The 144,179-nt window shown below is 39.7% G+C and overlaps 8 protein-coding genes across 12 annotated transcripts; 6 read left to right on the top strand and 2 right to left on the bottom strand.

The window, feature by feature from the left end:
- Window positions 1-50,833: 50,833 nt before the first annotated feature.
- On the top strand, window positions 50,834-54,572 carry fgf8b (fibroblast growth factor 8b). Its single transcript, XM_026304043.1, has 5 exons — window positions 50,834-51,412; window positions 51,507-51,543; window positions 52,064-52,244; window positions 53,627-53,733; window positions 53,967-54,572. Exons 1-5 carry the CDS (start codon window positions 51,354-51,356, stop codon window positions 54,261-54,263), a joined length of 681 nt encoding a protein of 226 aa, XP_026159828.1. The 5' UTR covers window positions 50,834-51,353; the 3' UTR covers window positions 54,264-54,572.
- A 1,402-nt stretch (window positions 54,573-55,974) lies between these two features.
- On the bottom strand, window positions 55,975-58,785 carry dpcd (deleted in primary ciliary dyskinesia homolog (mouse)). 2 transcript variants are annotated; one of them, XM_026304045.1, is made up of 6 exons: window positions 58,666-58,785; window positions 58,284-58,364; window positions 58,050-58,174; window positions 57,753-57,886; window positions 57,494-57,596; window positions 55,975-56,949 (listed from the first exon to the last, which is right to left on the bottom strand). In XM_026304045.1, the coding sequence occupies exons 1-6, from the start codon at window positions 58,727-58,729 to the stop codon at window positions 56,845-56,847; spliced, it is 612 nt and encodes a 203-aa protein (XP_026159830.1). In that variant the 5' UTR covers window positions 58,730-58,785; the 3' UTR covers window positions 55,975-56,844. The 2 variants fall into 2 exon arrangements, with proteins under 2 accessions (XP_026159830.1, XP_026159831.1); XM_026304046.1 differs by having other exon boundaries at window positions 57,500-57,596.
- A 154-nt stretch (window positions 58,786-58,939) lies between these two features.
- On the top strand, window positions 58,940-63,719 carry poll (polymerase (DNA directed), lambda). The gene is made up of 9 exons (XM_026304027.1): window positions 58,940-59,016; window positions 59,774-59,917; window positions 60,095-60,392; window positions 60,569-60,689; window positions 60,839-61,177; window positions 61,316-61,489; window positions 62,146-62,274; window positions 62,869-63,037; window positions 63,153-63,719. The coding sequence occupies exons 2-9, from the start codon at window positions 59,803-59,805 to the stop codon at window positions 63,512-63,514; spliced, it is 1,707 nt and encodes a 568-aa protein (XP_026159812.1). The 5' UTR covers window positions 58,940-59,016; window positions 59,774-59,802; the 3' UTR covers window positions 63,515-63,719.
- A 718-nt stretch (window positions 63,720-64,437) lies between these two features.
- On the top strand, window positions 64,438-75,966 carry wbp1lb (WW domain binding protein 1-like b). Its single transcript, XM_026304036.2, has 4 exons — window positions 64,438-64,854; window positions 70,116-70,218; window positions 72,224-72,385; window positions 74,129-75,966. The coding sequence occupies exons 1-4, from the start codon at window positions 64,768-64,770 to the stop codon at window positions 74,962-74,964; spliced, it is 1,188 nt and encodes a 395-aa protein (XP_026159821.1). The 5' UTR covers window positions 64,438-64,767; the 3' UTR covers window positions 74,965-75,966.
- Window positions 75,967-77,606: 1,640 nt separating this feature from the next.
- Window positions 77,607-82,673, top strand: as3mt (arsenite methyltransferase). Of its 3 annotated transcripts, XM_026304038.2 has the most exons (11): window positions 77,614-77,749; window positions 78,265-78,313; window positions 78,506-78,633; window positions 78,724-78,874; window positions 79,068-79,204; window positions 79,297-79,366; window positions 79,511-79,592; window positions 79,677-79,808; window positions 79,910-80,049; window positions 80,133-80,255; window positions 81,193-81,921. In XM_026304038.2, exons 1-11 carry the CDS (start codon window positions 77,730-77,732, stop codon window positions 81,298-81,300), a joined length of 1,140 nt encoding a protein of 379 aa, XP_026159823.1. In that variant the 5' UTR covers window positions 77,614-77,729; the 3' UTR covers window positions 81,301-81,921. The 3 variants fall into 3 exon arrangements, with proteins under 3 accessions (XP_026159824.1, XP_026159822.1, XP_026159823.1); XM_026304039.2 differs by lacking the exon at window positions 78,265-78,313 and having other exon boundaries at window positions 77,607-77,749; window positions 79,511-79,517; window positions 81,193-82,673; XM_026304037.2 differs by lacking the exon at window positions 78,265-78,313 and having other exon boundaries at window positions 77,608-77,749; window positions 81,193-82,673.
- A 23-nt stretch (window positions 82,674-82,696) lies between these two features.
- cnnm2b (cyclin and CBS domain divalent metal cation transport mediator 2b) lies at window positions 82,697-112,157 on the top strand. Its single transcript, XM_026304048.1, is given in 10 exon segments — window positions 82,697-82,843; window positions 82,846-82,980; window positions 82,982-84,482; window positions 102,438-102,581; window positions 103,426-103,563; window positions 105,549-105,718; window positions 106,358-106,451; window positions 107,540-107,602; window positions 109,654-109,832; window positions 110,452-112,157. Coding segments are annotated over 10 exon segments (2,853 nt in total). The 3' UTR covers window positions 110,734-112,157.
- A 4,121-nt stretch (window positions 112,158-116,278) lies between these two features.
- On the bottom strand, window positions 116,279-136,173 carry nt5c2b (5'-nucleotidase, cytosolic IIb). Of its 2 annotated transcripts, XM_026304025.1 has the most exons (18): window positions 135,968-136,173; window positions 134,386-134,505; window positions 129,502-129,575; window positions 124,378-124,495; window positions 123,986-124,081; window positions 123,814-123,905; window positions 123,631-123,688; window positions 122,920-123,013; window positions 122,664-122,717; window positions 122,415-122,498; window positions 122,152-122,193; window positions 121,929-122,036; window positions 121,601-121,667; window positions 121,357-121,527; window positions 120,994-121,045; window positions 120,588-120,648; window positions 120,040-120,216; window positions 116,279-119,703 (listed from the first exon to the last, which is right to left on the bottom strand). In XM_026304025.1, the coding sequence occupies exons 2-18, from the start codon at window positions 134,484-134,486 to the stop codon at window positions 119,428-119,430; spliced, it is 1,725 nt and encodes a 574-aa protein (XP_026159810.1). In that variant the 5' UTR covers window positions 134,487-134,505; window positions 135,968-136,173; the 3' UTR covers window positions 116,279-119,427. The 2 variants fall into 2 exon arrangements, with proteins under 2 accessions (XP_026159810.1, XP_026159811.1); XM_026304026.1 differs by lacking the exons at window positions 123,814-123,905; window positions 123,986-124,081; window positions 124,378-124,495; ... (1 more) ...; window positions 134,386-134,505; window positions 135,968-136,173 and having other exon boundaries at window positions 122,920-123,175.
- A 2,545-nt stretch (window positions 136,174-138,718) lies between these two features.
- inab (internexin neuronal intermediate filament protein, alpha b) lies at window positions 138,719-143,255 on the top strand. Its single transcript, XM_026304040.1, has 3 exons — window positions 138,719-139,804; window positions 140,266-140,390; window positions 140,608-143,255. Exons 1-3 carry the CDS (start codon window positions 138,758-138,760, stop codon window positions 140,885-140,887), a joined length of 1,452 nt encoding a protein of 483 aa, XP_026159825.1. The 5' UTR covers window positions 138,719-138,757; the 3' UTR covers window positions 140,888-143,255.
- Window positions 143,256-144,179: the final 924 nt, after the last annotated feature.

Here is a 144,179-nt window from a genome sequence, read left to right as displayed (position 1 = left end):
TGCTAAAGATGTTACTGTCTGGCCTCTAAATGGGTAGAGGCTGGAGACAATATTACACCATTAATAAACATTGCTTAGATTAATGCAGGAGGAAGGCAAGAAGGGGGGAGGAGACTTAGTGGAGATTGCAATGTCTCGTTTTTTCCTCATATCTTTCAATTTATGGTGTTGGAAATCAATAGTTATATAAGAACAAAGGCTGACTGTGAACATATTTCAAGGATTCTGGCTTACTTCCAGTGGTGAATGTTTAGAACAATTTAGATAAGAAATAAGACTGCTAAGCTTTGTCAGTGTAACTTTATATTTCTGATTTGCGCAAATAAAAATACTATTTTTAGCTTGACAAACGTGCTTCTAAAACAGGTGTGAACATTTAACAGAAGCAAGTCTCAAGCAAATGAGACCGTACAGTGGACAACAGAATTAGTCTAATGTCATTTCGCATGTACAAGAAACTAAAAAAATATATAAAATGAAGAACAGTGGAAGATTTATTTTTAGTTTGACAACCATAGTAATGTGATGTTAGTGTTTATTACACAGAGGTTTTCTTACAAAATCAGAGGTATGGAATGTACATTGTGTGCTTATCGTTTGAATATTGCTGTGAAGAATTAATTCAGTATCTTCAAATCCATGGCTTGCCATGACAATGAGAGGCTTAAAGGTAAGGCCATAAAAATGTGATATAGCAAAAGGACTGCCACTGACTGAGAGGCTGAGGGAGGACATAAACAAGACGGATGCCTGTCCCCTTTAATATAACATAAAGACTGAGCTGGAGAAAATAAAACACCCCATTGTAATGAAATGCATTTACTGCAGCACAGGCTTGAAATCAGGCAGAAGTGAGCGCAAATGTCAAAAGAGCTCTCCTGTTGAGCAGAGCGGCTGAATTAAGAGGCCTGATATCTAATCCATTTCCTGTGAAACCGGCGGTGTAGGGGACATCAAAGAGAGTTAAAGGGGATTCAGTGAGAGCGGTTGGAGTGGCAAGGCAGTGAAATATGGCACATTTGGTTTCTTCTCTCCCCCGGCACTGGGCCTTTGGAATAATTAGAGCCTAATTCTGTCTAATTAACGGACTCAATTACTCCTGAAGAAAGCTCATCAAAAAGATGGCGGGAAAGCAGAGAAGAGAATGGTAGCGTTTTTTCTTTAATTAATGAACTGAGTTGAATAACGGCCATGGAATTAAACATTTCCCCCAATGTGTATGAATTGCAAATTGGAGCATCGTTTTTTTTCCGAGACGGGAGCCCAGGGGCTAACGCTGCTGTCAAGTAGCTCTCTAAAAAGTCAAAGCGCCGATGCAGCACTAACAAATTACTTAAGATTACCATCTTTAGCACATGCGGAGGTCCTAACGAATAGCGATGAATTAATATGCCGTCTGTGTTCCAGCGCTCCCATTGGCTATGAGTTTCACTGATCCTAAAAGAGCCAATAAACCAGGCACCAGCGTGAACTTTATGGAACACTTTTCTTCCTGTACAATTGGTTGTCTGTCGATTGCATATTTCACATCCTTGAGACGTTGATATAAGGCTTGTTAAATTACTCAGCTGAGATGGAGCTGTGCATACACGAGTGTTTTCAGGGGTTGAAAACTTTTTATGTGTTATCCCGTGTGTGTGTGTGTGTGTGTGTGTGTATGAGTGTGTGTATGGGGGTGTGTGTGTGTGTGTGTGTGTGTGTGTACGAGTGTGTGTGTGTGTGTGTGTGTGTGTGTGTGAGCAAAGTGCTGTGCTGTGCTCAGCAGCTTTAAAGGCCCAAGGGTCGGCTAAGCTAACTCACTGCCTCAGCACTCTTTAGCTCAGCTCCTCAACACATTCGCTGAGGCACTAGGAAACAAACTTAAAGGCCCAATATTACCACCCATATGTAGACAAGGAGAGCAACACAACAGCACAGGAGACATTTGTTATCCTCAGTGAAGCCGCTGTTTTCTGCAGACTGACAGATCTGTTGTAGTTTATAGTGTATATTATAATGATTTAAATGATTGCATTGCTCTTCTGTGTTTGTGTTTTTGGTGAAAATGTAACGTGTGCACAGGATTTTTTAGCTTATTAACATCGATATCTTCCTCCAGCTGGACCGAGTTTTACTGTTAGACCTGAAGGAAGCGCATGCGGTTGAATCATCACTTGTAGCTGAATCCAAGTCGTCTTTCTTTGGCCCATAAGTTTGATTCTTGGCTGTAGTGTTCAAATACCTCCAGGAAAACAAATGAACAACAAAAATAACTTTAAATTAAAATACTAACATCAACAGTGTTAAATGTTTTGAGGATATAATTATCCAGCTAGTAGTTAAATGTATTTTCTACTACTGTGGTTTCATGCCATTATAGGAAATTGTGCTGCAACTGGATAAGTTGTATTAGACCATACACTACAGTTAATTCATCACTGAAATTTGTGTCAAAAAAAAAAAAAAGCAAATGGTAAACTGTGTTGTACAATTTATGTAAACAGGAGGAATCTTCATTGATTTATTAAATCCTTCCTTTCACTGGCTGCTATTAAAAAGTGAAGGAAAACATTGTTTATTTTTTTTAAACAGGAATATTGTGGCTCATGAGATGTAGCTCACTACTGAAAAACAATAGAATAAAATCTGTAAAAAAAAAAAAATATATATATTACAAATTAGGCTTACTACTGAAACAGTGAAACTGTATAGCACATACATTTCATATATATCAGAGCAAAAGTCAATAGCAGTTGACATCAGAGCAAAAGTTAATAGCAGTAGTTATAATTATTATTATTATTATTTTTGTTTTTTAGTTTTGTAAGAGAAAAAAGCTTTTTACATACTTCCGAGCACTGACTAACCTAAGCTGTTTTACTGAGGCAGAGGCCTTCCCACTGAATGAAGCCAATGGTGAAAATAGGCAAGAAATAAAGAAAAACTATATTTAGATAAATAGGCAAGTCCTATTTAAGGACTAATTATTTATGTATTTATTTATTATTTATTAGATTTTAATCATTTGTTAAGCAAAAATGACTAAATGTTTTTGTTTTCATGGTTATTGTTTTAAATCATTCTTAATTTCACATCTTGTAGTTACAAACCTTTGGTTGGACAGCTCATTTGAAGCCTGGAGGAACGAGATGGTAGTTTTCCATGATTTTCAGTCATTTTAAGCCAAAGGGCTAATTTCTAATATTCTAATTTCTAATAGTCTAATTTCTACTATGATAATTAACAAAGAACATAATTGTTACTTTCAGCCCTGTTATGTGTTTTTACATTAAATATTTTTCTTACTAATTTAGCCAAAAAAATAAAACCATCTCAAAGTGGTGAAATTAGCTTAGTTATATGCTAAAGACTGAATCAGAGCTACATTTGGCTCAGTCTAGTTGTCCGAATTTGAATAATGGAGTAGGAAGGGTCCTGCCTCAAGTTACTCTCCTTCTGTTTTACCACTTTCCTAACAAAAACACTAAATACATGCATGTGTGTTGTCTAGTTGCAACACAAAGAAAGAAAAAGACAGGAAAAAAGAAAAAGAAAAAAAAAACGCTGTTAAACTTCTGAGGGGCATATTTGGGAGGTTTCTTCATTTGGTGTTAGATGTGCCATGACACGCCTTGTTTACATTTGGAATTGGAGAAAAAGGACTTTCAGATCATCCAATTAAAGTTGTACCCCTCCAGAGACCCAATGCCCTTCCTCTCCTCAGCTTATTGGGCAGCACCCACTGAGAAAAAGCATTTGACTGCATTAACAGTAAATGAGGCCAACTTCGTTTTGTTCATTAAAGCGCCATTCTGAAGATGATAAAATTGATAATAGTCAGCAGCATGTATTTCTAAATTTGCACTCTTAATTTGACATTTTTCATATTTTGGGAGATTGGTGGTGGTAATTGAAAACATTTATAAAAACAAAAACAGATATTGTTACGGTTCGACTGGCAGTATAAAAAAGATGTATGATAGCCTGCTATTTCAGCACTGTCTCCAATGATCATCGTTTAGGAGCACCTACTGTGTTTTTAATATCCTGTAAATCTAATTAAGAAGCAATACTGTGGTTTTGGGGTTGTGTGCAAACAAGTATTGGCCCACAACACCATTGTGGATGTAGAAATTGAAATTAGAAACAAACTAAAACCAACAAATCTGAGCACTCATAATTGCTTATGTCAAGACGTTAAAATCAATAACAAGGGTGTTTATTAGTTTAATCACTTTCCACTCACTTTGTTTGAATTGTGGGACACATATCTCAGAATACCCCTTGTTATTTTAGAGCAGCTGAAGAAGAGTTAGCAGGTAAACTTAGTCAGAGCATTTCTCAACCTAAACACATTTAAAATGCTGGAGAAAAAATAAACAATACAGATGGCTGGGGCTTCCCATCTGTTAAAGAAATGGTGCAATCTCAATCCTAAGGGTTGTTTCACTTTTAGACTGAATAGCATGTGGCAGGGCATAAACAGTATTCCAGCTTATAAAAGGCTTCACTGGTTTTACCATTTGTAATTAGCAAAAAATAGACACCAGTAATTCGCCCTCTCGTAATAGCCTACAAGAAGTCATTAGTTCATCACATTAGTTTGTAAAGTTCAAAGATAATTCTGGACGATGGAGAGAGCCATACATAGCTCTGACTGGTAATGGGGCTCCAGCTTGGTGTGTGTGTGTGTGTGTGTGTGTGTGTGTGTGTGTGTGTGTGTGTGTGTGTGTGTGTGTGTGTGTGTGTGTGTGTGTGTGTGAGTATATGTGGATGGAGAAGAAATGTCATGATGTGCAAACCTGTTTGTCAGGAAAATAATAAAAACTTAGTTCACTTTCTTCTTCATTCTATAGACCACTACAGCAAAGACACACACTGAAAAAGCTCTCGCATGCAGACGACAACAACACACACAGACACAAAGGGGCAGGTTCCACTGGGGGGCATCCATCTTATGGTAAGCACAGCTGAACCATTAACCTCATTAGTATAATGGTCACACATGAGTGGAACGGAGCTCCATGCTTCATGATGGCAAATTGATGCTGATACACCCCTAATGTTGCTTTGATAAATATAGGCAGGAACAAGGAGCTCACACAAAATTGGTATATATCATTGTTAATGAAAAGAAACAACTGCAGATATTAAAGTCTCCTGGCTGCTGATGGAGGTTTGGTTACGGACAGAAACCACGGTGAGGTGGCAAAAATCTCTGACTGGAGCATCTTGAGCTACTCAGAAGATCGAAAGGAGCATCTTCATCTTTTTGTTTTTGTGGATTCAGTGAGTTTTCACTTGACTTTCATTTTATACTTCTAACAAGCTCAATAAACTTAAAACCTACAAAATACATCCACCCACATACAGAATGACCTTTATACCGTTTAATCCCATACAGATTCTTTGCAGCGTTCGTAGCCTTTTGAAGCCAACCTTGGTCCAGCATACTGAGTCAGAATAAGAGCCTTAGAAAGACAGTCACTGTGTCCACGGTGTGCTGCACAGGCCGTCTGCCATGACGAGAAGCGCGTGGCTCAGGCTGCGTCCTAGTGTCCTGCAGGCACCCTGTTAAAAATGTCACTGCAGGGAACGAAATGGCCGCCCCGGGGCATCACGGCCCCCTTTTTTCCACGGAGATAGAACACAAATTGCATCCTGGCAGTCACGATGGCTCTCCAAATGTTAGATTTCAGTATCATTTTCTCGGTGCAGTGGCCTCAGAGAAAATAAATAAAGAATATGTTTATAAATATAAATACATTCAGAGGCGGCAAAATGTGTCCGATAGGGCAGTAAATGATAACACAGCAGGGAGCCATGTGGAATGTGTGTTTATCCCTTTGGAAGGCAATGACCTCTATCCCTCCTGACATTTCCCCGCCACCCATCCCCAGTCAACACCAATGGGGGTAGAGTGAATGTGTGTGGGTGTGTGTCTGTGTGTGTGTCTTACTACTTTACAAGAAGCTAACACAACATGCCCCCGAGAGGTACCCTTTTCAGCCTGAGCCATAAAAACCACCAGCTTCAGCAGCCTTTGGAATCATTCAGGATGAAACATCGGCAGTTCGGGATTAAATGTTTTTGATAAATCACTTTTATGAGAAATGCTTGGAAAACAAATCGGGGATAAACTGCAGTGGGCACCGGCGAGTGAATTGAAGGAGAAAAATGTCTCCACCACATTTGGATAGACATGTTCATTAGTCTTGCTTACCAACATATGGCATGGGGATGAAACAGAGCTGCTGCTCCTCCAATGAAGAGTGTAGCTTAAAGATGCTAAAACACTCGCATCTTATAGGAATTCACAGCAGACAAACAAGACAAAACAATGAGATAATATGAGAGAGAGAGAGAGAGACAGGGGAATAGGTACAGGAAGTTGTTGCACTACTATTTGGCCTTTTGCCAAAGCTCCAGTTTGGGTTCGATCCCTGAAGCATTTGCATCACACATTCAAGCTGTTCCAACAGCCTGAGCGCTAACGGGCTAATGGGCTAATGGCTAATGGAAAGACTGCATCATGGGCACAAGCTCCGTCTTGCCAAAGCTGCACAATAACACAGACATGGCAACAACATGGCAGCAAAAACTGCGCTATCATTAATGTATCTATGGGAATACCAGAATTAGGCATGTTTTGCTAACGTCTGCCCAGCTAATTTTAATTATGCTACAAAAAGTCCATCAAAACAACATTGAAATGTGGCTCAGTTGATTAATTTACTTGTTTACAGTCCCCAGTTTGCTTTATTATTACTTCGCTAGGTGGAATAACCTGTAAACCTGTAAAAAGATCTGATATGTGTGTTGATGAAAATGAAACTCGCTTAAACGCTTCTTTGCTAATACAAATGATGGTTCTGCAGCACAGGTTGAAAACTGGAGTTATTTTTATATGGCAATATCTTGTACCTTGTACCATTGTTCCAATTAGGATTTGCAACTAATATATAATACCAATAATAATAACATTAAAAATATTAGATTTTTATGATTAAAAACATATTTACTGATGCTTTGTAAATCAACTATAAGCCTCTAATACAACAAACGTTTGGGTTACCATGTTGTGAAAATTACCTTAAACCTATTCAGGTAGACCACTTATATTTAGGAAAGAGAAATTAATTTTTTTAATCTCTTTAAACTGCAGACGTAATGACTCTGTCCAAAAGTCAGGTTATTGTTAACTGGTCTATAACGTATGTATTTATTGCCATTCAGAAAGCCATGAGTTACAAATTCTAAGCCTTTTAATGGTGCCTTATTAAAATGTCCCACCAATTTTGCACCTTTTTTCATTTTCATTTAACAGGAGCAGCAAGTTTGTAATTATCTGTAATCTAGCAGCTTGATTAAAGTTCTCAAATCATTAGAGACAATTATAGTTTGTACATGTTCAAAGTTGCTGCAAACACACACCCGCCATAATCACATCAAAATGCCTAAACCTAATTCTACTTCATTTATTTAATGGTAACTTATGTAGTTGAGGAAGACAGTGTAATTATTGACACCTCTTAAAATGCTGTAAAAATCCCTTCACACATTCATCTATTCATTTATTCACTCATTCACTCATTTATTCAGTGGCTCCATCAGTTGACTTCACCACTAAGCCTCAGTGCTGTGCAGTAACTGAGTGCACTGGTTAAGTTGTCAGTGGTGTAAACTACTGCTATCTAGTGGTGTGAACATCCATTACACTGCGGGCGGAAGTACTTTCTCTCACCAAGTCACCAAGGCTTCTTTACGTATTTGTCTGATGTTGCATAGATTGAAATTTGTGAACTGGAATACAAGTGTTGAGGATGGTGCATTTATATTCTTCTTACTAAACATCTGTAAAGATTTTCTTCCTCTTTTAGACAAACAACGGATGACAGCTCTACACATCATTTTCTTCTGTTTTTAACACAAACAAGAAATTCTAATTATAATGTTGCTGCCCAATGAAAATGATATGCAGGATGCACCAAATCCTACCTGCTTTCATCTATGTACTGTCCTCCTCTCCAAATCAGGCACCACATTTTTTCTTGATGTTAAGCAATATTACCTACAGATAAGGGAAACAAAAATTTGGTTTCAAATCTGAAATATTTCTTTAGGATTAAATATTTTTTGACAAAATAACCAGAATCAATCAGTTTAATGGATCCTTGGGTTTTATTTTTTAGAGTTTAATAAACTCAGCTAATCAGGGCTGCGTTTGGGTGGTTTCATCACGTGACTGACAGCTCAGGCAACAGTCTCAAATAACCTTACAACTGTCATCATGCTATATTTCCATTTAAATGTTCCAGCACAGACTTTACATTACCTTTCCCCATCTAAGCCTCAAGGACAAATACACAAATACTTTCACTTACAGTCTTTCATGTGACCCAAAACTGTTTAAAACTCCTGCAGAGCATTTGTTCATATATATTCCATCACTTACAGAAAGAAGCTGATTGACAAAATGGGTTTTCAGGGCCTTTGATGAATGTGGATGTTTATGTGCAGGACACAAGGTCTCTAAATCGTTTGATAAGTGTGAAATAGTGTGTGTTATATATAATGGCTTTCACAGTCTGTAGATTTCAACTTATTAAAACACCAATCTGAGATTTCGAACTGATGTGTTAAGGCACCATTAGACTACGTGATCTTAGTTTATAGCATGTCGCACTGAGATGTGTGGGCTCACTCTGCGCCAGTGTGTAACAAAAATGTCAAATAAAAAAGCGAGTGCAGAAGCATGTCATCAGCTTGCGTCATCCATCTGCAATGCTCTTATATTCTGAAAATACAGTTCTGCAAAATTTTCCTCTTTGCCAGAAGAAAATTTGCCACATGCAACCTTTTTTCACCTCCATGGTTTTACTGTTTGGATGCACATTTTTGTCCCTAAATTTTGCTTTTAAAATTGCATGTTCAAAGCAGTGCTTGCATATTGACACGTATTCTGCATCAGTTCTCGTCCTTTTCTGATTGGTTGATTTTAAAAAGTGGGTTTTAGCAGTTTAGCTGCACAATGTGAGAGTCTGGTCCTACATTTCTGACTATGAGAATTCAGATTCACGTAGGATTGATTTTATTCTCTGACAGCCAAAGCTCCATGTCAGTCATTGGTAGGTGTGCATCACAGTGGGACCCAGGACCAACAATTCTCTTAGTTTACCACATCTGTCGTAGGACTGACTTTCATCTCAGAAGTGCACAGTGTAAAAGAGCATTGAATGCCACCATGAGAACACCAAATGAGGGAATATTTTTTGGAGGAATATTGTTCATCCATCCAGTAGATTTCAGAAACCTGGAGAATCTATGCCAAGAGGCATTGAAGCTGTTCTGGTGGTGGCCCACAGCCTTTGTATGTGTGACCCATGTATATCCCTTATGGCTATGAGCAACTATTACATTACAAAATAAATCCAGATATGTTCACATGACCTCCTGCTCTGCCTTAAACAATAGTGTAGTTTAATACGCTTTGTACGATGACATAGATTAAGCTGTAACTGCACTCGCCCATGTTCTTTAATCAAATACTGATGCCAGATCTCTTTGCTGGCATTTTTTTAATGGTAGTTAAATGACGTGCTGATAAGTTATATCACATCATGTTTATAATGGACCCTTTTATAATTTCTATCAAAAGACTGAGACAAACTTTCACCACCTGCACCATTTCTGATACCCTCACATCACCCAACCACCACGACCACCACCACACCCCCACCTGCAATGACATCTCCATTGTCCCCTCCTGCCCCCCCCTCCGCTCTCTAACTGAAGTGTGGCGGGAATGAGTGATGAGCCAGTGTTTGGGTTAACGACAGGGACGGGGTGTTAAACCTGAAGTGTTTAATTAACCTCACAATGGGCCTGCCTGTCAGCCCGCGCCCATTCCCTCTTGATGGAGACTTCAGCTCACACACACACACTCAAAAGCACATATATGCATACACACACACACACACACACACACATACGCACACACACAATCAGTGGCAAGTGTGCACACTCATACAAATTCACATGAACGCACTCAGGCACATAGGCCCTTGGAGACAAACATAATAGCAGGTGCACACACACATACACACACATATGAACACACACACCAGGCCGGGAGGGGAGAGGACAAGGGGAGGGGAGTAAAGTGATAATGCTCCGCCACAAACGCAAGATTGCTTTTTTTTCTCCCTCTCCTTCTCTAAAGTCCATTTTCTGGGTCACTGCATTGCATTCATTACTGTCTTTGAAGACATTGGGCTGGGAAGGAATAATGCTTCCCTTTCACTCGTGCTGAGAGAGAGTAGAGAGTTGTGAGCACTGGAGTCAGGGCCAGAGGCCTTGGAGGGAGGAGAGGAGGGCGGGGTAGCGGTAATATGTGACATCTTTATCTGGTTTTAATTTCAGTCATAAATATTGAATGCTTTATTTGCTCATCTGCAGCTGCCTCCACTCAGTCAGTGTTTGTGTCTCTTGTCTTTTTTTCTGCTCTGCCAGCACACGCCATGTTTCTTATGTTGTAGCTCGAGGCTAAAGCAATAGGATTAGGTAACGATTTTTCCATTTTCAAATGAACTCCAAAATGGACTTTAGCCGATTGAAACACTAAAAATCCGGCCTGTGGATCCCCTCCAGATTGAATGAATATGAATGAAGCATGATTTAAAATACTCTTGTCTCAGATCTACATCAACAGACAGGAAGGAGAGAGGCTATCGGCCGCTCTCTGAGAGGGTGACACTGACATAGTGAGCATTATGGGTATCATCTCATCCCTTATGTGAATCAATAGGTGCCATATGACAGTGGCTCACCCATCAAGTGGCGTGGTGACTGGGGGTACTGCTGGAAATTTGCTTAAAGCCTACACCAATTAACTTCAACATGACAGATTCAGGCAGCCAATGAGTGAGCACTTTGCATTCTGCCGCCTGCCTGACTCTGTGGGTACAGAAGGGAAACCTCAGCTGTTAGACGGATGGTGGGCTGCTTTTGTGTGTCTTCCTGCATGCAGGCGAGCATCAACCCTTTGCGTGTGCATGCTAAGGCGACGTGTGTGTGTGTGTGTAGGAAAGGAGGTGGTGAGGGAGTAAATCTGCAGTGATTCAGGCCCTGCTCTCGCTCCTTAATGATGATGTCAATCTGTGAAAATGCACGCACACATTGGAGCTGTCAGGGCCTCATCAATCAGAGAGGGGTTTGTCAAAGGAGCCCAGGCCCAGATTAACGAGGCGGGGACAATGACGGCGGCCCATTTGCATAGAAAATTACCCTCATCTTTAGGAAAGTGATAGCGCCAAGGAACAGAGGCTGACAATGGGGATGTTAGCAGGCGTTGTTGCGGCAGTTATTGAGGAACGAAAAGCACTTTGATCTCTGTTTTTGTATTTAACTTGACAGTAGGAAGCTAATTAAAAGAGTTGATTGCAATGTATTTCATGGCATTTACCCTTGAATACAAACAATCATTTTCTTATATTTCAGCTGTGATAAATAGATTTAATAGATTTTACCAAAGCACATATGATGAGGTGTTTCTGCACCTTCCACTTTTGACTCCACGCTCAAACCTCCCCTTAACACCAGCTATACCCTCTCTTCTGTCCATTTGCTTTCTTGCCCAAATGAGACAGTGATGAATCAAGTGGGTTTTAGCTCGGTTTTTATGAACTCCTCCAAGAATACAAGTCCATCTTTAGCCACAGCTCCAGCGAGTGCTCCTCCCTCTCAGTTCGCACCATTGTCAGGCAGGGGAGACAATGGTTAAAGCTACATATTAACTCCGTCTGTTGTTCGCAGCCATTTGGCTCCACTGCCATCTGGCTGAATTGGCTCCTCTTTCTCTGACAGACAGGACAGTAAGGGTCACGTCACCTGCAGGGACAGGCCAGAGTACATTATGGCATAATGGTCGAGCTCTGGTGTGTAAGTGTATTCATGTGTGTGTGTGTGTGAAAGAGGGTTTCAAAAGGAGAATTGTTTCTGTTCATCATGTAGAAAATGTGTGTGGTGTGGGAACTGGGATTCAAAGACGGTTTGTGCGCGTGAATGTGTGTGTGTCTGCACGGTTTCATCGGTGTGTGTTGGGCAAGTTTGTGTACGCATTTACATTTGCACCTGTGTAAAAAAAAGAAAGTCGCTGCATGCAGTGTGTGTCATTGTGTTTTGTCCTTTCACCACCACAAGAGAAAGTGTGTGTGTGGTTTAGTGTGTGTGTGGTGGCAGGGGGCCTTCCTCACTGAGTGAGAACAGGACAGTTAAGGTGTCACCGCCATGATGGAGAGGGTCCTCCTTCACAGGAGGCCAGCAGCTGCCAGGTTTTCAGCAGCTTGTGCCGAGGGCTCCACATAAGTTTGTGGTCAGAGATTTGGGTAATGTGTGAAGGAAAGGCCAAAAATCTGAGGATTTACAGCAGAGGTCAGAGGTCACAGGTCAAAGTGTGGAAGGTCAGAAGGTGCACTTTCTTTTAAAGAGAGAAAAAGTGTCTTTCTCTTGTGCATGCACACACTCATGCACACATTCAAACAGACGCACTCCAGAGCTAATGTTGATGTAATGCAGGTCATTTACATTTTGTCACCACAGGAATTTCTAGTATGTTTTTTTTTTTCCTAAACACAACGGTCAGTTCATGCAAACTACAATGAAAAAGCCTTGTATTTCCTTAGGTAGCTATGGTGGAGACTATAATAAATAAATCAGGATTTCTGTTAGAAATCCTGATTTCTGACCCTGAATAGTACATTTCTTTCTCTGTGAGTGAGGAAATTAAGCCAAGGTGAAACCAACACAAGGGTTAGTTATGTTTTCTGAAAGTCCTGAATCAACAACGCCTTATCAAACAACAGTTATTTTAGTTGCAATTCAACTTAAAGGGGATTTCTGACACAACCTCACCCATTGCCAAAATGCATGGGGGAGGAGAATCCATTCATAAAGGTCTGTAGGTATACTATCTACCAGTAATTATATTGTTCTAGCTAGGACAAAGTTTAAGAAACTCAACATGATAAACATGATAAACGTGATAAATAAAAGAGTCTATTTCTAGTGAAAACATAAAGAATCCTGTTTGTGTTTAGTATTTAGGCTTAAAATTGGCAATAGGATACTGAGTCAAAAATACTGTAATTAGTTGAAACGTGCATATTTTTAAAAGAAAGATATAGACTCCCCTAAAATTTGCCCTAAATTCCAAAACAAGTGCAGAGGCAAAGATTTCAGTGTCCTCAGCTATGGCCCTGATGTCTCGTAGCTACAAACAGGTAAAATTAAGGAGAAGTAACTTTGTTTTTACCTACAAACATTTTTATACACTATATTGCTTTTACAAGCTAATCCAAAGAAGACTAACCTATAGCACCCAATTTTTTACATTTTTAATTAAAGCTACAGCAGATGCTTCTTTGTCCTTTATTCTGTATTTCCAAATTGACCTTTAAATCTACTTAGAGAAATCTCCACAAACTGTATTTAAGGCCAGTAAATAAATAAATAGCCTCATTAATCACCTCTAGATCAGAGTAGACACTTTAACACCCTGACAGTCGACTTGGCATCCCCCCTTATTACACTGTCATGGACCAATAAACACCGGTGCCAGCGCCACTCCACCAATCAAACATCTGGCATCTGCAGGTCGTTAGGGACGACGGCGAATCGGATCCCTCGCTCAAACAGAGGAGGGGGAGTCGGCTCCATGCCCGGACCCTCCTAATCTCACCAATGGGAATGCAGCACTCCTTGTAATCCAATTAAAGGAGCGTAAGCGGTTTGTTAGACATTGTGTGTTAATGTAAGCACTATCCAATATACTCTGGGCTGGTAACAGCATGGCTGGGGATACACTTTGGTCTGTGGAACAGAGGAGTAGTATACAGCTGGAGGGGCTGCTGGTAATATTATGATCAGCAGATTTCCATGGTATTTGCTTTGGCCTTTTGGAGTCTCATTTGTACCATCTCAAACCAGGCTTGTGAATACAGCAGGGGGGGGGAGGCCTACATCAGTCAGAATGATAATACTGCTGACCTTTGGTTGTTCTTTTTCAGGACTGATGACGAAGACAAAAGAAGTTTTAGGAGATGAAGAATGAGTAAGGTCATCCACAAAGTCAGTCAACAACCATGTACAGGATGTTAGTGTATTGTATGTATCAGTATTGTCTTTAAATGAGGCTGCACAACAGAAAACTGAGTAGTTCCTGGATTGTGTGCTCTCATTGTTATTCAGACCATTCACTCTGTGAATGTACAGACATACTGTAAGCTTTAATTGTATTTTCCAAGCAGCATTTAATATGTGGAGATTTGTATCATATGCAGTCATTGCAGATGTAAAGTTGAGTGTTTTCTCACACTGGCACCTCCCATTTCCACCGATCAGACTGCTGCACATGAACCCGCTGCATCTGACACACAGGAACTTAATCATATCTTCCTTTTTCCCTTTCCCATATGCACCAAATTGAACTTAATTAGATGCTACATCACCTCAGTGAGGGGCTGCATGGCGAATCTTATTAAGAAAAAGCAGTGTGTTTCTCCATCGCTCACTGATTCCTTTACATCTTGGTGTCTGTGGGAGAAAACCCCGCCGAGGCATATTCTCCAGTCCCTGTAACTAATGACGGCGTTGCCCAGATCTGACAGTGAGCTGTGTCTGTATATTGTGCTTAATATCATAATAATAATGAGAGCAAATTAGAACAATCAATTTCCATGGCTGGTTGTTGATTGGAGGAGGAGGCAGAAGTGACAGGGGGTGATCCATCATCCTCGGCCAGTCACATTAAGGAGAGCACTGTGGAGCAGGTGGGCTGGGCTGGGGGCCAGCCGCAGCCAATGGGAACAGGCGGGAGGGGAGGAGAGAGATCCATTACACCCAAATCAAGTGCTAATGTAGCTGTGAAGTGGGTAAAACACAGAGCAGAGGAGGAAAGAGGGTAGAGGAGGACGACAGGGTGTCACTGATACTTATTACTGGTTCAAAGACTCTTGAGTGTGTGTGTAGCTAGCCAGCTTGTCTGTGCAACCTTCAGCTAGAATCACTGATATTTCTAAAGAAACATCACCTCTAGTCTAAACCAAACCTTACACAATATGAAGACTCTTGTTCCTTTTTCCAGCCACCCTGGCATCATGAACTGAAGCTCACACCCCACAAGGGGTCACTAAAATCTCACTTCATAGTGATCCTCAGAAGCTTTCTCTGTCTGTTACATGTTCATCAGCCCAACAATGCAATTAAATCACAGAATCATGTGGCATAAAGCAGACACATATGAGAGTGCGATTTCCAAATTTTCTGCACCTTCTACACTTGGTGTAGAATTGAGGCTTGGCTGGTGACATTCTCTCCACAAAAATCTATAAAGTGCTGAATGAACTCACTCAGATATCCACCGCTTTTTTCTAACTCCCCTTCATCACAGGAAGCGTGAAATGCAACCAGCCTTCAGCAGTGGTTTGGAGTTACTCAACCACAGCCGAAACTCCTCAATTTTAAGAATCTAAAAAAGCAACATTAAGTATATTTCCACCTCTTATCAGCTCTTGTTGAAGTGTTTCTTTCTAATCCTATTTCTGCTAAACGATGGCATGGGGCGAGTATATTAGATTTCATCAGCAGCCATCAATCATGGCCACACTTAACACGATCAGCTCCCCAGTTTATTCAGAGTGAACAATGGGGGACAGGCACGTCCCGCCTGCAACAGAGTAAATGAGGAATTTAAATACTGCACAAGAGACTACACGGCTCGGAGGGGGCTGACTGATTAAAGGTCACAATATCTGCTTTTCTAGGCAGCTGATCTGTCAATGGGATGCAAGAGGAGGTTTATTGAAATAATGGGCTGCTAATGTGAGGTTATTCTGCGCTTGCAGCACACATGCAAATGCTTGTGAGGACATTCACTGTAGCAAAATGTCTTTGCAGTGTTATGTGCACACTCAACACAGACTCACGAATGCACACACATTCTAATTTTCAAACAAAAGTACAAACAAGCGACACCATAGACACGACATTTCCCAACACAGCATCCTCTAGTGTCTGGTGTTGATGAGTAATTTATCAAATGACATCTCATTCAGCGTTGAAAGGAAATTAAATCATGTAGTTCCAAATGCTGATTATGAGATGGCCTTCTTGTAAATTATTATAATTATTACTGCAGTTAGATTTTCATTTCTGTTCTCTTTTAATTTGCCAACATCCAGATTTCTTTCTTTTTTTTAACCTATTTTTTGTTTTTTTATAATGTTTTTGTTTTTGGAAATAAAGTCACTTTAGACTGCTGTGGGGAAGTTTGAATGGACAAAAGGAATGACTTAAACTGTTGTTTTTTTCTGGTCTTGATCAGAGAGACCACTCACATGTTCTCAAGTCACATGAGACCCACTGTGTTTTCATTGGGAGGGGCCATCACTGAATGAATGAATAAATAAATGAAAATATGAAAAGTAGAATTAAGGTGAATAGAGGTGCAGCTGTATAAAGACACATATTGTAAATGTGCTATTGTAAGTGATGGCTCATTCTGAGTGTGTCTTGGAGTTTGATCTAAAAAACCCAATGAGTAAGACCCACAAGGACACAAGGGGCCCAGTTTCCTCATTTCAACTACCTTGAGGTTTCAGTGGTTCAGCTAAAATGACAATCCTGCTCTCAGATGAAGTCCTGTGTCTATCTGATGCATTAAATAAGAGGAATCATTTTTTGTTGTTTGTCTGGATGTTATCAGGTTATTATATACCTACATATATATTGACCATTATATGGTCACTTTTGTGTCTGTGGCAACTGTCAGACTAAAACAATGAATACAGAAGAATATTATAAACACAAACTAGCTACAAAAAGTAGGAAATGTGTGCAGAAATAACAAAAACATATACAATCAGCGTCCTCATCCCTTATGAGAGGAAAAGAGCACTTTCTATTCAGTGTGGCTTGCTACCTGGTTAATTAACTATCAGAACAGACCAATGGTAAAGGTACAGGTAACTTGGCCTATGTTTTTCCATGATATTTTTGGGGGGGTTAGGGTTAGGGTTACATTTTGGCTTAAGGCATTAGAAGGAGAAAGCACATAGAAGCTCAGTATAATTAGTATAAATACCAGCGTTTTGTGTCAGCTCATCATCAGTGTGCACCCTATAATCTTTTGACTTTACAAACACGGTAAAAAAAAAAGGGGACAAATGCTCCACAACCATGAGGGAAAACTTTACTGCGTCATTATTCATGATAGTTTTTTTCTCTACGAGGTCACATCATTTAAATACAACCGCATGAGGCCACAAGTAGAAGTAGAAGATATACTGTATAAGACAATATATTTATTTAGAATCAGTCCTGAATATTAGTGTAGTTGTTTTTCAAAGACAGTAGTAAGAAGTTTTTTTTTACTCAGCAGTATTCTTGGACGGCTCCCAGTTCCACTGCCAGCTCCATCTTCACTGCAACCATTAGAGCCATTTCCTTTCAAATTCTCTCAGTTGCAAAAAAAAAAAAAAAAAAAATTCTCTGATATGACATACTTCCCTAAATCTAGAAGATATTATTCTTCGACTCATGACATGACACCACTCAACAATATTGCTCTGCACCCTAGTGGCAACCTCTATTTTCCTTGCCATGTCTAATGTAGATGGACAAATGGTTGTTGGTGACTCAACACAAACTGTCAGGTTCCAGCCTACAGCCATCTAAAGGTGGAGGAGCTTTTGGAGGGACACCTGGATGTTGTACCACAACCTGGCTCACTAATAATGGATGTTGGGAGGAGATAGGACTACACTACTACTTTCCCAAAAGCTGAGTCAACCAGTGGGGCATCCATCACCATGGGTGGTGATGAGTGAAGTAATGTTTGTTGTGAAGTCCTTGTACACTTTAATGACATCTGGATCTTGCAGCTCCCCCATTACTGCTTTGTAACATTTACTCCAGTTTTTTGAGAGGTTAACATCAGCTTATACAGAGCATTTTCAACAAACGCCATAAAGACTAAAACCAGTAGTGAATTGCCTCATCTCTCATATTGAGTATCTGTCAGTCTCCAAACTGGATTGGCTTTTTGTCTGTGCCATAGATTGACACTTGTTCAAAATGATTAAAAACATTAGCGAAACACATTACTGCACTGAAAGATATATTTCAAGACTTAACTGTGCATGTGCAAGAGCTCTGTGAAAGCTGGCAGACTGTAAACAAAGCAGAGAGCTCAATGATCTCATGCAGTTGAGGCTTGCTTTATTAAAATGTTATGGCTGTTTGAAGTTTTTGGGGCAACATTTGAACAAATATGTGGGTCTCGTCTTCCAGTTAACTCAAACGTATTTTATCTTTGCTCAAAACTAAACACAAAGCCAGCATAAAGACCCACAGCATTTATTACAAACTACACAGAAAAAGCAACACTCTGGTCTTGGCATAGCAAAGCAAAAAAAAATCTTATTCAAAAGATCTGCATGTTTTTATATTTAGGAAAACCTGTGTTTATTTGTGTGGTAGAAAACCAGCAAAAAATAAGCAATAAGCCTACATTAACTGTAATATAGATGTATTTGTATTTACAGGATTCATTCTGCCTCAGCTTCATGTCTCTGGCCTGGGTCAGGCCACAAAACATCATCCACAGCACAAGCAAAGTTTTCCCTTGCTAGGCAATGGGGAGCTAATCCTTAGGTTGCTGAATAAAAACACTGCACTCTTCTTTCGTCACAAGCTGCATCCTCTGACTGGAGTAGATTTTCCTGTATAAAGGAGTTGCGGTGATAAACCTTCCACCACCACGTGGAAAAAATTCTTCGATTGGGTTTAGAAAGAGAGAGTATAGTGGAAGGCAAACATTTATGAAGCAGGGGTTATTGATAAACCAACATAGTGTTTGTCTATTTATTTTATGCTGTTAGTGAGTTGTGTCCATATGCAGTGTATTTTTTTTTCCACAAAAGCAGCATGATGCCACAAACATTTCATAGTGAAAAAGGCATATAGTATCACACAAGCCATTGGACTGTGATAGTCTCAACCTTTTTGGTTAAAGTTATAGGAGCACAAACCTGAAGGTTCATTGGTTCCATATTAGAAGACATTGTGTGGCCTATTGTTGCAGGAAATAGCAGCAGGGAGGAAAAGTTTCAGGTGAAACGGTACCAAAGAGAGCTGTATTGTTCGAGGACGTCAGAGGCCACATGGCTATGAAGAAAGAACTGCTACTAATTCACACAGGTGGGTTATCATTCAGTCATCTCTCTATAAAAAATACACTACACCACATATAAATTTACTTATAGTTTTATCCTATACATTTTTATTTCAAAATTGATCCTAAAATGTGCATAAATTATGATTTCACTATTGAGACTCCTCACCTCCTCCCTTGGGATAAGGCTACCCCCTGAAGGTGCCAAGCCCTTAATGTTTACTAATCCTGAAAACGCCCCTGGACACAATAAGTCGCAGGCTGTGTCACAACAACTGTGTGCAGTCTGGAGCCCAGGATGACTCACTTGGCTCATGTGATCGCTGATGGAGCATGGAAAACTATCTATGATCCTGTCCTGCGATGTGCTCCGATGACTGGAAACTGGGAGTTTGACGAGCTTGTTAATTCCTCCCAGCAACACAACAAGCCTCCTCCCTGACACACAAGCAAGGCCGGGACCTACGAGTGGGGATGCACGGTGAAGACTTTCGTGCAGATGAGCTGTTTCCATTTTCTGCTACTTCATACTTTGACTTCACTAGATTTCAAAGGAAAATATAATTCTTTTACTAAACTATATCTATTTTATAACTTTAGTTACCTTTTTGAAATCAGATAATAAAACAAAATGCAGTATAATCATAAAACTTCACTGATCCTCAAATTCACCAGCTACCCAGCAGTATGTGAAGTAACTCATACGTTAGTTCACCTTAGCTCCACCTTTACCAGCTGCAGCATTAAAGTGATGAACACAGGAATGCATCAATAATTATGATCCAGTAGTATCAAATACATTATTGTGAGATGTGACATTGAATGGTTTTAATTTCAGTAATACTTACAGTATACTTGGCTGCTAATACTTTCGTACTTAAGTAAAATTTTGAATGCAGACTTTCCCTTATAATAGAATATTATTATACTGTGGTACTGTATTATATGTAAGTAAAGGATCTCAAGACTTCCAACCACTGATTGTTTTTACTTTTTTTTTTTTTTTTTACATTGGCTTGTTTTGTTTTGTTTTTTTTTATCATAAAACGTGTGTATACCAGTCATTATAAAATAGTAAAATGTGGTTCAGGGTCACAGATGCTGTTTGGGAATCCTTAACATGGAAAAGTTTATGAAACCTGTGGCATGTCCTTATCAATGAGAGTCCACTGTGGAGTCAGAACAACCAGATTTACAAAAACATATAAACAGCCCTTAAGTTAACCTCAATAAAAATGAACCAAGCAAAGTTTTAAGCACTAATCACTAAAAGTATTGTAGAAAAGTTTCCCAGAGTCTTGAGCAAAGCTGTGTGCTCTGACTCTATTTACAGCAATTGGTTGTGTTCACTTCACTAGATACTTTTGACACAGTATAGACTTTATTTCATCAAAATGTTTTCAGTGAGGTGTTGTGGTGTGTTGTCTTTTGTACTGCTACCAGTTTCCTTCATGCTCCATCCGAAAGCGTGGGCATTCAAACACACACAATAATTACAGGGACCTTCTGCCTTGGAGGTCAACTATATTTAGTGTGCTCGAATGTAGGATGGCAGCCAAGAGGTATCAGGTAGCTCCAGGCCACTGCTAATGAAAATACAGTAGACTGCCCTCATCCATTTGAAGACTGAATAGGGCTCATGTGACTTTGGATACTTAGGTGGTCCACAGAAGTGCATGATCAATTTTTTAACATTTATATGTGACTCTGAGTGCCCTCTATGCCAATATTCAAAGCCGTCATTTACCCAACTACAAAAATGTTTTTCATGCGCTCTCTCTCACTCTTTCCCAGAGTTTACAGATATAGTAAAGATCAGATGGTATTTCGTTGTTATATGAAGCCGTGTGGGCTTATGTATATATTCCTAAAGGTGCTGGGGATCAGATAATGCCACTGATGTTCTGCAGTTTTTACCCATCAGGTGCTCTGTTCTGTTGCTTCAGAGGTTCATTCGCTGCACTGCTGTGACTAAGCTGTGAACTCTTTAGCCATGAGCAACATGAGCTTCACCACCACATCTTATGCTAGTTTAATGTGCCATGCCTGTATTGAAAGAAAATGGACATAACTTAGCATAGTTTTCAACATTTCGGTGTGTTCTTCCAGTGGATCAATAGACATACAGTACTAATAATAAACAAATAATAAAACTCGTTTAATGACAGAAATATAAACATGACTGTAACTATTTCCTATATCCAATGTCACATAACACAAAGCTAAACTAACCCCTCTAATCTAAGATAAATGCCTACCAGTTTAGGAAGGAAATTAAGTAAATTAATTCTTGAAAGATAACTGTCCACAGATTGCATTTTCCCATTTTATCTGTTGTTGATGGACACACAGTTTATACAGTCCCATTTAATACTGATGAATTCAACCATTTCTCTCCTTTTAATCATTGTTTATCTCCATCTTAAGCATCAGTTCCATGAGATTGGCCCTCTGCATCCTTACTGTTTTACAGACCAATACAATGTAAGTATATTGATTAGTATCTGTCTGTTTTTCTGACTTTTTTCTGCTTTATGCTGTTCCGCTCCCAGAGTATGAATAACCCATGTAAATTAGGTTTAATGTAATGGATTTGCTAGGACAGCTTGATCTCAGTGGAGTCTTCACTGTCAGATAAACCCCAGTGAAATCTGAGGGATCTTGTTGTTGGCCCTTATAATACATTTATGTCACACCATAAGCATAACCACTGTCATTTTATCCAGCATGCAGTTTATAATCCCTTTCGCATCAAATTAGATTTGAGTTTAGGGGAACTAAAAGAAGAAAAAAAAACAGGAATGAAGAACATGAAGTTGGCTGCCTCAGACATTGATTAAAGCATCTCTTCAGCCCATCCCCCAGTGCTCTGTAGAAATGGCAAGACTAATGTTGGCATTCTGGTATGTAGCGCTGTGGGAGATAACTGATGAGGCGATGATCTCAAAATTTTATGGGCCACCCTTTTGACACTCCAGGTCTGCAAAAGTGATGGGGTATTATGAATTAAATCTTTTTATTAAATCTTTTTAAATTATGAATTACTCAGCTCTCACATAATGTAGCATGTATATTTTTGTTTTTCCAACAGTACATCAATGATTTCTACAATGACAAGATCGTGGAAGATTAAGACAGGATGCCGGATGAAGTGTTCATCAGTGTCTTGTACTCCCTCACTGTGTCAATCTTTGCTACTGGTGGGATGACCGGAGACCTGCTGGTGGGCAGAACTGTATGTAAAGGTTAGTGCATGTATAGATGATGTTTGTGTGTATAACATGTACAGAATGCATGTTTATGCTTGTAAAAAGCTGAGTAAAGAGTAAACTGTGCCTCCAAAGAGTAAAGGGTAAAGGGACATGCTGAGATCCACTGTGCTCGTATTTATAGGAGGAGCCTTATGGGCTTCAGAAAGTGGTGCAGGATTCCAGCATTGGTCATTATTGACACTTGGACAGGCCTGCCCTGTCTGACCTCTTAAGGGCCATAGTGAATAAAAAGATGTCACATTCATCCTAGAGATAAACCAGAAAAATATCAGACACCCAAAAGAGAAATCCAGTCATAAGATTTATTTCCAAACAAAATCATTTTCATTAAAATTAAACTTACATTTAAACTGTGCTAATCTTTGCTTGGTTTAGATTATGGTAGGCAGTCTACACTTTCAGCAGGTATCTCCAACAGTGTGGTGCACATGTACCATGGTGAGATCTCCTCAAAAGTCTGTAAGGCTTCCTCTGTCTCGTTCCCAGCATCCACATTAGTCTCGGTGTCTTCACCACTTGAATCCTGGGGCTTAATGAACTGCTGGGAAAGGTACTAATGCAGTTCTGCACAGGTCGACTGTCATGTAGTTGGCTGGCTGAGTCTTTTCAGCAGAAGAAAAAGACATTAGCTAGTCCTGTTTCCAGTCTAATTCTGCTCTTTCTCCAAGTTGAGAGTTTGTAATAAAAAAAAAAAAAAAAAAAAACCCAGCCTGTTACAGCCCTAAGAAATAGACTCAAATATGTCATGTGTCTATTTCCTACTACAGCTGATTATACACCAGTGTATTGCTGTGATCATTGCACATCCACCTATCATTTACAAGCATGAATGTGACACATTTAACAGACCTATCTCAAACTGTTAACTGTTCTGTTGTGAAATCTGGCTCATTCTCATTAGTTCTGTACATTTGATGGACATCCCATGCTGCAATATTAGATAGCAACATGTCAGGACTTGAGCCACCAGAGGTGCTCGGACCCTCACACCTGGTATTAAATTACATTTTGGAGACTGAAACATGTTTACACACTCACATGGTGGGGACAGCCTCCTTGTTTGGACCAGACACTGATGGTTATGGTTAAAGGTAGGCTGGGTCTCCAGGACATTAAGTCCCCATGAGGAAAGATAACAAAAATGTGTGTGTGCATGTGAACTCACATTTTAGATGTTCACAGGTTGTACAGTTATTATATGAGAGTCTATATTGCTGCAGTTGTTCCCAGCTGTGCTCCTCCTGTCCATACATCACAGTCACACATGCAGCCACTGAGTGACTAAGCAGGGGGCAACATGACCACACCTCATTATCTCCTGGTGCTCTCTCAGTGATACCCCACATAAAAAGGTCCACCCATTCATACACCAAATCAAACACATTTTAGTACTCATTGCTCCATGTCAATGAAGGCTCTAGGTGTGCTAGCTCATCTTATACCATTCCTCAGCAGGTGGACTCCCTGCTGATTTCCTCAGTCCCAGTCGTTTCAGAGAGAAACAGTGGAAGACTTCAAACATGCAGAAGGACCAATGATGCTGTTTTTTTGTTTGGTTGGTTTTTTTTTTTTGTTTTTTTGTAAAGTGCCTTGAGATGATTGTATTGTGATTTGGTGCTATACAAATAAATTGAATTGAATTGAATTAAATGTGCCCAGGCTTGGTGTACAAAAACCAGTGGCGCAAAATGCTAAATTAAGATTCAGGAGAGCTGAAAGCGGATTTAAAACCTTTTTTTTTCACAGTATTTGTAATACAGATTTTTTATTATTTATTTTATTTTTATTATTTATTTATTTATTTATTTATTTATTATTTATGTGATTGTAATACATGACCACCCTCACTATATGTCTATCTACTGGTAGCACTTGAACAGAATTATTCTCTTAGCAGGGAGACAGCAGAAGGCACCATATCACAATGTTATTTCAGGCTTTGACAGTCCAAACAATATAAACTATATGTTCTTTGAGTTCAAAATGAGGAGCCATGTAATTAACATTATAAAATTAATGGTAGCATGCATTTAAGTTAAAAACTTTAAAATAAAAATACCTGTTGAAAAAGGAAGCACAAAATGCTTCAGATGACTGTAAAGTGATCAAATTTAACAAAGAAAGATGATTTGGGAAAGTAATTAGGGAAGAAATCAGCCTTTACCTGTTTATTCCAAGCCACAAGATAAAGAGGCAATACAAAAATGCAAGGACAGATGCTGAGTAAGTGAGGCCAAAACACTGAAATTGTTAGATTCCTTATTCTATGCACATGAAGAGAAGTTCACTCACGTTAGTTCAAGTTTTGAACTTGATACCTTATCTTTTCAAAAACGTTTATCTGATAAGTCTGCACTTTTGCAGATGACGCTTTTCTTTTGGTTTGATATACACATTAGAGCAGACAAGCTCAGGGACTAACTGCCAATTAAATTCCTCTAGATTATGCAATAAAAAGAGGAAGCTCTTCACTTACAGGTCAGTCTAAATTCCCTTATTTAAGGCTGTGTGTAGTGACTGAAAGACTTGATTTCAACAGGAACAACTTGGATTTAGCCTGGAAGAGCTGGGGGAAATGTCACGGAAAAATATGCTAGGGCTGCTCTGCTTACCCTGCTGCCACCACAAGACTTATATTGAATAGCCCTCTGGATAGATGGACAAAGAGGATTACTGGAAGAACAAAAATACAGTAATTACTCTTAGTCCCTAGAGTGACTAGCATATTATTGGTCAACCCTCTAGTGGTTTTGCAAACAAACCTTTTATATGTTTAAATGAAAAATGTGTGTTTTAACACAGGATTGTAATTTTAAGTTGCATTTCAGTGAATAATAAATATATATACCCCATATATATATATATATATATATATATATATATATATATATATATATATATACATAGCTGGTTCTAACGCTTTAACATTTTCAAATTGTTGTACAATGTTTTCTGCTTTCTTATAGGCATGTATACTTTAGTGCTGCAGTGCTGATGAAATACTATACATACGGTTACTAAATCAACGAGACAGCATTTAACTGCACCAATCACGATCTTGTCCACACCTCATCAATGATGGATGTTGCATCAGCAAAGTGTGATTAATGAGAATACACAAATTAATTTCAAAGGGAGCTCTTGTCAGGAGTCCATACTCATGCAACACTGTATCTCAAATGCATGAGTGAAGGTCGGCCTGATGATAATGATCACTATGATGAATCACGTGGAAGCACCAAATAAACAGAGTGACTTTCCCACTAAGAAAAAAAAAAAGACAAACTTAGAGTTTCAAAGCATCTGTCTGAGCATCTGTGTGTATGTGTATCTGTGTGTGGGCTGACATATTCATCATATTAATAAACTCATGTCATCATCAATTTCAGATCTGGTTCTACACAAATGACATATTTAAACACACAGGAATCACAGACCTGTATATTCGGTACACAACAGTGGGAACTGGTTCCACTGAGGTCATCAGTGCGATGCTGGGGGTGAGTAGCCCCTATAAATACAATATAATGACTGTATTATGTCTGTACCACAGTACATGACACTATTTATATCTTAATCATGCTTAAATTACTGAATTTATAATAACTAAATTAATAGTTTGAGTTGTCCATAAAGCAAAATGCAAAGCAATTAAAAATGCATGCCCGTTCATCCCAGGGCCTTTCTGTTTTGTGTTTGCATGTTCTCCCTGTCTGTGTGGGCTTTCTCCGGGTACTCCAGCTTCCTCCAACAGTCCAAAGAAATGCAGTTTGAGGTTAGTTCAATTAGTGACTCTAAATTGCCTGTAGGTGTGAATGTCAGTGTGTGTCCCCCTCCACCACCCCAGAAAAATAAGCAGTATATAATGGATGGATGGATATATAAAAATTCTTCTTTACTCTAGTAGCTTGAGGTCGGCAAGTATCATTTTTACAATGTAGATGAAACTGTTGGTTGCCAAATTGAATACTAGAAGGTTATTGGTAGTTTTAGTTCTAATTAATACAGGATATGCTATGTAAGACTGTACATGCATGTTCTAAGTGAAACTGTTTCTCGTCTTTTAAGGACAAACTCAACTTATATCATGCCTGAGATTATTGTTTTAAACAGGTTTTAAGATGGAGCAGTCATATTGTCATTGTTGAGCTAATTCTCTTTTTAATCTCTTCTTATCAATGTTTTTGTTGTATTGTTTTTCTAATGTGTTTCTATATTTCTATATTCGGAGTAGGAATAACAAACTTGGATTATTAAAACTATAATATGTGTGTGTAGCGATCATCCATGCTACATACTCCCTGTAAAAATAAGCAAAATCTATAGTGACATGGATGTTATTTACTTTTTAAAGACAGTAATTTTTTCAGTTATCAGTGACAGCACATATTGATTGACATCCGCCTGATGTAAGTATTGATGAACGATAAAATGTGATTATTAATTAAAAAGTTGTTTATTTATTGTGAATCATGTAGCCAGCCAATCACAACAGGTCCTGCCTTTGCACGTCTTGCAGTGTGTCGCTATCGAGCATTTGGCCAAAACAACTCAGCTCATTGGTGGCTTCCTCTTCATGGGACTCCGCTGTCCTGGGGACAGGTACAGTGTTAGCTAATGCCCAGCTGGTGTAGAAATATATTACACAGATACAGAGTCAAATACAGAGTCTACACTTACCTACAGTGAGTAGGTAGAAAACCCCTGTTGACATAGACGGTGAGTAATGAAGTAAATGTCAGGAGCTCAACATGTTGCTAATTATGCTGCTGATGTGTGACAAATAATTGTAATTATTAAATATAGTTTTTTTTTAAAATTACAAACTCGCTCATGAATTTAGACTCCTGACTTGTGTCCAGTCACAGGCGCAGCTCTCCATCATGAGCCACGTCAGCATGGGCTGTTGTTATTGGGATTATTGGTGGCTTCTGCATAGGTCCAGGTAAGTTGGTACTACCAACATCTCTGCATCTGAAACAAACACTTTAAATGCAACACTTTTAGTCTACACACACTGTCAGATTTGGACTGCCTTGTGTGTGAGGTAACACTGCTCCCTGCTGGACGGTTGCACAATGGCACCATATCAAAAAATCTAAAAGCCAGCCTCCCCCCCCTACTCCTCTGTCTGTGAAAAGATATAGTATTTCATTAGTCTTGTAAATTAGGAAATCATAACTGCCACACTACATCCATTCCCACAGCCATTTGTACACTGAATGAGTTGAGTGGAGTGAATTAAGAGGCTATAGTTTAGAATGTTGGTTGCCACGTTGAGTGGACCTGCGAGGATGATGAATTAGGATGAATCTGGTTTACATAACGTCATCCGTCACGCCGGCAAAATCTATACCTCAGCACACGGATGAGGATTTCTGTTGCTGCAATTAGACTTTTAATGGCTCATTGTTCATAAGCTAGCCATGATGAATATGGTTTCCTTGAGATGAAACCTTGCATGCACAATGACGCCCCCCACGCATACCACAGATGTTGACAAATGGCCTAGTTATTGATTTGATGATATTAAACCTTCCTCTATGCAATTATCATGCACAGATAATGAGGATATCATTCGGAAAGCTCATCATTAGAGCTTTTACTAATGCATATTTCTCCTTCATAGCTTTCACTTCTAACAATGAAGAATTATGTGTTTAAAGCTAAGACAACTTCTCCTAGTTGCTACGTATCCAACAGATTAATTGCACAAGTCTTGGCTAAGCTATTTTGTTTCTTGTGGTTTGGACTTGGAGTTTTGCCAGCTTTACAAACATCCTCCTCTTTTGTCAATCTGTGATCACTGAGTAATAATGAACACATAATGAAGTACATGCAGAAAAGGACTGTAATTTAATAGCATGGGGGAGTTTATCATTTGTTAAATCATGATCTGTTTATGTTGAACGACTGCCAAACCAAGACTGGGAATATTGATAAACTAATTGATGGATAAAGACGCTGATGATAATTTCACAACACCCAATGGATTCATACAGCTGCACTGAGTGATTGAATGTTATTTGTATTATGACGGCTTGATAGGATGCCTAGCCGGATAAAAACATTAGGTGATTGTGGAGTGTTGCTGTGAAAATAATACAAAAATGTTTTGTTTCTTCTGTGTAGCTGGTGTGCCTTCCCCGACCAATGCAGGGCTGTGTAAGGAGGCAGACCGGCTGGCTACACTGTGGGTGGTTACCTCAACTGGTTGTCCAACTTCACCATCGCCCTCGTCTTTCCATTCCTAGAGGTATAGGCTGCTTTTAATCTGTCCACTAAGAGTGCAATTCCATTTATTTTTCTCAGAAGTAATTTAGAAATGTTTACAGATGAGTGATGGCATGTGATTTTGAAATAAAAGGTTTTGATTATCTGAATCTCTGGCTTAGTTGGCATTGAGGAATTTGAGTTCATCTTGACCTTGCATCCAGGAAATATTGTGGCTCCACCTTCAGTGTCAAGGATAATAATATGGGCTATCTGCTTTTGTTTGAATAGAGGTGACTCCCCAAATACCAATAAAATTACCAATTAAAATCACGACCTTGCTGTCTCTCATTCGTCTCAGTCGTCAATTGTTCCAGGTGAACAGACCTGAAGGACAATGATCTGTCTCATGTAAGAGTGACTTTGTAAACCTACATGAATTCTGGCCACAAATCTTAAAAACACATGGGTTCTCAAAGAGGCCATGTAATTTTGCTGCTTTATATTCACAGAAAATACGTAAATAGTAGGCTGCAGCCTCTGAACGGCCAGATGTGTTTTTCACTGGGAGCTTTACCTCCATGATCTCTTTACTGAAAATAGTTTTAATGCTCAGAGTAAACAAAGCCTTGTTCTCATCCTATGTTGTATTTTTTTAAGGCTAAGTCTCACCACCCTAAAAAGAAGATGCACTATTTTTATATTAACAAAGAGTCAAAACAACTATTTGTAATGTTGCTTGTCATGACAATTCCAAATAGTTTGCAACTCAGTAGTGTCACTTGGCTTTGCACAGGGTTTTTGTATCTTTCAGCTTTTTGTTTTGGTTTTATCACCCACAACCTAACTGTTTTGGTTTACTCTCATCACTCTTACCAGTCTTATTTTCAGCAAGAACTGTATTTTCTTTTTTAGCAGCTAAGCTTTGAAACGTGCTCAGCAGCAAACAACAGACATTAGTAACAGCCATCTAGTAAACATAGTGGTGAAATTAGAAACTAAAGACTCAAATAATTTCCTTAGGAGCTATTGGAAAGTTTCTACTTTTTAAAGAAAGTCAGTAGTATATTTATTATTTTAATCAAAGTTACACTGTGTGGCTGTATACACCATCTTCATCATTCCTCAGACCAAGAACAAAACCTTTAAGATCAGCCACGTTATCACCACCAAGAACCAAATCCCTTGAGAAGAACTAACTCCTAACAGTCATGTGAATTTGGCTACAGTGAATGGCTACAGGACTCCTGGCCACCATGACAAAAACCAAGAACTTGAGAAAAGAGAGGGTATGCTTTCTTCTCTTAGTGTGCCTTCTTTGTTTGTGATGACTGGATAATTCCTGTTTTAAGTTTTAGTCACAGTGTAGGTCCTGTACATTACATGAGAGAGAAGTCACACACTGATGCATTTCAAATTAACCATCAGCAGCATTTTAATAGGTTTCTCTGCATCTTAAAGCATTTTAATGGGAGCTGAGTTAATTTCTCACAGTGCTCTCAAAGGTTTTAATCTCTGCATTAGTTTCACTTCTTTTGAACACATCCCACAACCATTTTATTATTCATATTCAGCAATAAATGCCTTTTTTGTTGCTCAATAAAAGCTAATATAGCTAATATTTATTTTGTGTCATATAAATAATGCTTTTGAGGCAATGCCTCCATCAGCATACTAAAGCAAGGTATGAAGACCATTTCTCAGATCTTTCCCTTTGGTTAAAGGTCCCAAATCATATGTGAAATACAGTATCACCATATGGTACACACTGTGCAGCTCAAGTATTGACCAACAGGCTAAGTTGTGTTTGTTTTGTCTTTCTTTTCCTCTTTTGTTCAGTTTGGAAGTTTATTTCTTATTGCACAAGAGCGCTGGATATTTTGGCTAGTCCAAGTATATGCACTTTATGTAATATAGTGTATATTTTCATAGTGTATAATCATGTGTATGTAAAACTTATAATTTGTAAGTACATCATATCAACCTGTACCTGTACAGATTTATACAAGCACTTTTTTAACACTTGGTATAATATGGAGTCAGTGAGAAACTAAAAAGACTTCACAAATACAAATACAGATCGAGCTCATCCCTCTTTGTTATTCTGCTGTATTGAACTGTAAACTGTTCTGCTCACTGGGCCTTGCAATCACAACCAAACATGCAAAATAACAGCAAAAAACCATATTCATATACAATTAGACATAATCCTGGTTTACCCCACTGTACCATCAAATAAGAAGCAGCACTTCTGAGCTACCGCTTCAGTTTCTTCTGGGGCAAATGTTTACTTCATACTCATTTAGCTGTGGTGACGCAAATAACTGGAAGTTGCATCCATACGCATAAAATTAAAATAGAGAGAAATATTATTATCTGGCATAATTGCCTCTTGCCAAAAACAATCATAAATGAAAATAACACTTGCAATTCCAGCACAGATACCCATTCATCATGAAACAAATTATTTGGGCCTTAGACAACCACAACCAAAATGATTCCCAACACTGACATAATAGGAAAAAATTGTAGGAGAAACACTCGAAGTTTGAAAAACTCTTCATTCCAATGGCCAAGCATGGAACTATAACTGTGGACTTAGAAGGAAAAACAAATAAAAGTAGCTACTGCTGTCTAGTACGGCACCCTTTACTGTATAAAGCTGTGACAAATTGTAAATAAATTATTTAATAGCAAAGTTCATAATTCATAGATCTCAGAAACAGTAGCTAAGAAAGAAAACCTTTCCTGAAAGTGCTTTTAGTGGCTGATCTAGAGCCTGTGATCATATTATGTGATTCTGATCACCAAATGGAGTTGGTGCAGTTGTCCTGGTCTGTTGGTGTGTATCATCTTGCATATTTGCATGTGCTCCCTCCCACAGTCCAAACATATGTGGGTTAGGTTGGCTGGAGACTTAAAAGTGTCCTTATAGGTGTGACTGTGAGTGTTATTGTTTGTGAGTCTCTACCTGTGCGCCCTGTGAAAGACTGGAGATCTTGTATGTCCAGTGTCAGCTGGGACTGGATCCAGCGCCCTGCAACCCTCTAGAGGATAAGATGTAGTGGCTGTAGAGTACAAGTTGCTCTGTCTGCAACATCTTCATGTAAATGAGACATTTTGTAATAAAGTACCATGAAAAGTTGGGACTAAATCCTGATATACTTGTCATTCAGCTCAAACTGTGCTCATATCATGAAGCTTTAGTAGAGCTCTCCTCTGAATATGTAAAAGGGTCATCATCTTCACAACCATGTGAGACATGCTATGAGTCAGTATAGAGAAGGATGGGAAACGCTGCTCCTCTCACTCTCATGTCTTCTCATTGCCTTTGGGCTGGCTGATCCATCTGTCAGCCCCTGCAGAAGGGCCCTGCAAACCCTCCAACTGAGGCACAAAGGATTAATGCTGACACAATCCTGCTTGTCCTGACGCCATGGAGGGGAGAGAAGGCGAGAGAAGACCAGGCCAGAGTTAGAGACATCAGCGTATCACGTTTGGAGTGTTTTAGATTGGAGTGTTACAGCACTTTCAGGACTGGGTGATGGAGGGTCAAACTTTGCAGCTGGTGATTTGCTGCTGAGTGACAAATGGACGGAGAGTTCAGTCCTGAGAGAGACCCGCAAACAGGGGCTGTTCATATGTAACGTCGCTCGAAACAAAGGGCTCCTTGTCGCTGAGACTACAGTATATTTCTGTGGATAATGCCACAGCATTGTGCACATGTGAAAGCACACACACTCGCATGCAGGCTCACTCCGCCTCGGGCGGGCAGAAGCTATAAATCAAACAAATAGCATCACAGTCTGGCGAAGGAAGCATTCCAACAGATAAAATGCTCTCCCACACAACAAAGCCACACTCACTGCGTAATTAATTGCAACAAATTACCTCTTCGTCTCCCTGTCGGCCCCCACCTCCCCTCTTTTACGGCACTGACAAGCGCACTCCACGCTCCTGTGCGCGCGTGTTTGCGAATGTGTATGTGCACGCAGCGCACACTCCAGTGTGGAGTCGGTGTTGTGCGCGCACACATATACACAGACACACACTCACACACACTCGGCCTGCACCCTTCATAAGTGCTTTAATGTGGCTTATTGCAGTGTGCGGTCCCCTTAGCCGTGGAAATATTCGCTTGACGGATGTGCTTTGTCGCCGGCGCTCCCCGGCGGAGGGCGGCTGTCAGGGAGGAGATGATAACATTAACAGGGAGGCAAGGCGATGACAAATGCCTGTTATCAGCGAACGAGGCCGGTGACAAATCGAACGGCAGCGCCCAGGCAGCCCCGGCGCGGCGTAATAAAAAAGAAGATGGATGGCACACCCAGGCAGGGCCCGCGTTAATGCGATTTCCACTGCTCTCCCTGACTCCCAATTAAGGCTGGGGGGTGGGGGGTGGGGGGTGTTGGCTGAGGATTGGAGAGAGAGAGAGAGAGAGAGAGAGAGCTGTGGAGTGCTGGAGAGAGAAGAAAAGACAGAAGCTGTGCGTCTTGTGAGTGTGAGAAGAAGGAGGGCAACTAAGGACCGCGAGAGAGAAATGGAGATGAGAGGGAGAAGAATGAGAGAGGAGATGGCAGCGTGAGGGCAGGAAGGAGAAATGAGGAGCTGTAGATGTAATGACGTATAAAAGAAAAAAGGATAGATGTTACTAAACATAAGGCCAGTGACAAGAACAAAGTGATGGAAGTACAACAGAACATGCAGCTCTAATTGTCTGCTTCCCCTCTCTCCTCTCTCTCTCCCTCACAGCTCAGTCAGGGCCATGTCTCAGAGGTATCTGGGTGACTATGGTCCTCTGGCCAGGTGGAACGTCTTTCTAACAAGGGCAGTAATGAGCAAACACCTTGCATACTCCTCTCGCTTTACTTTTAGATTAGAAAGCATCTGGAGGAATTTTTGCTCCAACAGGTTGAAGCTCCTTGATTAGCAGGATCAGGTGTGTCAGCACTGGATCGCTCCTGCACACTCTGTGGTTTTGTGTTGGCTCAGGATTCAAGGGCTGCTCCCTAAATCAGCTCTTATAAAAACAGAGCTGACAGACAGCCTATGGCTTATAGGCAGACAGCGCCATACAGATGAGCTACGACTCTGTCCACAATGAGTGTTCCAACTCATCCTGTCCAAGGACCCAGATGTTATCTCTTTGCTAAAAGGATCAGTGCAGGATATTGAGGAATTGCCTCAGGATGAGGGGGCATCTGTGCCTGAATACCCAAGGGCTGCTGTTTTGTCACTCTGACAGTGTTTTATAAAAGGCTGAGAAAGCTCAGAAGGCCGCAGAAGCACGGGCCCATATATCTCCCGCTATTACATCCAGGCTAGGAAGAGAAGGTTGAAATGACAATGAAATATAGCCCCACCTCAAAGGAAGAAAAAGAACAGGTTCTAAAGAGGGACGGCTGAGTCTCCTCAGGAGCCTGCAGGGGCTGTGCTCTAAATCGGAGACAGATGCGCAGCAGTCCCAGAAACTAACCCTGTGCCATACTGCAAGCACACAGAGGTGAAAAGGAGAAGATATGTGGTTCAGAGTGGGAAGTCCTTAGAGAGAACAGCGTCTTTGTGGCTTTGCTGATATTAGTCTGAAAGAACAAGGAGAAATTAAAGCCCTGCAGGGGAAGGAGTGGGGGGTCGAGGTGGTGGGGGGTTGGGGGTAATAGTACAAACTCGGCAAGGATCCCTGCATCATTAAGTTGTCAAGTGGACGGGAGGCACCGAAATATGACTTGGAGTTATTGCTAGGGCCGGGGCTGATGATATAAGAATTACAGTACATGGATCATAGCCGGATCGATAGGTAGACAAAGTCATTATGGTGGGGCTAGAGTTCAATGCCTCCCTGGGGCTGTGAGCAGGGACAGAGGGCTTATATTTATCACCATGGCAATGTGCAACACACACAACACACAGGTGGGTAGCTGTGTGGTTATATTTTGCTTGTTGCTCTTATTTCCAAAGCTATCTGTTCCAGCTGTATTGATTGTTTAAGTCATCTGTGGGTGCAGAAATGGATCTCTGCATGTGTGTCTTGACCTGGCATTTGTCTAGATTTTTCCAGCACGTTTGCAGCCTGTGAAGGATGTCCATACATATGTGTGTTTACAGGTAAGCTGAATGTCTTGGTGTGTGCTCATCACTCAGCAGTGAACATTTGTCCTTCTGTGCTCTCTGCCTTTGCAGCAGAGGGAAGTAGAGGGATGGGGAGCACGGGCAGGGCAGCATCGATCCTTGCTGTGCCGAGAGAAATTAGGCATGAAATTAAAGCTCCCATCAAAGGCCAGGGCCGGCACTGTCACCCTATCCAGCACTATTCATACAGCCAAGAGATGATGATGATGTCTCCATCCCACTGATGATAACAGGACAGAGAGAAGAGAGAGAAACGGTGGTAGAGATAGAGAGTCTCTCCCCTCCATCCTCTGTGCCACTGACCTGCAATCATTTATACTGCCAGGACCCAAGTGCAAGGTTAGCACCAGACAGAACCCCCATAAATCACTGCTCTGCTGGACGGAGAGAGGCCGGGGTCAAAGCCTCTCACAGCCAACCTCTGCTGATGAGAGAGTATTTATAGATCAGGATGGAGAGATGGAGGGAGGTGGGAGACGAAGGAAGAGCCAGGATGTATGTGTCAGTTACAAGTGGGTTATGAAGAAGTGTGTGCAGAAATACAGACATGATGGAAAATATGTGTCTAGATCCTTTCAAATCTCCTATTGCTTTACTGTTGGTTGCAAATTTAGCATTAGCATATAAGCTAAGCTGCTTCTCTGCAGTAATGTAGCATCAGTCAGTTTATAGAGCTGTAAAGAAGCCAGTAAGCAGTAGGGGGAGCCAATCAACCACACATCAGTTTCCTGCTACCCTCACTGACACACTTTGACTTGCTGGAAGAGGCTAAATTGAATTTCATTTGAGTAACAATCTAAAACTAAAGACAGTCAGCTTTAAAGTCAAAATACTTTCAAATGTTCAATTTAAACCCACAATTTTAAAGTCAAGCATTTTTTTCTCCAGTCACATTCTGTTGTACGCAGTTTCAGCCAAGCACAGTGTTTTGACAGCAGCACAGTGGGGCCTAACATGCTGCTGTAATGACCAGTGGCCAAACACTGTCCCGGCTAAACACTGGTTATGGTCTACCACAAGATAACTGGGTGTCCCTCTGTCACACGTTTTTCTCCTCAGCCTACTGCTGGTTTGGTGCAGGGTGTCCAACCTCTCCAGCAAAAATAAACAGTGGCTCTGCACCAGATTTTGAAGAAAAAAAGATTTAAAAAGATGGGTTTTAGGATCAATGCAGAATCTATCAGTGCTCATTCGGTATGCTGTGTGACTTTGTAAATTGGTGAGTGACCAAGCATTTGCTTTAATGATGTGAACAATGAAGAGAGTTGTGTGTGTGTGTGTGTGAGAGAGAGAGAGAACAGTATAGAACAGAAGAAAAGCCTTGTCATTTGTTTAAATCCAAATTGGTTGGAATTGGGAAGAGTGGTGGCAAGATCCTAAGCACATTTACTAAGGTACTAAAAATATCAAAATATTTTACTTACATATTTACTAGTAAGTATTTATTTATTAATTTCTAAAATTTCAGAGGAGGATGTTGCATTTTTGATTCCAGTAGATTTAAATGAGAGCTGCAGTGACTTCTCAGAGTGAGGTAAATCACAACAATAGCAATGAGCTATTTTCTTTCTATTATAGTCAGTGGTGCAAGTTTATGTTTGTACCTAGAATAAGTGCTCAGTTTGTAGGAAGTAGCACTGAAAAAAAGACGAATCAATTAATCAACTGAGAGCAATTTTGATAAAAATATATTCATTTAAAGAATTTAGGGCTGACAAAAGCTTAGGGACTAATAAAGCTTTCTTATTTTAAACATTTTAGAGAGTAAGTAATTAATTGATTATTGAAAAATAATTTGGAGCTTCATCAGTTAACCTCCAAATTACGGTCAAAAGAATGGGTAACCCCAATAGGAACTTTTTTATTATGGGTTATTTAGTAATGACTTGGATTTCATTAAAGGAAACATTATGGTGCCCCTTTTATAAGCTACAACACCACCAGCACTGCCATCAGTTAAAGCAGCTACAGCATTACAGCTTCCAAAAGCTAAATGTCATAATAATGTTGCATTGTTAAAGAGACAAAGGAATTTCCTTTAAATGCTGTTATCTACTCTTGTTCATTTTAACATTTGGTATATATACTTGGATGCAGATCTTTTGCCTTTAAATGAAATGCAAATACATTAAGCATCTATATTCGCCATTACAAAAGTAAGGGCTTCAGTTTATTGTCATCCAGTAAGAACCCAATAATATATTGGTACAGTCCTATATGTCAGAAATGAGTCACTGATGATACCTTCATTTTGACAACTTTGAGTAGTAACACATCTCCATTACTGCTGGCACACTTCTGTCAACTCTGTTATTGTAATAAATTTACATTCACAGTCAGAAGACAAACCCCCACCCACCCTGTCTCCCATTACAATCACCCCACCCAAACACCCCTCCTCAGGACATGAAGGTCAGCGCGGCAGATAGGAGGGGTGTTTGATCGATAAGCACCACCCTCCCTGCTGCTCGCTGACAGCTCCTGTCAAGTATCCAGCAGGACTCGTATCAAATGGATCAAGCCTTTACCCCCAGTGAAGGGTCCAGACCCAGCCTGTCCCACCACCCCCAGCTTTAAGGCAGAACTGTCACTAGCTGCCACTGTCACATACCAGTCAGGTGCTTTCAACGCACTGATAATGTGCCAAGGAATTTCACCAGGACTGTTATCCCAACTGTGTGTGTGTGTGTGTGTGTGTGTGTGTGTGTGTGCGTGTGTGTGTATGTGTGTGTGTGTGTGTGTGCATTGGCAGGGAAACTGTTGAAATTCGGTCTTTGTGTGTGTTTGTGTGAACTTCCTGACCATTTTTTTACTTATCAGTTCAAATCAAACTGTAGGGAAAAAAAAGATTCAGCTGAACATCATGAGTATTTGATTGATTTTACAGTATTTAATACATTTTGATTTTATATGAAAGCTACAAGTCTGCAAGAAATCATTACATGTGGAAAAACTCGAGGAAATGAGTTATGAGGCTGGAAAGATATAAGTTCTGTTTTTTTAATGACTCCTTGTTAAAAAAAGACCTGCTACTCTGTATGCACGTATGTCACCAGAGAAGAAGAGGTGCTCCTTAGTGACCCATATCACAGATGTTAGAAGTGGAAGAGTGTTTTGTGTGAAGGCTGAGAAAACTGTGTTTGTGTATCCCACAGCCGCCATAAGGCCTGCATTCTTAGGTGCTTAACACATCGACGACTGTCCTTAAACTAAGACGCAGCAAAGCGAGCTGCAGGCTCCCGGAGCTGGTGTTTGTATGTCTTAGGAGGTGGAGGGAGGAGGGCAGGAGGGGAGGTAAAAGGGGTGACATAGTAGAGATAGTGTCGCTGATTGACACGTGAAGAGCGACTAAAAAATGCTCTCCATTGGAATGCGACAATCTCCCAGTGTCCCGCGTTGCTCTGCATCTGACAGTTAATTGTTAAAAGCATTCCTAGTTGGGGTGAGGGTGAAAAGAGGGTGAAAGGAGACAGTCTGGTGCTAAAAGGAGAGTTTGTTTACCCCCAGAGAGGATGAACTGAATCTTAACTGCCCTGCAACATAATTACCTCCAAAAGATAGAGATGAAGAACTACAAATTTTAGTGACATTTCGAAAATCCTAGCTGCCACTAGCTCCCATCTTTTCTCTTTTCTCCCCACATTTTGCATTTTAACTGAGGACGGGAGTTCAAAAGAGGCTTGGTGGTCCCTGAGCTCCTGCAGTCACATACACCCCCCAGCCCAACTATCCCAAACCCACCCACTGAGGCAGGCAAGGTGATGGTGGTCGCGCTATAAGGGGAGGTCCTCATGTATGGAGCAGCAGGTTAAACCGACCACACGACAAGGGCAAAAGGTCCCCGCTTACAAGGTCTAATTGGTTCCACAGGTTGCAGACTACAGAGGAAAGAGGGAAACAGGGAAGAAGAGGAGGGCGAGAGGGGTGTATAACAGCAGGGAGTGAGAGACAGATAAATGGTAGGAGGGAAGCGGGAAAGAGAGAGTGAGGGTATAGGAAGGAGGAACGAGGCAGAGGCCGCATGGAGAGCCAAGCTAGCCATGGAGGGGGGGCGGCTGAGACAGAAAACAAGATCAAAGATGGAAAAGACGGAAAAGAAATGAAGTTGGGTAGATAAGTAAAGATGGAGAGAGGAAGCAGGAAGAAAGGGAGAAGACTAGAGGGGTCTGTTTCCATGATGTAGCTCTCAGGTTTTGCAATGACTTTTAGAGCAAGATTGAGAGGAGTTTAATCAGGGAGAGCTGGTGGCATAAGATGGCAGCTCACTCCCTGGGGAGGTGATACCATAACATAATGAAAAGTTGGATATAGGATTTTCAAACAACAAAGGAGACACGTGAATTTAAAGTGAAGGCGTGAATTCACTGCCTTCCTATCAAAAAGCAAGGATGAAACTAACATAGATGAACAAAGGTAGCAGTCTATGGCCACTGTAAAGTGGCTGAGCTAAATACCGACATGCTCACAGTCACAGTGCTGTCATCAAACTAGTACAATGTTTATTGTATTTGCATTCTTAGTTTAGTGTTAGCATGGTAGCTTTTGCTGATTAGCACTAAACACACCAGGTAAAGGTAATGCCATTAGTTATGTAGGTATTCGGCCATTACAAAAACTAAAGGTGTTGGACAAATTGAAGATTTAACCTGACAACAGCGTTACATGGAGAGTTAAAGAAAAGTTGTTTTTTTTTTTGTTTGTTTGTTTGATTTTTTTCAGTTCATCCCAGGAGACCGTTGGTGTCCCCTAAACATTTCTTGTGCCCCACAACTAGCATGGCTGAAAAAAGTGGAGTAGGCAGCTCTATTGTAAAAATGTATGTAAATGTACACATCAGATATGCACCCAGTAAAGGATAACAGTTCAGAGTTCTGATTTATTATGGTTGCACAATATAATACAATATTTTAAATTCAGACAGTATATTAAAAAGTGTCTGTGTTTATTATGAGATATGATGCTCCTATCTAGAAGAAACTTGTATGCTGTCCACTACAGTGACATAGTTTTTTGTGATTGTATGTCAATCCCTAACAGGGAAATCTTGTTGTTTTAACTTGCTCCCCTCCATTGGGAGGTCAAAGAGCAGGGTCAGAAACAGAGCACCATCACTGGAGTTGACAGCTCTTCAGCAGCACAAATACTGGTCTTTCATGGAGGCCTGGACGTGGACCTGTGGACTGAAGGTAGCACTGTCTGCAAATCCATTTTGAACATGAGGACTTGATCTACAATGTATGGGGTTCTGCTTACACAGTGACATTCTGATTACTGCACAAACACATAGTTCATGAATGTAAGTATAACTCCCAGATTTTGGCACTTCACTTAACATTTAGAGATGTTTGTTGATTGCAACACATCACCTAAATGCTTTAGTTTTAAGACATCAGAAAGTTTGCAAAGCAAAAAATGCAAAGTCTCTAACGTGAAGTACATTTGTGAGATTGTAATTAGTTGTGATGGTGTTTTCTTTGTTAGGTGTATATAATCTGTTAATTTACAATTATTTGGTAATGACCATATCAACTTTGTGGCCAGAAAACCACAGCACAAAGCCTAAAAGCAGCAATGCCACTGAGACATAAAATCTGGAACTGTTCAACAGATGAAGGAGTGACTTTGTGAGTCCTGAGAGTATTTATTTCTTTTTATACCCTGACGAGTTTTAGTCTGCGTTATTGGTAGTTATGGAGCAGAAAATGGTATTCCCAGAAAAATCACCCTGGGTGCTGTCACCCTGCAGGAAATCTTACAAGTCATTTAATCTAGTTAGGACTCTTAAAATATTATTTTCCTTAAAAGAAAGTTTTAAAAAAAATCTCTCAGCATGGAGAAGTAATTTAACATATTGCCATTGCAAATACAGGTAAAAATACTTTAAAATTTTTAAGGAGTTTTCTTAAACAAATGTCCTTATGCTACTACAGGAACAATGTGCTTTGTTTTATAGTTTCTTAATTCAACTCAATTTCCGAGACATGCATTATTATAGTGAGAAAAGTGATTTTACATTTTTAAGAACATATAATTTCTTGTGAGGACATACCTTTATATCACAGACACCTCCGACACCTTGCATAGTTAATTTATTTTATGGAGCAGCTCCAATTTTACATCTGTCTGACTGTCTAGACCATAAAATAACACATATGAATTTCACAAATTGAGTGGCATTCCCATTTGAAGTAAAGTGATCAGCTGTGTGTTTGCCAGGAATGAGTGAACAAGATCACTGACACTATTCCTGTTTTACACTTTATTTGAAGGAGCCACTAGATTTTGATGTTCTATATACTTAAAATAAATTCACCTATCTCCTCTAATATACATGTTACATCTTGTTGGTGGATCTTAATGATATCTTGGATTAGAATCTGACACATAATCTCCTGTGGAACAACAATTTGTGGAATATCCACCTCGGTTTTAACAAACTAAATATAATGTGTTAATTAGAGACGACCTTTTTTACTCTTGTATAGAGTCATGGTAGCTGTTTCCCCCCTGCTGGTTGTCATTCTTGTTGATAATCATTTGAACCTTAGGTTCACTATTCTCTAAGATGTGAACATTTAAAGTGCGGCAGAGAAAGGGTTAAGCTCTAGACTGCAGGAGATAGGGGCTGAAAGCAACCCATGAATCCTGCAGTCTCTACAGGCACAGCATGGTAAAATAATTAAGTTTGCCTTTGAAGGGGTCTAAACAAACACAACAGCACTCAACACTAACCCTGTCCACTCTCTTTAGTTTTTTCCTCCCTGCTTCAAAGTGGACTTTCCTTCTCTGCTTTCTTATTCTGTTACCTGCCGAACTTACTTCCTCGTGTTAGCCAACCAGCCTCCCATCGTATTTTTCATTCTTTCATATATTTTTTTAAAATTATTTTGTACTCTTGCTCTCTGTGCAGATCCTCCTGGGGAGGAACGGTGGGGAGTAGGAATGAGAAAGCAGAGAGCGTAGGGCCAGGTGATTCACAGGTCAGTTTTTTACATCTTCTAAAGTTGGCTTTAGACTGCAGAGTGAAACAGTGCTGCTGGAATACTTAACTACTAATCCATAAGTGTTATGATACTATTAAAGTCCCCTGTATTAAGTGGATTTTAAAACACTTGACAATAGCGGAATGGAAAAATGTGTGGTCTGATTCTTCTTGATAGTTAAAGATCTGCTGATGTTGAACTTGACCAAATGTGGACTGTCATTGGAGAGTTTTGTTGAGTGTAATATTTTTGCATGCCACGTAGACAATGAATATTGCTAACGTATGTCCACGCTTTATTATTTGTAATTCTGTCATGCATTTTCAAAGATGGTGATGGATATGAACAGACAAATACGGCATGCTATTCAGGATATCCTCCAGTCCTGTAAACAATGCAAGAGTACTATTAGCAGTAGTGTTATTATGATTAAGGGTCACATATATGTGGCCCTGTGATGGACTGGTGACCTGTCCAGGGTGTACCCCTGCCTTTCACCCAAAGAGAGCTGGGATAGGCTCCAGCTGATCCCTGTGATCCCTATAGATAATGGATGGATGGTTGGTATTGTGTTTCTAAGCAATAACCTAAGCAGTTCATTAACCATGGTCCTACAACAGCATAAACCTGGGTATGCATACTCAATGAAACCAATTAAAAATAATTGGAATTTTTGAAGAAATTGCAGAAATAGGTGAAGAGCTTAGCATCAAGACTGCAAGTATTCCTGTGCAAACCCTGTTCTAAAAAAATGTGCATTTTTAATGCTAAACTAGTAAAACACATTTTGTTTGTTTAATATAGATAAAAAAGTAAATGTTCCCCAGGTGATGTTTTTAGGTAGTGTTCACCTTTATTATCCAGCTCTTCAGAAGACAGATTCTACATTAGGATGCTAAACAAACTGCAAAGCTCTCTGCAGCAAGTTGTCATTTTGAACTATATAAATAAAACTGACTTAACTAAATAACCCATTCCCCATTTTTCATTGTTTATGCTAAGCTATGCTAAATTTACACTCAGTGAGGCTGCAGTACGCTTATATGCTGTACCTATACATGATGAATGCATTGTGCATGTAGAAAAAACATAAGTGGCTCACACAAGGTAGTAAAGGGAAAAAAATGGCCATCAGTAATAAGCACAAAAACCACACATGACACTTGTTGGCTAGGTTCAGCACACCCAGGAAAGTCAATTACACCAAATGGAGTGTCTATGTACTTGACCACTCTAATGCTTCCCCACCACACAGAAACACACACTCTGGCTAAAGATACACATCCTAAATCTCCGGACTGCCATAACTGCACACTTATGGCAATCTAAAGCAATCATGAACCCAGGTCACTACACTGAAACATCCCAGCAATCATAACTCAAGCCAACACAAATAAATCAACTAATACACAGTTCCCAGTGTGGCTGGTGAGTACAGAAAGGCAACAATAGGATTAGAAAGGCTAAAACTGAGCAGTTATAAAACAGATGAGCTATCTGAGCAGCATCCATGGGGATGGTACAGATTCTCACCAACTGCTCTTTTTTTATTATATCCCACTTCTTGGAGGAGTATGAGGGATTGTAAAAACCAGGATGGTGATCTCACCCCAGAGTGGACTGATGGTAATGATGCATGAGGGACATTACATTCAGCAACAAAACTCCCCTTTTTGATTTTTCAGAAGCCAGGACTGAAATAAATAAATCCTAGAGATGAGAAATGTGTCTATTGGTCTTTGTTTCATGCCACCATTAATGTGCACAGCAGAGTCCAAATCATTTTTAGTATTGCCATTGTAGTGCCACAGTCACGTGCCTGTGATTTACATTTAACCATCGTACAATGCTCAGAAATATAAATATAAAACTGAAATTTAGTTACATTGAATAAAATGTGCATTGTGCATTTTTCCCACATGTAAACACTAGAAGTAATCTGGCACTCAGTGTCTTGCTTAGGTGTACTGTACTTCAAACTACTAACCTGATTAAGTAAAGCAGTTATTTTTAACAACAACCAAAATGTGTCATACCATTTCAGTACAAAATGGCAGACAGATTAGCTAAATTAATCTCTGGGAAAAAAGTGACGCACCTGCAATTATTTAAGATGCTAAAGACCCACAGAAACCCCTCAGAAATGAATGAAGACCAAAACAGAGCTAAAAAAGAGAATAAATATTGGACCTATACATGATGAATGCATTGTGAACAAAACTGCAAATGGTGATGATGGTTTTTAAAACAAAATCATAGCTTAAACCTAGAGAACACTTAGCTTAAAAATAAATTGTACTAGTTCACAAATATTTAGTTTTGTGGCTTTTTTTCATGTTTGTGTTTTTTGGCCATGTACCATTTTATCCACAATTCTGACAAGGTATACAACTTCCGTTTAGGTTTATTAATTTTAATAGTTTTTATTCAGTTCCTAGGCAGATTAGACAAATTTTTGTGATAATGGATTCCCATTTTGTATATCATCTAAGGTCAAGTAGAGTTTAACAGGCTCTTGTTCAACTGGACATATAAAGTACTGGAGTATGATATTAATATGTGGCATTTTGGCAAAGCAAAGTCAATCTGAACAGAAAAAAATACCTGTTGCTTAAAAAAACTTTCATTTTTTGTCAGATTATTGTGTGTCTATAAAGGAAAAAGAAAACTTTACAGAAATACATAGCTAAGAAGATTGAGCAACAGAGTGAGAGGACGAGGGTGTGTCGAAATGATTTCACTTAAAAACAGGAAAACTTTGTTAGTGAGCAAGCAAGAGAAAGAAAGGCAAAGAGAGGAGAAGAAAGGTAGAGGGAAAGATGGTAGGAGAAAAAGAGCAAGAGGGAGGTATGGGGCAGTATGATTCCCAGAGGACCATTGAATTTCCTTTCTTTCTTCTCTGTGTTTTTCATGGTCCTCTCGCTCCCAGGTCTGCACAGCTGTTTCAGGGCCGAGGGCTTCTTTCTCCAGAGCCCAGATGAAAGGGCCGCCCTATAAGCAACCCTGCAGGTAGGTCTGGTAAAGCCATTTCTCTGGCTGTCTACTGCCCAACGCATGAAATAAAAAGGCAGAAAGAGAAGGCTGTTTAGAGAAAGGTGAGGAGGAAAAGAGGATGATATGAAAACAGGGATTACCAGAAGCTTAAAGAAGAGTGAGAACAGAAGTCACAAGGAGAAGAGACAGAAATGGAGAAATAAAGAAGTGAGGGGGAAACAGAGAAGGAGGGGAGGATACCTGCCCAGACCCCTCCCCTCCTCCGCCCCACCACCTCCTGATACCAGGAATGATGTCTGCTTTTATTGACTTTGTTAAATCGTTTTCAATGCTACTTCCTATGTGTTTACAAGACAGTAAATCACACTCCTTACGGGGTGGGGGGCTATAGGGTGAAATATGAGGGAAACATCTAAGTCGCTGGGAAGGAGGACTGCTTCGACCGAGCCAACGACAACTTTGCAGCTTTCTACCTCACTGCCAACACTTTAGCCACACACACATCTTTTCTCAGAGGGAACTGATGCGGATGCCACTGTGAGGCCCTTTGTCTTCATCACTTTCATTTTCATCTGTTCTGACAAGCGGAAAATGAGTAAGACTCACTGAATGATAAAATTGTTGTTGAGATACTTAAAACCAGGCTCAGCAAATGAAGTAGCACTACAGGTCTGCTACACTCAACAGTTGTTAAAAGCTTCAGCAGAGAGCTTTATTTCATATCACCAGGAACACCACTCATAGTCGTTATGCAAACACATTTGGGTTATGGCAAAATTGGGTCCCCTTAAGCACTTCTACACACTGGGGTCATTCCCAGACAGTCATTTCATCCAGTTAAAAAGTCATTCAAGCTCTCTGCTCGAACAGGAGTAAGTACTTTGAATGTCATTTGGTTGTGAGAACGCTGACTTTATTTTCCAAATTTTCTCACTGTAACAAGTTTTTCAGGCACTGGAATCGTGACACTGTCACATACACACACACACTCACCAAATCGTCACCGTGTGACTGCGCTGCTCCAGTTGACTGAAAGGTAGACAGGCGCACTCACCCCACCCTGATTACCTCATTTTAATGGCACAGCACACGACAATTACTGGCCCTCTCACGCTGTCACTCCATTAGTCCAAATCCCCATCGAAGAGGATGGCAGATTAAAAATAAGACAATAAGACAGAATCTCTGAGAACAAACCTAGAAGACATTTTTAGCTCGAAGGAGGCAATAAATGGATGCACCAACTTCATCATTGCTTGTTTTCATTGAACAATGGTGTCTTTTTGTCTATCCTCATTTGAATAAAAACAATATTATATTATGAGATAGAAAAATGCTCAGACAGTTCAGTATGCAAAATATTCAAGTTATGTAAGTAGCACAAACATTCAATCCCAGAAAGAAGAACATGTTTTGAGAATTCTTGCCACTCCAGAATGTCTCAAACACCTTTTCAATGGAGATTTCCAATAAGGCAAAATATATACAAGGTTTATATCTAGCTAATTTCTGTATTAATATTAATTACTTATAGATCAATTTCAACTTATTACTAACATGACGTTTTCAAGTTACCTATTTTGGTAAGTTATTCATAAATGATATTATTTTATTAGTTTGCAGTGCATGTTAATGAATGGTCAAGAATTTCCAAATGCAAGTGATTGAGTCTACAAATGTAAATGGATGTGCCTGTAAGTCTTTAGTTGTAAAGTTAAATAACAAACAAATAAATTTCAGTTCAGTTTGGCCACAGCTCCTGAAGGTTAGGAGTCAGTGACTTATTAAGTGTGGTATCCGTTTTCCTTGCAGCTCTCACTGCCAGTTAAATTTTGATTCAAATGTTAACAAAGACATGAGTCGTCAGTGTGATCCTTCAAACAGACCAGGAACAAATTGCAACGTTCAGTGATGTTTTAGCCGAGACACTCTCAAGCTGGTTCAAGGTAAGTTACTGGTGTGGTGATGTGATTACAGGCACAAGATTTGGTTCCCGTAGCTGCAACAAAGCAGCAGTGCATAATTACATCAGGTGGTGGAAGAGTGTTTCTTCTAAAAAACCGCTGAGGTTTGGGCGGTGAGCAACATTGCTACCAAATGACAGAGAGTCACAACATGTCACATTTTCTTTCCACTCAAATACACACTAGTACTCTCAGACTCTCTCTTATTCTGTCCATCTTCTTTGGCTGTTTTTTTTTCTTCTTTTATGGTGTCTACCTTTCCATTGGATCTGCCTTATGCAAGAGTGTGTATTTTTATGTCTCACATTAGCTAGAGGGAATAAGACCTCTCACTGAATGGTAGTCTGCTCTGGGGCCTTTTCAGACATTCAGTCACTTTTCTTCTAAGAATAACCAATGTGCTTCTCTGCCAAAAACATCCTGTCTCTTATTATATTTTTTCACAGCATCCAGTGATTGCTGTATCTCACTCTCTGATACAGAGATTTTATATCAGCAAACTATGATCCAAATGAGAAAAGCAGCATAGGGGACTAGGAGAAAAGGCAAAAGAGCTGGGATTTGGGGCAAAACTTGGACCTGAGTCAACTTTTCTCAAACTTATTAGGAGTCCAGAAAGGCTGGTCACTAGAGAATCTCAGGAGTGAAGTAGCAGACAGTTAGGTATGTTAAAAAAGTACAATAAAAAATGATAGCTTGTGATCATGTTTCAGAAGGAACCTTTCATCTACAGTCTGGAGAATTTTAGCCAAACCTATTTGACAGGTCGCCTTAGCCAAATGTCATTTAAGTTTGCAGAGATGGAATTGTTTCTAAATTGTAAGAGGCTGTTGTAGACTGTAGAGAAGTCAAAGAAATGCACTGACTGTACAGCCCTAAACCAAATGTTCTGCGTCAGTTATTTTAAGGCTGTAAAGGCTGTGGGGCAGATACTGTATGTAAGAAGACATAGCTAAGACTAGTTTGTTGTGTGTAAAGGTGTTGCTCATCATATAAGGAGACACACCTATATGCTTTCTTGTCCAGACTTGAATGAGAAAATTAATTTCATTCTTTTGTCTCATGTTTGTTAAATATAAGGTCCAGCCATCAGATGGTTAGCCTAGCTTAGTATAAAGACTAGAAACAAGGGGAAATCACTAGCCTGGTGCTATCTGATGGACAAAAATATATCTACCAATACATCTAATTTTCACCATTAACATGATATATCTTGTTTGCCTAATCATAACAAAAGCCATGCTGTTGCCAGGCAAACAGAACAGAACAAAGGTACTCTGGCCCATATGCAAGTGGTATCGATTTTCATAATCAAATTTTGAACACTGAAACAAATGAGCTTATTTCCCAAAATGTCGAACTATTCCTTAAAGAGCATAGGTCAGGTCAGATACAGGAAAGGTACCAGTTGATTTTCTGTATTAGCTCCAGTTACACAAAATCAATGCTATTTTTTCACTTGACATGACTAACTGCCATGCAAACAATATCTAATAACTAATACAAATCAAAATAGTGATCATATAGTAAATGAACAAGCCAGGCTAAATATTCACAAACAGAACATTTTATCGAAGCAAAATATCAAATATAGACAAAAGGCTAACCCAGTATTGTTCTTCATTATCACACATACAATATCTCCAACAGCAATTGCAATGATCATTAATATTCTTTGCATGTTAAATGAGTTGTCCTGTGGGAAATACTGTAGACTGCTTTCCTAGCACAGAACCTCTGTCATTGTCTGGTGCTGGCTGACCTGACTCAGCTGGCAAGTATCATAAGGAGGGAAACCCTTGCAATGTCATAGTGTTGTGCTTACCAAAATAAAAGTCTCAGCTGCCTGTCTGCAAAGGGAGCAATGAAAATTAAACATTTTAGGTTTTGTTCATTTATCTACATGTTTGATTGAACCAGTTTTCGGTCTAGTGTCAACTTATACTTTCTGCCCCTTAAAGGTTGGCAACAAAAATGATCACTATAGATTTCCAGCACTAGTGAGTAGTATCACATGAGCTTGATTTATCCAAATTTAGCTACAAACAGTATGATTCAAGATTGCAGAGAATAAATGTTTCTATGCTATAATACTGTGCATATTTAATTTCCCCCAGAAAACAGTTTAGTGTAACTCGACTGTTACAGTAGGTTTTAAATATACAGACACCCACCATCTGGAGGACTGCATGTTTCCTCTGCTTGTTAGTCATGTTTGATTTAAAAGACTTGTGAGTGAACCTATCTATGGGTGCAGACAGTCAAACATGCACTTTTGATGAGTCAAAGTGTGGTCTTCATAAAACTCAATCTCTATAATTATCATGCATGTGGATTTCATATTAGGATGAGTGATCATTGCTTCACAGGGGTCAAAAAATGAAAGAGCAAAGTGCTGAATTGTTCCAGGTGGCAAAATCACTTGTTGTAGTGTCCCGCTGGAACTAATAAGGCAGGTCTATTTTCACCCTCTAAGTCCCCTGCATTAGCTAAAATGACTGATTTACAGTTAGGATTCTGACCAAATTCACATGATTATATATATATATGCCACTCTTACACAGCTGCTCTGTGTGAAGGGTGGAAAGTTTCCCATACTGGTCACACAGAGAACATGGACTTGCATTTATGAACCCTCACAGGTAAGAGCTGAAGTCCAAAAGTCAGTTTTGGCTCATTAGAAAAATAATCTGATTTGAGGTTTGGAGTCAGTAAACCTATACTTTGGATTAGCACTTCCTTTTTGATTTAAAGTGCAGTCCTCAAGGCACTTGTGTTGCCTAAAATCAGCATTTGTTTTACTCATAGTGTGACAAGGACAGAGATATGCATAAGAGATTAAAAAAGAAGTGACTGGTGTTTTTTAAAGTATGTTTGTATGCTTTCAACCTCCTCAGTCAAAGTCATTTTTCAATTTGTGAATGACATGCTTAATGTTTATTTCATCTGTACGCACAGGAACACTGAATGCAAGATGAAGAGGGGTATTTCTTTAATGTTTCCATCCATTTGTTTAATCCTTATATGTCACTTAGGTTAAATTTGACTTAAAATGTGGTGGATACATCTTACATGTCTCTGTGATGAAACCAAATACAAAGACAGTGATTTTACATAGAAGTCTGAAAACAAACACTTTAACACAAGTGCAGTAAAATGTGACATCTTCAGTGTATGTGTATTCTGGACTGGCGTTATACGACTATTGTGTAACAGCCATGTTGAAGGAAACCCTGTTGTTTTTGTGTCACAATTAATAATTATAATATAATTGCACTGTGTAGTGTATGAAACCATGCTGTGAATGCAGCTCACTAGGCCCAGGGCACATGTCAGATAATCAAACTAGGAATCTGAAAAGTTTAAGGAGAGTGATTGCGAGAAAGAGCATGTGTATCCAAGGCAAAGGCTTTAGATGTTACATGAAAACCACTCTGTGTCATGTGTTCACATGGAATACATATTAGCTTACATATGTAAGATGAAAAAGGGGCATCAAGGACTGTCCTGAGAGACCACCAAGCAACCTCTAACCTGCAGTCGGGGAATAAGTTAATGTAACTGTAGATTTTCATAAGTACATGCCAGGGAATTTTTCCATGTGTATGTTTTTGCTTATTGAAAACCAAGCGCACTGTAATTTTATAGATGGAGATATAGTCGTGTAATGACATGTGCTGAATGAGATTAATGCGCATGACTGAATAAAGCAAAAACATTTGGAAGGCATGCTGAAATAAGATTCTTTTTGTGGCTCTAGCCTGAATAGTAAGCTCCTATTCTCATCACTGTGCCTTTTCAACTTAAATCCTACAGGTTGTTTAATTATAAATATTTAAATGATAGATGTCTTTATAGATTTGTAAGCAAAATGGAGCAGCCTACGTGTTTTAACGAGTATTTAGTTTCAAATTGGCTCCAGTCTGAAGGCTCCGCCTGCTCTTGCCGGGGATATTGACTTTCCCGCAAGTTAAAGTATTTAAATGTAGGGGGAGACAGATGCTGTATGTGGGCTGGAGGCAACCACAAGAAATAGGAGGAAGGTTGACGTTGGACTTTTACTACCTGCGCATCTTATAGAGAGACAGCTGTGATATTATTTTAACTGAACAGAAAACAAATAAAGCTCTGTTAGCTTTCGTGGGATTCATTCAACTCTCTTTTTTGAAAATCTAATCTCGTATTTTTAGTTAATTCACATTGCGCAAAGCTGATGCGTAAAGCTCCATGCGTAAAACAAAGAATCCACGCCACTTCAGTCCCTCTGGAGGATTTATTTCTACTTGAAGCGTTTCTAAATACTTCCATCATCTACGGAGAAAGTGACTGACACGAAGATTTGTGACACTGCGACTTTCCCTGTGCTTTCAGTTTTCATTGGCACCGCGGCGCCTTTAAATCCTTTGGACTTTTTAATGTATCAGTGGTGTGGAGATCGGATCCTTTACCTGCATGAGATCTTCGAGCTCTTAATTGTAACGGCTCTCGCCCTCTATGTGCAGCAAGAGGGGGGTCAAAGTGAGCCGCAATCTCCATCAGGAGGATCTTCATTTCGGATAGTTTCCAGCACCGCGCCAGTGGAGTATTCATGAAGCAATATTTGAACTATTACAAGATGAGGCTGAGAACATCGAGGTTAGGTTATCTGTAAGTACAGTAAAGAGACGTAAAGGTAATATAGCTTCATATGCAACTCACTCAAATCAGGTTACACCTTTTAACTTTTTCTTTTCCCCCGCAGGTTACTTCAGTTCACGGCGCTTTGTTTTTATGCGCAGGTAATTCACATTTTCACTTCAATAAAAAAAAAACATTAATGTTGCATAAAGTTCCATAATTAACTAAATCAGCATTAACAGGTACCGAGGCGCCTGTTTAGAGGATTATAGTGCACAGTGTCTACTTTAGCGAATGGGCTGCAATAACAATGAAAACATTTTATTATGAGTGCTATGGCAATTGGCAACATTTCAAACATCTTGAAAAGAGGTAAGCACCCGGCCTAAAAAGTGATGGTTTAAACATATGTGGGTTGAGAACGCCTGAAATGAGAAAAAAGAAGTCGAGGGGTGAAAGATCATCGGTGGTTAAAAAAAAAAAAAAGTCAAAACATCTTCAACAGTACATTTATTAAAAACACGCAAACAGAAAATTGCGTGATGGATTATTTTTATAAGATGATGACATAATGGAGTGTGGGCCAGCGGGGCCTTGGCTGATTGACGGCCAAGCTTTAGCCCCCTCCACAGTTGAGTCTAAAAAGTGATTTCACTTTGTCTGTCCTATACTGTCCCACAGAGCTCTGTGCAGTCTCCTCCTAATTTCAAGCACCATGTTACCGAGCAGAGCCGGGTGTCGGACCGGATGAGTCGCAGGTTGACCCGAACCTACCAGCTCTACAGCCGCACCAGCGGGAAACACGTCCAGGTCCTGGCCAACAAGAGGGTCAACGCCAACGGAGACGACGGAGCAGTGCACGGTAAAAAGACACATAGTCTCACACATAGCAGTGTGTGTTATCGCTTCAAATACCCAATTTAAATGTCCATTTCACCTCTATGGAGGAGGACATGGGCAATTAAAATCAGGAAATCTGCCAAATATCGCGATGGATACATCTTCTAATTTAAATATATATTCATATATAGTTTCATATATAGGTAGAGAAAATGTCAAAATCTGTTCATCCAGTTTTGGTAAAGTACTTTTTTATTGGATGTGAAACGATGAATCAACTGTAGCTACTTCTGGAAGTATTACGGCCCGAGGGCGAACCCAGCCAAAGGCCATCATTTCCAGTTTGAACTGCTTTCAAAGTCGAAATGAAACAAATCAATAGCGAAACATGTTCACCTGACAAACGTGGAAATGGTTTAAAGTCAGTGGTTCGCTGCTGAAAAGCAGTAGGCTATTTTTTGTTGTTTTTGTCAGGAAAAATAGTTTGAGCCAGGAGAAAAAGTAGTAGCAACAGTAAGTGGCATTAACGTTTCCATCTTTTATGTCCTTATGATGATAATTCTTGCGCTGGCGGTCCAGAAGCTGCTGGACACCTGTCCTGATGCACTTTAGCAGAGTCTTTTCTCTTTACCTCTGTCTTAACCCTAAAGGCAGCAGAATCCCTGTCACCAAAGGATTTGTGGTGTTTCTGGCCATCTCTCCACCACAGCCTCCACCATGCACTTCTCAGTGTCTGCTGCCTGCTTTTAGGAGGCTGGTTTTATGAGGAATTTTTATTGCTTTACAACTCGATGTATGACTCAACTTTTAAGGAGCGTGAAGTCAGCATCTTCACTTTATATCTTTTCCTGCCCTTGCCTCTGCAGTGTGCTCTTTTGTCTCTGCCTACACACAAATTCACACAGTCAGTCAGTCAGTCAGTCAGTCATGCGCTGGCTGCACATCCTAAGTGAGTGTCACTCTTGTAACTGGCCCAAATCTGACCACTGCTCTGTGCTTGTGGCTGTGTCCCTGACCACAGTATTCTCACTCTCCTTTATCCTCAGTCTGAACTGCATCACAGCACAGCATTTTACACACATCTGACAACAATCACATCATGCTAAATCGCTATCATGTGATGTTATTTCTGAAGGCTTGCATGATTTGTTTTAAGGTGACTGCCTGACCATAAAAAAAGAGAATTCATTTTGTCGTCTTTATGATTCTGGACATGTTTGTTTTGAATGATGAATGCAGTTTAATGGTGATATTAAGTGTTTATTACAGCTTCTGCTGTCCATAGAGAATACATCCAGAAGAAAGGAGCTTGTTTGTCTGACTCACTGTAACATTGTGATCTGCATGTGTGCAGTGTGTCAAACCTGTGTCATCTCATTATTTGTGATTTGTTTGTCTGTGCAGCTAAACTGGAGGTGGAGACAGACTCTTTTGGAAGTCGTGTCCGTATTAAAGGGGTGAAAACCGGCTACTACATATGTATGAACAAGAGGGGGAAGCTGATTGGCAAGGTAATCTGTTTTTATTTTTTTTCTTTTGTTTGCTTCATAAGACTATACCAACATCATGAAGTTTGTTTGTTTCTTGGAAAAGTTATTCCACATTTGCAGCTTATGGCAACTCATTGCTTTGTATGAAAAGGCCTTCTGAGGATTCAGTTTCTTCAGAAATATAGATGATGTCTTGCTTCCGGAAAATTGTCCAAATTACCTCAAGGTCTCATCTTTTTTTTTTCCTTTCCCAGCGGAAAGGACGAGGCAAAGACTGCATCTTCACTGAGATTGTTCTGGAAAACAACTACACGGCGCTCCAGAACGCCAAGTACGAGGGCTGGTATATGGCTTTCACACGCAAGGGCCGTCCGAGGAAGGCCTCCAAGACCAAGCAGCACCAGAGGGAGGCCCACTTCATGAAACGCCTACCCAGGGGGCACTTGCTGAGTGAGAAGAGACCGTTTGATGTTCTTCCTCTCCCTGTCCCCATGCACCCTTTCAGCAAGCGGACTAAGCATTCCCATCATCAGCGCTCAGGGGGCCGCTGAGGACTGAAACCACTGAGGGAGAACTGTGGATGAACAAGCAGAGAAGAGCCACTACATGAGAAAACAAGTGATCCCAGCAATATCAGCTTTTACAGCCAAGTGCCCATACACTTTTTGCCTCATTTTGTGGACGTAATATGTAATTCTGTGTACTGGATTGTATGTAAACATTGACTATCTAATCTGCTAGTTATTTCCAATTCAGACAGACATTAGAAAGATTTTTTTCTCATATTAAATCAGGGGACAATTAAGGGGCTCAACCACACTGACATGAATGAAACCTTTGGTTAGAAGTTAGTCAGCTCAGCAACGAAGAATGCTTAAAAGAGAAATGAATACAGTGAAGCTAGACATGGCAGCTATCTGTGGATTTTATTGTGGTTACAGCATTTAAGTCTCAGCTGACATTCTGTCTTGCATTTTGGAGGCCATTTTGGACATTTTTAACCTCTTTTTCTACATATATGAATATATTTTTTTTTCTGTAAAAATGTAAATTACATCAAATGATGGAAATATTTATTGTAGAGCGTATATTAAAACCACTAAAGAATCAGTTCACATGCTGCCTGTTTATCAGTTGTGTGGTTGTTTTGGACCAAAAGCTAGCATACAATGTTGGTTGCTCTTGTTTTTTTGTTTTTTTTTTCCTTCTTCTTCCTCAAGCTGGAGACCCAGATAACTAAGGGGCAATATCTGTGACAGGCTACTGAATTCAATGTGCTCAGCAAGTGAGACTTGGGCCTGAATGGTCTGAGCTATGCATTAAAAGCGATGAGGTCAGCCCACCATTTTGGCCCAAACAAAGGTTACCACCATGTAGTTGCATTTCTCACGATCGCACACCGTAACTCTCTGATCAAATGGGCCCTTTGTGAAACCTCATATAAAAGGGCATGTTATACAATAGTGGGTTCGAATAATAACACGAGGAGGGGTCAGTTATCAAAAAGAAGCCAGTCACACAGGGAGGGGTAAGGGGGTTGGAGGGAGGGGAGGGGAGGGGATGGGTGGGTGCGCAGAAGAAGTTGAGGGGTTGTGGAAAAAGTATCAGGGCATTTGTGGCAAAATGTGGCACTAGCTGAAAGAGGGAGAATGGCTGGGAAGAGGCATTCGGGAATGAAAGGGAGTGAGAAAAGAAACCCTCTTCCCAGAAGCAGTTAAGCATGACCATCAGAGGCCAAATGACAGGGGTGGAAGAAGACCCTGAACAGAAGGGACTTGGGGACTTGGTTGCTTTCACAATGCATGAGCTGGATGTCCAATTTGTTAGTCAGTGCTTTCTGTCGCAGGAATTTGTTTTGACAGCAGCATGAACTCTGAAGACTGTAAAGCATTAAATTAAATAAAGACCTCAGAATGAACAACTGCTATTTAATGCATCTGCAACAGGAGGATCAGAATCAGCAACACAACTCCTCCAAAACCAAACAGGCAAACATTATAAAATCAAGTGTGCATGAATGCATTTTCAACACAGCAAATGTCCATCAAGTCTCTCACAAGAATTTTCAAAACAACATGACAGACTGCTTTTAAAATGTTTTCTTGTATTCCTGATCTTTCCATATGGACAAAGACAAAGCACAACAGTGAAAGAGACCTGTGGTTTGTCTTTGCTTTTTGCACTTGCTCTCTGGGTTTGGACAAGTTGGAAAAAAATGCAAGGAATCACAAGCTTGAAACAATCCATAATTAAAAGCCATTGTCCCTTTTAAACACCACTGTTCTTTATTTATCCACTCTCTAAGTATTTCTGACAAGACAGTGTTTACTTTGAAAGAAATATGTGATATATCAACCATGGGTCTTAACAATTACATGGACACATAGAACTCCATATGCAACAGATGTGAAATGCTGTCTTCATCTACATTCAATATCAACAATATCAAATCAATTTAGAACATAACATTGGAAAAATTGCATCTATTAACTTGTGTCTCTTGAGTTTTTACTGGAGATCAGTAAGTCAGAGTGATCCTCTGTTTTGATGGGGAGCAGTAACTCTAGTTCTAGTAATGGCTTTCAGGGTGGCCCACTACATGCAAGGAACATGAGGGTATTCAGTTAACACAAATGGGATGTGCTTGTAACAGTGATCCTGGAATGAACAGGGACATGAGACATTGTGTGTTCTGAGTGTTTTACAAGGCGATAAATGAAAGGAGAGTTATATGACCCCCATCAAAACTGCTCTCTAGTCAGTTTGGTAAGAAAAAATAAAAATAAAAGTTGTTTGGATCAAAATACAAATTTTCAGTTTTACAAAGATTTTACAAATGAGCAAAAGAATTTGGAAAAACACTCATTGTAACTTTTGCAAAAATAATAAATGTAGTTGTGAGACTGAAAATCATGTGATAAAATTTACTGAATATAAAAGGCATGACAAATTTCAAACGAAGCAGCTCAAATAAATAGACCCCAATTAGTTAACACAATTAGAAGGCCCAGAACACTGACAAGGCACTGACAAAGGTCTCCTTCTTGAGACTCACATGGCTAGAAAAATGATGCAGTGAGATTGTGTTTTACATACACTGCAGAATTATTCTCTACCACCCACAGTCAGAATTTATTGAGTTTTGCAGTTAACGTCCCCTTCACCGGTCCCCTTCAGCTTCTTCAGCTCCTTCAGTAGCTCCTGCTCAAGGGTTATAATCTCTTTTGGTTTCTTGTACTATACAAGAAAAGAAAAATAGTTACTTCAACATTCTCCCTGACTCCCTCCTGCATATCATTCACTGTAATTGTTTAGAAAGAGAGTATAAATATGAATATCACAAATAGAGCACTTTCAACAAACAAATTAATTATCATTTAAAATAAATAATCACAAAATGTTTATGTTTAGTTTAAAACAACTTAGGCACCCAAGGATTAAGTGACAAGCGATGCACGAGAAAATCTGGAACACAAATTCTAAAAAGAAAATGATTTTCATCTCATTCTTTTGATATGCATAAAATACCATGCTAAAGCACACTGAAATATTATGGATATAAATACTGCTTTAAAATTATCCAATGCAAGTAAGGAGGGTAGTAGGAGGTGTATAGAATTTTGTCAGATGCTTTAAGTAATTCAAAGCAAATGACACTTTGTGGATTATGGAATTTAATATTTTAGGCAAGTAAACATGTCACAGAACAAGGCTTCAATTATATTTAAAGCTAAATAACACTGGAAGCATAGACCATTTTTCTTTATTGTATGGGACTTACACTGACAATTAGAGTGTTGTTGGCATGAGTGAAACTGAGGGCAGAGTTGTCCAATGGCAGCTGAATGCGGTCTATATCTGGAATACTGAACTTCTTATAATACCTATAGGAAGACATGGCATAGGTTTGTCACACTGTATCAACAAAAGTATTGTAAACAGTGCCATCTATAGGGAGGATATAAGGATTACATGTAACAGGTTTATAATACAGGAATGAAAGTTGGCCAAGGAAAACCAGTGCACTCATGCATATTTACTTTTTGTTAGAGGTTTTTATGATGATACATCTGTCAGATGTTTCTGCAAAAACACTATAGACATCTTTGGGGTAGGGAAGGTTTCGGATTCTCCACTGAAAGCTGGTCTGTGTGTCTTTACGCATGAACACAGGCTGTGGAAACAAAAACAAAACAAACAAAAAAATACTCCCAAACTCAAATTTATTTCACAGTTACAATTTTTTTTGTTGTTTTTTACTAAAAGTAAAAAATTAAATGTAGTAGTTCGAATCTGGTGCTGTCAAGTCAAAATCATAGAAAACGCAGAACACCCACATTGGAGCAGTTCTCCTTGATCACATCAGAGTTCAAAGAAGCAACGGGGTCTGCAAGTGGTTCCCCAACCTCTATCTGCCATTGGCCCTGTCCTCCAAGTGTGCTTTTATTACGCCACTTTCGCACTGAAACATACCGACATTTTCATGGGACACACAAACCTAACCAATTTATTGGAATGTATGAATGACTAACTCAACTGCGGCTGTGTAAATGGAAAAATCGGTTGCTTACCAATGAGCTCATCTGTTTTCAAGTCATACTCCTCTGCCATTTCTTTTCCATCTGTAAAGAGGTAGTGGATCTTCCGTTTTCCTGGAGGTGTAGTTTATTCGAGATTTATGACAAAATGATTAGTAGAAAATGTTTCTAGTCAAGCAAATCGCTAGTTTTACATCTGATCGTGTGGATGTGCTTTACTGATGCATTTTACTGTCTGTTTTCGTCGAGATAGCGTCTGCACAATTACTCGTTGCCTAGTAACATCAGCAATATTAGCTAAGCCTAGCGAATAGCGTTAACAGTTAGTTAACTTGCGTTAACAAAGACAAAACAAGTCAGACAAAACAATACTAAAACTGTCGAGGTGACAACTTTTATTTTTTCTTGTACTCACCATCGTGTATTAAAGCAGTTTTCTTGGATAATTTTAGGATATCGATCCAACTCTGCACAGCCATGTTTCTACAGACCCTTCTATTGCACAGAGCTACTTCCGGTCTCAAACCGTAACCACAGCAACTGGGGTCAATAACACAAATTAAATATTCACAAAATGAATCAATCTTTATCGTTGCAGTTGCTATTATAAGCGGAACATAATATGTATGTTTGGGTTAAGATTTAGATGCAATTTTAAGGGAAAAAAAAAAACAAACCAACCAATTGACCCGGAAGTGAAAGACTTGGACCGAACGATATATCCGTATTGCCTGATTTCTGGATGTATGGTTCCACCTGAAGTGGGGTAAGCTTTTAAAGAGCTTTCTGCTTAAATATGCAAATCTGCAATAATATATGGAAAGCCTGGTTTGACTATAAGCGAAGTGTATGTATTGAATCGAAAGTTTACCTTAAACACTCGAAATACTGACTGTTTACAGGTTATAACATTAGCATAAGCTAAGGGTCGCTAGCAAATAGTGGATTGTGATAAAGATGATTTCTCTTACGGAGCAGGATTAATCTCTGTGCCAGCTAGCTGGATATCTACATTGAGTACAAGCCGCAACAGCTCCCACTTTCGGTTATTCTCTGTGTATACTAATAGTACATGTACTAGTATAAGTATACACTAGGGTTGGCAGTGCATAGCTTATTTGTAGTAACGTTAAGTGTACGAGAACTTTACGAGTACTTTATTGTACTAACTACACAAGTAAGGCACTCTCCAACTTGCACTAGTGGGAGTCAACAGAGTACTTTAGGATTAGTGTAGTTTTTACTACACTGCATTGTTGTGACAGCTACAGGTTAATTCTGTATGTTACGTTATGTGTGTTATGAATTAAAATGTGTTGTAAAAGACTAAAATACCCATCACTCTTTACATCTATTAATACCGTGGTACCTATGAATGCTCTAATAGCAATAGTAATCCAGGTTTAATCATTAAGTTCAGTTTTCCAGTGTGCACCTACTAAATACAATTTGTAGTATTCTAAATTTGTGTGCTTTACTCTTCTAAGTTTCAAATAATGTCACACCTGTGCTTTGTGCTGCAGGCCTCTGGCTCCCCCTTTTAACAGATAAGATGGAGCCTCGTCATGGGATCATGAAAGCTTTCCCCAAAGTTAAAAGGGCCAAAGTACTACAGGGAAAGGATGCACCCCCACTAAAGAAGAAACCAGATGAATGTGGTGTCACAGGTGACTAGTGTGTGAGCATTTTGTGTGCATGTGAGATATTAAGTGGAACAAATGGAAGGTAGAGCTAGAAGAAAACTGAAAAATATATCGGAGACATAGATAAATACTGTTAACACCATGGTAGAAGCCAATGCAACACATTTGCCCATTGTAACCTGTTTATCTCCTCTGGCCCAGGAAACACTTTTAATGGTGTCACAGTGTATATCTTGCCTGCTGGAATAGGACAAGCCAGATGCCAGATCTTCCAAAGACAAATTCAGCAGAATGGAGGACAGACAGAGAGTTCACTGTGTCCTGGTGTCACTCATGTTGTTGTGGATGACAACATGGACAAAGACAGGGCTCTGCGCCTAATGAAAGTGGATTGTATGCCCTCAGGAGTCCAACTGGTGAAGTGCACTTGGTTGAGCTTGTGCATCAGTGAGAAACAACTGTTGGATGTAGCCAGCTACAGCCTTATTTTACCCAAAAGGTTAATGAGCTAACTGTATTTCTGTGTGTAAAACCTTATAGTTGTATCTTGTGATGTGTTTAAAATTGAAAAAGACTTGTACTTGTCAATACACTGCAGAAAACCAGGCATATTAGACAATACAATGAGTCACACTTGAGGCAATTCTTACATTTTTAAATTTTCTCTCTATGTAGGGTCACTGAAACTGAGCATGGAAATATAAAAGAAGCGTCGCTAAATGTCAAGCCTGCTGCAGAAACTACTACCTTAGAACCAGCATTTGATCAAACCAGTCAAGAGGACACCATAAACATGGTAGCTTGCTAGGTCATTTATCAAGTTTACAATGTTTTGGTCAGTAATCATTGTGTGCAAGGACAATTCCTAGACCTTGAACACTTAAAAGCAAGAAGTCTCTGTGTGTTGAAGTTTAATTATAGTTTTACATTACATCACACTCTCAGACAGTCCCAGACAACAAAGGTGAAGTACATGGAGAAGAAGATGGTGTCTCTCAGAGTGACCTGGAAGCTCTGGTCACTGGCCATCAACTCCAAGAGGAGACACCTGGCCCCAGTATAGATCCTGGTCCAGACTCAACTGCTCAGAAGGCGATCGCAGGGAAGTGGGTCTGTGCCCACTCATCTCAGTCCAAAAGTCATAACTTCAACAAGGACATTACAGACAAACTAGAAGTGCTGGCAAAGGCCTATACACACCAGGGGGACAAGTGGAGGGCACTGAGCTACTCTAAGGCTGTCAATGCACTGAAGAGTTACCACAAGCCTGTCACATCATATCAGGTAATGCAGGACAGATGCTTTTCATATTATGCTGGTTGGTAATGCCAATAAGACACACACATTATTTATACTGCACATGCAGAAAATATTTTGTGTACATACCTGTTTTAATCATAAGCTTTTTAAAATTTGTTTCAGGAGGCTTGTCAGATCCCAGGAATTGGGAAACGTATGGCTGATAAAATTGATGAGATTATGGAGAGTGGCCATCTCCGGAAGCTAGATCACATTGGGGAAGCTGTGCCAGTACTGGAGCTTTTCACTAACATCTGGGGTGCAGGAACTAAGACTGCACAACTGTGGTACCAGCAGGTGAGACATTCATGCACACACACGTGTAGACATAGATTTAATATGATGGTAATTTAGTATTAATGAACACATCAAGATGAAGGAAAATACCACATGAGCTTGGCACCGTTTTTTTTTTTTTTTTTTTTGGTACCTTTTTTTGTCTAGAGTTGTCTCTATCTTTTCTGTATTGTGACAAGACAATTTACAAAATAATTACTTACAGTGAAGTATATATTAGATAATAGATATACAGTGTATACTGACACTCGAATGAAAACAGTGAAAAATGTCCATCATAATATCTTTATCAAAGTAGTTGGTGATTCATTTTCTTTTGATCAACTGATCATTTAATAAATCGACCTAATGATTGTAGAATTGATTACATTAACTAAGGTAGCACAGTTATTATTAGATTAATCAATTAGTAGATTAACATGCAAGTAACCACCAGGCATTTTTAAGATCAATTAATTGTTCAAGTCAACATGCATAACATTGTATGGCTCCAGCTTCTAAATGAGAGAATTTGTTTTTACATGATAAGGACCTGAATATCTTTGGGTTTGTTAGTTGTCAATTGGACAAAACAAAATATGCAATGACATTATTCTGGGCTTTTGTCATGAACATGTTCCTTAAAGGTCGTCTTTAAAATGTTATCTGTCTTTCAGGGATTTCGAACTTTGGATGACATCTGCACAAAAGCCCACCTGAGCAACACTCAAAAAATAGGACTTAAACACTATGAAGACTTTCTAGACCGAATGCCTAGAGAGGAAGCAGAAGCCATAGAGAATGTGGTAATGCATCCTCATAGTGTTATTGTGATAGAAATATGTTTGCACCTTTCATCAATTCAGGGTGTTTAGTAAAGTTTACATAGAAGTGAGATATCTCTAAAACGTACCCCCCCCTCACCCTCAGAAATCTGGAGCAGAGGGCCTGAAGTAGGAAAAAGTTTGTGTCAGCCTAACTTGACCATTTGATAATGGGAAAACCAGACTCTATTCTTACAAAGTGGAGCATCCCAAAGGGGAAAACTAACTCTTGGAATTTGAGCATCTTAAGTTAGCCAGATACCTGTTCACTCTAGAGTGTTGAGTACAACGTTAGTTGTTTTCAGATAGTGTTACTAGGATTTTCCTTTTCCTTGAAAGCTGCCAGATAGAAAGTACACATAAGATAGATGGACAAAGCATGTGTACTCCCCTCAGACTTGTCAAAATAATATGTGATGCCTCAGCAAGCCTACCTCCCAGTACTTGGCAGGGAATAGGTAAAAGCTTACTTGTTTGCCAGTGGGGGGGGGGCGGCCGTAAAAAAGAGAGATCATACAAAATAACTCTAGGATAGAAAGGCCTCTATTTTACGTTATTTTTTCTGGATATGTGCAGGTGAGGGAAGCTGCACAGTCCATAGACTCAGGCCTGGTGGTGATAGCCTGTGGTTCCTACCGTCGTGGAAAGGCCACATGTGGAGATGTTGACGTACTTATATCTCACCCGGATGGCAAATCGCACAAGGGTGTTTTCAGCAAAGTCTTACAGAGCCTTCACAACAGTGGTAAGCTCCTTTTTTTTTTTTTTGGTAGGATTTTCTGAAGTCTTATTCATAGATTGTCCTACATAGAAATCAGGAAAAAAATGTTTTTTTTTTTTTGTTTTTTTTTTTTCCAAAGGGTTTTTGACAGACGACCTGGTCAGCCATGAAGAGAATGGAGACCAAAAGAAATACATGGGTGTGTGCCGCTTACCAGGACCCGGCTATCGCCATCGCAGGTTGGACATCATTGTAGTGCCCCACAATGAGTTTGCCTGTGCGCTCATGTATTTTACTGGATCTGCACACTTTAACCGCTCAATGAGAGCCCTGGCAAAGACAAAAAACATGAGCTTATCAGAACACTCACTGAACAAAGATGTGGTGCGTCAGGGTAGCTTGAAGGTTTATGGTGGCACTCCACTTCCTACACAGACAGAGAAGGATGTTTTTTCTCTTTTAGGCATACCATACAGAGAACCTAATGAAAGGGACTGGTGATTGCTTGCCAATCACAAAGTTTTGTCTGGTTTTATAGAAAAATAATCATGATTATTATGAATGTTAACAATGGAAACTCCAGTTATGTGAAATATCTAATTTAAAGAATATTTTACTGCTCCACCAATCATGTAAAAGGGCTGTTTGACTTGAATTCATATTTTATTCTACGAATTAAAGGCTTGAATGTACTCAAATCCCAAAACATATTTTCTTACTTAATCCTGCTCCTTTAGGTAGTTGTATATGCTGAAGTTGTAAAATGGCTACCTCTACTTCGACTGTGATCCCATTAGTCTAGAGTCTTTAAAGGTTTGATTTTTATTTTATTTTGTAGAGACTGGAATAAGGCACTTTGATAAGACTGGGAAACTCACAGCACTGTCAAAAGATATTTTACTGTTAGGTTTTATGAATGTCAGGGTGTAAAACAACTTGGATGGGGAAAAATTGGGATAGGAAAAAAGCGATTTTGTAAGTTGAGAGCAGTAGCCCTTTAAAGATGCTAAGAGGAGATGTTTGACATTATATATATTTAAAGAATAAATGAGTACTGGTAGTAAAACATACTCACGGGTAATACCAGATAGTGTCTGCTTATATTTTTCAAAATACAGTTTATTTACAGTTTAGCAGCGTCAATGTGAATTGAGTAAGACTTTAAGAAGGACAGTACATGCTTGGTCTGAATTTGACTTGTGGTTCAGTGTAACCCTCTCCCCCTATTTTTATACTGAATATAGTCTAATAAAGGCTGATAATTAAATGAAAAGGTTTAGAAGTTGGTTTTACGAGGAGCGACGTGTCTTCCTGAAGGTGTCCCACAAACTCGTGAAGAGGAGCCCGGGAACGTAACGAGGCCAAGCACTACAGACGCACCGATCAGTGATTGGTCAGCCTATTCCCAGTTGCTTCGTGCTGTCCAATCTGAGGTCAGTCCGCAAAACCTGTGAGGATCCAACCCGATGCCCGTCACGTTGCGCACATGGATCAGGTCGCGGCGATCACGCTACACCCAGCGTACCGCGGCAGAGCCTGTGCTAGGGGGCCGGCTTGTGTAACAGCTGTATCAGCCAGCGGCGCCTACAGCGACCAGTTGCGCTAGGACGGTGCCTGGTTGAAATGTCCAGTACGCAGAGGAGGCGGCGCATCCAGCGGCCTCTCAGCGCGATCGGGACAGAGAAGTAGTTGAGGATATACACGGACGCAGTTTGGGAACATTGTTTACATGCGTATGTTTTCTTCTCGGGGGAATGAGAGGCGTCTGTCTGGCTCTTAAAATGGGACTGTTTTTACAAACTGCTGGCTCTGTCACCCCCATCGAGACGGCAACAGACAGGGTAAGGTTGAACAGGCAAAAACAAGGCTCCCTCTCACACGGCTGTTAGCTACGTGCTTACCTGGCTAACTTACCAAACTGTCTTAACTAGACACTTATTAGCTTATTACACAACAAACCCAAACCCAGCAGCAGCACGGTGTACCTGTCGGCGTTAGATATTAGTTAACTCGAACTTGTTTTGGCTGTCAGTAAAGACGTTAGCCTACTGGCTAAGTTAGCTAAAGTCCCTAGCTTCGCTAAAGTGCAGGGACAGCCGAGAGTCAGGGCCTGGCTCTGTTGTGTTTATGGTAAAGAGCTGACATTGTAGAGCTGAGTTACATAAACAAGAAACGCAGCTCTTAAGACACTACAAACTAGCAGGCGACATGGTCTTTGAAAGCAAAACAGAAAACAACCTCATAGCTAAAGCTTCAACAGAATGTAAATGTTAATTCTTCGTCTGCGGACAATTACATCGAGCTTTATAGCAATGAGTATGTCTGAAAACAGTATTACTGTATTACTATGACATGCAGGAGCTTCTTATGTACTACAGAAAATGAAGTACAACCCTTATATCATTGTAATAAGGGTAACTAGTGTACGGTTTCAGCGTTGTGGGGGTTTTGAATATCATTTTTATTCCCGAATTGATTGTTATGTTGTTATTTTAGTGTCAGCTTCCTAGAGCTCATTCTAACTCTTATCAATAAATAGTTTTTCATGATGAAAAATAATCACACTAGCCGAAAGAGAAACGGACTGCAGTTGTTGCAACATTACCTTATTGTTTTAACTGCTCATATGCATGTATATGAGTGGGTGGGTTAATGTTATTAGTCAGTGTCTGGCTCTGTTTTCACATTTTACACAAAATATTTAGTCAGGAATTATTGTTAATCACAGAAAACCCCAAGAGCTTAAAAGCTAGGGAGTTAAGGTATTTTTATGTGCCAGTGGTTGAGAAGTAGCAGAACAGATGAATGAATGAACAGAACTGATATTTTCTTTTCGAACAGAAGAAAGTGTGAATATTAATTTCTACGTGTTGCTATTATTAATCATACATACAATAACAACATGTATAACAACATACATTTTCTTTGTCCAGGGAAATGTATCAGCTATCGCTTCTATCAGAACTTTTAGTCTTTTCACACAGGGTAATACCCTCTTTGTTTTATTAGTAGCTTATGTGCTAAAATATGTCTGAAGATTCACATGAGGGCTGAAGTTTAAAGTTCCTCAGGTCTTGAAGCAACTTATTTCCCCAACAACTGAGAATATACACTCTGCTGCAACAACAGGGACGCACAGGCATTTATTGTGTCATTTGGCCCGGAGGGGGGAAAATTGTATCTTGAGACCTTCACCATCTAAGATGGTCGTCAGAGAGCAGCGGCGGTTCCACAGCTCCTCCGCTGCTCCTTCTTTAGATTTAATTCTGACCTGTGTTTTTCATGAACAAACTTAATCTTTAAAGTTAACTGGCTTGATATCTTGTAACATGCATGACTTGTTAATGTCAAATCAGCATTTTTTTTCTCTATCCACAACTATAATGCAGTATTTCAGCATTATAATTATCAAAGTTTAATATTACCTCAGTTTCTACAGCCTTAACTTGGAGCGCATGTTCAGTTGCTCATTTTGGCCGAGAAACTGCATCGTCTCAAAACTGGGGTCAAGGCAACAGGCTCTGTGAAGAAGATTTTTCTCCTGCATGTTACTTCATCTCCTAGCCACATCTTTGTGGAATCCTTGTTAAATTTCCCTGACAAATGGCCACTGTGCATGCACTGGAGCAATCGTCATTAACCTAGGTGTTTGGTCTTCAGACCTAAATGTGGCTGCTTTCATTTGCTTGAGAGCCTTTGCCTCATCGTTTGCATTTCAACATTTGTTTTGGTGAATGTGCAAACGCTATTTGCACTTACTCTTACTTGGTGAGAAGGAAAAGTAGTACAAATGACTGGTTGCTGTTCAAGGAATCTTCAGTCGTGTTGATGGTGCTGCTGAAGGGGCAACTGCAGAAGCTGTTGTGTTTCTTCCAGAGAGGAATTAGTGATGAGCTGTGGTAGAAAAAGTCCAGGTATTTGCTTTATCTTTCCCAGCAGTAGTAACACAGACAGTAGATACAGAGTTGGCTGAGCTGCTAGCTTAAGTGTGTGTGGGAAACGCTGAAGGTGATGGTCATGTATCACAGGTGAGTGCTATACTTGTGGCTTCCCTTGATGCCTCTGCCACCTTTTCCTTTCTTTCCTTATATATTTGGGGCACTGGTGGTACAATGTATCTGGGCCATTTCCCACAACACTGGTCTGTTCAAATAAAAACAGGTAATTGATCATGTTACCTTATTTTCCTGATCACAATTAGTCTAAATTTTTAAGAAGTAGTGAGCTGTACAGTATGAACCCTCATTTTTGTTTTATTCCAATAATATTTCACCTCTTTGTCCTGCTACGTTTACATATCATATAATGCCAAGCTCTTTCTTTATAATTTCTTTCTTTATACATTCAGTATATTGTAAAATCCAAAACGTGGCCAGACAATGAATTGACTGATTCAGGATTAGGATTGTGATTCTTACATTAACCTTTTTTTTCACCCAACCCTAAAACAGAAGAATGCACTTCTTAGTGCATATAAAACTGACAGTTCTTGGCTACTGGAAGACATGAGCGTCATCAAATGCCTCAGAGCTTTAAGCTTCTACTTGTATTTACTCCTCTGAAACTCCAGCGAATAGCTGTTGAAAATAATGGACTCTTTCTGGCTGCTGTTTGGTGCTTGGCAGACGGCAGCCAGTGCATTTTTAAAGTTCGATGATTTGCAAGTTGAAATTTAAAAGACTTTCTTTGGGGTATTTTGGTATTTTGTTCTTCATGACCTTCATGATCATGAAAGACCACCTTTCTTTGTTGCAGAACAGGGTAATAAATTGGGGGTTAGTGAGGTTTCAATTTGCCAAGTCTTAGAGGCCCATGCTAAGTGGATCAACTCTGAGTGTCTAGTCATTTATCTCCAGAAACAGTATTTGATAGTCAGCAGGGGATTATAGAGCTCTTCTCATTGTCTCTTCGTTTCAACAGCTTCTCATTATTTAGGTTGATTATTTTGTAATGCTGTAATCAATCCTGAGACAGTAACAAAGTCAGGCAGTATAGCTTGAGACAAGTGGATTGTTTCATAGTTGCCTGTTTGCATGGGAGACAGAGGAATCTACCCTGTGCAGATTCTTTACTCAGTCACAGTCTGACAAGATAAGTTAAAACTAACAACTGGGAATGAGGTCAGGTGACCTAGATGTCTCATTGGGTTCGGCTGTTTGACATTCAGTCACTTCGGTTTTACAGCAACAAACATTAGTTTTCTCATGATTTACACATTAGATGAAGTTCTTTTGCTGTAGACATATTTGGAAATTCCCAGGCCTCTCCTGTGCTTGAATATCTTTGTGCAGTACAGGCTGAAGACCCAAACAAACTAGATGGTCATCTGTATCAAATTGCCAAAAGGGTCCAGCCTGCCAAGTCAGTAAAAACAGATGAAGTTATCAGACACTGTTTGTGCGAATAGAACATTATGCCCATGTTTATTACAGGAAATTTAATCTGTGTTGGGCTGGGTTTTTTTAAAAAAGTGTCAACGTTGATAAAGCGGAAACAGCTGATGAAAAATGATTAATCCATCAGGTTTGAGGTTGTGACCATGTTTAACGTTGGCAGTTTGGTTTGTGCTGACCTGTTGTGTTGTGTGTGACAAACCATTCCTGTGTTACTACTCTGTGTCTGGCTTTCCCAGTCCTTTTCTTTCTGTCCTTTCCCTGACTCACAGTTTGCACACACCTCTCTGCACTGTGTATGTCTTATTATCATGCAGCTAGGAGCCCAGCTAGGAGCTTGCTCCCCACTGCTGCTTGGAAATTTCCATAGAGCGATCCTTGTCTACTGTTTGGGCCTGGATTGGAGTGGAGCGAGGAAGTGTGTGTGTGTGTGTGTGTGTGTGTGTGTTTGTTTGTGGGTGGGTAGGGTCGACAGAAAAAGAGGATGTGTGGGGCAGGCACAGAGAGTGAGAGTATGTTTGAGAGCTGTTTGAGGTTTTTCTTCTATGGGATAATGATCCAAAAGGTGAAAGGGACTTGCCGGGGATTTTTGGACCCTGGATCATCATGCCTGTCAATCTTGGACCTGGACTGGTAATTTGTAGATTCTTCTTAAATAGAACTTTAGCTAGCTGATCATTAAGCTAATTTAGAAGAAAGCAATTCAGAGATCTGGGAAAAATCCATTGACCTTTTTCAGAAGATGTTTTTGATTACAGTGCTCCCTTGTCTTTTGGCACCACACTGATCTGTCTGATCTAATTTTTGTCTAGCTGGTGTCTTTTTCACAGGTGTGAGGGATACTGGTAATGCACTTAGTAAAGTCAACTTCTGACCAATTTGCTGTTTGAGCTGTTAAAATAAAACACTGCTAGATTATAGACAAAGGATGAAAGTGGACTGTTGCACTGAACTCCATCTCACATTTTCTAAGGTCTGATCAGACCTCAGCGAAACCTTTAAGTTGAAAGTAAGTATTAAATGGTGGACAGTGTGTTTAGAGTGGTTTTGTTCTGGCTGCGATTTAAAAATTTGAGCTTGATGCGGGTTTTTCACACAGATGAATTTCTATCAGCTTTCCAGCACAAATAGTTTGAACCTGTTAATAGCAGAAACTTTTAAATCAAAGATCAGTGCTAATCATTGAAAAAAGTGCAGTTTCTATACACAGAATGTTTTGTATACTGATATTCCTCTCAGCACTGTTTATGCCTTAGAATATGCTTATTTTATAGTTAGTATGTAACAATTTAACATACTTTATCATAGCAAACAGTTCTTTTAAAGATTAATTCCTTTTTGCACCATGTCCTAAATGTTTTGAGGATCTGAGTTGTGCCTCCATTTCCTATGCTCCTTGCACTTGAGGACAGTGGTATACATACTCATCACAAAAAAAATAAATAAATATGCACGGTGACTTTCTTTGACATATGGAACTAGGACGTGATGCCCGTTTCGACTGACTGAATAAACATGATGAACTAGCTCTAGAATTCCTACATGTTTAGCATCTAGAAAAAGCACAGGTGTAAATAATAAAATTAAAACTTTCTGAATTCCATTTAACTACCTTTGTTTTATCTGAGTGATGTCATAACACCACTGATATATCCTTCAAGTTGAGAATACATTCATTTTAAACAGTGTAACCTGTGCTTGTCTTACAGAGCCTGCTGCACTGTGAAGGTGTCAACAACCAGAGCTACATCTGTGAGTCCGGACACTGCTGCGGAGAGTCACAGTGCTGCAGTTACTACTATGAACTTTGGTGTACGTATCCAGCTTTTCTTTCATTTTTCTTTTTCCTTCCTCACCCTCCCTTTCCTAACAGGATTTGACGGAATAACATTTGTGATGTTAAACTGCTGTTATTATCTACACAGTAACTCAGTAACGGCGTAGTTCATAAGGGATGAAATCCAGAGCTGCAGCTTCCTGAATTGCTTTAATAAAGGCTGAGGGCAGATAATGTGAAGGCACCTGGTGCAGCTAATTGTAAAGAAGAATCTTTTCCTGTAAAATAGGAGAGGAATTTTAATTTCAGAATTGTTATTATCCTAAGGGTTATCGTTGCATGTTGTTCTTTGATTAGTACGATCTGTCAAAGATTTTTTCATGACCTGATGAGGTGGTTTGGTACATGGTTGAGATATTTATAATTATAAAGCAACAGTGCTTCTTGTTGATGTTAGTTAATTGGTAACAGTATTTAAAACATTAACATTTGGTGACATTGTAAAAGGCAAACTGCAATGTAGACATGGTTTCTGAAGTTTAGTAAATCTTGTATGGCATTCCTGAACTGCAGCTCCTTCATTTTTTTGCAGAAATAGTGTATCTGCATTAAGCTGGTAGGATGTCTCATAATATTGTTAGGTGGATTCCAGGAGAGATTGTGGTTAGGCTGGACAGTGTGATGTAAAATCTGACTCCTTGTCACAATAAAAATAAAAAGTGAGTTGCTGTAGTAATATCTGTAATTTAGACCTTTTTCAGTTCTGTATGGTTGAGAGGTCGGTCCAAGGACAAGGGCAAGGCAGATGATGTGGGCTCCTGGCCATTAGCATTAGCAAACTGCGTCCAGATAGATTCATATTACAATATATGGCTTTAATGAGGAGCACAGAGCTGCTGCATTCTCTTCTGGATTAAATTGAAACCTTTTTAAAGAATTTGTACATTTTGAAAGGCATTGGTAGAAAAACCTGTAACTACCATTTGGAGAATCTCCAAACTACTAAAGAACTAAATCTTGATTACTGCACAGCAGTAGCAGGGACACACCACACTGAGTGCCATGTTATAGATGTAGTTTACATTCTTATTGTCCTAAGACACAGTCTGGCCTGTCCTGTAGTCCTTGAAATGAAGTTCTCCACATTTTTGCACTGTATTGTCATTCCAGTTTTTTGAAATACAGTAAACACAAACTGGGGTGTTGTGTAGCATCACTTGCTCACTCACTCACTCATTCACTGTTGTTTAGACTGGATTTTAGATCATCATGTCATTTTACAAATAATTCCATTGTAGCAAATTGGGACTTCATATGGAAAAAGCACAAAATGTTCTTAAACAGTCACATTTGCCAGAATCTTTTCTTTGTAACAAAGAACTCCATCTATAGGTAAGTTTCCTCTAAATATATTTTATTAATGTTTTTCTCCAAGAATTCACCATTTCAAAATAAATGGCTTCTATTATTTTTTAGCAGTCATTCTCCTGCTAGGTTGGACTAAAATAGTCGAGTCAACTTTTACAAATTGGAACAAATGTCTCCAAAAGTGAGGAAAGGTGTTCTGAGAGAAAAGTGAGTTCAGTGTATGTTACAGCTGTTGTGTCAAATATAGGATTTCTCCATAGAGAAGATAATTGGGAAATTTGTTTGGACTTTGTCACAGATATAAGAAATGACTTGGGCCTCTTTAATTGTTGAGCTGAAAAAAAAAATGAAGTGGCATAAAATTTAATTACGGTGTTAAAAAGCATAATACAATAGATACTGTACAACACAGTGCACAGACTTGAATGTTTGACTGTTAGAAGCAGATGCTGGCAGTATTTGATCTGCGGTGCTATGTTTGTGTTAGCAGCAGGCACGCTGTCATGCGTCACCACAAACTAATAATGTTAAACATTATGGATATTGTTGACTTTTTCTTGTGTTAACTTACTCATTGCCGTTTTTGAAAATCTCAGTCAAACCTAATTTGTGCATTTTGTTGGAGTTTCTCTGTAAATGTTGACATGTCTGTTGATTTTTTTGGCCCCTTAGGGTTTTGGTTGGTGTGGGCCATCATCTTCATTTTGAGCTGCTGCTGTGTGTGCCACCATCGCCGCACAAAACACCGACTGCAGCAGCAACAACGGCAGCATGAGATCAACCTTATCGCTTACCGTGAAGCACACAACTACCCCTCTGTGCCCTTCTATTTCAGTAAGAGCTCACTGGTTCATGAACACAGACACACACTGTGTTGATCATTTTTATATAATATACAACTTATACATCTGTATGTAGAAGAATTCTTTTTATTATGACTGATGTCAAGTATTTACAGCTGATACAGGCAAAAGGCTGCTATGTTCAACAGTTCAATTTTAACCATAGATCAGATGACTGTGTATAGTGTGAAACATCGTTTACTGTAGTGACAAACCCACAAAGAATTGTCAAATCTATCTCCATTTATCCTCGGTGTTTTAGTGTCTTTCAGCCATTGTTTTTTATGTCTTGCAACTTGTCCTGTCCTGTTCAGTGTCATCATGTTAGCTGGCAAACAAATTTAGCCTGATTAGCTGCCACAGAGACAGATATTTTGCTCAGCAGTTGGTGGAGACCAAAATATACTTTAAGGATTGTGCATATAGCAAGTCCGATGGAACGGTAGTGTTGTTTTGCTAACATACTGCAACAATGTGAGGGAATATAGCATGTGAGTGCTGCGTTTAAAAGATGTTTTAGCAAATGGCCCAAAAAGAAGAAAAAAAAAAAAAACTGCTTTTTTCAATTGATCCTATGTACAAATCCAGGTTTTACTCTGAACATTAAACCCCAACACCTAGTACAGGCTTCATAATTACACGAAAAAGAGACTAGAAATAGAATGTATTTTTTCTTAAAAGCTGACAGTTTAGGTAAAAAAAAAGCTAATTTCTTCTTCTCAGAACAGTAATGTTAAATATATATTAATGAATACAGTAGAGTCAGTACAATACACTATTTGGCAGTGTAGTACAGAAACAGAACATCTTTAGTGCACTGTATTAGTAAATACCTAGTAAAAAGTGAATCTGCCCAGTTAATTGGTGAATATTGGTGAACATTTTTTTTCCTAAATTTGAGGGAGGTCATGTCCTCTACTAGCATTTTATCTTGGCTGAACTGGTTGTTTGCTTCACTAAGTACAAGGAATTGCCACACAACACACACTGTTCTTCCACTAGTAAAAAAGCATGTATTGCTACCCTAAAAGCCTTATTGCAAACCAGTGCATGTCAACTGATAATGTGTATATACACTGCTTGCACATTAAAGCTTTTGATCTGGCACTTGATCATAAGGCGTACCAGCTGCAGTGTATGTCTTACACCTTTGTTAGGTCTGGTGTAGAGTGCACAATGTCATGCTGTGCAGTAGCTTCTTTCAGTGTTACATGAAAAAAACCTGAATCTGAACTCTAGAAATGTACACTCTCATTTTCCATTTTTGACTTACATTAAACAAAGGAATAAAACACACTTTGGCAAAGCAGTGATCTCTGGCTCAAATGCAATGTTTGCGCTGAGATCCATTCCCAGGTTTCACACATCAGAACCTTTCCTATTTGCATGCCCCACTTTTTAGGAAATGGCCAGCATTGCTCTCCTGGTGCCTTGCCAGTGTTGCAATACATCTCACATAGTGTTGCAATGGCCTTCAGCAAAGAACTGACCCAGAAATGAGCTTGTTTTGTCCCATTTCCCTCCTACTACTACTAATTCTTGAAGAATGGTGCAGTAAGCTCAATAAGGCCACACTGAAAGTTGTAGGGGTCAGACAATCCTGTCTGTTTGAAAAAATAACCCATATAAATTGTTGATTGCCTTGCAAAATGCATTTAATTGTGTACATTTTTATCAATGCATATATAAAGTTAGGCTTATCCTGCATTTTTGTTCTCTTTTTTTTTTTTTTCAGGGTTTCTGCCAAACTACCTCCTGCCTGATTATGAAGAGGTGGTCAACCGGCCTCCGACTCCTCCCCCTCCTTACAGTATCTTAAACACAGGCCCATCCTCAGTGGCTTCTAGTCCACTGGCCTCTGAGCAGCAGGAGGGACACTGTCCAACCATCCAATCCACTCCAGTGCCTCCAGTCTCTGAAAGCGTGTGCTGCAGATCCACCATAGAGGAGCCACAGCCTCCCACTTCAGACTTGATGCCAAAGCCTGACAACAAGCCCACGCAGACAGAGCAAGATTCAGGTATGATACTGTTGTCAAGTGGGCTCAGTAGGGAGGGACTCACTAGCCAAGAGAAAAGAAGTGGAACTGGGGACAACTCCTGCAAGGATCCTCTCTTGAAAGACCTGTCAGATGGTTGCGCTGAGGACAAAGATCGACTCCCCAATGGAAGGAGGAGGCGATTCACAGGGGACTCTGGGATTGAAATGTGTGTGTGCGGCACACGTGGGAGCAGTGGTTGTAGTGGAGCAGGAGGGACAGGTCAGGAAGGCAAGGGGTTGAGGGAGCTGGAGAGTCTTCTGGGGTGTGAAGGAGATGAAGAGGAAGAGGAGGAGCAGGAGGAAACAGGTGACTTCTGCGACAGCTGCAGCCATCGAGCCTCCTTCAGTGTAGAGGAAGAACAGGCATTGGGTGGGATGGAGAGGCAAGCAGCCCGTGGAACATCAGGACCTCCTCAGCCAGCTCACCAGATAGAAAGTGGCTCACTCCACCCTCCTGTTTGCCTGCTCCTTCACACCATCAATGAGCAGGAGGGACCTCACCACAACACAAGCACTGAGCCACAAGGCTGAAATGGTTAACATGCTTTTTCGATAGAGGGAAGGACAGAACTTGAGACACGACATAGGGACGTATGCTTTTTACGTGGACAAGTCTTTTATGTCTAAGTGTTTTCTAAGTGAGTAGTTTTATGAATGTGTGCATCTTAGATAAAACAGGTGTGGGAGCAGGAGGTGGAATCTCAACTAAAAATGACTGCAATCCAAATGTTGAGAAATCCTGCTTCTCCCCATGCTGTAACAGTGGCCTTAACCTGTGTATTTTGGGTTATATTTGGGCAATATACTGCCCTTTAACAACCTGTGACAATTGAGATTTCTCACACAATGCACACACAGTCCTTTAGATGTCGTTCTCATTCAGTGGAGCTACTGACAGTCAAAAACATGATAGCTGAAGCTATGACATCAGGACGAGCCTAGGATGAATGCAACTCTTCTCATCGGTGCTTGCAGCTATTCTGTAAAGCCATCTTTTAAGGCAGGAAACGACGTAGTAAAAACACACACAGCAGGAACATTTTGGATGAGTGCAATGTGGAATTAAGACAGTGTGTGTTTATGCAAGCTGATACTCTACAGGGACACCAGTACAAGACTGTGTGGAATGTCCCATTAGACGCATGCTTCTAAAGTGCTTCTTCTACAATTACAAACCGCTCGTCCTTGTCTGTTTTTGTTGCTCTCTATCATTAGTGATAGAGGGAAATGAGTGCATTAACAACTCTTTATGTGAGCAGTTCCTATTTGCACAAAATGTATTTATAAATTAAGCTTTTTGCTAAGAAATCAAAACAGAAAATGCTTTTCATAAACCCAGCAGTACATTTGTTTCTGAGGCTTTTGTTGCAGCATCTGTAACAAAAAGATCTCTGAATTATTAATAGGGAATGGAACAGACTGACTTTATATACTTAAGCTAATGTAGGTTTGTAGTAGTGTCTACCCAAAAAAATACATTATTTTGATTAACAATGATATGCCTTAGTGAAACTAAGAGACTATTAGAAAGTCGGTACCAAAACTTAGAGAGATGACAGCAGGATGCAATGTTAGACCTCACACTTTCAATTAATTACCACCTTCACCAGCTATACAGTATAAGAATATACATTTGTATTAGATTTCCATATAAGCACAATCTTCACCATTCTTTAGCTTTGCTATTTATTAATTAGACATTGGCAAAAGCTTCTGGAATATTGTGATTTTCATCAAAATATGGTTTGTTAAATAATTTTACCAAACAGTTCTGCCAAACTTCTGCATTTGTACTAGTCAATTAGAGAGTAATTGCAGGGTATGTACCAGTCTTTCATTTAAGGGATACTCATGTCTTACTCAGCTTTATATGAAGGTAATTCATTACTCATATAATGGCCAATGTTGAGCGAATGGCCAGAGTTTGTACAAAATTTTTTATAATAAACGTTTTTAACCCAATGGCAACAGGAGAAAATAAAATTGAAACAATCAGATAGAGTAATAGAAAAACATTTTGATAGTTGTTATTCTTAATGCCTAAAAATCTATTATAAACAAGAGTTTGTACATCAGAATATTTATGAGAAGCCAAAAGAGCAAGCGTTAAATAGACAAAAAGTTACTGGCAGAGGATTTGGTTAACATTACAAGTTAGGCAATACGCATAATACTGCACTGCAGATAAAAGGTAATGCAGAAAACACATTAAAATTAAAGTTACGGTATCAGTTCCATTCATGTATTTCCTCTGGGAAATACATCAGTTTGAAAAAACTTTGGTAGGTTGAACATTGTAAATCTAAGATTTTACTGAAATGTTATAGGAGCTGTAATACTGTAAATCAACCTATGATGAATATGCCATGTAAAATACCACTGATTATATGATTATGCCAGTTGTTTTAAGTTAAATATTTGTTTGCCTACCCACAGAAATTAACTCGAACCAATAATGCTCCATGTCCAACTTTTTTTCAGATTTTCCATGGCGCACCTTAAAAATGTACACATCGCAGTGTCTGTTAAGCACAAATACAAATATTTAAGCCACTGTCGTTCTGTATTAACAGTTAAAACGAGTGAACTTTAGGCGTCAAAGCCAAAGCACTCTAAAATGCTACTAAGTGGTACATGCAGTACAACTGAGCTATTTTTTATATTGTCTGAATCATTTAAAAATGATCCAAACTGTATAAATTTCAAAACTGTTCTATATTTCTGAATTTAGTACAATATTCTGTAACAAATGTGTGAAACTAACAGTTGCTCTGTTTTTATGAAATCATAAGAATTATGGACATATTTTTTGTCATTGTGGGTATTATTTTTTTCTGTTGAGAACAGATTTCAGATCTTTTGAGACTTATCCTGAAGTTGTGTGAAGGGTACATTTGACTAACAATACTGTAGTTCATTTGTTAATGCCATCAGGGGCATCTTGCCAAAGACACTTACTCTTCATCAGAGTGTGTGAGGTGATTTTGCACATATTCTTTGAATGTTCTGATCATAAGCCATTTATTCCAACTACAAGATGGATGTTCAATAAATATACTCTTTGAAACTGAAGCTGAATGTTGTGTCTTTGTGGTGTTGTCAGTGCAAAGCTCGGCTGCCTTGGCTGAGGGGAGGTTGTTTATTGCCCGTACCAGGTGTGCTTCCAAGCAGTGAATGACAGGGTGTGCTGTTGACCAGGAAGTGAGCTGTAAACTGTGGTTATTGATTATTAATGAAAACGCAGACTACAGCACAAACCTGTCCTCTACAGATCGTGGACTTTGTCAGTACTAGTGATGATGGCTGGAGAAGGCAGGTAAGAATCTTAAACCATACCATATCACCTAATTTTTGTGGGTTAGCGCTAGATTCCAAGCCTCGGGTGTATCGGGAAACTGTTCTACTGTCCCTTAATGTGTACCAAAACAACCCTTCAACGTAAACCCTAACCAGTCGTGTTTTACGACCTTTAACCTGACCCCAATCTTACGGTTACCGCTGCCTACTCCCCAGCTTTGGGATCTAGCTTAACGTTTACCCGTTTTTCATATAGTTAGCCCTAGAAATAGAGCGAGTGCTATGTGTCAACTTTGAAACTTAATTCACAGCTAATGTTAATGTGAAACGGCGTCTAATATTTTATTATACAGTTGGTTAAATTACGTAACATTACATACAGAAGTACATAGAGCCTTTTACATGTGAAATACAACTTTATATATGCTGTATCTAGCTAATGTAAACAGTATGCTCCGCTAGCAGTGCAAGGACAGCTAGGCTAACTACGTGCTGTAACGTTAGCTAGCTAATTATTATCTACTTCTTTTTAAGTCTGGCTGCAAAGGGCTTCGTTGATAGCTCCGTTCACGCGGACGTCAAGGTAATATAACGTGTCTTTCATGATACTCTACATGCTGGTATAAGCTGCTTTCATTAGCTATTTTTTTTCAGCGATTTATTTCAGTCTTGACGACCCTAAAAACAACTTTGGGTCAGTGTTTACCTTGCGTACTGTTGACAACCCACATTGTGAAGAGTAGCGACCTTTGCTAGCTTGTTTCTGGTTCAACAGGATTATTATGGGAAGGTGCTGAAGAAAACCTCAGACCTGAAGAGCAATGCATGTGTGGCTCCCACCAAGCCCGTCCCTGCCTTCATAAGCCAGGCTGTGAAGAAGGTGCACCCTGAAGTCAGCGCCAGGTTAGCAGGCTGTTGTTGCACTCTGCTCTTGCATTCAGGCTGCTACCAAGTGAAACACAGACATGTACAAAGTATTTGCTTCTAATTCAGATACTATGGGTGTGGTTTGGTGATGCCAGAGTGCCTGGAGGGCTGCTCCATACTTGACCTGGGCAGTGGAAGTGGAAGAGACTGCTACATACTAAGTCAGCTGGTGGGTGAGAAGGGCCATGTCACTGGCATTGACATGACTGAGGACCAGGTACTGTACATCAGCATGGCAATATGACTCACTGATACATACACTACATATCAGTGCATGGTTATACTCAGCAAGCAAATTAAGCTTCAAATGCAACGAAACATATACTCTTTACACAAAGAACTGCACAAAGTCTGCCCAAAATCAAATGTGCACTAAACAGAAAGAGTTTATAATCTGTGCTCTCTCCTAGCTTGAAGTGGCCAGGACTTACACAGACTACCACATGCAAGAGTTTGGCTACAAGAAGCCCAATGTTTGTTTTATTCAGGGCTACATTGAGGCATTAACAGAGGCAGGTCTGGAAAATAACTCATTTGACATTATCATGTAAGACTTTTCTCGACTCTCTTTCTCTGTTGGTTTCAGATTTTAATTACATGTAGCGAAAATATGTTGAAGTGTTGATTTTCTGCCATTAGTTCCAACTGTGTGGTGAACCTCTCTCCAGACAAGAGGCGAGTCCTGACTGAAGCCTACAGAGTACTGAAGGTATGCTGCTTTGGACTTAGCTTTGGCTTCACTCTTTAATCAAATCTCACAAATCATAACAGGAAAATCTGTTTAATTAGAAAGTTAATCTGTGAGTCTTAGTTTGCATTAATATTCACCACATATACTGCTGTTTATCCTTAGGATGGTGGTGAGCTGTACTTCAGCGACATCTACAGCAGTGGAAAACTAACAGAGGAAATTAAAAAACACAAAGTGCTATGGGGTGCATCAGAGTAATATCCTACTACCATGAAAAAAATCACAGACACCTCAATATCCAGAATATCGCTGTGGTTTGTCTTGGCAGGCGAGTGTCTTGGTGGAGCACTCTGGTGGAAGGATCTGCTGCAACTGGCTGAGGAAGTGGGCTTCAGCCCCCCACGGCTAGTCACGGCCAGCATCATCACCGTGGACAACAAAGAACTGCAGGACATTCTAGGTTTTTAATTAATTCTAGCACTCAAGACAGTATAGGTTCTTATGTTCTAGGTTGACACTGATGCATTTATTAATTCTCTCTTACATCTTCTGGCAACACAGGTCTCTTCAAGTTTGTCTCTGCCACATACCGCCTCTTTAAGGTCCCTAAAGGCAGCACCAAGCCCTGTCAGGTCATGTATAATGGAAACATTACTGGAGCAGAGGACAGTTTCCACTTTGACTGTCAGTACACGTTCAAGGTCTGCCAATTCTGCAATGCAAAATCAGGCTGGTGAATGTACACATGCACTGTATGTTAAATGGTGTCAAATGTCTTTTACAGGTTGATGAAGTGGTTGAGGTGGATGGAGAGGTGGCCAGCATCCTAACTCATTCCAGATTTATGGAGGAATTCACTTTCCAGCCACCTGGAGGCCCCCGTGGACCCTGTGGAGTCAAAGCTAAGGTCAATGCCACTACTAAATTTGTAAATGTGAAAATGAAACAATGAACTCAGTGTCTCATTTTTTCTTTGGGCACTAGAGGTCAGTGGTATTTGTGATATCAGTTTAAAGTGTGTGACACACCCAGAGAGGCCAGAGTTGTACATACTCACACATCAGGACACATGCTGCTTGTTCTTGCACGCACACTCAAATACCCACTCAAACATACATGTGCACACGTCCACGCACACAAGGTCAAGCAGCTGTCTTGGAGTCATAACCAGACGGGGGAGTCATGCTGGGGAACCTTGAACAGGGAGGAATGTTCTCCTCACAGCTAATGGAATGCCATCTTATCGTTGTCGTTTTATGCACACACTCACACATGCATCTTAAGACGCCGTTCTTTTTCAATGACTGCCCTAATCATTTCATTACTTTTGACACTACCATTCTACTACTGAGGGATTTCCTTTAATATTCCTTGTGTGGAGCAAAGAAGCAAATAGAAAATCTCAGTGATTTAATAAAATCTGATCCATGGTTTTAACCTTTGGACTGATGCGCTGAAGTGAAATCGTCCAAGATACTCCAATCAACGTGCTAGGGAGTGATAATGGCAATAAAAAGCCTTTGGTCTTGTTCTTGAAAGCACAGCTACTGTGGAATGCTGATTTAATGAACAACCAGTGCCTGATAAAAAGAGACACTGACCTGTACACCAGGAGTGAACATTCGTTTTTAACAGCTGAGTGTACGTGAGCTTATGTTCTGCACTGTCACAGAATGTTCAGCATCTTAATTGATGTTTCCTCTTAGAGAAAATGAAAATCTAAGAGCACACTTTTTAAACTTATCTAGATTTCTTACAAATATTTTGCAAGAAATTCAGTTATTAATGCTTAAATCAGAGTGGACACACATAATGATTTCTACTTCATTGAACTGTTAATACAGACAGGCATTGTGGATCCTTTCGAGTTGGTCCTTCAGCTGGAGAAACAAAGTCCAGGTTCAGCCACAGGGGGATGCTGCAGCACACGGTCTCCTGCCTGCTGCAAGTGATGGTGGGAATGTCACATTCAGAAACAGAGCCATCATGACATAGTTGATGCATAATGACAGTAGTTCAAGGGTACTGGTTTATGCCTTATACTGTGTTGTGCATGTCTTATTAACATTTAAAATGAGATTTCAGTAATTGAAATTAATTCCTACTTCCACATAAACATGTGTCTTATTTGTGTTCCATGCACACTTAGCAATTTATTTTCTCCACTTCTGAAGCTATATGGACTATTTTTAGTCGTAAAAAATAACTTTGCATCAAGGCAAAATGTAAATATCCAGAACTGAAAACTTTAAAACAGTATTGGGAATTGCAAAATACCTTCATGACTCAGTCTCACAACTTATTTTTCCATGGGTCTTCATTGCTAGACATCCAAATCTCTTTTGCCTGTGCAGCTTTACAACTTCACCTGGACTTTTGGACATTTGCCTTAACAATTGAGGGTAGTTTATAGTAGGTTTTGTAATCCCTGTACTATTATAGTATCAATAATATTTTCATTGGGTTTGCATGACTGAATTTTGTCACAGTGTTCTAATTATTATTTAATTATTATTATCATAGCGATAATATGTGTTTATTTTGGTTGTAAGATAATAAATGTGTTAAATGTTTTCTCAATTTGATTTTTACACTATACTACTATATAGTGGTTTTTTTTTACACCAGTACTGTATAAAGTGCTTCTAAGCTAGGAACAATTGCAGAGATGAATGGAAAATGCATATTTAATTTGAAATAGGTCTTTAGTATCAGAAACTGATCAACAGACACTGCCATTGGAGCTATAAAATGCATGGCCATCCTTCTAAATGTAAAAATAAATCTGAGAGATCAAAGATGATTAAGGGCACAGTAAAAGCACACATACTGTATGTAACATAAAATTTTTTTGGGGGGGGGGGGTGAATAATGCTTTTGGGCTTCTTAAAGTGTTAATAATAAAACAGTAAGAGAACAAAATGGATTTGTTAGTTGGGCTGATTATAAGCCACCCAAATCCAAGTTATGTCTCTAACTTGTGATGAGGGTTAAGGGAAGTAGTAGTAGTACTTTTATTATAGGATGTGACATTTTGAGGTGTCACTGTTTGGGAAGCATAGCTCTAGAGAACAGAGTTTTGAGTCACTGTAGGGGAATGAATACATAAAATCTCTAAACACTAGAATGTAATGCAAAACCAATAAATCAATGAAAATGACCATGCAGGTGAATTAGCACGTCTAACACTCTCAGGATAAGTACAACAGCTATGCTGCATTGTAGTGCAAATGGTGTGTGTCCATCCCGCGGAAAATGTCAAAGTATAATGCATTTTAACTCTGTACATAATCTCCTGTTGTAAAATATATGATTTAAAAAGTCACGAGTAGATTCCTGTCTCTTTACATGAGGTGCACTTGTTTTGGAATTTGATTCGTCAAGGAGGCTGCGGACAGCCCGCCCCCTGGTCAGCGGTCCCTCCTGATTGGTCACCGCGGTCGGCCGTCTCGGGGACATCAGGGGAGGCACGAGTTGGCCCAAAAGCCTGCGCTCGCGAGTCGTCAGTGTCGGACACGTAGTGGGAACGAGCAGGTCCCGATGCACAAGTCACGGCAACCGACGGCGGAGATGAAGGCGGACTCCGACTGGCTCTGATTTTTAAAAGCCCTTTTCATTCAGGAGGTTGGTTGCCAAATGGTTATCAATATGGCAGAGCCGTTATCCCAGGCACCCACCGTTGCAAAAATGGCGTCACTTAACCGGGTCCGAGCTTTGGCGATGATTTTCTTAACTGTCACTGGCTGTTGTGTCACCCCGACAAGTGGCAAGGAAGGGTCCGAGGAGACCGTCATCATAGGGCTCCGACTGGAGGACACGGACGACATTTCCTTCATGGATAAGGGCTACCTGCGGGTGAGTGAGCGGACTCGGGTGAAATTAAGAGTGTACGGGCAGAACATCAACAACGAGACCTGGTCCAAAATTGCTTTCACGGAACATGAGCGGAGCCGAGTGGTAGGGAGCCTTGACAGCTCCTCTGGGGATAACCAGAGCCAGGAGGACTCGTCCGGCTTGCATCCCTGCGGTATTAGGACTTCGGATATAATTATATTACCCAACATCATTCTGAATCGAAAGACGTCGGGAATAGTTGAAATTGAGGTCAAACCTCTGCGAAAGACGGAGAGGAGTAAAGCGTATTACCTTTGCATCGCCACCTCCACACCGGCCGTGGCGGGAATGCACGACCCGTGGACGGAGAACACCTGGATCTACCACGATGGGGATGACACCAAAGTGATAGTGGTGGAGGAGAAAAAGTTTCTGTTGCCTTTCTGGCTCCAGGTCATCTTCATCTCCATGTTGCTTTGCTTGTCGGGTATGTTCAGCGGGTTGAACCTGGGGCTCATGGCTCTGGATCCCATGGAGCTCCAGATAGTCCAGAACTGCGGCACGGAAAGGGAGAAGAATTACGCCAAAAAAATAGAGCCGGTCCGGAGCCAAGGGAATTACTTGCTTTGTTCGCTTCTGCTGGGGAACGTGTTGGTGAACACCACACTGACCATCCTACTGGATGATATCGCCGGTTCGGGCTTGATTGCGGTGGTGATGTCCACCATTGGAATAGTTATTTTTGGAGAAATCGTGCCCCAGGCCATCTGCTCAAGACACGGCCTCGCGGTCGGTGCCAACACCATATTCCTCACCAAGTTCTTCATGCTGCTCACCTTCCCCGCTTCCTACCCTGTGAGCAAGCTTCTGGACTACCTGCTCGGACAGGAGATAGGAACCGTGTACAACCGGGAGAAGCTTCTGGAGATGCTGCGCGTCACGGACCCCTATAACGACCTGGTGAAGGAGGAGCTGAACATCATCCAGGGCGCGCTGGAGCTCAGGACTAAGACCGTGGAGGACGTGATGACGCCGCTGAGAGATTGCTTCATGATCCCCGGGGATGCCATCCTCGACTTTAACACCATGTCCGAGATCATGAAGAGCGGCTACACGCGAATCCCAGTCTTCGAGGGAGAAAGGTCCAACATAGCGGATCTGCTCTTCGTCAAGGACCTGGCCTTTGTGGATCCGGACGATTGCACCCCGCTCAAAACCATCACGAAGTTTTACAGCCACCCGTTGCATTTTGTGTTCAATGACACCAAACTGGATGCAATGCTGGAGGAGTTTAAAAAAGGTGAGCGCTCCAGCTATACTTTGTTAGTGTGAACAGACTAATTCTGATGTAAACTGAAAAGCCTGCGAGATAAAAGTGTCTCTCTTGACCCTCAAGTGACAAAGGTCGTTGAACAAGCAGGCTAGATTATCACCTGTCCACCCTCCCCCCTGTGGAAGAAGAATAGTCCTATGGGTTATGTAACAGCATATGTCAGGTATTATAATACTACAAGCGGCTTTTTCCTTCAGTCTACACTTTATCAAAACAGGTAAAACTGTGAATCCAAAAATGTCTAAAACTTGATTTTCAGGAATACAAGAGAGGAGGAGGATAGTTCTTGCCCCCCTACCAGATTTCACAAGAAATTCCAGATACTGAGGGAAATAGAGGAGGAGGAGAGTGGTTGTTTTGGCACTTCTTATCAGGCCTGCCTCACAAAGCACTGAATCAGCCACATTAGTATCTAGATGCACTTGCCCCAGTCTCACTGGTCACTTCCTGCAAGGAGGAAGAGGTGTTCTTATCTTTAACCATCGCTTCCACTGAATGTTAACTTTCACACAGTCTCTCTCTCTCTCTCTCTCTCTCTCTCTCCCCCCCCCCCCCCCTCTTGTCCTGCTTTTCATCTTGCTTTCCTCCTCTTACCTTTCTCTCATTCATTCAACTTTTTTTTTAAACTCTCTCCCCCTCTTCTCCACCTTTCTCTCTCTGATTTGTGAATGCATTAGGGCAATGTGGGAATGGTGCAGCGGCAGTGCTGAGGTTATCAGGTGGGGGCATCTTGTTTGAGAACCTGCTTAAATCCCTCTCCACCAGTCTTGTGCTTGCCTCTAAGTGATGGTGGCGATAACTCCTTTTGTCCAGTCCGGGAATGCAGTCGTGTGGATAATGAATAACAGCCTCTAACACCCTCTATAGCCCCGCATGTGTTGTGTGTGTGCATGGGTTTTGAGAAAGTTTACCTCACCCATGGTTTGCCCGATGTTTTGCCTAGCCATCACCGTCCCACCCTCTCTTGTTGACGGCATTATTCTTATCAGCATTTAAATTTTGTATAAGTCTCCTTTGAATTTATGTACGAAGAAGCAGCTATAGGAGTGATACACAGCTTACCTTTTGTAGAAGCTCATTTATCAGTATTTAAAAAGTGAAAAAGCATGATTGATGCATTGCGTGCTCATTGGAATATTCACTTTACTTTAAGAGGATTAGCTTGGGAGGATAGAACAAATCACTGGGCTCTATTACCAGAAATTAGATGTAGTTTTTCATGCCAAATTAGCATTGCATAATATACTAGCTGGGGGGGTGTTTGTTTGTTTTCATCACAGCTGACTATTTACAGACAGGCACTACTTTTCTAAGTAAGGGCAAGTGCAACAGAGGAAGTGTTACTTTATTATATTATTACAATAACAATGTTACAGAATAAGACCTCTATAGTATCTCTTGCTTTATTTTTACTATACATTTCTTTAATGTTGGACTTGTAAGCACTTCAACTGTTTGTTGGTCTATTTGTAACTGTGTTTGTGTGTGTGAACCCAATAAACCTAATATAGGTGGGTTATGGAGTGCTGCTCAGACAAAACTAGCACTATGAAGGCGAAACCTTGGACAATGAGAAATTATATTGCACATATTTGCGTAATCATTGACAACAGTCGACTGTAGATGTTTATCATTTGTTTTGTCCATAAATCACTCACGATACCTTGTCAGTTCACTGCAGTTCATTTGGTGTCCTTAGGGGTACATCTGTTTACTCAAGTTGGTGGCATTCTGAGAATTTTCTTTCCTACTGCTAAAAGACAAACGCATGATAAATTCACATGATAATTCATACTTTGTCATATAGGATCATTTGTGGTGTGTAGTGGCGGAGGGAGAATGTTTCTGCAGCTGGCCCTGTGCCAGAGGGAATTCGCCTTCAGCGTCTCATGTAAGTCATAAGCAACTGTTGTAGGGAGGGCTGCGGGGTCAAAGTTTCCGTCAATCTGGCTCTGTTCACAGCGCACACTCAGTTCAAAGTGCTTTGTATTGTAAGTCAGTGTTAATTAATTTGATGCCTCTTGCAGAGCCGCATAGTCGACTGAAATCTGTTACAGAAACAAAACGCACACGTGTTGTTCATATTAGAGACTGTGTTGGAGCAGCTGGAGTTGTAGCTTTGTATTGCACCTGAACTTTCTAACATGCTGGATTCTCTGTGCAATTCAGTAGGAGATTTTTTTGCTCACATCCTCAGCTTTATTACATGACATAACTTACTGTCATATTCATTAAGGTTCACAGTTTTCTCAGAAAGAAAGAACAGAAAGGAAATTTTTAAAGAAGCTTGTTTAAAGGACAGCTCTTGATCCCTATTGTGTGCCCATTCTTATTTTTTTTACCCTGCTTAACCCAGGCCCTAGGTCATGGGTTACAGTTGGATTCATGCCGGAGCTATTTAATTCAGGCAGACACCCTTCTGGAAACTTCTGACCCCCTGCGTTAATTGCTCTTGGTGTGCGATTGCAACAATTACTGTCATCCAGGGGGCTGCTTGTCAAACTGCAGGTTTACCAGTTAATGAGTGGGTCTGTGTGTGCCATTTAGGACCAAACCAAGTACTGGTAGCTGAATCAGAAACAGGAATTTAGCTCCCCATTTGACTTGACTTGAGGTTATGTCTGATATTCCTGAAAGTGAAAGTTACTGAGTCACTCACATGCAGTGCAACCAGCATTATAAGAGGAGGAAGGCATCTACTGTGTGAATTTTTGGAGTGCTCGACTCACGTTATGCGCATGTATGCCTCACACACCGTGCTTTTCGCCCCTGGGGAAGGCAGGCCACTCACCTAACTTGTATATAAGAGTCTAGAGGGCGACCAGGACTTGATCCAATAGAAACAAGGACAACCTTTTCTGCCTTACTATAATAGACACAAATAGATTGTTTGTCTTATCTCTAACTGGTAAACCATATGTGTACATTAATATTCCTATTCCACCGCTGGTCAGTGATGAACATATTGTTAAAAGTACTCCCTACTCATCTGAAAACCAGAATATCCTAGTAGTAAATGCCCAAAATTATATTCAGCTAGTGTGTCATAGCACAGGGTATATATACTCTCACAGTCTTGAGTGTAAAATCCCCAGTGTAAAAGAGCCTACATGAGGCCTGGCACGTCTTGAACTAGTTCCCCCGATTGGTGTAATATAGGCCAATCTATGCTTAATTCAGATTCAACGGTCTTCGCGGTCTTGTTGCTCAGTAGTTTGCCTTAAAGTGAAACAAATTTTTTTTTTCCTCAGTTGGCTTTGTTGAAATACTGACAGCAGTTTTCTGTTTTGCTTCAAATGGTTTTATTCTTTCTGGGTGTTTGTGTGGAGCGTATCATAGCAAATGTCTAGAAAGCGTGTTGGAGTGTTTGCCTAGTAACCCTTGGTGCTAACGCTGCAGCAAGTGCTGGGATTAAATGGCATCGTGTTGGTAAGAACACTTAATGTTTCCTGATGAGGGACACCCCTTTGAACTCAGCGAGCCTTCTCTTGCCAGCGTTCACTTTATCAGCACTAATTACCTTGAATCAAAGGTTCTGTGCATTTCACTATACTTTGTACAGGAGACAACATTAGTAGTAGTTGGTTTGCATTGTTTATGCTGTTTAAAATCATAAATAATTTACACCACTACCACCACTTTTTGTAAAGCATAGTTTTGCAGACTTGTACAAACTTTGTGGAAGTCCTGTGATGAACCAGCATAGTGAAACTGTGACTGTATTCATGTCACACAGAGCTCGAATGCTCTTTACTGCTGCTGAGTTGGATAATTCTTTGTGGGTTTATCACTATAAGTGAATTGTTGCACATTAAACACGGTATGGATTCTTTATATAATAATGTTGGTTAGTACAGCTTTAAAGATGTTTTAACAAACAGAATTTCTGACTGATTTTTTCAACTGTAAAAACCACAAATCAAATCAACCCTTTTAAACCAAATGACCTATTCACAACACCTACATTTGCTCATTGTTTGGCTTCTTGGTTTGATTTTGACGAAAACATAACTTAGTGTCCGTGAATGCACAGCAAAGAAAGTTTCCAAACACTCCTAGCAGTGGTCAGCACCACAATAACACAGTTCTACCATATGCCAGAGGTATTGTCATGTTTCCTGTTAGATTTTGACAAGCAAGTTCAGTCTGTACAAATTGATTGACATATAAATGAATGGTGGACTTGTAGGTAGGAAATCTATTTAACACAGCAGCCTTTATGAACTTCTTAGCAGTAAAATAATGCTATTTTTTGTTACTGTAGTAGGTATATAGGAACATTCATACAAAAATGTTTTATGATTTTATGATTGACTTTTGTTGTTGTATTAAAAAGACTTGGCCTACATTCTTCAGATTCTAGTACAACATGGAGTAGGCTTTTAAGACCTGATTAGTACAACAGTTAAGGAGTGTGAATCTAGGCACGGGGCATTCCCAAAGCCTGTCTGATCTGGCATTATGACTCCTCTTTACATTTATTTTCTTCCTGGCACCCCTTACTACAAATGTAACTCACAAACACCAGAGCAGTCTGTCTGCAACGGTCCTGATTTATCATTCAGTCTGATGTATTATAAGGTCAAAAACCACTGGCAAACCACTCTTCCACCAATAAAAGGTTCTACAGAAAATAGAACAATCACAACAATGTCCCTGCTGCCTTGAAGACAACATCACTTTGAAGAGCAAAATCTGTGGATTTCTTTTGATCCAAGCCTCTTGTCCTCTTGCCTCTGTAAGGCAGATTTATTTGTATCTAACAATGATGCTTATTGTGGAAGGGCAATGGGCGGTTATCATTGACTACTAAGATAAAGCCAGTTAAGAAGAAATCCCGTATTGTACCAAGGAAGTGAGCAGGATCAATCTGAGATGCTTAATACAGTCTGGTTTCTTCCACAGAAATCCTTAACAGTATCATGTATTGTTTCAAGAGATGAAAATATCTATATTTAAAGGGTGCTTTTCTTTTTTTCCTTTTTACTTCAACACAGTTGTGCATGTCAGTTCACATCATTTTCTTCCTAATAACCTGACCGTACCCTCATTAGTGACTCATTTCATTTCTGGTAGCCTCTGATGATGGCTGTTCCTTAAGGAAGGCTTTGAGAGTTTTGTGTTGTGGATGTAGTTAAGGAGGTGAGTCTGCTTCCAGCACATGTTGCCTAGGATCTGTAGCCACGCACTACTGAGCAAAATTTGTTATTATGCAATCGAGAATGCAACCACCCCCACGCTCCTTTTATTAGGCTGTTTCCCAAAACATCACACTGGACCTGTTTATGAAGGAGCAAGACGTTAACAGAGTTTTTAAACTTTATAAGTGATTACATAGATACACTGTTATAATAACAGCTAAAGTGTGGTGTATGTTTCAAGGCTTTTTGAGTTCTTTAATCAGTTTTTTTTTTTAAATGTATATTGATTGCATTGCAGACAGCTTCATTAGTTTTATGATTTAATGGTTTTTGGGAGACTGATCTTGAGTGTTGATTTAATGGTCTGAGGTAATTTCATAGCAGATCTTATTACTCTAAAGAGAAATCCAATTAAGAATGCAATGAATTTTATTGATGACCATTCAATCTGTCAAGATCAAACTTTCTCTACCAAAGCTAAAATCTAGAAAAACAAGAACTGTCTGTAACATAATCAAGATGAGACCGATTAAAGATGCTCACTTGGCATTTAATGGCAGATCTTGTCTATGTATTTCCCGTCTCTCTAGTCCTTAGTACAAGACTATATTCTTTTTGTCTCTAATTAGAGGAAACGTCATAGACATGTTTGTTTTCAGTGTAGTTATGCGTTTGATATTATCTTGGTAATTTGGGTGTTGTGCATTATATCATTCTTAAGAAATGAAGGGAAATTGCTGCAATTAGTGTCACTGTATGATGATTAGGTGGAGGAGATGAATGATGATGATGGTGATCACTGTGTTGCAAAGGTTGAAACGTGCTAATTTGTAAAGCTGCCTCTAAACTTGCTGTGAAAATCAGGCCCATTTTGCTGACAGTGTTTCACATTGCTTGAGTTATTGAGCTCCAGAAGTATAATACTGTAATGAAACAAGAACACAGTGATACTTTTCTTAATGAAAGCCATAAACATTGATTAAATGGCATCTCATTAACATCTTGTGTTACTGTGATGTACAATACAGCTGCTCCCAGCTGCTATCAAACACACTGTATCAAGTACTGCATACAGCTGCTGGTATTTCACTTGTTTTTCAAACCAGACACCTCCATTTCCTCTCACAGTTATTCTGCATTTGCATTTATATGTATGTGCACTCGACTATATCTATATCTACATTACGTCTAAGTCTTGAGCAAAAAGAAAAATAAGGCCCATTCAGGCTGTGCCTCAGAGAGGGACAGAAAGCCCTCCAGCTTGGTCAGCCTAGTAACCAGGCTCTGTGCAGCACACTCAGGGAAGCAGAGCCACTTGCTTGTGCAGCAAGTCCCATCCCCCTCCTCCCGCATTCCCTCTCTCCCTCTTCTCTTCATATTGTCCTCTTGCCCATTTCCCTCAGTGTTATAAATTACAAACGACACAAACCTCCAGGCCTAATGCCCTGCTGTGGACGCCTTCCAAGCTGCACTTTTTGGAGAGCCAAGAGGCTGGCTTCATTGATAACACCGGGCACACTGTCCGTCTCTCCATTTGCTGGCAGGAGGAAAAGCCCAAGACGGGCCCTTCACAGGCCCAAAAGACACCAGCGCTTTTCACAATCAGCTGATGGAGCCTACTTTTCCGAAGACTTCAGCTGTGGTAGTGTTTTATTTTAGCTGGCAATGTAAAACCCTTAAAAAATATATAAACAAAAGGGTTAGGCATATATTTACTCTTCCAGGCTTCCTTATTGTTAATTATTAAACTAATCAAAATCATTTTTGGGGACCTCTGGAAAATTCTCACACCATAGTTATGGCTACTGAGAAATTGGCAGTCCTAAGTGTTTATTAGCAAAAGCTAATGGGCCATGAAGTTTCATTATCATAAGTGCATGGGACCGTTTTAAGGCTTCACACTGACAAAGTGATATTAAAAGGACAATCCACCAAAAATAGACCCCAGCTGAAAACTAAAAATGCTCCATATTACAACTAGTTACCCTGCATCACAGCTTTCAGTTAACTTTCATTTTTTACAAAATAATAGAGCAAACAAAGTATATATTAATATGATAAATAACTTCACTGAATACTATAGGGTCACTCCTTCTTTCAAAATAAATAAAAACTATGGGTTACCAATTAAAATTTAAACCAAACAGACTCCTCGTTAAATTGACTCAATTCAGATTATTTTCTCACGTGACAGAGAGACGACATGTGTTATCTTAAGTATAAGTAACATAGAAAAAGCAGTTAGATTTCATTGTTTTGAGATCATTTTTGTGCTATATCCATACACAGAAATACCCTGGATAGAAACCAGATATCTCTTTATCTAATTATTCTCTAAATGCATAGATGCATTTTCAGGTCACCCATTTACAGTACCTTAGTGCACCTGTGCTTTTTCCCTCTATGTTGTCTCCTAACTAAGAGCAAAGTGGGGGACTGCTACTAGACCCCCACTATGGGCTGCAGGCCCCTGGCACTGCTATAGTGGCCTATCCAGACCCACATCCAGCCTCCATGCCTTTAATTATTATTCAACACAGGTGTTGATTTGGACGTCACTGTTTACAGGAATAGCATCTGATTTTTTTAACGTGTGATTTTATGAGTAATGGTTAATTAGTAATCAGTGGGAAGTAAAAGCTGAGAAAAACCGTGTTTATGGCCATTTGAGTGCTACAGGGTCAAGACCTTAATTGTTTGAGAAGAATCATTTCCGATCCTTTCCAGGAACACCATGTGATGCTGATCGACACTCTTTGCTCAAGGCTGCTCAGATGTTTCCACTGTTGCACTGTGGCAGGATTTTAATTAACACTTAACTTAGATGGACAAATAGATGAGCTTGTAATAATCATTAATCATTGCTATAAGGTTGGATATGTGTTGATTCTGACAAAATATTAATTAATAATAGTTCTTTAAACTACAATTTAACTACTAACTTACCATGTTAGTTGAAATGTTATATATTGTTATTATATTGTTAGTATGCTCTTAAATGGGTTTTTAAAGGTAAAACATAAATCAGTTTCACATCAGTAAATCTAGTCATCCACACCATAAAAAATGAAAAAACAAATTATATAATTGTTATGTGTAGCAACCTTATTCTGTGTGGATGAATAATGTAACAAAAACTTTAAGGAAAATAACATAAGGATGCAGGATGTTCTTTCAGGTTTTATGTTTTCTCCAACAACACACATTCACAAAGCTTACTGCACAAAGCACAGAGCTTTTTTATGGAGTACTTAGCTCATTGTAGCTTTAAGGATTTCGCCCCGGCTAATTGTTTTTATTGAGGTATTAATTATGAGTTTTAAAGCTCTAAGTACTTTATGCCAAAAATGCGTGTTTTCAGGTGTTTAATTAGCTCTTTCTTTCTGTGTCACAAGAGAAGAGTGCATCAAATGATTCAGTTGCACTAGTGAGGGTGCAATGAGGCATAATATTAACAGGTTTGTAGATTTTATAAAAGACACTTTGACAGAAGTGAGTGTAACTAGTTTTAAATGCGTCAGTGATTAATTGTAACCTTCATACAGTGCCACAGTATGGGCTTGCACAGGATTGACTAGAATAAGTGACTTAAACCAGCTTTGTATCTTAAATGACTGACTTGCAAAGGTGCTAAATATTGCGTTGTATTTAACTTTAAATGTCATATTTAAAGCAAATACACCAAGTTTGTTTCTTTCTATATCATGTCATTTTCATTAACTAATGAACTAATAATTGATGCCTGTTTTGCAGATGACTGTGATGTGAATATTATGCGATAGGGTCTAAAATGTGACATATTTTTAAGTCAAATAAAATAATTATATGGGGCATTTTAAACACACCTGTCAAAGATAACTGAAAGCTTTGGAGGGCTCCACCCACACCTCCCTCTCCAGTGTTTCTGTCATTTGGTCATTTCTTCATCATCTAGGCAGACGATGATGAAGAAATGAATAGAGTATATCACAGCCACACTCCTGGCAATGAATGCAGTTTTCTGGCAGCTAATATCCAAACACAGACATCCTATTTTATACTATCTAATGATCATGTATGGAAAAATATGACAGGGGAGGCTGGCTATTTGCCCAAATCACATACTCATGGATATTTTTGTACATGACCCCACATTTAGCATGAGTCATCAAAAATGTTTTGAAGCAGGAAAAGAGAAGTATTTTGATATAAAATTTAAAAAATGAATGATGATGATGAAAGTATAAAATATTATATATTATATATTTTAATGTTTTTATATATTTGATAGGTATTGTACCAATACAAATGTACACTGTTAAATGTATATTAAAACAGGACTATATATAACTGGCTGAACAGCAGCTGCTGTGGCTGCTCTATAACTGCACCAAAGTAGAGTCATGAAGTCAACAAGTTGACCTAGGAATATCAGTTAAACAAGAATATCTAAAGTTCACTGATAGCCACTTTAGCTAGATAGAAGCTACCTTAAGCTGCTGACCAAATAACACTGTAGTAGAAAAACAGCAAAGGTGTATTGAATTAAGATTTTGTTTTATTTCTTATGAATTCCACTTTTTAGACGATAAAAGTTTGTCCTTCAGGTATACAGTCTGGACTTAGTACATACATTTTGACAGGATGTGTTTAGCTTAGCATAAAGACTAGAAATAGTAAATAAAAGGGATATCAGTGTCTTTTTAAGATCACACACTAATGTGTATCTCTTTACTTTGCTAATGTTAAGAATGCGATCAGTAATTTTGTGCATGTTCAGCTATCGCATAGTTTACTACACATGGTAGGCGACTAAAGGCATTGTTATTTTTTCATTCCTGTTTGTACACATAATATTATATGTTATTTAGTGAGTGCTGTAGCTGTTTTAGTATGGGCAAGACTATGCAAGGTTTTTTCCCTGCTTCAAGTCTTTATGCTAAACCAGACAAAACATTACAGAATACCAGAATACCATACCTAATGTACAGACATGAGAATGAGCAATCTTCTTATCTCATTTTCAGAAAGACCACTAAATGTTTTTCCTAAAATATTGAACTTTGGGAATAACTTGGCCCTCCAGAACTGCTTATTCTATAGAGGACTGGATAGTAAAGTAAATGTAGTGGCATGCAGGTAGTGCTGCATTTTTAAAAGTAATGACTAGAAATGATAGAAGCCATGTTGTGATGTGATCTGCCAGCAGTAGGTATCACACATTTTATTGAATTTTATTGGTGAAACAGCAGACTCTGCATTCTGACCTTCTGTTAAGGGTTAAAACTACTGCATCACATTTTCACAGAGAGCTTTAAAGAGTAAGCATCTTTATGTCTGTCACTGATAGACCATATATTAGACTAGGCTCTTGTGAGTTTCTGTTAGGGTGCACAGTTCTCTTAAATACTTGCTACAGCCAGCGCCAACCTGGACAAAATGAATATAGCAGAAATCAGCATGAAACTAGTGAGTCAGTTCTACTTTAATATAATTTTGCTCCTTCAAAGAACCCCTGGTTCTGGTCAGTGTTTTGTGATGTGCTCACCGTTCAGCAGTTGCAACACTCACATAACAGAGCAGCACCTGACCACAGGCCCATTCATTTATCCCCACTGGTTTCCCATTGATGCCTCTTCTTATGACTGAGGCCCAAAGGAATCTCCACCCAGGGGACCTTTCAACAACAAACGCAGCCAGCTACGACAGCAAACTGTTTCTCTGAATGAACAACAATGTCATTCCAGCAGTGTGTGTGCGGCTGTACAGTATGTGTGTGTGTGTGTGTGTGTGTGGGTGTATAGTAAAACACCACTGGCTAGTAGCAGCAGAGTGATCTTGAGACCAGGGCCCCTTAATGACAGTCAGGAGCTGTGAGCAGACTTACTTCTCTGTGTTACTCTGATTAGTCCATCTGAAGCTACTGGCGAGTCGCTAACATGGTGCAGGAGAGAGCAGGACGCTGTCTTGAAATAATAAAGCTGCACAACACTTAGTGTACAGAATAGCTTAGTGAAACCAAAACATAACACATTCTATCACATTGGTAAATTATTCAGAAGGATCCTGTGTTTCCAGCCACCTGAACATCACTTGGGTATGTTCACTTACTTTCTGCCTCTTCCAGTGTTTGAAAAAATGCTTTGTGTTACTATTAGCACAAGGTAGACAACATCTTGTTTCATTTAGATTGTAGAAAACTGGATTTTCCAAACTTGGAGCCTTTACAGGTTATATCTTAAACGAAGCTGGCGAACACTACAAGGTGTATAAGAAAGATCTTTACTAAGTACAACCCAAATAATCCCAGGCATAGTCAATTAATTCAAGTGACCTCATTTCAATGTTTTCTCCAGAGGTTTACAGTCTCTGAAACAGCAGTTGTACTTCCCATATAAGTGATTCATTAGGGTTAATTTGTCCCTTTGTATTAACAGTGTGAATGGCTTTCAAGGAATTTCATTTATCTGTTTTATCTAAAATACTTGTGGATGAAACAGAGACACTTGTACACACAAGTAATACAGACCGACACACATTCCATAAATGTCTCTAGATAATACACATCAAAACAAAGAATATTATTTTATTAGTCGTGTATTCAGACTAAATGTTTATGTAAAAGAAGGAGCTGTAAATAGTCGACTTGTTATCAGCATCGGGGTGAAGATGTCCATGTCAATGGAAAAAATGGTCAGAATGGCTGGAAACTCTACTGTTTTTGTTTTTTTTTTTTCTTTACTGGAGGTAGACTTAGAAGAAACACTGTCTAATGGGTTCCCATCACCCTAACATTGCACTATATTTGTCAGTGCTCAAATATTTGGAAAAATAGGGGGAGAGCAAGATAGGGAGGGGGGCAATGATGAGTGTCCACAACAGATACTGACCCCTCATACTCCCACCCCAACTCTCTGAGCCTTATGTGACTATTTATAGGGGAAAACTGCGCTATGGAAAAATATGACAAAGCTACATTCCATAAATAAGCTGGGAATGGTGGAAAAGAGCACACTGCTTAGTCTCTGAAGGCCTGAGTAGTGGTTCTCAGGCTTGGCTTTGCAGTATGGATGGATGGATGGATTGTTGGTTTGACAGCTATCAAGAGTTGAATAGCCTTTGTCAGTGCTTTAATTGTATACTCAGTTGAGTATTTATTAAAGGCTGTTATGCCAATTATACATTAAGGCATTTTTTGATCTTCTGGTCCTTATTTCTTCTGCAACAATTACATGCCATATTTTTAACATCCATTACTTAAAAATAATGTGTAGGCTGGAGGTGAAGGGCTGGTTAGCCAGGTTTCTAGGTTTCTAGGTTTCAGTTTTAACTGAATTTCCAGAAACCCAGCCCGAGGAAAATGCTAATGAATCCACTTTATGTCTTTACAGTAAGCACACCTGCCGCATAATCATCATATTAGCACTTTTACCAGTTTTACCATGGTGGCATGATTCTGTTATTGCACCAGTGTGCTTAAATACAGCATCAATGGGTTGCTAGTGTAGCTATCCACTTGTAACCTTGTTTAAATCTTGCCCTTTTTAATTTGAATATTTTCAGGCCAAGGAAAATTAAGAAATACATAAAAGGATAAAATCAACAGTACAAAATTTTGGCCATAACTTTGCGCATTTTATCTGTTGTGGTCCTCTTTATCTTTGCACAACCAGAGTATTAATGAAAAAGAGAAACGCATTAACTGAACAAATGTGTTGTGGTCTCTGAGTGTCTCCTCAGTGAGATTAAGCACTTCCTGGAACCTTAGGCATCTGCTGCTTTGTTGTTAAGGGAAACAGAATAATCCTCTGTGTATGTGTGTTGACTACTCAGTTACAAATGTAAACTGATTTAGAGGGCTAATGAAACAACCATCATTCTCAGAAAGTTCTTACCAGAGCCTATTAATGACAAAGGCATTCCAGTTTTTGACCAAGAACACATGCTGCCTTAATGGATGAAATTGAAAGTGAATTGACCCCTGACCCTGATGTGTGCAGTGAGCCTGTGGGCTGGACTGCCCAGCATGCATTCAGTCTCAGCCCAGCTAGACAGCCCCAGATGTCAGGCAGCAGTGGTGGCTTATAGGACCCTAGACGACTGGTCTTCACAAGGACACACTCTCCTCAAGGCTCACTGCCAAGTTCCAGGCTCCAGAGGGTCCAGAGGGTCAGCCTCCCCACTCTACCTCTAGTTCCCCTTCACAAAATCCACTGCCATGACAGCAGCGAAGGAGCTATGAATAAACAGGCTGTCATTGTCTCGTGATATATTTATGGAAGACAGAAGCTGCATATTTTTATGTCACTTATGTGGTATTTTGTCACTGTGGGAAAATGGAAAATATGTACTCCTCTTGTGGGACAGTGAAATAGACTTTAGACAACATCAGAAGAAGTGTTTACATGGGTACTGTACAGCAACTTTTAGATCTTAATTAACACAAAACAGTAACAGTAAAGTTTCTGTCATTTTAGAAAAGTTGTACTCATAAAAGTTGGCTGAATGTTGGATTTTTAATAAAGTTGTTGTAAATTGCTTCAGATAAAAAAGAAAAAAATATAATTAGAGCAAGAAAGTATCCAAATCTCTAAATCTCTATCCATGTGACATGAAGTCCAATTTTACTGTATGACTGTAAGCTCGTCTCATTACTTATGGCCCTAATATGCACCACAGGCTGATTTGCTCCAGCTCTTAACGGACAGTTACTGTAAATTTCTAAATTTGCTGATTTTTAAATTTTAAAAATATAAATTTGCTTGGAATATACACTGCTATACACAATACTGACCAAACATCCTAAAATAATTGAAAGAATATCCTGGGCAACAATTAGTGGAAAAATAAGCCATGCTCACAGTGGTTGACGTTAAGGGATTGTCATTAACTTTTGTGTTAAGACTGTGTGTTAGTTAGACCATGAACGAGACCGAGAGTCTGCAGCAATGCACCATGTTAACGTGCCATCGTGAAACAGTATTAATGTTGTGTAGCATGAGCAACATCTTAGTTCAGAATGGTAACTCACTAACGTGCAACGTGCCACTAAACACAAAGTACTGCAGGAGTTGATGGGAATGTAATCATAAGTATGTATGTGTTAAGTATTGAACTTTTAAAAACTTTTAAATTTTTAAGTGATGAAGTGACTAAAATGAAAAATTAAGGTATCGTAAGTTGATTCAGTAAATACAATCGTCCAGAAATTTCTCCGTAACATCAACCTCACAGTGAGATGGTTCTGATCTTCTAGGAACCATGAGTGTCTGTACAATCCACCAGGATGACATTGACATACGTTTATAGAATAAGTGAAAATGTTGAACTCAAGGAAAACACAGAGAAGGATCAAACTTTTCATAAATTCAAAGATATGTTTGTTATTGAGGTCATAGTTAAAGTGTTATTGTACTTCACTGCACTATAGTTAGAGGTCTTCCTAATATTCTTAATCCAACATGTTTGAGTTTACAAATTTATGACTCTCTTTTAGCTTCTTAAAGATATTAATTACAGTGGGGTCCTTGGTGAGTGTCCATCACGGCCTGCACAAAATACTTTGACCTTATGGTGGCACTAGGGGAACTTTAAGGTGCCTGAGAAATTTCACTTTGGCCAAAGTCGCCAGCCGATTGATATTGGCATCCATGGAGCCGCAGCTTTCATGTGGCAAGGTTTTTGCTCAAAACATGTCTAATGATTAGCCATATAAATATACAGAATAGTTTAAAGGGAACCAGGCGTTTAATTTTCCTTCTGCTGTCTGTTCCATGGAATTTATGAAATTTCTGCCTCACTACGTTGCAGCACATGGGACAGGCCCTAGAATAAACACCATTAAACTTAGCATAAACATAGTTTTCATTTCTATCGAATAGCTTCCCATTCAGTATTTAACTAGTGATCTATGTGGCCTCTGTTAGAGCTCCAACAATGAATCGTCTCTAATAGTAAACCCGAAGTCTGTAGAACGGGGTGATCGTAATTGTTTCTGACGTGGACAAACATCCTGATTAGTTTAACTTGTCAGACAAGCAGCTTGTGCTGTTCCAGCTGTGTGTTTAGTGTGTGTTTACCCATTGCTGAGTGAAGAGCAAAACAGATTGTGTGATATCAGTGATGTCCTGCACCTTTTATCAGTTGACTTATTTAAAGGTCAGAGCTCAGACCTTGTCTTGTGTCAGAAATTTGAGGTTGTGTTGACACACACTCTGATTAGCTGTCCTGATGAGGTGGTGGTCTTTGGTGTTGTTGGATTATATTACTGTGTGTTGTACAGTAAAGTCGCTTTTATATTCATATTCATTCATTTCTCTTGAATATCAGTAGCTGTTTTTCCTTAGATATGAAATATTTAATCCACTTTCTTGGGGGGGATTTTTAAGCTTGAAAGATCATTTTTTACTTTGGAGATAGTCTCAACCCAGAGTCCACTTTCTAGCTGTTTTCCAGAGCTTTGAAGCACAGTTGTCATCACATAACCTGGAAATTATAAACTCAAGTTATACAGGTTATGACACAAGCACTGGTATGTAAACAGTAATAATGTTTAGTTAGATACAATAGTCAGGTACAGTAAAATCATTATGTTTCATCAGGAGCTGGTAAGCTGATTTTCTTACTTTGTGACTAGTCGACTGATTAATCGGGCAGATTTGCCATTTTTAACATAAACAGCACAGGCAGATGGCTGCGTATATTAAGATGATTAACTAGCGGGTGCATCCACGGGCAGCCCAGTGTTGTTGATGTGGAACAGTTTCATGTTTACATTAAAGGTAACACTCCACATGGCTAATATGCATACATTAACAGGAACACATGGCTTATTAGTGAACCACATTACTGTTGCAGTAGTCACATACTGTTTTATGATCAAATTACACATCTTTGCTATGCAGTTACATAAAGTATATTTACAGCACAATTATGGACAGTGAAATGAAACATTATGTACCTTAATTGGAAACGTGTTTATTATTTTTGTATTCAAAGAAAACAACCAGGTTTAGGTGAGAAAGTAGTTCACCCACTAATAGGGAACGTGAGCTGCTTCTCCCGGTTTACAGTCCTGATGCGGCCTGCTGATGGTAACTTCATCTTTACAATACAGACATAAAAGCGCATTTAATCTTCTCATCTTGGTCCCTGCATGAGTGAGAATAATTGCATTCCCAGACATCTCAAACTATTCCTTTAAATAACAAGGAACAAATAAAGAGGTTGTAATGTTACACGATACAGAAAGATCTTCAAACAAGGGCATTTGTACTGAAAACAAATGAGTTTAAATGTATTAAATTACATGAATCACTGAATTTACATGGTCAAGTCATGTTAAGTTTCCACTTTCCTGACATTAAGTTGACATTAAAGTCATTTTGAATCTTTGTTTATAAATCTGCTGTGATTGGAGTGGATGCCATTCATGTGACGGAAGTGAGCATTGATCTCTTTCACTGTGCTGTGCTGGACATTATATTTGCCATCCCCTCCTTGGGCAGTTTAGAGTAATTGCTTTCTCAAGGACATCTGAGGTCTGATTACTCTAGCCCATTTTCTCCATTTTTGTTTTTTCCTAGTTAAACCCAACCCCTCAGTAATAAAGCTATATGTTTCTAGATGTGTTTTGCATCTTATTAGAAACAGGGCAACTCTGCTGTTCTTAGATGTGAATCCTGCCTGACATATGCAGTCTTTGTATTAGTGGATTTCTGCGTTTACATTATTAATACCTGTCTTTTGGGATCTTACTCTGCAAGACTATTAAGTGTAACCTGAGTATATTTCTTAAAAGCATCAATTCGCAATCTAATGCTCACAACATTCTCACATTCAGACTCTGGAGCTGCATATTGGTGTGCTGTCATAGTGTTGTGAGGAAGCAGTGAGCTGCAGTGCAATAAAACACTCTTGGTGATCGGCCCAGAAGTTCTTTCAGCCTGTGCTTTCCTGCACCAAATCAGCCAGCAGTAGCTGAAACAGCATCTGAGCACAGACTCCGTGATGTACCTGTGCTCTGCAAAAATACACAACACACACATGCATTCTAGCGAAGCCATACACTCATTCAGACTGACACACGTGCACGCACACGTACACACCAGCACACTGGCGTCCTCCATTATTTACACTGAGGTGTATCTGCATGTAAACGGCCCATTCTGAGACAATCTGATCACACAGTGGAGGCTTCGCCCGGTCTGTTACTTCGCTCGGTGAGAATATCGCCGGGGCGGAATGGAAACTTCATTTTGCAGGGGCTAATATTAGCCTGGGCCTCTGGAAAATTCCTTTTAAATGATCACAAGCTGAGAAAAGGCAAAGAATTTGTTTAGTGTTTTGCCTGACAGTATTCTCTGCATACACAGCAGTTTCTTTTTTTTTTTCAGATGGTACAGCACACAGGAGGGTCCTGGGAACACAGATGTGGAGGGAGTGGGGACTCAAAGAATGAAATTTAAGACCGTTTAACTGTCTGTCTATTTTTTAGTTGGGTTTCTGTTGGCTCTGGTAGCACTTTATCATTTACAACTACAATGTCCTGCATACCTGCTCATTTAAGTGATACGCAGAACAGTTACTCCTTCAGATCACTGCTGTGTGTGATTTGGACTGTCATGCTGCTGTAATACATATCACAACCTGTTTGTTATAGTAGTTTACACTGACATGACTGAGTACATTATATTGTGTCACAGTATAATATACCAAATAACATATTTATGTGATCCATGTCCCAGCATGTTCACTCTCTATAACACCCATCATGTGTATATGTGTGTGTATGTTTTACTAGGAAAATCCCACCTGGCCATAGTTCAGAGGGTGAACAATGAGGGTGAAGGAGACCCTTTCTACGAGGTTTTGGGTATCGTCACCCTGGAGGATGTTATTGAAGAAATCATCAAGTCAGAGATCCTGGATGAGACTGACTTGTACAGTAGGTTCATGTCTCGAAGCTCGTAGGTGCTGACAGCCTGCCACTGTCAGTCCACTGCTCTAAAATCCATGACTATTTATGAACCAATGCAAGCCCCACAGCTGATCTCAATGTAATAGCACTGTTACATCAACCTAACGTAGACCTAAACTCAACATAACTATTTCACTATAGGTTTTGTTATAAACCAGCGACTACCTCTGTCGGCTATTATGAGAAGTTTTACGGTATCTGTATACCCAATATATCATAACACAGAAATGTAACAAAAGACATTGTTCAGCAGAAAATTGAGTTTATTATTAACAAATGAATAATTAAGTGACTTTTTAACAATGTTAGCTTCTAACTTGGGAGCATTTAGCAAATAAATGCTAATGATGCTCTGTGTCATGTGGCATTTACAGGATGTTTCTTTGTCCCAGATGCTTTACTTTTAGATTTTTTAAAAGTTTTGTCTCTGTCATACTGCAAACCCTGTTTCATATATTACATCAAATGTGAGCTGTGCTCTAAAGTTTACACGTCTAATGATATCAGTAAAGGCCTGCAGACATGGAGTACATGCTGGTTGCTGTTTCCCAAGTACATATAGTACTCCTTTAAGTAATGCTGAGAATGTAGTAAGCCAACAATGTAGTACCCTGTAAGGTAGCTGTGCTTTATTTATAAGAAGGATGCCACATCTATGTTTCTGGAAAAGGCAATAAGCTTTAGGTAATTCAAGTTTAGTCACCCTATGGCCAGACAACTAACTATCTGTAGAGTGCCATGGATTTACCTGTTGTTGCAGAAAATGTTTCAGTTTGTGTCTTATGTCTAACTTTTCATTTTCCCTCCTCAGCTGACAACAAGACGAAGAAGAAAATCACCCATCGGGAAAGGAAGCAGGATTTCTCGGCCTTCAAGCCTACCGACAATGAAATGAAGGTTAAAATATCACCTCAGCTTCTGCTGGCTACCCTGCGTTTCCTAGCAACAGGCAAGTGGGCTGCGTTGCTGCTTGACTTCCCCCAGTGTGCCCTCAGCCCCTCACTGTGGGGAAAGAGTGTGTGTGGGCTGTTTGTGTGTGCATGTGCCCGTTTAGGCTTTCAGATTTGGGCAAGTGAGTGTAGGGAGTAGCGAGTATGTGTGTAGAATGAGTATCTGTTGTGTGTGTAGACGTGTACCATGTTTTTGCTACATTGTGGGGATTGGAACCTGTTTACACAGTGACATTTGGGGACTTCCTTGTAGGGACAAAATCCAGGTCCCACCATGTAAATGACTGAATTTTAAAGCGACAACTTGCTTTAAAGTTACCGTCAGGTTAAGGTTACGTTACGGTTATGTTTGTCTGTGTATGCGTGTGTGTGTGTGTGCGTGAGGGAATGAGTTGTGTGACGACCACAACAAGCGTGTTGGTATGCATGTGTGTGTGTTTGTAAAGAAGTGTAAGGCTTCTCGGGAGCGCAGCACGGGATGTCTGCGCAGACTGCGTGCAGATCCCCCCCCAACTCCATCTCCAAAAAAGCAGCCATCTATTTAGTGCACTGAAGGTTACACGTCAGAAACTTAGCGCACAGCTTCACAACCCCACCCTGTCTACTTAAACTCATTCCTCAGTGACATCACGTCCAGCATTTTTGGCCTATGACCAGAGTTCTCACACAAGTCGATATACTTAGTGTAAAATTTGAAATATTTCATGTGCTTTCCCTTGGGAAATGGATCTCTGAACAGGCAGTAAAATATCCAAGTACTACTACAACAGTATAAGCAGTTGACTATTGCTCACTGCAGTTGGATTTGCTTTAGAACTTTGACCTAGCAGCTAAGCATTGATTAAGTTCCCCTAAAGACTATTAGGGAGTTTAGTTCCTGGTGGTGGAGCCAGCTGACACCTATCACCCCCACTGAGTTTAAAGAGCTGATTGGCCCATTGGGTGGTTGAAGAGGACAAGTCACATTTAGGATATGTCTTTTAGAAGATTCAAATGAGTTTTTGGTCAGGTTTGTATGGTTTACTCCAACAGGTGCAACAAGGATGTGACATTAGAGCAGTAACAGAAAAAAGAGTGAATAGTTAAATGCTTTAAAGCATCATTTTTAAAGAACTGTTGTCCAGGACTTGTCAACTGGATTTTCCAGTCATGCAGACATTACGAAAAGAAATGTCACAAAAGGAAAAAAATCTGCTCAAACACAGGATTTCCACCTGGACAGCAACCTGCAGTAAGATCCTGAGGCTGTTGTCAGAGTGGGGGAAATTTTCCTAAATACTGACCTGGAGCCTGGAACTTGTCTGGCCAGAATATGCCAGAAAATAATAAAAAGAAAAATTCTTGTCAAACATCCCTGTGAATTGGAAAGACATGATAGAATTTGCATAGATTTAGTCAGATTATTTATCCTGCAATGTATTTAAACTCCAAATTAATTCACATTAAGGTGTTATAATTTTGAAGTCAAGAAAGTGTTTTTTCTCTGTAATGGCAGAGGGACAACTAATGACACTTGACTTGTACAACAGGTCTGGGCAATTTGTTCATACCTCAAATTCTTGGTATGAGATTGGTGGATGCCACAAATTCTCCTAAAGACAAATCTGTCTCGACAAGTGGTCCTTACACAGATCCCATTATATTGAGGAGGTGTATAAAATATTGGAAATTTGTGAAAAATGTTCGTTCTTGTTATTGTTGAACAAAATGTGGCATCTTTAAATTCCTTGTCCTCAAAAAATAGTCCAAAACCTAAAAATGTGTAAATTACAATGATTAAAAAACAGAAAAGCAGTAAAATCTGCTAATGACTGGCATTTAAACTTGAACACCAATCATTCATAATGCAGGAAATCGACAGTATGTCTCTAGATATATTCTCTTTGATTTTGATAGTTCATATCAGCCTCACAATCCAGTATCTGTTGGGCTGTCATTTACACGTCACATTCCTCACAGTCTCCCTCGCTCTCTGTCTCCTCAGAGGTTGAGCCATTCGCACCAGTGCAAATGTCAGAAAAGATTCTGTTGCGCCTTTTGAAGCACCCGAACGTCATCCAGGAGCTGAAATTTGATGAGAAGAACAAGCGAGCCCCTGAGCACTACCTCTTCCACAGGAACAAGCCCGTGGACTATTTCATCCTCATTCTGCAGGTGTGTGGACTCACCAAGGTACACAGTACAGGATCTAATACAAGATTTGTTGTCTAACATGAGACCTACTAAAGGCCTTCCACAATTATAATGATTTACAGCTCAAAATGTATTTTGTCTCTAACTGAAGAAAACTATTTACCGTATTTTCTGGACTATAAATTGCACCGGAGATTAAGTAGTTTTTAGCAAAACCTTGTTGAACAGAAAAAAAACATATATAAGTCTCTTCTGTGAGTACTTGACAAAATGACTGTAATTTGAAAGTGACTGTGAATTTTGCTCTGTCTCTGAACGTTCTGTGTCCACAACGTAGTTTTCCTCTTTGGTGCAAGAGAGAGTAGTTCTTTCATTAGGTTTGAGATGAAAGGAGGTTCCAGATCTAAAGTGGAGCTGAAGCTCTTTATTGTGTATATGTATGTGGAAGTTCTTCATATTTCTCTTTCTAAATGTGTTACTGAAGAGCAGACTGGGAGCTATTTAAAAATATTTGGATTTTCTACTAGTAAAAAGAAGAAGAAGAAAGAGGGGGGCAGGGGTGGATTGGTGAAAGCTCACAGGCAGAATGATTAAATATATTTGAGCAGGAAAAAGAATCAAAAGATGTATGACATTAAATGTGTGCTCTTACTGTCACAGGGGAAAGTGGAAGTGGAGGCAGGAAAAGAGGGGATGAAGTTTGAAGCGGGACCGTTCTCCTTCTATGGGATGATGGCGCTGACAGCCTCACCAGGTGTGATTTCTGACATGTTCTGTGTTAGTCTGCAAGTTTAACATTTGTTCAGTTTTGCTGAATGATTCTTTAAATACTTTTAAAATCCAGTGACAAAACATTGTTATTAATTTTTAAGTAAACTGAAAATACATGTTTGAGGCCTAAGACTCTTCTCTATTTTATCCACCCATCTATTCTGATTATTTTTACTGCTATATTGCTATTTACATAAAAAAGCAACTCAGTAATAGGTGTAAAAAATCTCAGTATTTTTTGGCTGTCAGTTAAAATGTATCCACAGCATCAAGTATCAAAAACTGTCAAGTACCAAACATTAAATTCCTTCTTAAACTCTTTTTGACATATTCTTCAGTCAAACATTTTCTGATTAGAATAATAATTTATCAAGATATTTTATCTTTATATCTGTTATATTTTCTCAAAGCAAGAGAGCAAAACAAAATATTGGTAAAAGTATCAACAATATTAACTACTATCCAGTCTAAGTTTTTATTGTACTTCAGTGAAATTAATACAATGGCCAAATATAGTGTGAAATCAGTTTTAATTGTGTTTTTCTCCTAAATCCTGTGGAAACAGACCTGTCGTCCACTCTTCATTTACGTTTGGAATCAGGTTCTGTCTCTATTTTGGTTATTCGGTGATTGAAGGCCTATTACGAGGCTTTTCTGTAGTGACATCATGAGAAACCGTCACCTAGTGATCCACTCAGTCCCTCGGTTCATTCATAAACTACAATGCTATTCTCAGCTTTTCTCAACTGTTTTGATTCACTTGGGTGGTGGGATCTGAGAGACACCTACTGGTGGAAAAGTAGAATAACCTCCCTCTCTGTGTGCAGGCTGTTAGTCAGAACTCAGTAATCAAATCCTTCATATGACAGAGCAGTTATGATGTATTTTCTTTGAGTTAACCTTTCAGTACAAGTCAGCAAGTGGCAGTTTAGCTGATGCCTCTTCGCCAGATTTAATCCAACGTTATTTTTTATGTATGCATATTGATTATTTCTCGCCCATGACAGACTTTTCTGCTCTTTTTTTCCTTCTTTGCATCTTTTGTCTTGTATCTTCCCTCTCTCCCCAAAGTCCCTCTGTCCCTGTCTCGTACGTTTGTGGTCAGTAGGGCTGAATCATTAGCAGGATCGCCAGGTACAGTGGCATTTTATATCTTTTATATAACACATATGCCATTTTCAAACACAATAGCACATCTTCCCCACATCCCATCCACTAATTAGACACAAACAAGAAAAAGTTGTAGATTGTCTGCAAATTTGAACTTGCATGCTTTGTGTGAATGTAAGAGTGTTTTATCATTTTAATCTGCATGTTCTGTTTTTATGAACAAAAACTTGTGTGAAAGCCTGTAGTTGAATTAAACATGTACTGTAAATTCATGTGTGTAAAAGAGGAAAACAGATTCAGATTAAGACGTAACACCCTCATCCCCTGATCCATTAGTCAAGTGGCTGAATGGTGTTGGAGACTGGAGGCCCCAGAGTGGACCCAGGCTCCGCCCCGCTCGCCCCTAGCCTTTAACCCTCCGACTACATAAACAAGACCGATAGCTCAGTGGTATCCAGCCCCCTGCTGGACACCACACTGAGTGCACATACAAAGACACTCACACATACTGTACATACGTTCACACGCACAAGCACATGTACACAGAGCACACACACTCCATACATAACTACAGATATGCTGCCATGAACACAAACACACCCATATGTATTCGGAAACACAGTTCAAGAAATACACTTTCTTTCTGTCTTTGGCAGTGAACTGCAGTACACCTCTTAATGTGGTTTTTAGCTGAGTTGCGCCATCACACATACGTTTGAGTGTGTATCTGTGTCTGTGAATGTGTGTTTCCTTGATACACACCACCATTTTTTTGTATTGACATGGTCCCTGCGGCCCCTAGAAAGTAGAGTACTAATCCGCAAGGGTTCACATGCCAGGTCTTTGGCCGACTGTGCTGGGTTTGCGTGCACACACACACACCTACACCCACACACACACACACACACACCGTATGTCTCACTGTCTGCCTCTCACACACACATATTCCAACATGGGATTACATACATTCCAGTCAGCGTAGTAGCATTAGCGTTGGCCAAGCAGTTTCCACTTTGTTGTGTGTGATTTTCACTAGGCTTCTTTAAGAAGTGGAAAACATAATCTGGCTTTAATTAAAAGTGTACAAAAAAAAACAGGACAAGTCTTCTGCGTGGTAGCTCATAGAAGGACGCAGCATCACTGGAGACCACTGACTCATTACATGCTGCATGAAAGTCCCCTCACCTAAAGCCTTATGTAGAAATGAGATTTCCATACAGCTTCACAGCAAGCATCTCTGCTAATATCCAATGCTTGAACTGGAAAAATGTCACCAGTATACAAGACCCTAAGCATGGCTGAAGCTATTGTACAGTTAAACTCAATTCAGAGAAAAGTCTATATACATGCAAGTACATCACAGAGCTTTGGTTTCTCTAAGCATCCAAATGTGATTAATACTTTTGTCAAAGTAGACAATGTACTGTATTTATAACTGTTTATTATTATTAGCATCTAACCAGACTGAATATCAATATTGATTTATATAAAGTGTCATAAACTAATAAACCTTTAGGTAGATTAGAGCAATAGTCAAAGACTGTTAACACAAGTTTGTTAAAAGGTGATTGTAAAATCAGAGCTCAGAGCTAAGTAAGATCAAATTCACAGTCCCCACAGTTCTTTTCAACTCCACTGGTAAGAAATCATCACATGTGGTGTTGGTGAAGATTTAGTTTCACCGAATTCCTTTTTCTACCTCATGTAACATAATTTATCTTGTTTGCCTTGGATTTTTGTGACTGGCAGCACAGTCAATGAGAAAATAAAAGACAGACCAGCTCATCACGTCTCATAATGGGCTCAGGATGTGACAAAAGGTTAAAGGTTGAGGTTAAATCAGTGACATTTCTACATTACATGGCTTTAGGTTTTCTTTACATATATTTTCTATTAGTCTTCCCTTAAAAACAACTCAGTGGAGCAGCAGTAGTACTTCATTGAGTTGGACTAATTTTGCACCCTAGATATTGGAACAAAATGGAGCAATATCGATGTATATTCATTATCTGACCTCCAGTCAATTAGTCTTTGGCCTTTAAAACATGTTGTCCCACTCTGTCACCTTTTTACAGAGAATAAATCTCCTCCGCGGCCATTTGGACTCAACCACTCAGACTCTCTGAACAGGAGTGATCGTATCGATGCCATCACCCCGACACTCGGCAGCAGCAACAACCAGCTCAACTCCTTCCTGCAAATCTATGTTCCTGACTACTCAGTCAGAGCGCGCTCAGACCTGCAGTATATAAAGGTGAGAGCACATGGCTGAAAATAATACACACGGCCCCAATGGGGCTCATAAGGGGTTGACCAATTTGATTATTGTCTTGAATATTCTCGCAGATGGTTTGGGATTCATAAAAATGTCTAATAAAAGATCACATGGGAAGACAGACAAATGTCTGATGAAATAAATAATGAACGTTCAGTGTTTGAATTTACTTGGATAGTAGAACAACAGCCAAAACAGCCAAAAAATGTATGGAGCTTTGTGTTGTTTCAAGGTGAAGGTAAATTTCAAAGCTAGCTGTTTTATCAGTTTGTATCGTCTCCCTTATATTGACCTTCAGCAACCTAACTAGTCTGTTTATGTGACAATCTGGAGACTGTAGAGCTCTGATTGTCTAAAATCTGGCACGGTTGTTCTTTGTCCCTGCAAATTATGTCATTATTCCTTTTTTATTGCCTAATAAAATAAGAAAATACTTAATGATTATTTGAAATGCTCCCTGGGTCATGATACTTTAACAAGTAATGCTGATCAGGATAATATTATACACAAATACCTGTTAATTACCACACCACACCAGCGCAGCCAGTCACAGTACATCTGTGACATTTGACCAGACAACACCTTCACTGCTTCCTAGGTAACACGCCAACAATACCAGAACGCCGTGATGGCATCGCGGATGGACAAGACACCTCAGTCCACAGACAGTGAGTTCACCAAGATCGAGCTCACGCTGACAGAGCTCCATGACGGAGTGGAGACGCCCGCTGTCGTCACCACCACAGCCAGCAGCACTATCACCACCTCTGCAGTGGCCATAGCTGTGGCCAACGAGACGTCCCACTTGCTCAACCAGCAGCAGAACTGTGTGGGCCTGAGCAGGAGCAACCACAGCGCCCACAACGAGGGACCCATTTAGCCCCCGCAGAGCCCGGTGGAGACCCAGATCCTCCACCCTGTCTCATAGACACAGAACGCGGTGGCATAGATGGAGATGAGGGAAAGTGGGGAGGCAGAGGTGGGTGGAGTGAGGGTTCTGCTCCAACCAGTAGCCCCCACTCAGTCAGTCAGTGTGACCCTTACTTGGAGGGGCAGTGTGGAACATGGGTGCTGCGTTGCCCTGAACGCCCCCACCTGGAACGCTGTCAGAATCCCTGCTGTACTCACACAGAGGGTGCACTTTTCTGGGACAATCTGACATTTTCATAGCGGTGACTTGGACCAGACGATGACAGAGTGCATGCAGACCCCATCCATTTACACACACACCACACACACACAATTGCACACACGGCAAATCGCAGTGCTTGTACTTTCTCCTCAGGCCAAAGACTTTGGTCCTCCTTCTTACACTGGACGCAGACTGTCTCTGCACACATATGCAAACACATCCATTCCTTCCCACAAGCTCACAAAAACAACTCCCCACCCATGCATCGTTCAGGGAGGCTCAGTCGACTGTTGATCCCATCAGTGAGGACTCAAACCCAGATGCGCAGAAAGGAACGGTTAGTCAAAGACTGCACCAAAAACCGCTTTGAAAGAAACCGTTAAACCACGAACCAAGAATGTTTTCCTGTATTTATTTATTTTATAATATTGTATATATATATGTATGCGTGGAGACATGATATGACATAAACTGGCATACGAGCATGCACGAACATGTGCACTTAGGTGTGCATGGGCCAGACGTCATATCGATAAGAACATGCTACATATATGGAGATAAACATCCATTCATGTATATGAGGAGTGAGGGTCTTTTACAGAAACAGTATGTATATTACAGATCTTGTTATTTTTACTATTATCCTAAATCAGGCTTATGGAACACTATCTTTTTCACCTTTAAAAAATCACACTATTGCCTTTAAGATAAATCATATGATTAATTATTTTAACAAAGTGCAATGAACCACAATTTATTTAAGAGATGATTATGAATTTAAAAAATCACTGTATTATAAATTGACAGATATATTTGTATGTATGTACTGTATGTATATGTATATTTGTTATTGAAAAAAAGCTAAACTGCAGCCATCCACAAGCAAAATTATCTTTTGTCAATCTCTTTCTCCTCGTTTCTTTCATGTTTTTGCATCCTTGGACCTCAAATGTGTCTATTATAATTTTCAAATTCCAGTCATGACGCCCAGACATGTCCCCACAGAGTAGTTAGGGGAGGGGGGTTAAGACGGGGTATGTGAAAGTGCAGGCATGGCACCTATGCATGTGGAGGTTATATGTCCTTATTTGCCAATTTTATGCATAATCAAACTTGATAATTGCACAGTATTAATGACCTCATCTAACATGTTGAGCATCATCAACATCACAAAACGCAACCTCGACATTAAACATGTCCATGAAAGATACACAGCTATGCTTTTCCACTGTTTATGTGTGTGAATGTGATTCTTTTGTTTTGTTTTGTTTTTTTTGTTGGTTTGTTTGAGTGTGTGTCAGTCATGTGTTACAGAATATAGCCCGATGATTCAGTTCATAAAGGTTATTTTCTGACTTGCTTTGGGTTAATACACAAATGTAGATTATAACCCAGGCGTAATAATTATTGATTTAATTCAGAGCAACATCTAAAACATTCTTCACAAATGTTGGCTGCTATTAAATAGAGATATTTATATTGTTTTCCTTATTAGCTTTGCTTCACTGTACCCTTATATGTTTATTTCACAGTTTCAAGAACACACAAAGAATGGTTTGAGTTTTTGGGAAATACATATATTCACTTTCTTGATGAGAGGGATGAGTTTGGTAGATAAACAGATGGCAGCTGCTTAGCTATTCACAAAAAAAAAAAAAACTGCTTGCACACTGACAAAGCAGCAAAGGCTCCTCAGATGCCAAAAAATTGAATGTTATACTGTGATACTGTGATAAGTTGGAAAATGTCACAAGACCATCGTCAGTACAACTGCTTAGCTCATTCAAAATCAGGTGCTAGCCTAGCTCTGTCCAGGGGTTAAACATCTGTCTATGAAAAACTCTACAGCAAAGACAGCACCCAGTAAAATGCAATTTGTCATTTTTGGACATGCATCAAATGGTATGTCTTGATTGTAAGTGTAAAGAAGTAGTGATTTTTACTACTTAATGTCAGGTCATTTCTTGGATAGTGACTAAATCAACTATTGAGCTTCACTTTGGACAGAGCCAAGCTAGCTGCTGTCCGCTACCCACATTTCCAGCCTTTACGGTAAGGCATACAGATGTGAGAGTGGAATCAACTTATCCAAGTCTCAGCAAGAACGTAAATTAATTTCCCTAAATGTCCAACTATTCCTTTAAATTTCTTTCTTTACTACTTGCTTGCCCTTATTTTATTACCTCATAAAGACAGGAATGACTTTTAAGATACGGTACGTGTGCTTAAAAATTTTCCTAAAGCTACATGAGAACAATAATTCTGTGTATTTTCTATCTATTGAGGTGTAGATTTTAACTCTTTAACTCTAAAATTATTTTTGATTCCACTTCCAGGCCTGTTCGTTAACATGAGATGTACTGTATGCTAGCAGGTTGGTTGCCACTTTGCTGGCAAGATAAAAGAATCCTAAAGCTGAATTTGTCTTTTAACAGTCAGTTGTACTTTGCAACCACTGGTGGTCGCTGTTTCGTCACTTAACTCTGCGCGTGTGCGTGTGTGTGTGTGTGTGTGCGTGCGTGCGTATTATTAAGCCACTAGAAACAGCACACATGAACAAACAGCCTGTCCTTGTTGTATGACATAGACTATGTCTGCATCCTCTGCATCTGTTTGCTGTTGTTATTGTTTACTTGGAAGTGCTCCTTTGCATCAGGCCCACTCTGCTCTGGAACAATCACTCCTCAGATAAATCAGTGAATCAGATTGTAAGATTGTGCTTGTCACATTCATGCTCATACAAGCTGGGGGATCTCAGTGCCTGACGGAGGTTTAAGAAGCACGATGACATTTCAAAAGTCCAAATGAACAACAGGAAACACCAGGGGAAGCGTCCTCTGTGCCTGAGTTATTTTAATATTCTGTCAGACAGAAGATAAACACATTCTCTCTGTTTCTCTCACACTTTCCATCCTCTGCTGAGAATCAACATTAAATTATGTAAATGCTTTTCAAGCCAGCCTTTAACTGTTTTTTTGCCCATGTCAATGCTGCTATTGTACCTGTGTGCTGTGCATAATGCTTCGTCTACCTGATGACAACATTCCCATTGCCTCCTCCAGCTGGTGGTTTAATAAAAAAGTGAATGATTAACAGACAACACAGTCAGTGGCTCAGTGTACTCAATCTAAAACTCTGCCGATGCTTTGTTTTTCTAAGAGGCTCCTGGTATGCTTAACAAAAACAACTACTAAATATAGGAATCAAACTGGGACTGTGTGACTTTTGCATGAAGAAATAAGAGTCTGCCTGTTACAGATCCAAAGTTGAGCTCAGACATTTCGACACATTTGAATCCAACATATTTGTATGTATATCTCCAGCAATCATTTAGTCAGTACTGTAGGTCTGCAGCTCTGCTGGGCTGACTCTGAAAAGCTACAGCAGCACACACAACCTCCAGCTCTGTGTGACAAACGTTATGTAATAATGTCATTCAAGTCTATTGGCAATGAATTAGGACTGTGTCTGAATGGGTCTGAACATTGACTCCTGATTTTTATTTTTTTATTAACAAGTAACACATGCTACTCTCAAATCATAATCATAACTCAAGCAGTACAAAACAGTGTTTCTCAGTCCACTGGAGGCTTCACTGATAAAGTCATGATTGGTCTGCTGTGATCAATAGCAAACTGCAGAGATACTATTGATTAAATACATTCATAAACTCGTTCACTGACTTAATGACACTTCACTACTGCAAGGCCAGATTTTAGCACTTCTGTTTCTGCACTCCATCATCCTGTTGCTCTAAACCAAAGTTCACCAAAGGTGACATATAGTTCAACATTTGAACATACAGTTTTCCCCTTATGTAGTTTAAAGACAGTGTCACATGCTGCATCAGCTCATTCCTGCTCCCCATCAAGACCACAGTGGTATAGCATCCCCTGTACAGACTGTACATTTACAGCCTGTAAATGTCTGGGAACCGAGGAAACCCTTTGCTGGAGTTTTGGAAAAGAAATGTTTTTTTATTATGTAAGTGTTAAGTCAATAAAAACATTAAGTTCTAGATACATTCAGTCTTTCTGTCTTACTGGTTGGATTGTGTAGGCAAGCAATCCCACGATATTCTATATTCAGCTCAGGACATGCCTGACAACTTTTCTCATACTTTTTACAAAGCATTCAACATCCATCCATCATCTATACCCACTTATTCCTCTTTAGGCTCACGGGGATCTGCTGGAGCCTATCCCAGCTCTCTCTGGGTGGAAGGCAGGGGTACACCCTGGACAGGTCACCAGTCCAAGACTATTCAGCATTTTCTGATTAATATTTTTTTTCACTGAAATCAATGCATGTAATTTTCAAACCTAACTACTACCTGTCTAACGCTAAGCCTTACCCTAACCCTAAAAATAACCCCAACCTTTCACTAACTTGACACTCAGTCATCCCCATAACAATTCAGGGAGTTACATGGTGGGACGAGCATCTGGTCCCCACACTGTGAGTGTGTAAGCAAGTTTAACAGGGTGGCTGTGACTCAGGAGGTACAGCAGGCTGATGGGTTAGTGGGTTGATCCCTGCTGTTTGATCATATCTTGAAATGGCAAAGACACTGGACCCCAAGTTGTTCCCAGCAGCTTCTCCCTCAGTGTGTGCAAATACTGTTTGGTTCCCACAGTGTGAGTAATACCAAGTGCATGCAGACATATGCGTGCCACGACACACTCAAACATATGTCGACATGCAAAACCTCTCACACACACACACATGCATACATACAGTGTGGTCCCAACATATCACCCATCCAGACGAACTGCCTTTATTCAAAGCTTTTCTAGTCGGCCATTATACTTGTGGCTATACATGCAATTTTAACTCTCATTACCATTATGAAGCACTGTAGTTTTACTACTGTATTGTGGACTAGTATGAGAGAAACCTTCCAACTCACTTGCCTTCAGCCTTGTCTCACCCATTCATACATTCAAGTAGAAACTTTCTAGCATTTCTAACTTTAAACGGTTCACATCCTTTAGTCTTTTTACACATCAATTCAAAGCTTTCACACATCGAGTCCCCTTTAATCAGCTTTTACAGTATACATTTTACATTCTTTATCCAATTTCTTCTTTCTTAATATTAAATTATATCTGTGCAGTTTGCAGTTCCCAGCTCCTCCCACTGTTTACAGTAAACTCAAACCCAGCTGCTCATCATGCAGCAATGCAGTTCAGCTCATGCTTTTTTCCACAGCCCCATTCCCAACACAGTTTCTTCACAAATTTCATTTTCTAAAGGTTCCTCGATCCACGGCATAAAATATGAACAGAAGAACTAGAAAAGTATGAAAAACTAACTTTATTCTACATTTTATGTAATTTACCCCAATGTCAGTTGTGTAGGACAATTTCTGGAAACAAACAAAACACTTCAGCAAAAGATAAACTAATAAGCATAAAAACAGAAGATTACTATATTTTAAAAAACGGAAAGTTGACTGTTTCTGCACCGACTGTTTGTGTGGATGCAATTTGGGCATCACAATGGATAAAAATTTCCCAGCACTGCTCTCCAGGCTTTGTTAGTTCTGAGCAACGCAATCCTGTGGTACTATATAAAAATGAGCAAAAATGCTATTCGGAAAACGGTAAATGAAAATTAACAGGTCTATTTACAGTTCTATAAACCAAGACCATTAAAAAATACTATGTTAGAAAAATAAAAATAACCTCATGGGAACATTTTGGTTACATACTTAACATGCTACTCACATTCCCTTCATTGTAAGCTTTTTTCTATTTGTAGGTTTACAATTTTGTTTTTGTAGTGTAAACTACAATGGCAAAAGTCTAAAAAGGTTTTCCTAAAAAGTAAAACCAACACTACCATAACCTCCATGGTAGGACAGATATGCTTATTTTCACATGCATATTATGTAAAGACAGTCGACCATTTCTTATGCAGCTGCCTCGTATAGAATATCCAGTTATTCCAAGATCAAGAAACAAAAACACAGACTGAAAATACAAATATATAATTTGTAAAATAAAAAAAAAAAATAATAAACAGTTGTAAGTTTTCTAATGTCCTACAAAGTTTTATCCTCTGAACCATGGCATAAAGTTTAGTCACCTCTTTCCATTCCATATCAAGCCAAAGCAAAAATGATGCACAAGGTAGACAGCATGTTCCTTCCCTTTGTGACCTAAATCAACAGGCTGAGCTAACACAATATGTCAAGATTTAATATAAAGATGAGAAAAGTTAACATACAAGACACACTGCATATCAAAAAAAAAAAAAAAAAAAACAGATCAAGTAATCGTTTTTGCTCTCTTGGGGTCCTGGATATCTACAGTGATACCTGGGCTAAAGGGCCCTAAACTCATCTTTCTCAATCAGATCTGTAATATGAGTAATGGAGTCCTACACAAACACACTTTTCTGACAAAGTTGCAACAATTTTAGTTACTTCAAAAGTATTTTTTGTTTTGTTTTTTTCCCCATGCTGATTTGTTTTATTATTGGCATACCAACTATGCCACCTCAGCCAAGCAGAAAAACTTTTTTAGGATATTTAGACATTTTTCTGGTATTTTCACCAAGTATTTTGTGCATAAACAGAATCATAAAAACTGATGGAAATGCACAGAATGCAACTGAAACCAAACCACAACCACATGGGTTCATGTGCTAAAAGCTACATCATGTTTAACTCTAAAAAAGCTCAAAGGTCTTTTTTTATTTTGATGTTTCTAATGTATTCTTTAATATTTATCATTATAAGGAAGTCCTTAAAGATCTGAAGTTGTTTTTAAGGGTAAAACAAGTTTGTCAGTTGTTGTAAAGTTCAAAGCAAATGCAAAGTCAAGTGCTCAAACCCAGCAATCTTCATCCAGGTCTGAACTAGTAACACAGCAACAACCAGCTCTATGATGCGATGGTCACTTCACAGTGTTCAGAGGCCCAGCACAAGAATATGATACACCCTCAGCTTCACATCTCATGCCAACATGACCCCCAATCCGAGGATGATGCCAACAACTCTGGGTCAGAGGATAAACATCACAACATCAAACAAAGCCCCAGCACCAAAGAGCTAAACAAAGCAAAGCTAATCACAGTCTGAAGCAACGCAGACCTACTGCTCTGAGCGTACGCTGTGTAGCCTAAAAAGCCTTATTAATTTTGTTTGCATAAGAAGGCTGCTCTCATGCTTCTATTACAAGTCACACATCTTTCTTTGTTGCTGTTCAAAACTTTGTTGTATTGTACATCCTCATTTTCAAAATAAAACCCTCTCAAATAGTCAAATGTAATCTACCTAACCAGCCAAGCTGAAAAAATACTGCAAGTTACTGTAACTGTGGCATTAACCCATGTGCTCATTACAATGGAATAATCATTCACCTTGTAGTTTGTTACAAAAACACCACTGTAGCTCAGGGTTGTCATAGAGACAATCGGCATAAAATACTGTTACATTACTGCGTCAACAGCCAAGCGGGTACCACAAACATGTTCTCTCAACCAAACAAAAAATTCATCTGGTTATTCAACAGTGTAATGCCACTTTGTGCTTCATCTGTTCATTCGTTGAGGATGCTACAGTCTGAGCCTACTTTTACAGGTGCACATACACACACACACACACACACACCTTTGCATACAAGCAAGAACACATTGCTCTTCTATAATGATGAGAACAGATGAAGTGAAACAAAACAGACAAAAAACTCAATGTTGTTCCCATGTTGCATCAAAAAATGTGAAAAAGTCTTCATTTGTTTGTAATGTGCATACTGCGTCAGCAAGGCAGGACTGTTAGGATTAAAACTAGTTTACTGACCGTATCTATTCACTCCACCAGCAGGTCTTAAACATCAGCTTATAAAACATGTTGAAAAATAGTTTATGATTTTTACGTTGTGTTGTGTTTGTCTGATGGGGAAGTAATAGCAAAATTAAATCAAATCAATAGAAGTGTTTTTCATAATGAAAGGAGAAGAGGTTGGGTTTTGTTGACCAAGCATGCATACAGTCTTCTTCTGTTCTGCTACTGGTCCTTCCTCAGAAATGTCCAGTATGTGTGCTTGTGTGTGTGTGGATCACCTTTTGCACACTTCATTGGGTGTAATTTGAAATACTTCTTTTAATTAATATTAGGATGTGGATACAGTTGGAGTCCACCTGTTCAGCTAGAATTAAACCTTCATGATCGATGGGAAAATATCATCTTTCATAAATTTGCCAAAAAGTGTTTCACTTATTGAGTTAAGTGTACCATGACAGCCAAAAAGGCAACTTTATGAAGTATTGTTTATACACACACACACACACACACACACACACACACACACACACACACACACACACACGAGATATTTTAACTCCCTGCCTCATTTAGAGTGGGATCACTAAACATTCAGGAAAAAATAAGAAGGCAGGAATGGGAACATGTCCCTCATCTCCATTTCAAGCTTATTACTCTTCTTCCTCTTCTTCTTCTTCTTCTTCTTCTTCCTCCTCCTCCTCCTCCTCCTCCTCTTCATCATCATCCTCATCATGGCAGTGAGTGATCTCCTGGGGGGTCTGGGGGAACAGGTTGGGAGGTTTGATCTCGCTGAAAGAGCGGGTCAGCTGGTTGCGTTTGCACTCCAGGTCCTTGCAGTCGCTGCAGTGGGTGCGGTTGCGTGTGGCCAGTGGTGACTCTGTGTCGATGTCCACATGGGTGTGCTCCACTGTTGACTCGTGGGGCATCTGGGTTTGGACGAAGGACAAATTGTCAAACAAAATTAGCAAAATTACTGGAAGAGGCAGTTAATTTAGTCAGTGATTTTTGGCATAGGGCTTTTGCCAGTGTGTTTTAGAAAAGCAATACACACATATGTATGTCAGTTAACCAGTGAAATCTAAGAATAGTGGAAAATGTGTCCTGTGCTGGCATCTACAGATGCAAAAGTCTTGTCAAGACTTAGAATCTTAAATGATATAAGATAAGACGTTCATGTCTGTATCAGTGAAGTGAAGTAGTGGCTGTAACAGTGGATGCATGTGGTTTTGTTCCACTTCCCCACTTTACATTCAGATACTCACGAGTACATGAGCAGCTCTGAAGAGGTAGCTGAAGGGGTAGTACAGCAGGTTGATGAAGGAGGCTGCGTACAGGTCGGCATAACGCATCACTTGGGAGGCAAACAGGGTCTGTCGGGAGCCACTGCGGAAAAGGCTACCCATCATGCCATAGCACATGTCCATGTCGTGTGTCACTTTCTAATGTGCAAAAAGAGAAAAGGACAAGTCACTGGTGAGCTTGAAAAACTGTGGCGAGGATATGTTACCCACTTTGAAAATGATTTACTATCCTAACCCTAGAAAGTACAGCATCTTTACCTGGGATTTCAGGACGGTTGTTTGTTATATTGTTGGTTATTAACACAACTATGTCAGCAGTTACCTCACCACAAGTAATACAGCACAACCTGAAACAACTGAGTGGGCTTTTTGAGGAGATGATTACTGTTAATGATTAGATTATAGCAGACACAATGTAAATACAGGCATTGATAACTGGGCTGTTTCTGAGCACCAGTGTTAAAAGACTGGAGGACAGGTCTCCTGGGGGGGGACATCTAAGGTCGTACCTTGACTCTTCTCTGAAGAGTGCTGATGTCAGGCCTCTCATTACTGCTGCTGTCCAGATGTCTGAGTAAGGACAGGGGAGAAAGACGGTGAGGATGACAGAGAAGGTGGGGGAAGACAGGATTTGAGATCTGTGTTGTTTTGGAAGGAAATGTTTCTGTGTCTCAGTATATCTCAAGTATAACAAAAACGAATAAGTGCCATTAATCCTGATGATCAGGCAGCCTATAAGAGTAGACCCTTTAGACTTTACTCTGTCGACCCCGTTGTGCTCTCTCAAATGTGCTCACATGCACACAAACAGGCCCTGTTACAGCACAGAGTAAAGTGCAGCAGAACCAGTGACAAGGAGGGGGTGGGATATGTTGAAGGGAGTGGAAAAATGAGGCTAAAGGTCACTGTACTCACTTATAGAGTTCAGCCAAGAAAATGTCCAGGCCCTGTAGTTCCTCGAATAAGGCTGGAAAAAAAGAAAAGGATGAATTCTTGTGCCCTCTGTACTCATGTGCAAGAGTTTTAGTCACATTCTTACTGAAACACTACATAGACTATCAAATGTCTAGTTTGGACTCTCTGATTCTACGATCTTTGCTACTTGATCATTTACAACATCATTTACATTTCCTGAAACCTGCAGTTTTGACAATGCAGCTGCTTTTCTAGGTCAGGTCCCTGATTGCAGCACTTGGAAATAGAAAAGTCATACTAGTATTTCGACACTGTGTCTCCAACCCTGTGTTCACATGTCAACGTGTTTGTTTTGTGCCTCACAGCTCTTGTCGGTCCACACATGCAACTCCTGGGCCAGCTCAGGTATAACCAGGAACGTCCTCCAGCCTTGACGTTTCTTGGACTTGAGGATGTCTCCAAAGATATGGTCCCCAATGTAGACTATGTCCTTCCCCTTGGCCCCCAGCAAGTCGCACACAATGTCTGATGAACCTAAAGGACAATGATGTGACATTACTCTGGCTACAGACAGCTAAACACTTGATCAGTGAATGAATGGTCTTACCTCCAGAGTAAACTATCCCATGCTGCAGAGGTCCTGTGTAGGTTCCTATCTTCAGACGTCCTGTTGTCTGAAATCAATAAAACATACAACAGATTGGTGAAAAGAACCCTGGAAAAAAGCACCAGCACAGTCTGTTTCATGAACAAGAATGAAGCCATATGCTAGAGCACATTTTCATATATGTACTCCACTGGTTCTTCTACATGTATTGCATGAGACTGCCAGCAGCTTAAAACAAATGCTACAGCATTTCCAGCTATGACAGTCAGGTTTTGTTCCACTATTGGTAACATCATCTACCCAGGATGTGTGCTGTCTGTCTGCTCACCGTGTCAACTTGTCTGAGCACTGTGCCCTCACCGAAGAAGAGCGGCTTCCTGGCGTCTACCAGGATCAGATCAAAGTAGGACTGCCAGGGCCGGTGTGAGGTCCCAGGCTGTGTTGGATACACAGAAAGTGAATCACACATTAAAACAAAAAAAAAACATGTCTTTCACCTTCATGTCTATGATCAACAGATTTCAAAGTATAATTAAAGAGAAGGAAAGTACCTTGGGGCCATGGGGGAAATCAAACAAGTAGGTCATGATTTTCTGTGAGAACACAACAAACAGACTGAAGGTCAAGTCAAATACAGCAGTGTTTTAACCTATTACATATTCTACCACTGCCAACGGACTGGAGAAATTCTGTAAAAATGATCTTGAGAAGAACTCCTAATCATCTCGTCTTATCCCTGCATTGTCTTAATGACCTAATTACTGTTTTTCCCAAAAGAGTGAAGCATCTACTTAAACTGCACACATCTACTCACATCAGTGTATTTGTAGTCACTGTTGGTAGCCAAGAAAACCTTGGCTACTTCATTCATTCGGCTGAGCAGAAGAGGCAGCTTCCCCTGGTGGGAACAGAGAAGAAGAAAAGAAAGAAAAAAAAAACTGCTCAAAGCATCTTTACAAACCAGCCTCTTCGCAAAGCACAGCAAGAATGTGTGATACTCTGTGTGTGTGTGTCCTCTAACGCAGTACACTTGTAGCATCCTTGATGAATACAAACTACTTACATCTTTCACTACATACTTCTCCAAGTTCTCAACTGTCTTCTCCTTCAGAGTGCCCTGAAAGGAGAGAGAGAAAAGTCAGACTTACCACTGAAATTCTAAATTTACATGAATTATCAACAACAACCAGTCCAGTGAGTGATGGTTCAGTAGAAATTATCAGGCACCACCACCCCAACCGAACTCCAAGGTGGTGGTTTATTCAAGAATGAATATGAAGTCCACATAAAGTTACCTTGGCACATCAAACGTGTCTTACCTTGAAGTGGACCCAGTCGACAGCATCACGGACGTCCTGGAACATGCTCTTGTAGGACATGAAGAGGTCTCCGTCTTTGAAGCCAGTTTCACAGCTGGGGGAGAAGAACAGAAACACACACGTACACAGCCGTCGCAAAGGCCACATCTTTACAGAAGGTTTTCAAAAACATGGCATTTGTTTTTTGTTTGCTTTTAAATGGGATAGCCTTCCCTTGTTGGAGGGGTCCCCAGCCAAACAGGAAAGCAATCTCCCCCTAAAAGACCAACAACCAGGTTTCAGAGGACAAAGGACATGCAGCCATTCCAGATTACATTCTCAACAAATTTACAGGCCATTATTATAGCTCCTTATGGTAACATTTAAAACATTATCTCTTAGTTATATTAAGATTTTATTCTCTATAAATAATTAGTGAAAATATTTGTAATCCCTATCTCCTTCTGAAAAGAGTCCATGCTTTTCTACCATTAGTAAAGACAGAGATGAATTAATTGTTACAGAAAAAGACAGACATACAGGTTCATTGACTGAAATGTCATTTCATTTCCATTTTACAACAATTAGCTGAGATTAGCAGCTGAGACACCTGCACCCTCCCATGCTGTAGGGCCTGCTCTTGACCCCGCTTGGCTTGCAACTGTCATTGTGTCACCATGCGGTACCCAGACACTTGTTGCTTGACAGATTGTGTAACTAAGAGTTTTTTACCTTGTGTATCTGTCACAGTTGGAGAAGAAATCCACCAGGCAAGCAAAGAGGTAGGTCTCTGTGAAGAAAGACAAAACAGACGACCTGTCAATGACTGGATGACACTTGTCTTAACCTTCCATTAAAGTACATTCATTTTTTCAACGGTCCCATTGTAATTTCATCAGAGTTCAGAGACCTTACCTGGCAGGTTGAAGAGTGTGTTGAGGATATAAAATCGCTCTGTGTCATCTCTCTGGATGAATTTGTTTGGGTACCGTTCACGGATCTCGGGGCTGAGAAAAGTGAAGACACTTCATCAAGACAATGTCAGAAACAAATACATTGACAAACAGTAGAATTTGCTGTCACTCACCCTCGGAGGAAGTTGAATCCATGCACACAGACCAGAATATTACCATAGGCATCAACCTTCAACAGGTTTCCATACATAGTGTCAAACACAAGGCCCCTGAATATAAAAGAAATGATTGTATAAGTCCAGAATACAAAATTAGCCTAATGTTTTTAATTTATGTCTTGAGCATAACATCTGGCATTTAACTGCTGTCATCTGTAACAGGATTACATTTAATGTTAGGATAAACTGAGATGTATTTTCACTAAGTCCCTTACACTGGCTGAGATTAGAAGGTTAAAGCGACTAAAACAATAAGAGATGAAACACTGGAAGCAGCAGTTGGCCAGTAGCATAATGACTATCATCACCACTGTGATGCCCACATGTTGGGCAGTGTTTGGCCTGACCTGGTAGGAAAAGATGGGTCGTAGACGAAGCTAAGCAGCTCCTGGGGGTAACCAATGGAAACCAGACGTTCCACCGTGAGCTCAAATCCTAGTGACTCATACTCCGGTGACTTGTACACTAGAAACAAAAGATGTATTCAAAAAGTTATTCAATTGACATCACTTTTCAAACTGCTTTTATTTAGTTACTTATGAAGTAAAAGGAAAAACACAATTAATTTTAATCTTCACAAATATGAGAATTTGCTGTTTCATAATGCTGCAGACCAAGTTTGAGCTGAAACAACAGTGTAATTAATTATTCTATTTTCAGACAGAGCAGTCCTTTCAAAATTGTTTTCTGTGATGGGCATGTCTTACTGTCTACTGCCATTACATAGATAAAACAATTGAATTATAAAACAAAAAATAACCAACATAATATTTGATAATTAATTAAATGTTAAGCTTTAAGCTGAATATCTTTGAACAAATTTATTATCTAATGTATAAAAAACAAGTCAATAACATGGCAAACTACATATGTCATGGTTTTGTCCAGATGGATACAACTTTTTATAAAAGGTGAAATCAAAGCCACAGTGGGACCTTGTTTTAACCTTGTGGAAAATTAACTCTATGTACTGAGTTATCAGCCATTAAACTATCATGTGGCACACATGTACATTTTACATAAACGCTGGATGCATGCGACTGAAGAACATGAGCTGTGGGTGTAGCCTGTGATTACATAGCAAACATTTCATTAGAGGTGCCATACAGTCAGTGGAGTTCGCTCATGTTACACAACATACATATGTGACTTTACTTAGGCTACCTCAGTAGCACAGTAGTGTCGTCTCAGTATTTTAATAGCATGTTTTCAGTCTCAGTGGACCCTCACACCACCCAGCCAGCACAACCACCACCCACATAAATGCACCCAGTGCCCTTCTCTCTCCATTCTATCAACAAGGGCCTACATGTTCTGGTAAACCTACAAAGAAACTGGATCAGGTGTGAAAATAAAAAAAATGCTCAACTTTCAACAGCAGCTCTAATGTGCCCCCCTGAGACTGACAAGCCCCCTCTATGTCACTGCCAGACCCAGATTTCTACCCTGGGGTCAAACCAAGACCAAGTAAGGGGTGGGCTCTCACAGTAAACACAGGTTGATGCTAGGCTAACAAAAGCCTGACAGAGGATTAAAATGATATTTGACACCAGGAAAACAATATGCCAGAAGTTATAAATATAAAATGAAAAATGCACTGGTGGTGTTGCCTGCTCTCTACACTCCCAGTGGGGTGCAAGAGGCCCCTGGCAGGGAAGTAATGCTGGCTGATTAAGCATAGATAGAGGACAGTTAGTTGGGGAACAACACTGCAGCACAAAACAGGAAAACATCTATGTCCCACGCTGCAAAATCTGAGTATGCACTTTTGTCTAGTGCAATGTTATATGTAGAAACATAATGTGTATGCACTGAGTTACAGGAAGAGCAAAGCTGATGAATTCACAAGGCTTTGTCCTTTTGTTGACACCCCTACTCTGAAAGCCTGAGCCTCTTTCTGCATTATAATCACGTAACGTCTTGCAATTCACACTTCTCCCTTTATTCCCTCTTTATCCTCGCGCTGTGGTCTCCCAGAAAGCTGAGGGTTTGGGCCCTCTGCCCAGACCAGTAGTGTATGTCAAATAAATTGCCCCCTACACCCACCCACTCGTCATATTCCTCTTTAAGCTCTGAGGCATTATAAAGAAACCTATTTTAGGAGCAGTTTCCAGTCTCTGTCACCTTTGCTATCATCACCATCGCTGTCTTTAGTTCAGTGGGTGGCTCTCTTTACGTGTTGACTTTGAGACACTGGTGTGGTTCTTCCACCCACACATTCAACTTATGACATAACATATAAAATGTATCTAATCTATAGGTTATAAAAAAGTGAGTCAGGCTTGTCATTTAGGACCAGGAAGTTGTTTTGTTACATAATAATTAGACCGTAGTACAGTCAGGCTTTAAAGGCCACAGTTAACTAACTACTCATAACCAAGTCATGTGTAATTAGTGAGAAACTAAACTATAAATATTTTACTAGCAATCCTTAAAGCCATTGAAAGCTTGGTTTTAAACCTTAAGTTGTTAAATGCACGTCTTAATAAGCAAAAATAAAAGGTAAAGTTAGAAAACATCATGAAGTATTTAGTTAAGAAAAAAAACTAAACGAAAATGATCTTATTAACATGCCTTTATAGCCCCTCAAACACTGACTTCAAATGTTAAGTATTTTTTATCACAAATGTTCATATTGAATTTTGAAGAAAAAACATCTTGATATTATTTAACAAGAGTTTAAAACTAAAAGAAAAACTTAACAGTTTGCTCTATCCTGCTAGTCCTGCTCTATCAGGACTTGTTTAGTTTGACCAGCGGCACTGCTTTGAAACGTCACCCTACACGTTTCACGCCCTTCACAAACAGAAAAAAAAAAAAAAAAAAGACAAAACACAGAAAACATTACATGCGAAATAACCTCGCTTCTGAATTTTCAAATAAAACACTGACCATAATTGCAAACTCCTGTTTTTCTTTTCAGAGAGGTGACTTCTGAACAACAGACAAGTTCCTCTTCAAAATGCCACACAAACACGACACCATGGCCTCACACGTAATACTCGGTGCCCTTACTATGTCAGAAGTTTGAATGCTTGAGTAGTAGCCTAGTACTAATAGGTCTGTAGCTGTGGGATCGAGACTACAGTCATGTTTTAGTAAATAAGACATCAGAGCTAATATTATCAACAGATGTTATTCGAAACGTATGTTTACAACAGTCTGAAAATTGTGTTATTGTTGTTTGCTATGACCCTGACTGTCTTGCCTGTTTGTTTGTTACTGGTCCTTGCCCTGCTGCTGTAAGTTCGCTCTCATACTGTATATCTCATGCTGTCAGTATGCACAAACACAAACACATATGATCGTCTACTTAGAAGTGAGACAGGAAATGGCCTTAGCTTCAAGGATCTGTTACCTTGTATCCCTGAAGAGCTTGCTGCCAGATAATAATATTCCTGCTGATCCAAAAGCTGAGATGTGTGGTGCCGTTGTGGAGTTTAGAGGGCAGGTCACTTCGGGCCCACATGAAACATACACCCCTAATACAGGGTAAACAGCCTGCACCCCACTACTAATAGACCACTAAATCCAAATCAGATTAAGTGTCTCACAAAGAAGGACATTATCTGAACCATGTCACACAAGAGTCTTCATTACAGCAAACACCTTAACTGTCTTAATTTATATGAGGCCACTAACATGCAAATGTAGGCTTCTGTTACAGATTAGCACTGCATTATCAAGCATATTGTGGAAAAATGAGAAAACTTCAGCACAGCCTCAGGGACCTACATTCCAGCCAAAAGTCTGCTGTAAAACTAGGCCAAACTGTATCATATGATCTCTCAATGCAATCTGGGCCTACATGTGTGCTTGAGCAATATGTTCTGCAGGCTATTATGAGTTCCCTTTAGGAGAACAAAGAACAGATGAGGCAATATTGTCTCATACAATGTTGATTTAGTTTACAAAATCTTACAAATGTTTGACATGTGAATGTAATAGTTGTAGATGTTTCACTACTAGGCACTTGAAACTGAGAAACCTAACCTTGGACTTTTGTATGTTTGAGTGTTGAATTAAAATCGATAAATTTATCGCAAGCGCATCAGTGGTATAAACTAATGGCATTTAATGGTGGGTTATGTCCTTCTGACCTTTGGACACAGATATCAAGCTTTACATCTTGCACTTGTGAAGGTGGCAAGCAAACATACTGCTCAAAATATCAATATTGAATGAGACTGAAGCTGCTTTTTTTTTAGATAATGCAGCAAATTACAGACATCATCACATTGATGTAAGGGGGTGAAATATAATTTTGCCCACAGTATTATCCTTGATGTGTTTTCTTACTATGAGCCATAGACACCTACATGAACAAAAATACCATATGTGTCTGGTTTCATCTGAGCTTCTCTCTTTTCCAAACTTTTAACTCTGCTATTTATTATGCTCCTGAGATAATTTGGGATAGCTACTTTAGTTTAAATGACACGGAAAAATCCCCAGCGACTGACTGTACGCAATGTAAATGTCAAACATTTTTGAAAAATTCATACTTAAAGTACTTAGCATATCTGAACTCCCTTTAATGCCCCTTAAAAACTAATTCTACAGTCGGCCGGGTGCAATGGTTAAGCAGGAGTCATTCTAAAGTTGATGAAACATGTCTGTGGTCAAAACCTGAACACCCTCCAAAGATACATGATAGCCACACTTCAGCAAACATTAACACTTGGTTACGAGCGTCCATAAAGAGGGCCATGTCAACAGCTGAGCGTCCGTGAAATCTTCCACACTCTGAACGAGGATAGGCACACAGAGCCTGACGGGGACTACGAGTGATCCCCCTCTTCTCCAGTGAACTCAATAAACAAACGTAACCTGCTTTAGAAAATGAGGATAGATTTATTTATAGTGATGGAGAGACCATAAACTGGGGCTGAGTCACAGAACAAAGCTGCATTCAAAAAAAAAAAATCAGGATATTTTTGGCCTGGTTACTGGTCAAAAAGAAAAAGAAGATGCTGTGCTTAACATTTTGTTATCTCAGTGTTGCAGTGTGCTCAGCATGTCACCAGCATTGACCTAAATAATAGTTTGTGGATGGCAAGTGACAGTTCTGGGGGGATGGTAACGTAGAAGCTGAAAACATGAGATACAGGAGACTTTACCATTCACACCAAACACACAAGTTCAAGGAAAGTTTAAAAAACAAAAATTGATTTATTATGTTGAAATAACCTGTTTAATATAAAAATAGTACCACAAAACTGTCTTAAAAGTAAAAAAAAACAAACATTGAATAAATAATCAGAAATTTATAAAAACATTTAAAACCTCACATTTAAGAGACAAGAAACTAGCATGTTTAGTACTCAATCCTTAGCCTTAGTTGATGACTTTATTGATTACTTCATTACCCAAACAATCCTGAAAATTCCTGTTGATCAACTAAAACAGTAAAACAAGTGTTTGGTTTCAGCTCTAGTGGTGATAAGGTAGATGAATGTGTTTCAACTTACCTGCTAAAGTGTAATCCATGTCAAAGCCAAAGCACTTAATCTTCTCCATTGCCAAGCTTCTATTGACAAACACTCTACAGAAAACAATTTGAGATCAATGTTTTAGATGGAATACAATCACTGACAATTTGATTAGTATTTATTTGAGCAGAATCAACAAGAAGATACTATTCTCCCTGCTATTATAATATTTACTTGAGCTGTTTCTGAAAGGTCCTATCATGGGGTATAGCAGGGCTGTTCAGTAGCTACAAGAAAAGGATAATTAGATAATGTACCACAGTGCTGCTACTATTCAATGGGTGACTCACGTAATTGATGTGCTTTGTTCAAACCAAGACAACACAATGAACAAAGATAGTTTAAAGTAGCTTTGAGCAATGTGATTATCTTTTATTGTGCCTCTATATACTTTTGTCAAAATGTGTTGTAACATGAACAAGAACCCGAGGGAAAAACAGAAACTATGTAAAACAATTCATTTTACCCAATAATGTATGTGAGATTATAATTATTTGGCCTCATATCAAATTAGGAGGACATCCATCCGTTTTTTGCTATACCAGGGTTGTGTTTTCAATTAAAACAACTTTGAGAAACACATCCTCTTTAAAGCACAATGTCGTTTCGCATTACAGAGAACATTGGCATGTGTTTACTAATGCCTCACAGGGCTAGATTGGTCAAATCCAAATTGTAACTGAATGCTCAGCACATATTTCTGAAACTACTTTTTTATAAACGTATTTAGCATCTTATTGTATACAATATCAGGACAATACATAGCATCACCAAAATATTCTGCCACGACAACTATTTGTAGATGTTTTTCTAGGCATTCACCGGTTGCTGGTTGTAGAGTGCTTGTTTACTCAATGACACATATGTTAGAACTTTTTTTCTTCTTGCTAGCATGTTTTGTCTTAAAATTTGGATGGTGCTTCTCTGAGCTTAGGAAAAGTAAAATGAATTGTGGTTTATAAAGCACGGTGAAACACGTTGTACATTTTTCTTAAATATATAGTACTGACAACATTCTGAATAAAAGGTTTCAGTGTAAATAAATATATATATATATATATATATATATATACTGTAAGTAAGACTCTGGCATAGCATTGCACAACTTTGCAGCACAATAAATAACTTTTACTAATAGTGGCAGATTAAACCACAGAATGTTAACAAAGCTGCAAGAGTAAAAACCTACAAATTTAAGTTTAAACATGAGAATCTTTCTGGGACCAGCTCTACTATCCTGCCTCGTAAATCAGTCAGGAGGCTGGGGGTGCACTGTGGCCACAGCAATATACAGTGTTTACATAACGCTGGCTAAACTCTGACTGCTAGCACAGACCGATATAACTTATCTTCACCATCTGTGACTGGGCTGAATGTGGGACTGTCTTCCTGGATATTTCCACACAAGTAAATATTTGGTTATACTAGAAATAGGCTGTACATCAGAAAATGGGAAATCAAAAATCCCATACTGAATGAAAAACTACCACAATAATCCAGTGCCCAAGCTCAAACGTGAGATTCTCTTAGATGTAACTTGACCTGTGACAATGACCTACTCATCTTCACCAACTTCTAAATCAGTTGTTAAATACCTGGCTGCAGATCCATAGTGAACAAGCTCCCATTTAGATCTTTGTCCAGCAGATGACTGGCGATGCATTCTGTGCAAAATTAAACCTCAGTTTGACTCTCTGCTGGTCTGCCCTGCTCCAGCAACACAGAGCAGCTCTGGCGTACAAACAATGCCCTCCCTCCCTCTCTCTCTTTGCTTTCTTGCCATTCAGAAATTTTCTGACTTGTTGCAAAAATGATTGTGGCTATTCCGCGTCATTCTCTGTTGTTGTGTGCTGTCAGTCAGGGTTGTTGTTGTGCAGCATGTTTGTGGGCCCTCAAAGACATCCAGAACCATCACAAGTCAGGTAGAATCAAGCACGCCCCCAACCCCAAACAACAGCTGCTCACATTGCTAAACACTAACAGTAGGCTGACAGCTAATGATCAGGCTCATTACCCATTAATCTGCTGATTAGTTTCTTCATTAATCATTTAGCCCAAAAAAGCTCTTAAAATAGTGACAGAAATCAACAATCACAATTTCCCATAACTGAAGATGATGTTTTCAAATGTCTTGTTTTGACCAACAGTCTGAAACACAATGATATGATAATCATGTTAGTCTCACAGAAGACTAATAAAACCAGCAAATGTTCAGAACTGGCTAGGATTTTTTGCTCAATAATGTCTTGATCTACTCATCAATTGCCAAATATCAATTAATCAACTGAACTGTTTCAACTTTACCCAGAAGTAGGCCATTTGCATCCATTTATTTAAATGACATCCATTGGATCCAATGGATGTCATTGACAAAAAAAGGCAACTAACTACCAGTTAGTGAGAATGAATCTCAACAAAAATAGGTATCAAAATTTAAATATCACATTTACAACACTGAATTATTTTACTTTTCAAAGGTTCAAAAAAGAAAATCCCAAAAAGTTTTTGGGGGTTGTTCAGACTGAATTGGTTAAATTCACCCATCAAAATTAAAGGCGAAAAACTCAAATCTGTGGGCTTCCAGTTAACAGCATATAGATCCTTCATATGACCCAAGCATGACAAGTTCAAGCACAAATTAAACTTTTTTTTGTGAACTCAAAACATGAATAATAAACTGGCATTTAAAATTCAACATTAAACATTTAGTACTTAATGCTTGTTCATGCAGGTAATCAATTATCCAATTTTACCTTTCAAAGGCTTCTGCATCCATAAAATAATGACTTGTTTAAAGATGAGGTACCGCTGAACAAATAAAACAATTGCACATCTTCACTGTCAACAGCAGTGAGCAGCCATAAGCCTTGTCCAGTGAGAGCTTAAAATCTCAGTCTTTTCTATTTTGTTGTGCTGTTGTCATCTGACATGTGATCTTTTGCTGGATGCCTGTATGTCATACATGCAGCCATGAATTTAGAAACCCTGTACCTTTCCTGAGTTCAGCCATATTGACAGTGGGTGTGACTTCATTACTGTAGTCAACCTCAAAGTTGATAAACAGATTGCTCCAAATAGCCCACATGGGCCACCTATGAGAGAATCCCTTACAGCTTTTACTCCATCAGAGTGCAGCTGTGCAGTAATCTGCCAGATTTTTTCCACTGCACTCTAATCTCATGTAGACAGTGACTCAACTCGCTGTGATAAAAAGTTTATCTCTGCTGGGCAGAGTTCTCAGCCTTCAGCTATGTGACACGCAGCTCGCCCCGTCACTGAATAGTTTCAGCAGAGCTCTTACTTTGAAGGAATGCTCTTTGTCCATGAGATGCGAGCTCCATGATGGACTGGGTGACTGATGTTGGCGCAGCACACATACAGATAATAGATGAGTGACAGTTTCATAAACTCTGAGCACGTTAAACAATGGTGTGGAACAGCAGTTGTACCCAGTGGATAGACAAGCCTTAGGATAAGGCAAACATTAAACAACAGCATGGTTTATTTCTCTGACACACTCCTGCTTACACCAGCATTTCTGCAATTTCCAGTCAACAAATGCTAAAACACAGGATTAATGCCTGGAGGATTAATTACCATTAACTATTAATGGTAATAGTTATAATTTTGACTAAATATTAAAGCCTTATATGATCATTTTTAACATGTCCACACACTCACTCTCATGACTAACAGTTTGGTGACATTTTCTACATGAAGCAGGAAGGAATTTTGCATAACAATGATAAAAAAAACACACCCAGTGGACAATCCCATCAACCTTGTATGAAGAGAGAGACCTTTCAAGTGCTCTATATCACCAAATGAGAAGGAATTTGAAATGGGAGCAGCCATTCATGAATAAGCACAAAATGCGATATAATAGAAACTCTTGTTAAGGATTGATTAAGTGATTTGTCTTTAGAGCAGTACAGGAAATTAAACTTAGTATATTGTTGGGTTGATGTTGGTGACGTAAACTCCAGTAAATGCCAGTAAAAGTAAAAACTGTTACAGGCAAGTGATCTGATTGGTCAGTGACATTTCACCATGTTATAATAACACAGCCCCAGTACAGATTAAATGTTCTAGGAAAGCAGCGACAGTTATGCTTTAAGTATCAGTTTTCTGCCCTAACAGTAGGTTATGCAGCTTTTTTGTTTTGGCCTTGGGTAAAATAAATCACTGAAAGGCAGCCATATCATAATTATGGCTTCATTTAGCTTTTTTGAGTCTTTCAAATTCACTAACATGGCAATCTTTGAAAACAAGAGGCTGTTTTATGTTATACTTTGTTCTGTTTAACTTTGCAAGTCATCCTCCTGCAGAACAGTATGTCTTTGTATGTTTTCTGCAAGTTTAATACCAACTATTTAAGCAAAAACTTTAGCTTATATGACTCACTTCTGTAAGCTTACTCTGTATTTTCTACTTTCCTTCACAGTTGTGCTAGAAGTGACTGAAATATATATACCATATATGAATAGTAACTGAATCACTGTTAAACTCCTATTGTATTAACTCAGGGAACCACTGTCCAAAAGTGGTGACTTTAATATCTCAACGTCTGAAGACAGGTGTATGATCAAGTGTGGTTACTGGGATTTGTTCTTCAGAGAAATAACATAATGACCTTGTGCTCATTACAGGTTGGTGTAACAATAGTTAAGCAGGTTCTAATGATGGAGTTACTGGTGTTTAGTTTTTGTACTCCATGTTTTTTGTGCCTCACTCTTGAAAAGCCAGTTTGTTTGTTAAGCTGCACCGCCTATGGCAAAAAATGAAGGTGTGTCTCATTTGCATGTAGTTACTGTATTTAAAAGGTTGGCAGTTTTCCCTTGAACCTTCCCATGTATTTCTTACCTGTGGTAGGGCTCTCTCCTGTATTTCTTCATTGTTAGGCCATCCATGTTAGCAGGCAAGTCTGCATAGTTCTGCAGTCTGTCACTCCAGGAAGTAGTCATTTTTAAAACTTTTCAGTGTCTGGGGAGAGGAGAAGCAACACATATGGCATATGGCTCAATGTATGCCACTGAATGTCAAGGTAGAAAACAATATATATACACACAACAGTTAAAAATGACTAATATAGTGATAAACAGAAGGTTAATTTTGGATATTTTGGTCTGAAGAAACAAACAACATTTACTGGATGACAAATAAGCTCCAGCCATTTTAAACCATGACTGTTACAAACTTTGAAGATGTTAAAGCTGTTATCTAAGCAGCCTGTATTTCTGCTGCTGAGTAAATCACAACACTATAAGACCTAACAGTGTAATTATCCTCAGTCAGTTAGGAATCTTTCATGCAGAGCATGTGACATGTGTAAGGGGCCAGTTTACTGAGGTCACAAATCAACAAGATGCAACCTAGTCTAATGCATCGTGTTATGGTAACACAGCCTGGCACAAAAACACTACCGCTCACTCACAAGGCAAAGAGCTAAGCCAGAAGCAAAACCAAACCAAAGGCCCATCAAAATGATTTAACATGGGATTATGTGACTGAGCCGTATTATATATACACAGACAAGATGAAATCCTTAATTGGTAAATGTATTGGATCACACTCTAACAAGAAGAGACTGTGGAATATGGGACTAGTCTGGGTCTGGTTTTTTAGTTTTAACAGACAGTGTTGTGTCTTTTGTTAATCCCATGCCAACAATCTGTCACTCTCCTACTGTCAGGGGGGGTAAGGGCAAGGTAAACTGGTAGAAATGCAAATGAGCCGCACACGTAGAGACAGGGGAGAGCTGTCAATAAGCAAAGCATAAAGTCATCTTACAGCTTGACAGGAGAGTCAGAAACACATCAGCATGTTTATTTCTTCACATTCAGGAGAATATGTGCAGGTACACTAGAAATAACACAGCCAGCGGCTTGTAGACTCTGTAGTTTATGACACCTTGGCCCAGGTATGAATGGGTCCCGTGGGCTCTGGTTTGGTAGGAGTCACTGCTAAACATCGAGAAAGCCTGCGCAACAAACGCACTGCAAACGACATCCGGAAAAGGAAAGCTGAACATAACTAGAGGCTTTGCGGCCAGCCTTAGGAGAGAGTGGGTGGATGTCTGCTGCAGCAGCACCACACGTCTGTCCCTGGTTGTCAGACCGTCATTAGTGTTGAAGTGTTATCCGTCTGTGTTTATGTGGAGATTTACTCAGCTCAGCACAGACACTAGCTACTGTAAAAGTGCATTAACAAGCTAAAAGCAAAGGAAGCCCTTGTTCACGGTTCATTCCATACTGATAACTAACAGGGTCGGTCATTGTCGGACATGTAAACGCTAACAGCCCACACAGACAGCCTGCAGCCTGTCCTGCTGCTTTTATATTTCATATCTTTGACACGAAGGGCAGCCAGAGGTGGTGCGGGCACAGCTAACGCGTTAGCACAGAGACAGTCCGGGTATTTCCCGGTGTCGATACGTGTTACTCACCTCAGCTCCTGAACCGCACTGCACCGTCAGTCTGAGCATGCGCCCTGGGGCTGGAGGTAAAAGTCAGAAGAGCCCTGTGCTGCGGGTTTTCTCGCAGGATTGATGTGTACTCTGTAAAGCCAAGCAGCAGACGTCTGCTCCGCTCCCCACTAACCGTGCCTCTCTCTCCTCTCTGCTGCCAGCTGTTGTTTTGAGACGTCCGGGGGGCGGGGTTTACATCTGTCTGTCAAGATGAGGTGGGGCTTTGTGTAGTCGTGGCGCACACACGTGACTCCAAGACGTCGTTATCAGCTGACTGCATCAAGGTACAGATACCAGGAACAATGGCGTTAATTTATCTTGCTGCAAGAAATAAACAGCGCTCAGGGGAGATCGCTCACACTTGATCAGCCCAAGCTACACTAAAACGTCAGATCAGCATGTGTGGAAACTACACAGTGAAAATGAGTCCTGATCTGGTCTTTGCTGACTGCACGTTGTACATTCACATCTGCTCAAGTGTAAAGACAAACATATTTGTACTGTGTGATGGATACCGTCAGTGCTGGAAGAAGGCCATGTTTTCTTATAAGTAAAACTATCAGTGCAACTGTGTAAAAAAAAAAAAAAAAAACTCCATTACAGCAAAAGTCCTGTCTCCAAAAACTTATTAAAGTACAGAAATAGTACACTCTAAATGTAAATGTACCTGCTACCATGGATGGAGGAGGAGACATTGGGCCCCTGGGCACAGAGGTAAATCTTCACAGACATGTAAAAGCAAAACAACAACAACACCTCTCCTAAACGTTTTGAAAAAAGACTTGCAGGTTGAGCAACCACATGACTTCCAGTCAGTTCGTGGTTTGTTGTAGTTGTTTTGTGTCTGTTATGTCAACTCCTACTCCTTTTACATCTCTTTCTAGTCATTTTTGCCCTGTGATGGACTGGTGACCTGTCCAGGGTGTACCCCTGCCTTTCACTCCTAACTGTGACCGTGGTTAGGACCGGGTGTAGATAATGGATGGATGGATGGATGGATGTAGTCATTTTCTACTTATTTTACTTGTTTTGTGTTTCTTTTGGTCATTTAGCATATTTCCACAGGTTTTTTTCTCTGTTGCTGTTCTTTGGAGTGAGTTATTTTGTATAATTTTGCATATAGTTTTAGCATTATGTGGCTTTTTGTAGTCATTGGTTAAACTTTCCAACAGAAAGGTTAAGGTCCCTCTATGGTTCTCTGGTCTAAGGAGCCCCTGACCCCTTTGGCCTGTGCCCAGTAGGCCCATTCAATAAACCATCTATGATTGCTCACAGACAAACGACCCCTGTATGTTATTACTGCTTATCACAATATTAGAGTGTTAAAACTTATGCAGCAAGGCAGACATATGTGATAACTTTCTCTCATTGATGTTTTAGAGTGACAGTAAGTAATTTGAGCAAGACTATTTACACTGTAGTTCATGAGTCTTTGGACAATGATGGATTTATTCTTTTAGATTGAAAATGAACCAAACACTCTGAGTGGATTTAATGTGAAGTAAACAGTAAACAGTGCAGACACTGTAATTGTCCTGTCTTGCTGTTTTTCAAAAAAAGGAGATAATATCACTTTAATTTCACCCATAAGGTATTTTACATACATTATACTCATTTAAAGTACCAACAATGTTGAGTCACTGTCAAAAACAGATACAATACAGACTGTATTGTAAATAAATGAGGATGTGAAAAATACTCAAAAAACTTGTACTTGTATTTCTTTTTATCAGCACAGATTTTGAGAGAAGGGAAGAGAAGACGTGTTTGGGCATCCCAGCATCTCATGGTTTGAATAAACAGCAGTCTGATCATAACATTTAGACTAATGATAGTGCTCCTCAACTAAATTATGGCAATGATCTTTAAATAGGCACATAAACCTGAATTGCAAACCCCACTGAGTTTTGCCATCATATTTTGATAAGAATTACATACAGTGGGTACGGAAAGTATTCAATACTTATGACCATGTGATATTTCAGTTTTTCTTTTTTAATAAATTTGCAAAAATTTCTACATTTCTGTTTTTTTCTGTCAAGATCGGGTGCTGAGTGTACATTAATGAGAAATAAAATGAACTTTTTTGATTTTGGCAAATGGCTTCAATGACACAAAGAGTGAAAAATTGAAAGGGGTCTGAATACTTTCCATACCCACTGTATATAGATGCTTCTTTTTTGGGAAATTGATCCATCAGTTTGTGAATCTGTGTATTTTCAAATGCAAACACACTAACCTCCAGAGGCATTCATAATGTGAGTCACAATCATACTCCATAGTTCATGTACTTCAGTACAGTTAGTAGTCCTAACCCACATTTTAAATCTTGACATTTGCCTGTAGAGTCCGGTAGTTTGTCAGCAGATGGCAGCAGAGGCCCGTCACTGGAAGTCCCTTTAGCTTTTCACTTTAAATACGTCCAACAAAACTACAAAGCCCAACTTTGAAGTAAGATTTCAAAAGTTTTCTTCTTGATGAATTAACTATAAAACTATACAGCGCAACGTATTCATAAAATGAATTGTGTTGTGTTTTTATATAATATGCAGTTTGTGGGCTACAGCTGTAGGAACAAATGTGTCTTCAAAGAAAACTGAATCAATATTTGGCACAATATTTAGCGCCGATTCACATAAGCACTGCGCGTGACGCATCTGGAACAGCTTGGTCCGGAAGTTACCGATGGGAATTAATTAGTGATAGGGTGGTCCCCCTTATAAAAAGGAGACGCGCCCACTGCTCTGCTCTGTCCTTGTTCAAGCCAAGATGAGCTACGGATCTGATGTCTTTTCCTCCTCCTCCTACCGTAGGATTTTCGGGGAGTCGCCGCGTTATGCGTCCTCTCCTTCGCGGACGGCGATGAATGTGTCCTCACGAGGAGGTTATCGGTCCTCGTCTCTATCCCGGAGCAACATTTCATCCGTGGGCTCCTACGGCAGAAAGTCCGGCCGCTCCTTCTCGTCTATGCCACTGGAGACCTTCGACCTGACACAGAGCAGCGTCCTCAACAATGAGTTCAAAATCATCCGCACCAATGAAAAGGAGCAAATGCAAGGTCTTAATGACCGCTTTGCAATGTTCATCGAGAAAGTGCGCAATTTAGAGCAGCACAACAAAGTGCTGGAGACGGAGTTGATCGCTTTGCGCCAGAGGCAGACCGAGCCGTCCCGCCTGGCTGAGCTTTACCAACAAGAGATCCGCGAACTGCGCTCCCAGCTCGACGAACTTAACGGGGAGAAGTCCCAGTTGATGATCGAGAGAGATAATATTGAAGATGACCTGCAGAAAGTCAGGGCCAAATATGAAGAGGAGTTCCGTGCTCGAGAGGAGGCGGAGGCCACCCTCAAGGCTTTTAAGAAGGATGTGGACGATGCCACCATGGTGCGTCTGGACCTGGAGAAGAAGGTGGAATCTCTTCTGGACGAAATTAACTTCCTGAGGAAGGTGCACGAGGAAGAAGTGGCCGAGCTGACGGACATGATCCAGGCTGCCCAGGTGTCTGTGGAGATGGAGGTGTCCAAGCCGGATCTGACCTCCGCCCTCAAAGAGATTCGCGGTCAGTACGAGTCCATGGCGTCCAAAAACCTGCAGTCCGCTGAGGAGTGGTACAAGACCAAGTTTGCGGACCTGTCCGAGCAGGCCAGCCGGAGCAACGAGGCCATCCGCGCCAGCAGGGAGGAAGTGAACGAGTTCAGGAGGCAGCTGCAGTCCAAGACCATCGAGATAGAAAGTCTGAGGGGAACCAGTGAGTCTTTGGAAAAGCAGCTGCGGGAGATGGAGGAAAGGCACAATGTGGAGATCGGAAATTATCAGGTAAATACACTTGAATGACTTGTTAAGACCTTATAAAAAGATTAAATACAAAGACACACTCAGCACATTATATACAGTCTGATATAAGTTTATTTAGCTCGAAGCATATAGTGGTTTTTTCTCTGGAGAAGTGAAATGTCATGCAGGACAATAATAACATCAGGAGCATCTGTTGTCGGCCGGGCTCTGTCCGTGGTGCTGAAACTGCTGCCCCTGGGACAGCGAGCTCAGCAGCTGCGTCTGGCAACGCCCATGTTCTAAAAGACTAACTACATACAAATAGTGCTTTTTACTCGCACTCATAGTGGGAAAAATGTTATAGGTCAAACATTTAAACCATTTAAACGAATTCCCAACAACACAGTGCACAGTTTAACAATAGGTGGTCTTTGTATGTGGGTGCTGCATTTATTCCTCTGCCAGCAGTGTAGACTGGATGACGTCTGGCATGTTTTCTTTAGGATGGCATGGCAGAGCTGGAGAATGAGCTGAGGACCACTAAGAATGAGATGGCTCGTCACCTGAGGGAGTACCAGGATCTGCTGAATGTCAAAATGGCACTGGATATTGAAATAGCAGCTTACAGGTAGGTGTTTTTTCTCAGACACCACACATAAATCACAACAACATCTCTAATGTGCAAGAAACAAAAAAAACACTAAATTTAAAATAGTAATATAGAAATTTTTAGACAGGAGAATTCCTTCTGTTAAGCAGCTGTACCATTTGTTTTTTTGTTGTACACTCCCAACGCCTTATTTCCTGTCCTTTCTGAACCCTTCCTCATCCCGTCTTCTGTGCAGGAAACTACTGGAAGGGGAAGAGACTCGCATCGGGACAGGCATCACCTATCCCAGCCCCTCCATTAGCTCCGGTGCTGGGCAAGGCTACACCTACCAAACCCGCATTTACACCGGCTCTGGCAAGAGCTCCAAGAAGGAGGGAAAGGATGAGGACCAGCAGCCGCAGAGCAAATCTGGAAGCAAGGTGTCCCAGCGTGAAGTTTATGAAGAAACAGTCGTCACCACGAAGAAGATTGAGAAGCAGCAAGACGACGATGCTCTAACCAATCAGAAAAACTAAGAGTACAATGTAGGCCTGCTCTTGAACCCTGAATCCTCCCTTGATTCCACAATTCATCTCCTCTTCTAATCTCCCACCCTAAAACAAACCTTGATCCTTTACACTTGGATTATTTGAGGGTATTGCAGATGATAGGCCTTGTTTTGTCTCATTATTATAAGCATAGCAAGACTGTCAAGGTTTTGAACATCTAAAATACAGTGCAGGGTCCAGAGGTTTGTTTTATGTTGGTTTATTCTCCCTTGTACCCTTGGTTCCCCAAAGGAAATCCATTCTGACTCTATAATAACCATCACTTAATACAAAACCACAGTTGATCTCTTCTCTCTATTTCTCTTTCACAAACTCAACAGTAAACAGTAGCAACCACTTAGTTAGCATCTCTCACAGTATGGTCCTTCAAAGTAAACTATTCAACCGATTATTCCCACTAATGTTAAAATAAAGGTGTAATACTGACACACAGTAGATAATAACTCTGGTCCTGCACTTCCACTCTCAACACTTTCCAATTTAATCATGTGTTTGCAAGTGTTACAGTTGAACAAAAAGGAGAAAAGATTTTAAAAAAACAAAACAAAAAAAAAATCATCCATATGCACAATGATTCCTGACAGTTTAGAAGGAAAGCACAGTCTACAATAAAGAAACCAGCTAAAATTAACCATCATATAATTGCGCCTTACTGAGCCATTGCTTGAAGTCACCTAAGGAAAAAAGGAAGTTTCTAAATACAAAGCGTGCTTAAATCTCTTGCACAATATTTCTGATCATACCCGGTGTGTCAGTGGTTAGGCTCTGCATGATGACCATCCTCAGTCGAGCACTGATCGATTTTAACTTCTCAGTGAAGTTTACTTAACAAACATGGATTACCGTAGCATTTGAAATGAATTCAAAACGTGAAACCAACAAGTAAACAAATGTATTAGTGAAGCATAATTTGCATGGTGTAAGTAGTTGTCATGTTTGCATGGAATCCATCAGCCCATCATTCATTGTTCAAAGGTCAGCCACTGCCTTCCTTTTCAACATTGACAGTGCTGACCATCATCACGCCCACTCATCAATGACTGTAATAGAAATGTGCTTGTAGGCTAGATTTGAGGGTACTGATCGTGCTGTGACGACCATGAGGAACCCTCCTTTTTAAAACAGATGTGTAGGAATGGAAGCTAATTTGGTAATGACGAAGGACACAGGGCAAATAGGTAGTTAAGCAGTTAAGCAAAAATGCTATGACGGAGACAGAATGCAATCCAGTCAGTTAGAGACTGAATTGTAAATTATGCCTTTGTGCAAATGTACAAGATTCTGTATGAGCCATCTGGGTGTGATGAATTGTATGCATATTTAACACCATTCCCAATGTGCCATCGATGCTGCTTGAAACACATTTAAGCCACAGAATCCATACCATATCAGCCCACACCAGCTCAACTCACAATACATCACAAGTTCAGTCAGAACCTGCCAGACCACATTGTGTTTAAAACAGATGAACCTCTTTATTTTTAACTGTGGCCATGACTGGATAAAATGCCTGTTGTAGTACAGCCTCACCACTACAAATGATTCAGTATGAGAGACTTGTGTCTTGTGTTTCTGCTTGTGCACTGCCAACTATAACACAACTATCTTATTCTCTTGCTGCTGGTCATGCTGATCCTTGTCCTGACAATATGCACTTACACCAAGAATGAAGACAGAAAATCCTGATTGTATACTGAATTGTGTTCCTCTCGTCTTACCTGGGGCTTGTGATAATTGTATTAGTACTGTAGTAAATGTGTTTGTATCTCTACAGAGCGGCCTATCGTTATTGGAATTAATTGGGAAGGGGTCAGTAAATTTGAAAATTGACATTTAGATCTGAATTTTTGAATTCCATTGTTGGGCAGAAGAAAAGAATAGCTAATAAATATAGATAGCATGGTATAGTAACAATGGATGAATGGTTCATGGTTGAAAATGTCAAGCCTTTATATTTCCACTGTAAACCAGAAGAGCTTTCATTGCTGTCTGAAAAAGATGTCACTACTATTTCTACAGCACTGCCAGACTTTTCTATGTGCACATGCAACATGCATTTCTGAAAGTACAGCACACGACCGATCCAAAACCAACAATCAAGAGTTTGCCATAGAACAAACACTGTAGTATGTAAAATGCCTTAAAGCACCAGCAGCTTTTTTATGTGTGTCATTCTGTTCAGTGGGGTGTTCGATCTTTTTTTTTTTTTTTTATCAACGCTACCATAACTACAAAAGCATAGGGATTGAATGTAGTTGACATGTTATTCTCTTTATTGTTGTTACTACTTATGTATTACTGTGTGACAGTGTATCAATAAAAACTTGACATTACTGAGGCTGCACATGATTTCATTGTGTTTCTTTTGTATTCAACACACACCTTTCAGGCAGTATGTACTTATATGAAAACGTAGCTATTTTTTCCATGTGATAGATATGTAAGGTTATCATTCATCTATAAGTGCATGCATCCCATTGATGCTACAAAATGTTTAGAACTGGCAGTGGAATAGAAAGCATTTACCTTATTTACCTGCATTTGAGTACAACTTTAAATTACTTTAATTTTTTGTCTCTTTATACTTCTGCTCCAATAGTAGTGGAGTAATTTTACTTTTGTTACATACTTTTTGTTATTAGTTAAGTACATTATTGACCTATACGAGTTTTACTTGTAATAGGGTGTTTATACACTGTTGTACTGCTACTTTTAAGTATAAGTTCTGAGTACTGAATGTCAGTGTTTTTGTAATAAACAAACTCTTCTAACAATTTTTCAGGCCTGGGATGAGGAAGCATCTTTAAAAATAAATATTGCTTTGTGAAGAAAACAATATCACCTTGACCTCTGGTGTTATAAATTTGTTTATTTATTTATTTATTGGTTTTCAGTGCCACAGTGCAGACATATATGACAGCAGTATGATGGATTACCTGCTGCTGTGCTGTGAATTGACCTTTGCACCTTGTGCTGCTGTTCCATACACTTACCAGATCTTGAGACCTTGGGCTTGGTGGATTATGTCTGACTAGCCCATCTCCACTCTTGCCCATCAACTGGGTGGGACAGCCTTAGAGCTGGGTGCGCATGTGTGACGCAGATTGCAGCTTTTCAAAGATTTATACTGCTGCATTGCTGCTGAGTCGAAGGTGTGGTGAGGGCCATGCATAGAAATGCCACTGTAAAAGCCCGGTTATGAAACAGCTCTCCCTCCCTTGCTTCAAACTTGAAGAGGACTTCAACTTTCTATTTTAAG

The sequence above is a fragment of the Mastacembelus armatus genome, chromosome 1 (assembly GCF_900324485.2).
Source record: "Mastacembelus armatus chromosome 1, fMasArm1.2, whole genome shotgun sequence".
NCBI lineage: Eukaryota > Metazoa > Chordata > Actinopteri > Synbranchiformes > Mastacembelidae > Mastacembelus > Mastacembelus armatus.
This window is presented reverse-complemented; position numbering and strand designations above follow the sequence as displayed.

Excerpts from the sequence above, each read along its gene's own strand:
- wbp1lb (XM_026304036.2), top strand. The coding sequence starts at position 64,768 with ATGAGAGGCGTCTGTCTGGCTCTTAAAATGGGACTGTTTTTACAAACT. Across the intron at positions 70,219-72,223 it reads TTACTACTATGAACTTTGGT|GGTTTTGGTTGGTGTGGGCC; the intron begins GTACGTATCCAG and ends TTGGCCCCTTAG. Across the intron at positions 72,386-74,128 it reads CTCTGTGCCCTTCTATTTCA|GGTTTCTGCCAAACTACCTC; the intron begins GTAAGAGCTCAC and ends TTTTTTTTTCAG.
- inab (XM_026304040.1), top strand. The coding sequence starts at position 138,758 with ATGAGCTACGGATCTGATGTCTTTTCCTCCTCCTCCTACCGTAGGATT. Across the intron at positions 139,805-140,265 it reads TGGAGATCGGAAATTATCAG|GATGGCATGGCAGAGCTGGA; the intron begins GTAAATACACTT and ends TGTTTTCTTTAG. Across the intron at positions 140,391-140,607 it reads ATTGAAATAGCAGCTTACAG|GAAACTACTGGAAGGGGAAG; the intron begins GTAGGTGTTTTT and ends TCTTCTGTGCAG.
- as3mt (XM_026304037.2), top strand. The coding sequence starts at position 77,666 with ATGAAAACGCAGACTACAGCACAAACCTGTCCTCTACAGATCGTGGAC. Across the intron at positions 78,875-79,067 it reads TTGACATGACTGAGGACCAG|CTTGAAGTGGCCAGGACTTA; the intron begins GTACTGTACATC and ends GCTCTCTCCTAG. Across the intron at positions 80,256-81,192 it reads CCTGTGGAGTCAAAGCTAAG|ACAGGCATTGTGGATCCTTT; the intron begins GTCAATGCCACT and ends CTGTTAATACAG.
- fgf8b (XM_026304043.1), top strand. The coding sequence starts at position 51,354 with ATGAAGCAATATTTGAACTATTACAAGATGAGGCTGAGAACATCGAGG. Across the intron at positions 51,544-52,063 it reads CGCTTTGTTTTTATGCGCAG|AGCTCTGTGCAGTCTCCTCC; the intron begins GTAATTCACATT and ends ACTGTCCCACAG. Across the intron at positions 53,734-53,966 it reads GGGGGAAGCTGATTGGCAAG|CGGAAAGGACGAGGCAAAGA; the intron begins GTAATCTGTTTT and ends TTCCTTTCCCAG.
- dpcd (XM_026304045.1), bottom strand. The coding sequence starts at position 58,729 with ATGGCTGTGCAGAGTTGGATCGATATCCTAAAATTATCCAAGAAAACT. Across the intron at positions 58,175-58,283 it reads GAAAACAGATGAGCTCATTG|TGCGAAAGTGGCGTAATAAA; the intron begins GTAAGCAACCGA and ends GGTATGTTTCAG. Across the intron at positions 57,597-57,752 it reads ATAAAAACCTCTAACAAAAA|GTATTATAAGAAGTTCAGTA; the intron begins GTAAATATGCAT and ends GTCTTCCTATAG.
- nt5c2b (XM_026304025.1), bottom strand. The coding sequence starts at position 134,486 with ATGACTACTTCCTGGAGTGACAGACTGCAGAACTATGCAGACTTGCCT. Across the intron at positions 123,014-123,630 it reads AACTGTGACAGATACACAAG|CTGTGAAACTGGCTTCAAAG; the intron begins GTAAAAAACTCT and ends CTTCTCCCCCAG. Across the intron at positions 122,499-122,663 it reads AGAAGTATGTAGTGAAAGAT|GGGAAGCTGCCTCTTCTGCT; the intron begins GTAAGTAGTTTG and ends TGTTCCCACCAG.
- poll (XM_026304027.1), top strand. The coding sequence starts at position 59,803 with ATGGAGCCTCGTCATGGGATCATGAAAGCTTTCCCCAAAGTTAAAAGG. Across the intron at positions 59,918-60,094 it reads AGATGAATGTGGTGTCACAG|GAAACACTTTTAATGGTGTC; the intron begins GTGACTAGTGTG and ends CCTCTGGCCCAG. Across the intron at positions 61,178-61,315 it reads AGCCTGTCACATCATATCAG|GAGGCTTGTCAGATCCCAGG; the intron begins GTAATGCAGGAC and ends AATTTGTTTCAG.